Genomic DNA, 144,179 nt, shown 5'->3' with positions numbered 1-144,179 from the left:
CGGACATGCTAAGCGCTAAGAGGCCTACATTGGGAAAAAGAATATCTTCAAATAAAAACTACACAGATGCATTCTGTGAAACTTATTTCTGATCTGTAAATTCAGTTAACAGAGATAAAGCATATTTTTGATTGAGCAGTTATGAAACACTCTTTTTGTAGAAAATGCAAGTGGAGATTCGGAGCGCTAAGAGGGTAATAGTGGAAAAAGGAATGTCTTCAAATATAAACTACACAGAATCATTCGGTGAAACTTCTTTCTGATCTGTGCATTCAGCTAACAGAGTTAAACCATACTTTTGATTGAGCAGATCTGAACACTCTTTCTGTAGAAAATGCAACTGGACAGTTTGAGCGCTAAGAGTGTAGTAGTGGAAAAAGGAATATATTCAGATATAAACTACACAGAAGCATTCTGTGAAACTTCTTTCTGATCTGAGCATTCAGCTAACAGATTTAAACCATACTTTTGATTGAGCAGTTTTGAAACACTGTGTCTGTAGAAAATGCAACTGGACATTCGTAGCGCTAAGTGGGTAATAGTGGAAAAAAGAATATGTTCAAATATAAACTACACAGAAGCATTGTATGAAACTACTTTCTGTTCTGTGCATTTAACTAACAGAGTTGAACCTTACTTTTGATTGAGCCGTTCTGAAACACTCTTTCTGTAGAAACTGCAATTGGACATTCTGAGCGCTAAGAGGCCTATATTGGGAAAAAGAATGTCTACAAATAAAAACTACAAAGAAGAATTGTGTGAAACTTCTTTCTGTTCTGTTTGTTCAACTAAAAGAGTTGAACCTTAGTTTTGATTGAGCCGTTCTGAAACACTCTTTATGCAGAAAATGCAAGTGGAGATTCGGAGCGCTAAGAGGGTAATAGTGGAAAAAGGAATGTCTCCAAATATAAACTACACAGAATCATTCTGTGAAACTTCTTTCTGATCTGTGCATTCAGCTAACAGAGTTAAACCATACTTTTGATTGAGCAGATCTGAACACTCTTTCTGTAGAAAATGCAACTGGACATTTGGAGCGCTAAGAGAGTAGCAGTGGAAAAAGGAATATATTCAAATATAAACTACACAGAAGCATTCTGTGAAACTTCTTTCTGATCTGAGCATTCAGCTAACAGAGTTAAACCATACTTTTGATTGAGCAGTTTTGAAACACTCTGTCTGTAGAAAATGCAACTGGACATTCGTAGCGCTAAGTGGGTAATAGTGGAAAAAAGTATAAGTTCAAATATAAACTACACAGAAGCATTGTATGAAACTTCTTTCTGTTCTGTGCATTCAACTAACAGAGTTGAACCTTACTTTTGATTGAGCCTTTCTGAAACACTCTTTCTGTAGAAACTGCAATTGGACATTCTGAGCGCTAAGAGGCCTCTATTGGGAAAAATAATATTTTCAAATAAAAACTACACAGAAGCATTGTGTGAAACTTATTTCTGATATGTTCATTAAGCTAACAGAGTTAAACCATTCTTTTGATTGCGCAGTTCTGAACACTCTTTCTGTAGAAAATGCAAGTGGACATTCGGAGCGCTAAGAGGGTAATAGTGGAAAAAGGAATATATTCAAATATAAACTACACAGTAGCACTCTGTGAAAATTCTTTCTGTTCTGTGCATTCAACTAACAGAGTTGAACCTTACTTTTGATTGAGCCGTTCTGAAACACTCTTTCTGTAGAAACTGCAATTGGACATGCTAAGCGCTAAGAGGCCTACATTGGGAAAAAGAATATCTTCAAATAAAAACTACACAGATGCATTCTGTGAAACTTATTTCTGATCTGTAAATTCAGTTAACAGAGATAAAACATATTTTTGATTGAGCAGTTATGAAACACTCTTTTTGTAGAAAATGCAAGTGGAGATTCGGAGCGCTAAGAGGGTAATAGTGGAAAAAGGAATGTCTTCAAATATAAACTACACAGAATCATTCGGTGAAACTTATTTCTGATCTGTGCATTCAGCTAACAGAGTTAAACCATACTTTTGATTGAGCAGATCTGAACACTATTTCTGTAGAAAATGCAACTGGACATTTGGAGCGCTAAGAGCGTAGTAGTGGAAAAAGGAATATATTCAGATATAAACTACACAGAAGCATTCTGTGAAACTTCTTTCTGATCTGAGCATTCAGCTAACAGAGTTAAACCATACTTTTGATTGAGCAGTTTTGAAACACTCTGTCTGTAGAAAATGCAACTGGACATTCGTAGCGCTAAGTGGGTAATAGTGGAAAAAAGAATATGTTCAAATATAAACTACACAGAAGCATTGTATGAAACTTCTTTCTGTTCTGTGCATTCAACTAACAGAGTTGAACCTTACTGTTGATTGAGCCGTTCTGAAACACTCTTTCTGTAGAAACTGCAATTGGACATTCTGAGCGCTAAGAGGCATATATTGGGAAAAAGAATGTCTACAAATAAAAACTACACAGAAGAATTTTGTGAAACTTCTTTCCGTTCTGTTTGTTCAACTAAAAGAGTTGAACCTTAGTTTTGATTGAGCCGTTCTGAAACACTCTTTATGCAGAAAATGCAAGTGGAGATTCGGAGCGCTAAGAGGGTAATAGTGGAAAAATGAATGTCTCCAAATATAAACTACACAGAATCATTCTGTGAAACTTCTTTCTGATCTGTGCATTCAGCTAACAGAGTTAAACCATACTTTTGATTGAGCAGATCTGAACACTCTTTCTGTAGAAAATGCAACTGGACATTTGGAGCGCTAAGAGAGTAGTAGTGGAAAAAGGAATATATTCAAATATAAACTACACAGAAGCATTCTGTGAAACTCCTTTCTGATCTGAGCATTCAGCTAACAGAGTTAAACCATACTTTTGATTGAGCAGTTTTGAAACACTCTGTCTGTAGAAAATGCAACTGGACATTCGTAGCGCTAAGTGGGTAATAGTGGAAAAAAGTATATGTTCAAATATAAACTACACAGAAGCATTGTATGAAACTTCTTTCTGTTCTGTGCATTCAACTAACAGAGTTGAACCTGACTTTTGATTGAGCCTTTCTGAAACACTCTTTCTGTAGAAACTGCAACTGGACATTCTGAGCGCTAAGAGGCCTCTATTGGGAAAAATAATATCTTCAAATAAAAACTACACAGAAGCATTGTGTGAAACTTATTTCTGATATGTTCATTAAGCTAACAGAGTTAAACCATACTTTTGATTGCGCAGTTCTGAACACTCTTTCTGTAGAAAATGCAAGTGGACATTCGGAGCGCTAAGAGGGTAATAGTGGAAAAAGGAATATATTCAAATATAAACTACACAGTAGCACTCTGTGAAAATTCTTTCTGTTCTGTGCATTCAACTAACAGAGTTGAACCTTACTTTTGATTGAGCCGTTCTGAAACACTCTTTCTGTAGAAACTGCAATTGGACATTCTGAGCGCTAAGAGGCCTATATTGGGAAAAGAATGTCTACAAATAAAAACTACACAGAAGAATTGTGTGAAACTTATTTCTGTTCTGTTTGTTCAACTAAAAGAATTGAACCTTAGTTTTGATTGAGCCGTTCTGAAACACTCTTTATGCAGAAAGTGCAAGTGGAGATTCGGAGCGCTAAGAGGGTAATAGTGGAAAAAGGAATGTCTCCAAATATAAACTACACAGAATCATTCGGTGAAACTTCTTTCTGATCTGTGCATTCAGCTAACAGAGTTAAACCATACTTTTGATTGAGCAGATCTGAACACTCTTTCTGTAGAAAATGCAACTGGACATTTGGAGCGCTCAGAGCGTAGTAGTGGAAAAAGGAATATATTCAGATATAAATTACACAGAAGCATTCTGTGAAACTTCTTTCTGATCTGAGCATTCAGCTAACAGAGTTAAACCATACTTTTGATTGAGCAGTTTTGAAACACTCTGTCTGTAGAAAATGCAACTGGACATTCGTAGCGCTAAGTGGGTAATAGTGGAAAAAAGTATATGTTCAAATATAAACTACACAGAAGCATTGTATGAAACTTCTCTCTGTTCTGTGCATTCAACTAACAGAGGTGAACCTGACTTTTGATTGAGCCTTTCTGAAACACTCTTTCTGTAGAAACTGCAATTGGACATTCTGAGCGCTAAGAGGCCTATATTGGGAAAAATAATATCTTCAAATAAAAACTACACAGAAGCATTGTATGAAACTTCTTTCTGTTCTGTGCATTCAACTAACAGAGTTGAACCTTACTTTTGATTGAGCCTTTCTGAAACACTCTTTCTGTAGAAACTGCAATTGGACATTCTGAGCGCTAAGAGGCCTACATTGGGAAAAAGAATATCTTCAAATAAAAAGTACACAGATGCATTCTGTGAAACTTATTTCTGATCTGTAAATTCAGTTAACAGAGTTAAACCATACTTTTGATTGCGCAGTTCTGAACACTCTTTCTGTAGAAAATGCACGTGGACATTCGGAACGCTAAGAGGGTAATAGTGGAAAAAGGAATATATTCAAATATAAACTACACAGTAGCATTCTGTGAAAATTCTTTCTGTTCTGTGCATTCAACTAACAGAGTTGAACCTTACTTTTGATTGAGCCGTTCTGAAACACTCTTTCTGTAGAAACTGCAATTGGACATGCTAAGCGCTAAGAGGCCTACATTGGGAAAAAGAATATCTTCAAATAAAAACTACACAGATGCATTCTGTGAAACTTATTTCTGATCTGTAAATTCAGTTAACAGAGATAAAACATATTTTTGATTGAGCAGTTATGAAACTCTCTTTTTGTAGAAAATGCAAGTGGAGATTCAGAGCGCTAAGAGGGTAATAGTGGAAAAAGGAATGTCTTCAAATATAAACTACACAGAATCATTCGGTGAAACTACTTTCTGATCTGTGCATTCAGCTAACAGAGTTAAACCATACTTTTGATTGAGCAGATCTGAACACTCTTTCTGTAGAAAATGCAACTGGACAATTGGAGCGCTAATAGCGTAGTAGTGGAAAAAGGAATATATTCAAATATAAACTACACAGAAGCATTCTGTGAAACTTCTTTCTGATCTGAGCATTCAGCTAACAGAGTTAAACCATACTTTTGATTGAGCAGTTTTGAAACACTCTGTCTGTAGAAAATGCAACTGGACATTCGTAGCGCTAAGTGGGTAATAGTGGAAAAAATAATATGTTCAAATATAAACTACACAGAAGCATTGTATGAAACTTCTTTCTGTTCTGTGCATTCAACTAACAGAGTTGAACCTTACTTTTGATTGAGCCGTTCTGAAACACTCTTTCTGTAGAAACTGCAATTGGACATTCTGAGCGCTAAGAGGCCTATTTTGGGAAAATGAAAGTCTACAAATAAAAACTACACAGAGGAATTGTGTGAAACTTCTTTCTGTTCTGTTTGTTCAACTAAAAGAGTTGAACCTTAGTTTTGATTGAGCCGTTCTGAAACACTCTTTCTGTAGAAAATGCAAGTGGAGATTCGGAGCGCTAAGAGGGTAATAGTGGAAAAAGGAATGTCTCCAAATATAAACTACACAGAATCATTCGGTGAAACTTCTTTCTGATCTGTGCATTCAGCTAACAGAGTTAAACCATACTTTTGATTGAGCAGATCTGAACTCTCTTTCTGTAGAAAATGCAACTGGACATTTGGAGCGCTAAGAGCGTAGTAGTGGAAAAAGCAATATATTCAAATATAAACTACACAGAAGCATTCTGTGAAACTTCTTTCTGATCTGAGCATTCAGCTAACAGATTTAAACTATACTTTTGATTGAGCAGTTTTGAAACACTCTGTCTGTAGAAAATGCAACTGGACATTCGTAGCGCTAAGTGGGTAATAGTGGAAAAAAGAATATGTTCAAATATAAACTACACAGAAGCATTGTATGAAACTTCTTTCTGTTCTGTGCATTCAACTAACAGAGTTGAACCTTACTTTTGATTGAGCCGTTCTGAAACACTCTTTCTGTAGAAACTGCAATTGGACATTCTGAGCGCTAAGAGGCCTATATTGGGAAAAAGAATGTCTACAAATAAAAACTACACAGAAGAATTGTGTGAAACTTCTTTCTGTTCTGTTTGTTCAACTAAAAGAGTTGAACCTTAGTTTTGATTGAGCCGTTCTGAAACACTCTTTCTGTAGAAAATGCAAGTGGAGATTCGGAGCGCTAAGAGGGTAATAGTGGAAAAAGGAATGTCTCCAAATATAAACTACACAGAATCATTCTGTGAAACTTCTTTCTGATCTGTGCATTCAGCTAACAGAGTTAAACCATACTTTTGATTGAGCAGATCTGAACACTCTTTCTGTAGAAAATGCAACTGGACATTTGGAGCGCTAAGAGAGTAGTAGTGGAAATAGGAATATATTCAAATATAAACTACACAGAAGCATTCTGTGAAACTTCTTTCTGATCTGAGCATTCAGCTAAGAGAGTTAAACCATATTTTGATTGAGCAGTTTTGAAACACTCTGTCTGTAGAAAATGCAACTGGACATTCGTAGCGCTAAGTGGGTAATAGTGGAAAAAAGAATATGTTCAAATATAAACTACACAGAAGCATTGTATGAAACTTCTTTCTGTTCTGTGCATTCAACTAACAGAGTTGAACCTTAATTTTGATTGAGCCTTTCTGAAACACTCTTTCTGTAGAAACTGCAATTGGACATTCTGAGCGCCTAGAGGCCTATATTGGGAAAAATAATATCTTCAAAAAAAAACTACACAGAAGCATTGTGTGAAAATTATTTCTGATATGTTCATTAAGCTAACAGAGTTAAACCATACTTTTGATTGCGCAGTTCTGAACACTCTTTCTGTAGAAAATGCAAGTGGACATTCGGAGCGCTAAGAGAGTAATAGTGGAAAAAGGAATATATTCAAATATAAACTACACAGTAGCATTCTGTGAAAATTCTTTCTGTTCTGTGCATTCAACTAACAGAGTTGAACCTTACTTTTGATTGAGCCGTTCTGAAACACTCTTTCTGTAGAAACTGCAATTGGACATGCTAAGCGCTAAGAGGCCTACATTGGGAAAAAGAATATCTTCAAATAAAAACTACACAGATGCATTCTGTGAAACTTATTTCTGATCTGTAAATTCAGTTAACAGAGATAAAGCATATTTTTGATTGAGCCGTTCTGAAACACTCTTTCTGTAGAAAATGCAAGTGGAGATTCGGAGCGCTAAGAGGGTAATAGTGGAAAAAGGAATGTCTCCAAAGATAAACTACACAGAATCATTCTGTGAAACTTTTTCTGATCTGTGCATTCAGCTAACAGAGTTAAACCATACTTTTAATTGAGCAGATCTGAACTCTCTTTCTGTAGAAAATGCAACTGGACATTTGGAGCGCTAAGAGAGTAGTAGTGGAAAAAGGAATATATTCAAATATAAACTACACAGAAGCATTCTGTGAAACTTCTTTCTGATATGAGCATTCAGCTAACAGAGTTAAACCATACTTTTGATTGAGCAGTTTTGAAACATTCTGTCTGTAGAAAATGCAACTGGACATTCGTAGCGCTAAGTGGGTAATATTGGAAAAAAGAATATGTTCAAATATAAACTACACAGAAGCATTGTATGAAACTTCTTTCTGTTCTGTGCATTCAACTAACAGAGTTGAACCTTACTTTTGATTGAGCCGTTCTGAAACACTCTTTCTGTAGAAACTGCAATTGGACATGCTAAGCGCTAAGAGGCCTACATTGGGAAAAAGAATATCTTCAAATAAAAACTACACAGATGCATTCTGTGAAACTTATTTCTGATCTGTAAATTCAGTTAACAGAGATAAAGCATATTTTTGATTGAGCCGTTCTGAAACACTCTTTCTGTAGAAAATGGAAGTGGAGATTCGGAGCGCTAAGTGGGTAATAGTGGAAAAAGGAATGTCTCCAAATATAAACTACACAGAATCATTCGGTGAAACTTCTTTCTGATCTGTGCATTCAGCTAACAGAGTTAAACCATACTTTTAATTGAGCAGATCTGAACTCTCTTTCTGTAGAAAATGCAACTGGACATTTGGAGCGCTAAGAGAGTAGTAGTGGAAAAAGGAATATATTCAAATATAAACTACACAGAAGCATTCTGTGAAACTTCTTTCTGATCTGAGCATTCAGCTAACAGAGTTAAACCATACTTTTGATTGAGCACTTTTGAAACATTCTGTCTGTAGAAAATGCAACTGGACATTCGTAGCGCTAAGTGGGTAATATTGGAAAAAAGAATATGTTCAAATATAAACTACACAGAAGCATTGTATGTAACTTCTTTCTGTTCTGTGCATTCAACTAACAGAGTTGAACCTTACTTTTGATTGAGCTGTTCTGAAACACTCTTTCTGTAGAAACTGCAATTGGACATTCTGAGCGCTAAGAGGCCTATATTGGGAAAAAGAATGTCTACAAATAAAAACTACACAGAAGAATTGTGTGAAACTTCTTTCTGTTCTGTTTGTTCAACTAAAAGAGTTGAACCTTAGTTTTGATTGAGCCGTTCTGAAACACTCTTTCTGTAGAAAATGCAAGTGGAGATTCGGAGCGCTAAGAGGGTAATAGTGGAAAAAGGAATGTCTCCAAATATAAACTACACAGAATCATTCTGTGAAACTTCTTTCTGATCTGTGCATTCAGCTAACAGTGTTAAACCATACTTTTGATTGAGCAGATCTGAACACTCTTTCTGTAGAAAATGCAACTGGACATTTGGAGCGCTAAGAGAGTAGTAGTGGAAAAAGGAATATATTCAAATATAAACTACACAGAAGCATTCTGTGAAACTTCTTTCTGATCTGAGCATTCAGCTAACAGAGTTAAACCATATTTTGATTGAGCAGTTTTGAAACACTCTGTCTGTAGAAAATGCAACTGGACATTCGTAGCGCTAAGTGGGTAATAGTGGAAAAAAGAATATGTTCAAATATAAACTACACAGAAGCATTGTATGAAACTTCTTTCTGTTCTGCGCATTCAACTAACAGAGTTGAACCTTAATTTTGATTGAGCCTTTCTGAAACACTCTTTCTGTAGAAACTGCAATTGGACATTCTGAGCGCCTAGAGGCCTATATTGGGAAAAATAATATCTTCAAAAAAAAACTACACAGAAGCATTGTGTGAAAGTTATTTCTGATATGTTCATTAAGCTAACAGAGTTAAACCATACTTTTGATTGCGCAGTTCTGAACACTCTTTCTGTAGAAAATGCAAGTGGACATTCGGAGCGCTAAGAGAGTAATAGTGGAAAAAGGAATATATTCAAATATAAACTACACAGTAGCATTCTGTGAAAATTCTTTCTGTTCTGTGCATTCAACTAACAGAGTTGAACCTTACTTTTGATTGAGCCGTTCTGAAACACTCTTTCTGTAGAAACTGCAATTGGACATGCTAAGCGCTAAGAGGCCTACATTGGGAAAAAGAATATCTTCAAATAAAAACTACACAGATGCATTCTGTGAAACTTATTTCTGATCTGTAAATTCAGTTAACAGAGATAAAGCATATTTTTGATTGAGCCGTTCTGAAACACTCTTTCTGTAGAAAATGCAAGTGGAGATTCGGAGCGCTAAGAGGGTAATAGTGGAAAAAGGAATGTCTCCAAATATAAACTACACAGAATCATTCTGTGAAACTTCTTTCTGATCTGTGCATTCAGCTAACAGAGTTAAACCATACTTTTAATTGAGCAGATATGAACTCTCTTTCTGTAGAAAATGCAACTGGACATTTGGAGCGCTAAGAGAGTAGTAGTGGAAAAAGGAATATATTCAAATATAAACTACACAGAAGCATTCTGTGAAACTTCTTTCTGATCTGAGCATTCAGCTAACAGAGTTAAACCATACTTTTGATTGAGCAGTTTTGAAACATTCTGTCTGTAGAAAATGCAACTGGACATTCGTAGCGCTAAGTGGGTAATATTGGAAAAAAGAATATGTTCAAATATAAACTACACAGAAGCATTGTATGAAACTTCTTTCTGTTCTGTGCATTCAACTAACAGAGTTGAACCTTACTTTTGATTGAGCCGTTCTGAAACACTCTTTCTGTAGAAACTGCAATTGGACATGCTAAGCGCTAAGAGGCCTACATTGGGAAAAAGAATATCTTCAAATAAAAACTACACAGATGCATTCTGTGAAACTTATTTCTGATCTGTAAATTCAGTTAACAGAGATAAAGCATATTTTTGATTGAGCCGTTCTGAAACACTCTTTCTGTAGAAAATGCAAGTGGAGATTCGGAGCGCTAAGAGGGTAATAGTGGAAAAAGGAATGTCTCCAAATATAAACTACACAGAATCATTCTGTGAAACTTCTTTCTGATCTGTGCATTCAGCTAACAGAGTTAAACCATACTTTTAATTGAGCAGATCTGAACTCTCTTTCTGTAGAAAATGCAACTGGACATTTGGAGCGCTAAGAGAGTAGTAGTGGAAAAAGGAATATATTCAAATATAAACTACACAGAAGCATTCTGTGAAACTTCTTTCTGATCTGAGCATTCAGCTAACAGAGTTAAACCATACTTTTGATTGAGCAGTTTTGAAACATTCTGTCTGTAGAAAATGCAACTGGACATTCGTAGCGCTAAGTGGGTAATATTGGAAAAAAGAATATGTTCAAATATAAACTACACAGAAGCATTGTATGAAACTTCTTTCTGTTCTGTGCATTCAACTAACAGAGTTGAACCTTACTTTTGATTGAGCCTTTCTGAAACACTCTTTCTGTAGAAACTGCAATTGGACATTCTGAGCGCTAAGAGGCCTCTATTGGGAAAAATAATATCTTCAAATAAAAACTACACAGAAGAATTGTGTGAAACTTCTTTCTGTTCTGTTTGTTCAACTAAAAGAGTTGAACCTTAGTTTTGATTGAGCCGTTCTGAAACACTCTTTCTGTAGAAAATGCAAGTGGAGATTCGGAGCGCTAAGAGGGTAATAGTGGAAAAAGGAATGTCTCCAAATATAAACTACACAGAATCATTCGGTGAAACTTCTTTCTGATCTGTGCATTCAGCTAACAGAGTTAAACCATACTTTTGATTGAGCAGATCTGAACACTCTTTCTGTAGAAAATGCAACTGGACATTTGGAGCGCTAAGAGCGTAGTAGTGGAAAAAGTAATATATTCAAATATAAACTACACAGAAGCATTCTGTGAAACTTATTTCTGATCTGAGCATTCAGCTAACAGAGTTAAACTATATTTTGATTGAGCAGTTTTGAAACACTCTGTCTGTAGAAAATGCAACTGGACATTCGTAGCGCTAAGTGGGTAATAGTGGAAAAAAGAATATGTTCAAATATAAACTACACAGAAGCATTGTATGAAACTTCTTTCTGTTCTGTGCATTCAACTAACAGAGTTGAACCTTACTTTTGATTGAGCCGTTCTGAAACACTCTTTCTGTAGAAACTGCAATTGGACATTCTGAGCGCTAAGAGGCCTATATTGGGAAAAAGAATGTCTACAAATAAAAACTACACAGAAGAATTGTGTGAAATTTCTTTCTGTTCTGTTTGTTCAACTAAAAGAGTTGAACCTTAGTTTTGATTGAGCCGTTCTGAAACACTCTTTCTGTAGAAAATGCAAGTGGAGATTCGGAGCGCTAAGAGGGTAATAGTGGAAAAAGGAATGTCTCCAAATATAAACTACACAGAATCATTCTGTGAAACTTCTTTCTGATCTGTGCATTCAGCTAACAGAGTTAAACCATACTTTTGATTGAGCAGATCTGAACACTCTTTCTGTAGAAAATGCAACTGGACATTTGGAGCGCTAAGAGAGTAGTAGTGGAAAAAGGAATATATTCAAATATAAACTACACAGAAGCATTCTGTGAAACTTCTTTCTGGTCTGAGCATTCAGCTAACAGAGTTAAACCATATTTTGATTGAGCAGTTTTGAAACACTTTGTCTGTAGAAAATGCAACTGGACATTCGTAGCGCTAAGTGGGTAATAGTGGAAAAAAGAATATGTTCAAATATAAACTACACAGAAGCATTGTATGAAACTTCTTTCTGTTCTGTGCATTCAACTAACAGAGTTGAACCTTACTGTTGATTGAGCCGTTCTGAAACACTCTTTCTGTAGAAACTGCAGTTGGACATTCTGAGTGCTAAGAGGCCTATATTGGGAAAAAGAATGTCTACAAATAAAAACTACACAGAAGAATTGTGTGAAACTTCTTTCTGTTCTGTTTGTTCAACTAAAAGAGTTGAACCATAGTTTTGATTGAGCCGTTCTGAAACACTCTTTATGCAGAAAATGCAAGTGGAGATTCGGAGCGCTAAGAGGGTAATAGTGGAAAAAGGAATGTCTCCAAATATAAACTACACAGAATCATTCTGTGAAACTTCTTTCTGATCTGTGCATTCAGCTAACAGAGTTAAACCATACTTTTGATTGAGCAGATCTGAACACTATTTCTGTAGAAAATGCAACTGGACATTTGGAGCGCTAAGAGAGTAGTAGTGGAAAAAGGAATATATTCAAATATAAACTACACAGAAGCATTCTGTGAAACTTCTTTCTGATCTGAGCATTCAGCTAACAGAGTTAAACCATACTTTTGATTGAGCAGTTTTGAAACACTCTGTCTGTAGAAAATGCAACTGGACATTCGTAGCGCTAAGTGGGTAATAGTGGAAAAAAGAATATGTTCAAATATAAACTACACAGAAGCATTGTATGAAACTACTTTCTGTTCTGTGCATTCAACTAACAGAGTTGAACCTTACTTTTGATTGAGCCTTTGTGAAACACTCTTTCTGTAGAAACTGCAATTGGTCATTCTGAGCGCTAACAGGCCTATATTGGGAAAAATAATATCTTCAAATAAAAACTACACAGAAGCATTGTGTGAAACTTATTTCTGATATGTTCATTAAGCTAACAGAGTTAAACCATACGTTTGATTGCGCAGTTCTGAACACTCTTTCTGTAGAAAATGCAAGTGGACATTCGGAGCACTAAGAGGGTAATAGTGGAAAAAGGAATATATTCAAATATAAACTACACAGTAGCACTCTGTGAAAATTCTTTCTGTTCTGTGCATTCAACTAACAGAGTTGAACCTTACTTTTGATTGAGCCGTTCTGAAACACTCTTTCTGTAGAAACTGCAAATGGACATGCTAAGCGCTAAGAGGCCTACATTGGGAAAAAGAATATCTTCAAATAAAAACTACACAGATGCATTCTGTGAAACTTATTTCTGATCTGTAAATTCAGTTAACAGAGATAAAACATATTTTTGATTGAGCAGTTATGAAACACTCTTTTTGTAGAAAATGCAAGTGGAGATTCGGAGCGCTAAGAGGGTAATAGTGGAAAAAGGAATGTCTTCAAATATAAACTACACAGAATCATTCGGTGAAACTTATTTCTGATCTGTGCATTCAGCTAACAGAGTTAAACCATACTTTTGATTGAGCAGATCTGAACACTATTTCTGTAGAAAATGCAACTGGACATTTGGAGCGCTAAGAGCGTAGTAGTGGAAAAAGGAATATATTCAGATATAAACTACACAGAAGCATTCTGTGAAACTTCTTTCTGATCTGAGCATTCAGCTAACAGAGTTAAACCATACTTTTGATTGAGCAGTTTTGAAACACTCTGTCTGTAGAAAATGCAACTGGACATTCGTAGCGCTAAGTGGGTAATAGTGGAAAAAAGAATATGTTCAAATATAAACTACACAGAAGCATTGTATGAAACTTCTTTCTGTTCTGTGCATTCAACTAACAGAGTTGAACCTTACTGTTGATTGAGCCGTTCTGAAACACTCTTTCTGTAGAAACTGCAATTGGACATTCTGAGCGCTAAGAGGCATATATTGGGAAAAAGAATGTCTACAAATAAAAACTACACAGAAGAATTTTGTGAAACTTCTTTCCGTTCTGTTTGTTCAACTAAAAGAGTTGAACCTTAGTTTTGATTGAGCCGTTCTGAAACACTCTTTATGCAGAAAATGCAAGTGGAGATTCGGAGCGCTAAGAGGGTAATAGTGGAAAAATGAATGTCTCCAAATATAAACTACACAGAATCATTCTGTGAAACTTCTTTCTGATCTGTGCATTCAGCTAACAGAGTTAAACCATACTTTTGATTGAGCAGATCTGAACACTCTTTCTGTAGAAAATGCAACTGGACATTTGGAGCGCTAAGAGAGTAGTAGTGGAAAAAGGAATATATTCAAATATAAACTACACAGAAGCATTCTGTGAAACTTCTTTCTGATCTGAGCATTCAGCTAACAGAGTTAAACCATACTTTTGATTGAGCAGTTTTGAAACACTCTGTCTGTAGAAAATGCAACTGGACATTCGTAGCGCTAAGTGGGTAATAGTGGAAAAAAGTATATGTTCAAATATAAACTACACAGAAGCATTGTATGAAACTCCTTTCTGTTCTGTGCATTCAACTAACAGAGTTGAACCTGACTTTTGATTGAGCCTTTCTGAAACACTCTTTCTGTAGAAACTGCAATTGGACATTCTGAGCGCTAAGAGGCCTCTATTGGGAAAAATAATATCTTCAAATAAAAACTACACAGAAGCATTGTGTGAAACTTATTTCTGATATGTTCATTAAGCTAACAGAGTTAAACCATACTTTTGATTGCGCAGTTCTGAACACTCTTTCTGTAGAAAATGCAAGTGGACATTCGGAGCGCTAAGAGGGTAATAGTGGAAAAAGGAATATATTCAAATATAAACTACACAGTAGCACTCTGTGAAAATTCTTTCTGTTCTGTGCATTCAACTAACAGAGTTGAACCTTACTTTTGATTGAGCCGTTCTGAAACACTCTTTCTGTAGAAACTGCAATTGGACATTCTGAGCGCTAAGAGGCCTATATTGGGAAAAGAATGTCTACAAATAAAAACTACACAGAAGAATTGTGTGAAACTTATTTCTGTTCTGTTTGTTCAACTAAAAGAATTGAACCTTAGTTTTGATTGAGCCGTTCTGAAACACTCTTTATGCAGAAAGTGCAAGTGGAGATTCGGAGCGCTAAGAGGGTAATAGTGGAAAAAGGAATGTCTCCAAATATAAACTACACAGAATCATTCGGTGAAACTTCTTTCTGATCTGTGCATTCAGCTAACAGAGTTAAACCATACTTTTGATTGAGCAGATCTGAACACTCTTTCTGTAGAAAATGCAACTGGACATTTGGAGCGCTCAGAGCGTAGTAGTGGAAAAAGGAATATATTCAGATATAAATTACACAGAAGCATTCTGTGAAACTTCTTTCTGATCTGAGCATTCAGCTAACAGAGTTAAACCATACTTTTGATTGAGCAGTTTTGAAACACTCTGTCTGTAGAAAATGCAACTGGACATTCGTAGCGCTAAGTGGGTAATAGTGGAAAAAAGTATATGTTCAAATATAAACTACACAGAAGCATTGTATGAAACTTCTCTCTGTTCTGTGCATTCAACTAACAGAGGTGAACCTGACTTTTGATTGAGCCTTTCTGAAACACTCTTTCTGTAGAAACTGCAATTGGACATTCTGAGCGCTAAGAGGCCTATATTGGGAAAAATAATATCTTCAAAAAAAAACTACACAGAAGCATTGTGTGAAAATTATTTCTGATATGTTCATTAAGCTAACAGAGTTAAACCATACTTTTGATTGCGCAGTTCTGAACACTCTTTCTGTAGAAAATGCAAGTGGACATTCGGAGCGCTAAGAGAGTAATAGTGGAAAAAGGAATATATTCAAATATAAACTACACAGTAGCATTCTGTGAAAATTCTTTCTGTTCTGTGCATTCAACTAACAGAGTTGAACCTTACTTTTGATTGAGCCGTTCTGAAACACTCTTTCTGTAGAAACTGCAATTGGACATGCTAAGCGCTAAGAGGCCTACATTGGGAAAAAGAATATCTTCAAATAAAAACTACACAGATGCATTCTGTGAAACTTATTTCTGATCTGTAAATTCAGTTAACAGAGATAAAGCATATTTTTGATTGAGCCGTTCTGAAACACTCTTTCTGTAGAAAATGCAAGTGGAGATTCGGAGCGCTAAGAGGGTAATAGTGGAAAAAGGAATGTCTCCAAAGATAAACTACACAGAATCATTCTGTGAAACTTTTTCTGATCTGTGCATTCAGCTAACAGAGTTAAACCATACTTTTAATTGAGCAGATCTGAACTCTCTTTCTGTAGAAAATGCAACTGGACATTTGGAGCGCTAAGAGAGTAGTAGTGGAAAAAGGAATATATTCAAATATAAACTACACAGAAGCATTCTGTGAAACTTCTTTCTGATCTGAGCATTCAGCTAACAGAGTTAAACCATACTTTTGATTGAGCAGTTTTGAAACATTCTGTCTGTAGAAAATGCAACTGGACATTCGTAGCGCTAAGTGGGTAATATTGGAAAAAAGAATATGTTCAAATATAAACTACACAGAAGCATTGTATGAAACTTCTTTCTGTTCTGTGCATTCAACTAACAGAGTTGAACCTTACTTTTGATTGAGCCGTTCTGAAACACTCTTTCTGTAGAAACTGCAATTGGACATGCTAAGCTCTAAGAGGCCTACATTGGGAAAAAGAATATCTTCAAATAAAAACTACACAGATGCATTCTGTGAAACTTATTTCTGATCTGTAAATTCAGTTAACAGAGATAAAGCATATTTTTGATTGAGCCGTTCTGAAACACTCTTTCTGTAGAAAATGGAAGTGGAGATTCGGAGCGCTAAGTGGGTAATAGTGGAAAAAGGAATGTCTCCAAATATAAACTACACAGAATCATTCGGTGAAACTTCTTTCTGATCTGTGCATTCAGCTAACAGAGTTAAACCATACTTTTAATTGAGCAGATCTGAACTCTCTATCTGTAGAAAATGCAACTGGACATTTGGAGCGCTAAGAGAGTAGTAGTGGAAAAAGGAATATATTCAAATATAAACTACACAGAAGCATTCTGTGAAACTTCTTTCTGATCTGAGCATTCAGCTAACAGAGTTAAACCATACTTTTGATTGAGCACTTTTGAAACATTCTGTCTGTAGAAAATGCAACTGGACATTCGTAGCGCTAAGTGGGTAATATTGGAAAAAAGAATATGTTCAAATATAAACTACACAGAAGCATTGTATGTAACTTCTTTCTGTTCTGTGCATTCAACTAACAGAGTTGAACCTTACTTTTGATTGAGCCGTTCTGAAACACTCTTTCTGTAGAAACTGCAATTGGACATTCTGAGCGCTAAGAGGCCTATACTGGGAAAAAGAATGTCTACAAATAAAAACTACACAGAAGAATTGTGTGAAACTTCTTTCTGTTCTGTTTGTTCAACTAAAAGAGTTGAACCTTAGTTTTGATTGAGCCGTTCTGAAACACTCTTTCTGTAGAAAATGCAAGTGGAGATTCGGAGCGCTAAGAGGGTAATAGTGGAAAAAGGAATGTCTCCAAATATAAACTACACAGAATCATTCTGTGAAACTTCTTTCTGATCTGTGCATTCAGCTAACAGTGTTAAACCATACTTTTGATTGAGCAGATCTGAACACTCTTTCTGTAGAAAATGCAACTGGACATTTGGAGCGCTAAGAGAGTAGTAGTGGAAAAAGGAATATATTCAAATATAAACTACACAGAAGCATTCTGTGAAACTTCTTTCTGATCTGAGCATTCAGCTAACAGAGTTAAACCATATTTTGATTGAGCAGTTTTGAAACACTCTGTCTGTAGAAAATGCAACTGGACATTCGTAGCGCTAAGTGGGTAATAGTGGAAAAAAGAATATGTTCAAATATAAACTACACAGAAGCATTGTATGAAACTTCTTTCTGTTCTGTGCATTCAACTAACAGAGTTGAACCTTAATTTTGATTGAGCCTTTCTGAAACACTCTTTCTGTAGAAACTGCAATTGGACATTCTGAGCGCCTAGAGGCCTATATTGGGAAAAATAATATCTTCAAAAAAAAACTACACAGAAGCATTGTGTGAAAGTTATTTCTGATATGTTCATTAAGCTAACAGAGTTAAACCATACTTTTGATTGCGCAGTTCTGAACACTCTTTCTGTAGAAAATGCAAGTGGACATTCGGAGCGCTAAGAGAGTAATAGTGGAAAAAGGAATATATTCAAATATAAACTACACAGTAGCACTCTGTGAAAATTCTTTCTGTTCTGTGCATTCAACTAACAGAGTTGAACCTTACTTTTGATTGAGCCGTTCTGAAACACTCTTTCTGTAGAAACTGCAATTGGACATGCTAAGCGCTAAGAGGCCTACATTGGGAAAAAGAATATCTTCAAATAAAAACTACACAGATGCATTCTGTGAAACTTATTTCTGATCTGTAAATTCAGTTAACAGAGATAAAGCATATTTTTGATTGAGCCGTTCTGAAACACTCTTTCTGTAGAAAATGCAAGTGGAGATTCGGAGCGCTAAGAGGGTAATAGTGGAAAAAGGAATGTCTCCAAATATAAACTACACAGAATCATTCTGTGAAACTTCTTTCTGATCTGTGCATTCAGCTAACAGAGTTAAACCATACTTTTAATTGAGCAGATCTGAACTCTCTTTCTGTAGAAAATGCAACTGGACATTTGGAGCGCTAAGAGAGTAGTAGTGGAAAAAGGAATATATTCAAATATAAACTACACAGAAGCATTCTGTGAAACTTCTTTCTGATCTGAGCATTCAGCTAACAGAGTTAAACCATACTTTTGATTGAGCAGTTTTGAAACATTCTGTCTGTAGAAAATGCAACTGGACATTCGTAGCGCTAAGTGGGTAATATTGGAAAAATGAATATGTTCAAATATAAACTACACAGAAGCATTGTATGAAACTTCTTTCTGTTCTGTGCATTCAACTAACAGAGTTGAACCTTACTTTTGATTGAGCCGTTCTGAAACACTCTTTCTGTAGAAACTGCAATTGGAAATGCTAAGCGCTAAGAGGCCTACATTGGGAAAAAGAATATCTTCAAATAAAAACTACACAGATGCATTCTGTGAAACTTATTTCTGATCTGTAAATTCAGTTAACAGAGATAAAGCATATTTTTGATTGAGCCGTTCTGAAACACTCTTTCTGTAGAAAATGCAAGTGGAGATTCGGAGCGCTAAGAGGGTAATAGTGGAAAAAGGAATGTCTCCAAATATAAACTACACAGAATCATTCGGTGAAACTTCTTTCTGATCTGTGCATTCAGCTAACAGAGTTAAACCATACTTTTGATTGAGCAGATCTGAACACTCTTTCTGTAGAAAATGCAACTGGACATTTGGAGCGCTAAGAGCGTAGTAGTGGAAAAAGTAATATATTCAAATATAAACTACACAGAAGCATTCTGTGAAACTTATTTCTGATCTGAGCATTCAGCTAACAGAGTTAAACTATATTTTGATTGAGCAGTTTTGAAACACTCTGTCTGTAGAAAATGCAACTGGACATTCGTAGCGCTAAGTGGGTAATAGTGGAAAAAAGAATATGTTCAAATATAAACTACACAGAAGCATTGTATGAAACTTCTTTCTGTTCTGTGCATTCAACTAACAGAGTTGAACCTTACTTTTGATTGAGCCGTTCTGAAACACTCTTTCTGTAGAAACTGCAATTGGACATTCTGAGCGCTAAGAGGCCTATATTGGGAAAAAGAATGTCTACAAATAAAAACTACACAGAAGAATTGTGTGAAATTTCTTTCTGTTCTGTTTGTTCAACTAAAAGAGTTGAACCTTAGTTTTGATTGAGCCGTTCTGAAACACTCTTTCTGTAGAAAATGCAAGTGGAGATTCGGAGCGCTAAGAGGGTAATAGTGGAAAAAGGAATGTCTCCAAATATAAACTACACAGAATCATTCTGTGAAACTTCTTTCTGATCTGTGCATTCAGCTAACAGAGTTAAACCATACTTTTGATTGAGCAGATCTGAACACTCTTTCTGTAGAAAATGCAACTGGACATTTGGAGCGCTAAGAGAGTAGTAGTGGAAAAAGGAATATATTCAAATATAAACTACACAGAAGCATTCTGTGAAACTTCTTTCTGGTCTGAGCATTCAGCTAACAGAGTTAAACCATATTTTGATTGAGCAGTTTTGAAACACTCTGTCTGTAGAAAATGCAACTGGACATTCGTAGCGCTAAGTGGGTAATAGTGGAAAAAAGAATATGTTCAAATATAAACTACACAGAAGCATTGTATGAAACTTCTTTCTGTTCTGTGCATTCAACTAACAGAGTTGAACCTTACTTTTGATTGAGCCTTTCTGAAGCACTCTTTCTGTAGAAACTGCAATTGGACATTCTGAGCTCTAAGAGGCCTATATTGGGAAAAAAAATATCTTCAAATAAAAACTACACAGAAGCGTTGTGTGAAACTTATATCTGATATGTTCATTAAGCTAACAGAGTTAAACCATACTTTTGATTGCGCAGTTCTGAACACTCTTTCTGTAGAAAATGCAAGTGGACATTCGGAGCGCTAAGAGGGTAATAGTGGAAAAAGGAATATATTCAAATATAAACTACACAGTAGCATTCTGTGAAAATTCTTTCTGTTCTGTGCATTCAAATAACAGAGTTGAACCTTACTTTTGATTGAGCCGTTCTGAAACACTCTTTATGTAGAAACTGCAATTGGACATGCTAAGCGCTAAGAGGCCTACATTGGGAAAAAGAATATCTTCAAATAAAAACTACACAGATGCATTCTGTGAAACTTATTTCTGATCTGTAAATTCAGTTAACAGAGATAAAGCATATTTTTGATTGAGCAGTTATGAAACTCTCTTTTTGTAGAAAATGCAAGTGGAGATTCGGAGCGCTAAGAGGGTAATAGTGGAAAAAGGAATGTCTTCAAATATAAACTACACAGAATCATTCGGTGAAACTTCTTTCTGATCTGTGCATTCAGCTAACAGAGTTAAACCATACTTTTGATTGAGCAGATCTGAACACTCTTTCTGTAGAAAATGCAACTGGACATTTGGAGCGCTAAGAGCGTAGTAGTGGAAAAAGGAATATATTCAAATATAAACTACACAGAAGCATTCTGTGAAACTTCTTTCTGATCTGAGCATTCAGCTAACAGAGTTAAACCATACTTTTGATTGAGCAGTTTTGAAACACTCTGTCTGTAGAAAATGCAACTGGACATTCGTAGCGCTAAGTGGGTAATAGTGGAAAAAAGAATATGTTCAAATATAAACTACACAGAAGCATTGTATGAAACTTCTTTCTGTTCTGTGCATTCAACTAACAGAGTTGAACCTTACTTTTGATTGAGCCGTTCTGAAACACTCTTTCTGTAGAAACTGCAATTGGACATTCTGAGCGCTAGGAGGCCTATTTTGGGAAAATGAATGTCTACAAATAAAAACTACACAGAGGAATTGTGTGAAACTTCTTTCTGTTCTGTTTGTTCAACTAAAAGAGTTGAACCTTAGTTTTGATTGAGCCGTTCTGAAACACTCTTTCTGTAGAAAATGCAAGTGGAGATTCGGAGCGCTAAGAGGGTAATAGTGGAAAAAGGAATGTCTCCAAATATAAACTACACAGAATCATTCTGTGAAACTTCTTTCTGATCTGTGCATTCAGCTAACAGAGTTAAACCATACTTTTGATTGAGCAGATCTGAACACTCTTTCTGTAGAAAATGCAACCGGACATTTGGAGCGCTAAGAGATTAGTAGTGGAAAAAGGAATATATTCAAATATAAACTACACAGAAGCATTCTGTGAAACTTCTTTCTGATCTGAGCATTCAGCTAACAGAGTTAAACCATACTTTTGATTGAGCAGTTTTGAAACCCTCTGTCTGTAGAAAATGCAACTGGACATTCGTAGCGCTAAGTGGGTAATAGTGGAAAAAAGAATATGTTCAAATATAAACTACACAGAAGCATTGTATGAAACTTCATTCTGTTCTGTGCATTCAACTAACAGAGTTGAACCTTACTTTTGATTGAGCCTTTCTGAAACACTCTTTCTGTAGAAACTGCAATTGGACATTCTGAGCGCTAAGAGGCCTATATTGGGAAAAATAATATCTTCAAATAAAAACTACACAGAAGCATTGTGTGAAACTTATTTCTGATATGTTCATTAAGCTAACAGAGTTAAACCATACTTTTGATTGCGCAGTTCTGAACACTCTTTCTGTAGAAAATGCAAGTGGACATTCGGAGCGCTAAGAGGGTAATAGTGGAAAAAGGAATATATTCAAATATAAACTACAGAGTAGCATTCTGTGAAAATTCTTTCTGTTCTGTGCATTCAACTAACAGAGTTGAACCTTACTTTTGATTGAGCCGTTCTGAAACACTCTTTCTGTAGAAACTGCAATTGGACATGCTAAGCACTAAGAGGCCTACATTGGGAAAATGAATATCTTCAAATAAAAACTAGACAGATGCATTCTGTGAAACATATTTCTGATCTGTAAATTCAGTTAACAGAGATAAAGCATATTTTTGATTGAGCAGTTATGAAACACTCTTTTTGTAGAAAATGCAAGCGGAGATTCGGAGCGCTAAGAGGGTAATAGTGGAAAAAGGAATGTCTTCAAATATAAACTACACAGAATCATTCGGTGAAACTTCTTTCTGATCTGTGCATTCAGCTAACAGAGTTAAACCATACTTTTGATTGAGCAGATCTGAACACTCTTTCTGTAGAAAATGCAACTGGACATTTGGAGCGCTAAGAGCGTAGTAGTGGAAAAAGGAATATATTCAAATATAAACTACACAGAAGCATTCTGTGAAACTTCTTTCTGATCTGAGCATTCAGCTAACAGAGTTAAACCATACTTTTGATTGAGCAGTTTTGAAACACTCTGTCTGTAGAAAATGCAACTGGACATTCGTAGCGCTAAGTGTGTAATAGTGTAAAAAAGAATATGTTCAAATATAAACTACACAGAAGCATTGTATGAAACTTCTTTCTGTTCTGTGCATTCAACTAACAGAGGTGAACCTTACTTTTGATTGAGCCGTTCTGAAACACTCTTTCTGTAGAAACTGCAATTGGACATTCTGAGCGCTAGGAGGCCTATATTGGGAAAAAGAATGTCTACAAATAAAAACTACACAGAAGAATTGTGTGAAACTTCTTTCTGTTCTGTTTGTTCAACTAAAAGAGTTGAACCTTAGTTTTGATTGAGCCGTTCTGAAACACTCTTTCTGTAGAAAATGCAAGTGGAGATTCGGAGCGCTAAGAGGGTAATAGTGGAAAAAGGAATGTCTCCAAATACAAACTACACAGAATCATTCTGTGAAACTTCTTTCTGATCTGTGCATTCAGCTAACAGTGTTAAAACATACTTTTGATTGAGCAGATCTGAACACTCTTTCTGTAGAAAATGCAACTGGACATTTGGAGCGCTAAGAGAGTAGTAGTGGAAAAAGGAATATATTCAAATATAAACTACACAGAAGCATTCTGTGAAACTTCTTTCTGATCTGAGCATTCAGCTCACAGAGTTAAACCATACTTTTGATTGAGCAGTTTTGAAACACTCTGTCTGTAGAAAATGCAACTGGACATTCGTAGCGCTAAGTGGGTAATAGTGGAAAAAAGAATATGTTCAAATATAAACTACACAGAAGCATTGTATGAAACTTCTTTCTGTTCTGTGCATTCAACTAACAGAGTTGAACCTTACTTTTGATTGAGCCTTTCTGAAACACTCTTTCTGTAGAAACTGCAATTGGACATTCTGAGCGCTAAGAGGCCTATATTGGGAAAAATAATATCTTCAAATAAAAACTACACAGAAGCGTTGTGTGAAACTTATTTCTGATATGTTCATTAAGCTAACAGAGTTAAACCATACTTTTGATTGCGCAGTTCTGAACACTCTTTCTGTAGAAAATGCAAGTGGACATTCGGAGCGCTAAGAGGGTAATAGTGGAAAAAGGAATATATTCAAATATAAACTACACGGTAGCATTCTGTGAAAATTCTTTCTGTTCTGTGCATTCAAATAACAGAGTTGAACCTTACTTTTGATTGAGCCGTTCTGAAACACTCTTTCTGTAGAAACTGCAATTGGACATGCTAAGCGCTAAGAGGCCTACATTGGGAAAAAGAATATCTTCAAATAAAAACTACACAGATGCATTCTGTGAAACTTATTTCTGATCTGTAAATTCAGTTAACAGAGATAAAGCATATTTTTGATTGAGCAGTTATGAAACTCTCTTTTTGTAGAAAATGCAAGTGGAGATTCGGAGCGCTAAGAGGGTAATAGTGGAAAAAGGAATGTCTTCAAATATAAACTACACAGAATCATTCGGTGAAACTTCTTTCTGATCTGTGCATTCAGCTAACAGAGTTAAACCATACTTTTGATTGAGCAGATCTGAACACTCTTTCTGTAGAAAATGCAACTGGACATTTGGAGCGCTAAGAGCGTAGTAGTGGAAAAAGGAATATATTCAATATAAACTACACAGAAGCATTCTGTGAAACTTCTTTCTGATCTGAGCATTCAGCTAACAGAGTTAAACCATACTTTTGATTGAGCAGTTTTGAAACACTCTGTCTGTAGAAAATGCAACTGGACATTCGTAGCGCTAAGTGTGTAATAGTGTAAAAAAGAATATGTTCAAATATAAACTACACAGAAGCATTGTATGAAACTCCTTTCTGTTCTGTGCATTCAACTAACAGAGTTGAACCTTACTTTTGATTGAGCCGTTCTGAAACACTCTTTCTGTAGAAACTGCAATTGGACATTCTGAGCGCTAGGAGGCCTATATTGGGAAAAAGAATGTCTACAAATAAAAACTACACAGAAGAATTGTGTGAAACTTCTTTCTGTTCTGTTTGTTCAACTAAAAGAGTTGAACCTTAGTTTTGATTGAGCCGTTCTGAAACACTCTTTCTGTAGAAAATGCAAGTGGAGATTCGGAGCGCTAGGAGGGTAATAGTGGAAAAAGGAATGTCTCCAAATATAAACTACACAGAATCATTCTGTGAAACTTCTTTCTGATCTGTGCATTCAGCTAACAGAGTTAAAACATACTTTTGATTGAGCAGATCTGAACACTCTTTCTGTAGAAAATGCAACTGGACATTTGGAGCGCTAAGAGAGTAGTAGTGGAAAAAGGAATATATTCAAATATAAACTACACAGAAGCATTCTGTGAAACTTCTTTCTGATCTGAGCATTCAGCTAACAGAGTTAAACCATACTTTTGGTTGAGCAGTTTTGAAACACTCTGTCTGTAGAAAATGCAACTGGACATTCGTAGCGTTAAGTGGGTAATAGTGGAAAAAAGAATATGTTCAAATATAAACTACACAGAAGCATTGTATGAAACTTCTTTCTGTTCTGTGCATTCAACTAACAGAGTTGAACCTTACTTTTGATTGAGCCTTTCTGAAACACTCTTTCTGTAGAAACTGCAATTGGACATTCTGAGCGCTAAGAGGCCTATATTGGGAAAAATAATATCTTCAAATAAAAACTACACAGAAGCATTGTGTGAAACTTATTTCTGATATGTTCATTAAGCTAACAGAGTTAAACCATACTTTTGATTGCGCAGTTCTGAACACTCTTTCTGTAGAAAATGCAAGTGGACATTCGGAGCACTAAGAGGGTAATAGTGGAAAAAGGAATATATTCAAATATAAACTACACAGTAGCATTCTGTGAAAATTCTTTCTGTTCTGTGCATTCAACTAACAGAGTTGAACCTTACTTTTGATTGAGCCGTTCTGAAACACTCTTTCTGTAGAAACTGCAATTGGACATGCTAAGCGCTAAGAGGCCTACATTGGGAAAAAGTATATCTTCAAATAAAAACTACACAGATGCATTCTGTGAAACTTATTTCTGATCTGTAAATTCAGTTAACAGAGATAAAACATATTTTTGATTGAGCAGTTATGAAACACTCTTTTTGTAGAAAATGCAAGTGGAGATTCGGAGCGCTAAGAGGGTAATAGTGGAAAAAGAAATGTCTTCAAATATAAACTACACAGAATCATTCGGTGAAACTTCTTTCTGATCTGTGCATTCAGCTAACAGAGTTAAACCATACTTTTGATTGAGCAGATCTGAACACTCTTTCTGTAGAAAATGCAACTGGACATTTGGAGCGCTAAGAGCGTAGTAGTGGAAAAAGGAATATATTCAAATATAAACTACACAGAAGCATTCTGTGAAACTTCTTTCTGATCTGAGCATTCAGCTAACAGAGTTAAACCATACTTTTGATTGAGCAGTTTTGAAACACTCTGTCTGTAGAAAATGCAACTGGACATTCGTAGCGCTAAGTGTGTAATAGTGTAAAAAAGAATATGTTCAAATATAAACTACACAGAAGCATTGTATGAAACTTCTTTCTGTTCTGTGCATTCAACTAACAGAGGTGAACCTTACTTTTGATTGAGCCGTTCTGAAACACTCTTTCTGTAGAAACTGCAATTGGACATTCTGAGCGCTAGGAGGCCTATATTGGGAAAAAGAATGTCTACAAATAAAAACTACACAGAAGAATTGTGTGAAACTTCTTTCTGTTCTGTTTGTTCAACTAAAAGAGTTGAACCTTAGTTTTGATTGAGCCGTTCTGAAACACTCTTTCTGTAGAAAATGCAAGTGGAGATTCGGAGCGCTAAGAGGGTAATAGTGGAAAAAGGAATGTCTCCAAATACAAACTACACAGAATCATTCTGTGAAACTTCTTTCTGATCTGTGCATTCAGCTAACAGTGTTAAAACATACTTTTGATTGAGCAGATCTGAACACTCTTTCTGTAGAAAATGCAACTGGACATTTGGAGCGCTAAGAGAGTAGTAGTGGAAAAAGGAATATATTCAAATATAAACTACACAGAAGCATTCTGTGAAACTTCTTTCTGATCTGAGCATTCAGCTCACAGAGTTAAACCATACTTTTGATTGAGCAGTTTTGAAACACTCTGTCTGTAGAAAATGCAACTGGACATTCGTAGCGCTAAGTGGGTAATAGTGGAAAAAAGAATATGTTCAAATATAAACTACACAGAAGCATTGTATGAAACTTCTTTCTGTTCTGTGCATTCAACTAACAGAGTTGAACCTTACTTTTGATTGAGCCTTTCTGAAACACTCTTTCTGTAGAAACTGCAATTGGACATTCTGAGCGCTAAGAGGCCTATATTGGGAAAAATAATATCTTCAAATAAAAACTACACAGAAGCGTTGTGTGAAACTTATTTCTGATATGTTCATTAAGCTAACAGAGTTAAACCATACTTTTGATTGCGCAGTTCTGAACACTCTTTCTGTAGAAAATGCAAGTGGACATTCGGAGCGCTAAGAGGGTAATAGTGGAAAAAGGAATATATTCAAATATAAACTACACGGTAGCATTCTGTGAAAATTCTTTCTGTTCTGTGCATTCAAATAACAGAGTTGAACCTTACTTTTGATTGAGCCGTTCTGAAACACTCTTTCTGTAGAAACTGCAATTGGACATGCTAAGCGCTAAGAGGCCTACATTGGGAAAAAGAATATCTTCAAATAAAAACTACACAGATGCATTCTGTGAAACTTATTTCTGATCTGTAAATTCAGTTAACAGAGATAAAGCATATTTTTGATTGAGCAGTTATGAAACTCTCTTTTTGTAGAAAATGCAAGTGGAGATTCGGAGCGCTAAGAGGGTAATAGTGGAAAAAGGAATGTCTTCAAATATAAACTACACAGAATCATTCGGTGAAACTTCTTTCTGATCTGTGCATTCAGCTAACAGAGTTAAACCATACTTTTGATTGAGCAGATCTGAACACTCTTTCTGTAGAAAATGCAACTGGACACTTGGAGCGCTAAGAGCGTAGTAGTGGAAAAAGGAATATATTCAAATATAAACTACACAGAAGCATTCTGTGAAACTTCTTTCTGATCTGAGCATTCAGCTAACAGAGTTAAACCATAGTTTTGATTGAGCAGTTTTGAAACACTCTGTCTGTAGGAAATGCAACTGGACATTCGTAGCGCTAAGTGGGTAATAGTGGAAAAAAGAATATGTTCAAATATAAACTACACAGAAGCATTGTATGAAACTTCTTTCTGTTCTGTGCATTCAACTAACAGAGTTGAACCTTACTTTTGATTGAGCCTTTCTGAAACACTCTTTCTGTAGAAACTGCAATTGGACATTCTGAGTGCTAAGAGGCCTATATTGGGAAAAATAATATCTTCAAATAAAAACTACACAGAAGCATTGTGTGAAACTTATTTCTGATATGTTCATTAAGCTAACAGAGTTAAACCATACTTTTGATTGCGCAGTTCTGAACACTCTTTCTGTAGAAAATGCAAGTGGACATTCGGAGCGCTAAGAGGGTAATAGTGGAAAAAGGAATATATTCAAATATAAACTACACAGTAGCATTCTGTGAAAATTCTTTCTGTTCTGTGCATTCAACTAACAGAGTTGAACCTTACTTTTCATTGAGCCGTTCTGAAACACTCTTTCTGTAGAAACTGCAATTGGACATGCTAAGCGCTAAGAGGCCTACATTGGGAAAAAGAATATCTTCAAATAAAAACTACACAGATGCATTCTGTGAAACTTATTTCTGATCTGTAAATTCAGTTAACAGAGATAAAACATATTTTTGATTGAGCAGTTATGAAACACTCTTTTTGTAGAAAATGCAAGTGGAGATTCGGAGCGCTAAGAGGGTAATAGTGGAAAAAGGAATGTCTTCAAATATAAACTACACAGAATCATTCGGTGAAACTTCTTTCTGATCTGTGCATTCAGCTAACAGAGTTAAACCATACTTTTGATTGAGCAGATCTAACACTCTTTCTGTAGAAAATGCAACTGGACATTTGGAGCGCTAAGAGCGTAGTAGTGGAAAAAGGAATATATTCAAATATAAACTACACAGAAGCATTCTGTGAAACTTCTTTCTGATCTGAGCATTCAGCTAACAGAGTTAAACCATACTTTTGATTGAGCAGTTTTGAAACACTCTGTCTGTAGAAAATGCAACTGGACATTCGTAGCGCTAAGTGGGTAATAGTGGAAAAAAGAATATGTTCAAATATAAACTACACAGAAGCATTGTATGAAACTTCTTTCTGTTCTGTGCATTCAACTAACAGAGTTGAACCTTACTTTTGATTGAGCCGTTCTGAAACACTCTTTCTGTAGAAACTGCAATTGGACATTCTGAGCGCTAGGAGGCCTATATTGGGAAAAAGAATGTCTACAAATAAAAACTACACAGAAGAATTGTGTGAAACTTCTTTCTGTTCTCTTTGTTCAACTAAAAGAGTTGAACCTTAGTTTTGATTGAGCCGTTCTGAAACACTCTTTCTGTAGAAAATGCAAGTGGAGATTCGGAGCGCTAAGAGGGTAATAGTGGAAAAAGGAATGTCTCCAAATATAAACTACACAGAATCATTCTGTGAAATTTCTTTCTGATCTGTGCATTCAGCTAACAGACTTAAACCATACTTTTGATTGAGCAGATCTGAACACTCTTTCTGTAGAAAATGCAACTGGACATTTGGAGCGCTAAGAGAGTAGTAGTGGAAAAAGGAATATATTCAATTATAAACTACACAGAAGCATTCTGTGAAACTTCTTTCTGATCTGAGCATTCAGCTAACAGAGTTAAACCATACTTTTGATTGAGCAGTTTTGAAACACTCTGTCTGTAGAAAATGCAACTGGACATTCGTAGCGCTAAGTGGGTAATAGTGGAAAAAAGAATATGTTCAAATATAAACTACACAGAAGCATTGTATGAAACTTCTTTCTGTTCTGTGCATTCAACTAACAGAGTTGAACCTTACTTTTGATTGAGCCTTTCTGAAACACTCTTTCTGTAGAAACTGCAATTGGACATTCTGAGCGCTAAGAGGCCTCTATTGGGAAAAATAATATCTTCAAATAAAAACTACACAGAAGCATTGTGTGAAACTTATTTCTGATATGTTCATTAAGCTAACAGAGTTAAACCATACTTTTGATTGCGCAGTTCTGAACACTCTTTCTGTAGAAAATGCAAGTGGACATTCGGAGCGCTAAGAGGGTAATAGTGGAAAAAGGAATATATTCAAATATAAACTACACAGTAGCATTCTGTGAAACCGCTTTCTGTTCTGTGCATTCAACTAACAGAGTTGAACCTTACTTTTGATTGAGCCGTTCTGAAACACTCTTTCTGTAGAAACTGCAATTGGACATTCTGAGCGCTAAGAGGCCTATATTGGGAAAAAATGTCTACAAATAAAAACTACACAGAAGAATTGTGTGAAACTTCTTTCTGTTCTGTTTGTTCAACTAAAAGATTTGAACCTTAGTTTTGATTGGGCCGTTCTGAAACACTCTTTCTGCGGAAAATGCAAGTGGAGATTCGGAGCGCTAAGAGGGTAATAGTGGAAAAAGGAATGTCTCCAAATATAAACTACACAGAATCATTCTGTGAAACTTCTTTCTGATCTGTGCATTCAGCAAACAGAGTTAAACCATACTTTTCATTGAGCAGATCTGAACACTCTTTCTGTAGAAAATGCAACTGGAAATTTGGAACGCTAAGAGACTAGTAGTGGAAAAAGGAATATATTCAAATATAAACTACACAGAAGCATTCTGTGAAACTTCTTTCTGATCTGAGCATTCAGCTAACAGAGTTAAACCATACTTTTGATTGAGCAGTTTTGAAACACTCTGTCTGTAGAAAATGCAAGTGGACATTCGTAGCGCTAAGTGGGTAATAGCGGAAAAAAGAATATGTTCAAATATAAACTACACAGAAGCATTGTATGAAACTTCTTTCTGTTCTGTGCATTCAACTAACAGAGTTGAACCTGACTTTTGATTGAGCCTTTCTGAAACACTCTTTCTGTAGAAACTGCAATTGGACATTCTGAGCGCTAAGAGGCCTATATTGGGAAAAATAATATCTTCAAATAAAAACTACACAGAAGCATTGTGTGAAACTTATTTCTGATATGTTCATTAAGCTAAAAGAGTTAAACCATACTTTTGATTGCGCAGTTCTGAACACTCTTTCTGTAGAAAATGCAACTGGACATTTGGAGCGCTAAGAGCGTAGTAGTGGAAAAAGGAATATATTCAAATATAAACTACACCGAAGCATTCTGTGAAACTTCTTTCTGATCTGAGCATTCAGCTAACAGAGTTAAACCATACTTTTGATTGAGCAGTTTTGAAACACTCTGTCTGTAGAAAATGCAACTGGACATTCGTAGCGCTAAGTGGGTTATAGTGGAAAAAAGAATATGTTCAAATATAAACTACACAGAAGAATTGTATGAAACTTCTTTCTGTTCTGTGCATTCAACTAACAGAGTTGAACCTTACTTTTGATTGAGCCGTTCTGAAACACTCTTTCTGTAGAAACTGCAATTGGACATTCTGAGCGCTAAGATTCCTATATTGGGAAAAAGAATGTCTACAAATAAAAACTACACAGAAGAATTGTGTGAAACATCTTTCTGTTCTGTTTGTTCAACTAAAAGAGTTGAACCTTAGTTTTGATTGAGCCGTTCTGAAACACTTTCTGTAGAAAATGCAAGTGGAGATTCGGAGCGCTAAGAGGGTAATAGTGGAAAAAGGAATGTCTCCAAATATAAACTACACAGAATCATTCTGTGAAACTTCTTTCTGATCTGTGCATTCAGCTAACAGAGTTAAACCATACTTTTGATTGAGCAGATTTGAAACACTCTGTCTGTTGAAAATGCAACTGGACATTCGTAGCGCTAAGTGGGTAATAGTGGAAAAAAGAATATGTTCAAATATAAACTACACAGAAGCATTGTATGAAACTTCTTTCTGTTCTGTGCATTCAACTAACAGAGTTGAACCTTACTTTTGATTGAGCCTTTCTGAAACACTCTTTCTGTAGAAACTGCAATTGGACATTCTGAGCGCTAAGAGGCCTATATTGGGAAAAATAATATCTTCAAATAAAAACTACACAGAAGCATTGTGTGAAACTTATTTCTGATATGTTCATTAAGCTAACAGAGTTAAACCATACTTTTGATTGCGCAGTTCTGAACACTCTTTCTGTAGAAAATGCAAGTGGACATTCGGAGCGCTAAGAGGGTAATAGTGGAAAAAGGAATATATTCAAATATAAACTACACAGTAGCATTCTGTGAAAATTCTTTCTGTTCTGTGCATTCAACTAACAGAGTTGAACCTTACTTTTGATTGAGCCGTTCTGAAACACTCTTTCTGTAGAAACTGCAATTGGACATGCTAAGCGCTAAGAGGCCTACATTGGGAAAAAGAATATCTTCAAATAAAAACTACACAGATGCATTCTGTGAAACTTATTTCTGATCTGTAAATTCAGTTAACAGAGATAAAGCATACTTTTGATTGAGCAGTTATGAAACACTCTTTTTGTACAAAATGCAAGTGGAGATTCGGAGCGCTAAGCGGGTAATAGTGGAAAAAGGAATGTCTTCAAATATAAACTACACAGAATCATTCGGTGAAACTTCTTTCTGATCTGTGCATTCAGCTAACAGAGTTAAACCATACTTTTGATTGAGCAGATCTGAACACTCTTTCTGTAGAAAATGCAACTGGACATTTGGAGCGCTAAGAGCGTAGTAGTGGAAAAAGGAATATATTCAAAAATAAACTACACAGAAGCATTCTGTGAAACTTCTTTCTGATCTGAGCATTCAGCTAACAGAGTTAAACCATACTTTTGATTGAGCAGTTTTGAAACACTCTGTCTGTAGAAAATGCAAGTGGACATTCGTAGCGCTAAGTGGGTAATAGTGGAAAAAAGAATATGTTCAAATATAAACTACACAGAAGCGTTGTATGAAACTTCTTTCTGTTCTGTGCATTCAACTAACAGAGTTGAACCTTACTTTTGATTGAGCCGTTCTGAAACACTCTTTCTGTAGAAACTGCAATTGGACATTCTGAGCGCTAAGAGGCCTATATTGGGAAAAAGAATGTCGACAAATAAAATCTACACAGAAGAATTGTGTGAAACTTCTTTCTGTTCTGTTTGTTCAACTAAAAGAGTTGAACTTTAGTTTTGATTGAGCCGTTCTGAAACACTCTTTCTGTAGAAAATGCAAGTGGAGATTCGGAGCGCTAAGAGGGTAATAGTGGAAAAAGGAATGTCTCCAAATATAAACTACACAGAATCATTCGGTGAAACTTCTTTCTGATCTGTGCATTCAGCTAACAGAGTTAAACCATACTTTTGATTGAGCAGATCTGAACACTCTTTCTGTAGAAAATGCAACTGGACATTTGGAGCGCTAAGAGAATAATAGTGGAAAAAGGAATATATTCAAATATAAACTACACAGAAGCATTCTGTGAAACTTCTTTCTGATCTGAGCATTCAGCTAACAGAGTTAAACCATACTTTTGATTGAGCAGTTTTGAAACACTCTGTCTGTAGAAAATGCAAGTGGACATTCGTAGCGCTAAGTGGGTAATAGCGGAAAAAAGAATATGTTCAAATATAAACTACACAGAAGCATTGTATGAAACTTCTTTCTGTTCTGTGCATTCAACTAACAGAGTTGAACCTGACTTTTGATTGAGCCTTTCTGAAACACTCTTTCTGTAGAAACTGCAATTGGACATTCTGAGCGCTAAGAGGCCTATATTGGGAAAAATAATATCTTCAAATAAAAACTACACAGAAGCATTGTGTGAAACTTATTTCTGATATGTTCATTAAGCTAACAGAGTTAAACCATACTTTTGATTGCGCAGTTCTGAACACTCTTTCTGTAGAGAATGCAAGTGGACATTCGGAGCGCTAAGAGGGTAATAGTGGAAAAAGGAATATATTCAAATATAAACTACACAGTAGCATTCTGTGAAAATTCTTTCTGTTCTGTGCATTCAACTAACAGAGTTGAACCTTACTTTTGATTGAGCCGTTCTGAAACACTCTTTCTGTAGAAACTGCTATTGGACATGCTAAGCGCTAAGAGGCCTACATTGGGAAAAAGAATATCTTCAAATAAAAACTACACAGATGCATTCTGTGAAACTTATTTCTGATCTGTAAATTCAGTTAACAGATATAAAACATATTTTTGATTGAGCAGTTATGAAACACTCTTTTTGTAGAAAATGCAAGTGGAGATTCGGAGCGCTAAGTGGGTAATAGTGGAAAAAGGAATGTCTTCAAATATAAACTACACAGAAACATTCGGTGAAATTTCTTTCTGATCTGTGCATTCAGCTAACAGTGTTAAACCATACTTTTGATTGAGCAGATCTGAACACTCTTTCTGTAGAAAATGCAACTGGACATTTGGAGCGCTAAGAGCGTAGTAGTGGAAAAAGGAATATATTCAAATATAAACTACACAGAAGCATTCTGTGAAACTTCTTTCTGATCTGAGCATTCAGCTAACAAAGTTAAACCATACTTTTGATTGAGCAGTTTTGAAACACTCTGTCTGTAGAAAATGCAACTTTACATTCGTAGCGCTAAGTGGGTAATAGTGGAAAAAAGAATATGTTCAAATATAAACTACACAGAAGCATTGTATGAAACTTCTTTCTGTTCTGTGCATTCAACTAACAGAGTTGAACCTTACTTTTGATTGAGCCGTTCTGAAACACTCTTTCTGTAGAAACTGCAATTGGACATTCTGAGCGCTAAGAGGCCTATATTGGGAAAAAGAATGTCTACAAATAAAAACCACACAGAAGAATTGTGTGAAACTTCTTTCTGTTCTGTTTGTTCAACTAAAAGAGTTGAACCTTAGTTTTGATTGAGCCGTTCTGAAACACTCTTTCTGTAGAAAATGCAAGTGGAGATTCAGAGCGCTAAGAGGGTAATAGTGGAAAAAGGAATGTCTCCAAATATAAACTACACAGAATCATTCTGTGAAACTTCTTTCTGATCTGTGCATTCAGCTAACAGAGTTAAACCATACTTTTGATTCAGTAGATCTGAACTCTCTTTCTGTAGAAAATGCAACTGGACATTTGTAGCGCTAAGAGAGTAGTAGTGGAAAAAGGAATATATTCAAATATAAACTACACAGAAGCATTCTGTGAAACTTCTTTCTGATCTGAGCATTCTGCTAACAGAGTTAAACCATACTTTTGATTGAGCAGTTTTGAAACACTCTGTCTGTAGAAAATGCAACTGGATATTCGTAGAGCTAAGTGGGTAATAGTGGAAAAAAGAATATGTTCAAATATAAACTACCCAGAAGCATTGTATGAAACTTCTCTCTGTTCTGTGCATTCAACTAACAGAGGTGAACCTGACTTTTGATTGAGCCTTTCTGAAACACTCTTCCTGTAGAAACTGCAATTGGACATTCTGAGCGCTAAGAGGCCTATATTGGGAAAAATAATATCTTCAAATAAAAACTACACAGAAGCATTGTGTGAAACTTATTTCTGATATGTTCATTAAGCTAACAGAGTTAAACCATACTTTTGATTGCGCAGTTCTGAACACTCTTTCTGTAGAAAATGCAAGTGGACATTCGGAGCGCTAAGAGGGTAATAGTGGAAAAAGGAATATATTCAAATATAAACTACACAGTAGCACTCTGTGAAAATTCTTTCTGTTCTGTGCATTCAACTAACAGAGTTGAACCTTACTTTTGATTGAGCCTTTCTGAAACACTCTTTCTGTAGAAACTGCAATTGGACATGCTAAGCGCTAAGAGGCCTACATTGGGAAAAAGAATATCTTCAAATAAAAACTACACAGATGCATTCTGTGAAACTTATTTCTGATCTGTAAATTCAGTTAACAGAGGTAAAACATATTTTTGATTGAGCAGTTATGAAACACTCTTTTTGTAGAAAATGCAAGTGGAGATTCGGAGCGCTAAGAGGGTAATAGTGGAAAAAGGAATGTCTTCAAATATAAACTACACAGAATAATTCGGTGAAACTTCTTTCTGATCTGTGCATTCAGCTAACAGAGTTAAACCATACTTTTGATTGAGCAGATCTGAACACTCTTTCTGTAGAAAATGCAACTGGACATTTGGAGCGCTAAGAGCGTAGTAGTGGAAAAAGGAATATATTCAGATATAAACTACACAGAAGCATTCTGTGAAAATTCTTTCTGATCTGAGCATTCAGCTAACAGAGTTAAACCATACTTTTCATTGAGCAGTTTTGAAACACTCTGTCTGTAGAAAATGCAACTGGACATTCGTAGCGCTAAGTGGGTAATAGTGGAAAAAAGAATATGTTCAAATATAAACTACACAGAAGCATTGTATGAAACTTCTTTCTGTTCTGTGCATTCAACTAACAGAGTTGAACCTTACTGTTGATTGAGCCGTTCTGAAACACTCTTTCTGTAGAAACTGCAGTTGGACATTCTGAGTGCTAAGAGGCCTATATTGGGAAAAAGAATGTCTACAAATAAAAACTACACAGAAGAATTGTGTGAAACTTCTTTCTGTTCTGTTTGTTCAACTAAAAGAGTTGAACCATAGTTTTGATTGAGCCGTTCTGAAACACTCTTTATGCAGAAAATGCAAGTGGAGATTCGGAGCGCTAAGAGGGTAATAGTGGAAAAAGGAATGTCTCCAAATATAAACTACACAGAATCATTCTGTGAAACTTCTTTCTGATCTGTGCATTCAGCTAACAGAGTTAAACCATACTTTTGATTGAGCAGATCTGAACACTATTTCTGTAGAAAATGCAACTGGACATTTGGAGCGCTAAGAGAGTAGTAGTGGAAAAAGGAATATATTCAAATATAAACTACACAGAAGCATTCTGTGAAACTTCTTTCTGATCTGAGCATTCAGCTAACAGAGTTAAACCATACTTTTGATTGAGCAGTTTTGAAACACTCTGTCTGTAGAAAATGCAACTGGACATTCGTAGCGCTAAGTGGGTAATAGTGGAAAAAAGAATATGTTCAAATATAAACTACACAGAAGCATTGTATGAAACTACTTTCTGTTCTGTGCATTCAACTAACAGAGTTGAACCTTACTTTTGATTGAGCCTTTGTGAAACACTCTTTCTGTAGAAACTGCAATTGGTCATTCTGAGCGCTAACAGGCCTATATTGGGAAAAATAATATCTTCAAATAAAAACTACACAGAAGCATTGTGTGAAACTTATTTCTGATATGTTCATTAAGCTAACAGAGTTAAACCATACGTTTGATTGCGCAGTTCTGAACACTCTTTCTGTAGAAAATGCAAGTGGACATTCGGAGCACTAAGAGGGTAATAGTGGAAAAAGGAATATATTCAAATATAAACTACACAGTAGCACTCTGTGAAAATTCTTTCTGTTCTGTGCATTCAACTAACAGAGTTGAACCTTACTTTTGATTGAGCCGTTCTGAAACACTCTTTCTGTAGAAACTGCAATTGGACATGCTAAGCGCTAAGAGGCCTACATTGGGAAAAAGAATATCTTCAAATAAAAACTACACAGATGCATTCTGTGAAACTTATTTCTGATCTGTAAATTCAGTTAACAGAGATAAAACATATTTTTGATTGAGCAGTTATGAAACACTCTTTTTGTAGAAAATGCAAGTGGAGATTCGGAGCGCTAAGAGGGTAATAGTGGAAAAAGGAATGTCTTCAAATATAAACTACACAGAATCATTCGGTGAAACTTATTTCTGATCTGTGCATTCAGCTAACAGAGTTAAACCATACTTTTGATTGAGCAGATCTGAACACTATTTCTGTAGAAAATGCAACTGGACATTTGGAGCGCTAAGAGCGTAGTAGTGGAAAAAGGAATATATTCAGATATAAACTACACAGAAGCATTCTGTGAAACTTCTTTCTGATCTGAGCATTCAGCTAACAGAGTTAAACCATACTTTTGATTGAGCAGTTTTGAAACACTCTGTCTGTAGAAAATGCAACTGGACATTCGTAGCGCTAAGTGGGTAATAGTGGAAAAAAGAATATGTTCAAATATAAACTACACAGAAGCATTGTATGAAACTTCTTTCTGTTCTGTGCATTCAACTAACAGAGTTGAACCTTACTGTTGATTGAGCCGTTCTGAAACACTCTTTCTGTAGAAACTGCAATTGGACATTCTGAGCGCTAAGAGGCATATATTGGGAAAAAGAATGTCTACAAATAAAAACTACACAGAAGAATTTTGTGAAACTTCTTTCCGTTCTGTTTGTTCAACTAAAAGAGTTGAACCTTAGTTTTGATTGAGCCGTTCTGAAACACTCTTTATGCAGAAAATGCAAGTGGAGATTCGGAGCGCTAAGAGGGTAATAGTGGAAAAATGAATGTCTCCAAATATAAACTACACAGAATCATTCTGTGAAACTTCTTTCTGATCTGTGCATTCAGCTAACAGAGTTAAACCATACTTTTGATTGAGCAGATCTGAACACTCTTTCTGTAGAAAATGCAACTGGACATTTGGAGCGCTAAGAGAGTAGTAGTGGAAAAAGGAATATATTCAAATATAAACTACACAGAAGCATTCTGTGAAACTTCTTTCTGATCTGAGCATTCAGCTAACAGAGTTAAACCATACTTTTGATTGAGCAGTTTTGAAACACTCTGTCTGTAGAAAATGCAACTGGACATTCGTAGCGCTAAGTGGGTAATAGTGGAAAAAAGTATATGTTCAAATATAAACTACACAGAAGCATTGTATGAAACTTCTTTCTGTTCTGTGCATTCAACTAACAGAGTTGAACCTGACTTTTGATTGAGCCTTTCTGAAACACTCTTTCTGTAGAAACTGCAATTGGACATTCTGAGCGCTAAGAGGCCTCTATTGGGAAAAATAATATCTTCAAATAAAAACTACACAGAAGCATTGTGTGAAACTTATTTCTGATATGTTCATTAAGCTAACAGAGTTAAACCATACTTTTGATTGCGCAGTTCTGAACACTCTTTCTGTAGAAAATGCAAGTGGACATTCGGAGCGCTAAGAGGGTAATAGTGGAAAAAGGAATATATTCAAATATAAACTACACAGTAGCACTCTGTGAAAATTCTTTCTGTTCTGTGCATTCAACTAACAGAGTTGAACCTTACTTTTGATTGAGCCGTTCTGAAACACTCTTTCTGTAGAAACTGCAATTGGACATTCTGAGCGCTAAGAGGCCTATATTGGGAAAAGAATGTCTACAAATAAAAACTACACAGAAGAATTGTGTGAAACTTATTTCTGTTCTGTTTGTTCAACTAAATGAATTGAACCTTAGTTTTGATTGAGCCGTTCTGAAACACTCTTTATGCAGAAAGTGCAAGTGGAGATTCGGAGCGCTAAGAGGGTAATAGTGGAAAAAGGAATGTCTCCAAATATAAACTACACAGAATCATTCGGTGAAACTTCTTTCTGATCTGTGCATTCAGCTAACAGAGTTAAACCATACTTTTGATTGAGCAGATCTGAACACTCTTTCTGTAGAAAATGCAACTGGACATTTGGAGCGCTCAGAGCGTAGTAGTGGAAAAAGGAATATATTCAGATATAAATTACACAGAAGCATTCTGTGAAACTTCTTTCTGATCTGAGCATTCAGCTAACAGAGTTAAACCATACTTTTGATTGAGCAGTTTTGAAACACTCTGTCTGTAGAAAATGCAACTGGACATTCGTAGCGCTAAGTGGGTAATAGTGGAAAAAAGTATATGTTCAAATATAAACAACACAGAAGCATTATATGAAACTTCTCTCTGTTCTGTGCATTCAACTAACAGAGGTGAACCTGACTTTTGATTGAGCCTTTCTGAAACACTCTTTCTGTAGAAACTGCAATTGGACATTCTGAGCGCTAAGAGGCCTATATTGGGAAAAATAATATCTTCAAATAAAAACTACACAGAAGCATTGTATGAAACTTCTTTCTGTTCTGTGCATTCAACTAACAGAGTTGAACCTTACTTTTGATTGAGCCTTTCTGAAACACTCTTTCTGTAGAAACTGCAATTGGACATTCTGAGCGCTAAGAGGCCTACATTGGGAAAAAGAATATCTTCAAATAAAAAGTACACAGATGCATTCTGTGAAACTTATTTCTGATCTGTAAATACAGTTAACAGAGTTAAACCATACTTTTGATTGCGTAGTTCTGAACACTCTTTCTGTAGAAAATGCACGTGGACATTCGGAACGCTAAGAGGGTAATAGTGGAAAAAGGAATATATTCAAATATAAACTACACAGTAGCATTCTGTGAAAATTCTTTCTGTTCTGTGCATTCAACTAACAGAGTTGAACCTTACTTTTGATTGAGCCGTTCTGAAACACTCTTTCTGTAGAAACTGCAATTGGACATGCTAAGCGCTAAGAGGCCTACATTGGGAAAAAGAATATCTTCAAATAAAAACTACACAGATGCATTCTGTGAAACTTATTTCTGATCTGTAAATTCAGTTAACAGAGATAAAACATATTTTTGATTGAGCAGTTATGAAACTCTCTTTTTGTAGAAAATGCAAGTGGAGATTCAGAGCGCTAAGAGGGTAATAGTGGAAAAAGGAATGTCTTCAAATATAAACTACACAGAATCATTCGGTGAAACTTCTTTCTGATCTGTGCATTCAGCTAACAGAGTTAAACCATACTTTTGATTGAGCAGATCTGAACACTCTTTCTGTAGAAAATGCAACTGGACAATTGGAGCGCTAATAGCGTAGTAGTGGAAAAAGGAATATATTCAAATATAAACTACACAGAAGCATTCTGTGAAACTTCTTTCTGATCTGAGCATTCAGCTAACAGAGTTAAACCATACTTTTGATTGAGCAGTTTTGAAACACTCTGTCTGTAGAAAATGCAACTGGACATTCGTAGCGCTAAGTGGGTAATAGTGGAAAAAATAATATGTTCAAATATAAACTACACAGAAGCATTGTATGAAACTTCTTTCTGTTCTGTGCATTCAACTAACAGAGTTGAACCTTACTTTTGATTGAGCCGTTCTGAAACACTCTTTCTGTAGAAACTGCAATTGGACATTCTGAGCGCTAAGAGGCCTATTTTGGGAAAATGAAAGTCTACAAATAAAAACTACACAGAGGAATTGTGTGAAACTTCTTTCTGTTCTGTTTGTTCAACTAAAAGAGTTGAACCTTAGTTTTGATTGAGCCGTTCTGAAACACTCTTTCTGTAGAAAATGCAAGTGGAGATTCGGAGCGCTAAGAGGGTAATAGTGGAAAAAGGAATGTCTCCAAATATAAACTACACAGAATCATTCGGTGAAACTTCTTTCTGATCTGTGCATTCAGCTAACAGAGTTAAACCATACTTTTGATTGAGCAGATCTGAACTCTCTTTCTGTAGAAAATGCAACTGGACATTTGGAGCGCTAAGAGCGTAGTAGTGGAAAAAGCAATATATTCAAATATAAACTACACAGAAGCATTCTGTGAAACTTCTTTCTGATCTGAGCATTCAGCTAACAGAGTTAAACTATACTTTTGATTGAGCAGTTTTGAAACACTCTGTCTGTAGAAAATGCAACTGGACATTCGTAGCGCTAAGTGGGTAATAGTGGAAAAAAGAATATGTTCAAATATAAACTACACAGAAGCATTGTATGAAACTTCTTTCTGTTCTGTGCATTCAACTAACAGAGTTGAACCTTACTTTTGATTGAGCCGTTCTGAAACACTCTTTCTGTAGAAACTGCAATTGGACATTCTGAGCGCTAAGAGGCCTATATTGGGAAAAAGAATGTCTACAAATAAAAACTACACAGAAGAATTGTGTGAAACTTCTTTCTGTTCTGTTTGTTCAACTAAAAGAGTTGAACCTTAGTTTTGATTGAGCCGTTCTGAAACACTCTTTCTGTAGAAAATGCAAGTGGAGATTCGGAGCGCTAAGAGGGTAATAGTGGAAAAAGGAATGTCTCCAAATATAAACTACACAGAATCATTCTGTGAAACTTCTTTCTGATCTGTGCATTCAGCTAACAGAGTTAAACCATACTTTTGATTGAGCAGATCTGAACACTCTTTCTGTAGAAAATGCAACTGGACATTTGGAGCGCTAAGAGAGTAGTAGTGGAAAAAGGAATATATTCAAATATAAACTACACAGAAGCATTCTGTGAAACTTCTTTCTGATCTGAGCATTCAGCTAAGAGAGTTAAACCATATTTTGATTGAGCAGTTTTGAAACACTCTGTCTGTAGAAAATGCAACTGGACATTCGTAGCGCTAAGTGGGTAATAGTGGAAAAAAGAATATGTTCAAATATAAACTACACAGAAGCATTGTATGAAACTTCTTTCTGTTCTGTGCATTCAACTAACAGAGTTGAACCTTAATTTTGATTGAGCCTTTCTGAAACACTCTTTCTGTAGAAACTGCAATTGGACATTCTGAGCGCCTAGAGGCCTATATTGGGAAAAATAATATCTTCAAAAAAAAACTACACAGAAGCATTGTGTGAAAATTATTTCTGATATGTTCATTAAGCTAACAGAGTTAAACCATACTTTTGATTGCGCAGTTCTGAACACTCTTTCTGTAGAAAATGCAAGTGGACATTCGGAGCGCTAAGAGAGTAATAGTGGAAAAAGGAATATATTCAAATATAAACTACACAGTAGCATTCTGTGAAAATTCTTTCTGTTCTGTGCATTCAACTAACAGAGTTGAACCTTACTTTTGATTGAGCCGTTCTGAAACACTCTTTCTGTAGAAACTGCAATTGGACATGCTAAGCGCTAAGAGGCCTACATTGGGAAAAAGAATATCTTCAAATAAAAACTACACAGATGCATTCTGTGAAACTTATTTCTGATCTGTAAATTCAGTTAACAGAGATAAAGCATATTTTTGATTGAGCCGTTCTGAAACACTCTTTCTGTAGAAAATGCAAGTGGAGATTCGGAGCGCTAAGAGGGTAATAGTGGAAAAAGGAATGTCTCCAAAGATAAACTACACAGAATCATTCTGTGAAACTTTTTCTGATCTGTGCATTCAGCTAACAGAGTTAAACCATACTTTTAATTGAGCAGATCTGAACTCTCTTTCTGTAGAAAATGCAACTGGACATTTGGAGCGCTAAGAGAGTAGTAGTGGAAAAAGGAATATATTCAAATATAAACTACACAGAAGCATTCTGTGAAACTTCTTTCTGATCTGAGCATTCAGCTAACAGAGTTAAACCATACTTTTGATTGAGCAGTTTTGAAACATTCTGTCTGTAGAAAATGCAACTGGACATTCGTAGCGCTAAGTGGGTAATATTGGAAAAAAGAATATGTTCAAATATAAACTACACAGAAGCATTGTATGAAACTTCTTTCTGTTCTGTGCATTCAACTAACAGAGTTGAACCTTACTTTTGATTGAGCCGTTCTGAAACACTCTTTCTGTAGAAACTGCAATTGGACATGCTAAGCGCTAAGAGGCCTACATTGGGAAAAAGAATATCTTCAAATAAAAACTACACAGATGCATTCTGTGAAACTTATTTCTGATCTGTAAATTCAGTTAACAGAGATAAAGCATATTTTTGATTGAGCCGTTCTGAAACACTCTTTCTGTAGAAAATGGAAGTGGAGATTCGGAGCGCTAAGTGGGTAATAGTGGAAAAAGGAATGTCTCCAAATATAAACTACACAGAATCATTCGGTGAAACTTCTTTCTGATCTGTGCATTCAGCTAACAGAGTTAAACCATACTTTTAATTGAGCAGATCTGAACTCTCTTTCTGTAGAAAATGCAACTGGACATTTGGAGCGCTAAGAGAGTAGTAGTGGAAAAAGTAATATATTCAAATATAAACTACACAGAAGCATTCTGTGAAACTTCTTTCTGATCTGAGCATTCAGCTAACAGAGTTAAACCATACTTTTGATTGAGCACTTTTGAAACATTCTGTCTGTAGAAAATGCAACTGGACATTCGTAGCGCTAAGTGGGTAATATTGGAAAAAAGAATATGTTCAAATATAAACTACACAGAAGCATTGTATGTAACTTCTTTCTGTTCTGTGCATTCAACTAACAGAGTTGAACCTTACTTTTGATTGAGCCGTTCTGAAACACTCTTTCTGTAGAAACTGCAATTGGACATTCTGAGCGCTAAGAGGCCTATGTTGGGAAAAAGAATGTCTACAAATAAAAACTACACAGAAGAATTGTGTGAAACTTCTTTCTGTTCTGTTTGTTCAACTAAAAGAGTTGAACCTTAGTTTTGATTGAGCCGTTCTGAAACACTCTTTCTGTAGAAAATGCAAGTGGAGATTCGGAGCGCTAAGAGGGTAATAGTGGAAAAAGGAATGTCTCCAAATATAAACTACACAGAATCATTCTGTGAAACTTCTTTCTGATCTGTGCATTCAGCTAACAGTGTTAAACCATACTTTTGATTGAGCAGATCTGAACACTCTTTCTGTAGAAAATGCAACTGGACATTTGGAGCGCTAAGAGAGTAGTAGTGGAAAAAGGAATATATTCAAATATAAACTACACAGAAGCATTCTGTGAAACTTCTTTCTGATCTGAGCATTCAGCTAACAGAGTTAAACCATATTTTGATTGAGCAGTTTTGAAACACTCTGTCTGTAGAAAATGCAACTGGACATTCGTAGCGCTAAGTGGGTAATAGTGGAAAAAAGAATATGTTCAAATATAAACTACACAGAAGCATTGTATGAAACTTCTTTCTGTTCTGCGCATTCAACTAACAGAGTTGAACCTTAATTTTGATTGAGCCTTTCTGAAACACTCTTTCTGTAGAAACTGCAATTGGACATTCTGAGCGCCTAGAGGCCTATATTGGGAAAAATAATATCTTCAAAAAAAAACTACACAGAAGCATTGTGTGAAAGTTATTTCTGATATGTTCATTAAGCTAACAGAGTTAAACCATACTTTTGATTGCGCAGTTCTGAACACTCTTTCTGTAGAAAATGCAAGTGGACATTCGGAGCGCTAAGAGAGTAATAGTGGAAAAAGGAATATATTCAAATATAAACTACACAGTAGCATTCTGTGAAAATTCTTTCTGTTCTGTGCATTCAACTAACAGAGTTGAACCTTACTTTTGATTGAGCCGTTCTGAAACACTCTTTCTGTAGAAACTGCAATTGGACATGCTAAGCGCTAAGAGGCCTACATTGGGAAAAAGAATATCTTCAAATAAAAACTACACAGATGCATTCTGTGAAACTTATTTCTGATCTGTAAATTCAGTTAACAGAGATAAAGCATATTTTTGATTGAGCCGTTCTGAAACACTCTTTCTGTAGAAAATGCAAGTGGAGATTCGGAGCGCTAAGAGGGTAATAGTGGAAAAAGGAATGTCTCCAAATATAAACTACACAGAATCATTCTGTGAAACTTCTTTCTGATCTGTGCATTCAGCTAACAGAGTTAAACCATACTTTTAATTGAGCAGATCTGAACTCTCTTTCTGTAGAAAATGCAACTGGACATTTGGAGCGCTAAGAGAGTAGTAGTGGAAAAAGGAATATATTCAAATATAAACTACACAGAAGCATTCTGTGAAACTTCTTTCTGATCTGAGCATTCAGCTAACAGAGTTAAACCATACTTTTGATTGAGCAGTTTTGAAACATTCTGTCTGTAGAAAATGCAACTGGACATTCGTAGCGCTAAGTGGGTAATATTGGAAAAAAGAATATGTTCAAATATAAACTACACAGAAGCATTGTATGAAACTTCTTTCTGTTCTGTGCATTCAACTAACAGAGTTGAACCTTACTTTTGATTGAGCCGTTCTGAAACACTCTTTCTGTAGAAACTGCAATTGGACATGCTAAGCGCTAAGAGGCCTACATTGGGAAAAAGAATATCTTCAAATAAAAACTACACAGATGCATTCTGTGAAACTTATTTCTGATCTGTAAATTCAGTTAACAGAGATAAAGCATATTTTTGATTGAGCCGTTCTGAAACACTCTTTCTGTAGAAAATGCAAGTGGAGATTCGGAGCGCTAAGTGGGTAATAGTGGAAAAAGGAATGTCTCCAAATATAAACTACACAGAATCATTCTGTGAAACTTCTTTCTGATCTGTGCATTCAGCTAACAGAGTTAAACCATACTTTTGATTGAGCAGATCTGAACACTCTTTCTGTAGAAAAAGCAACTGGACATTTGGAGCGCTAAGAGAGTAGTAGTGGAAAAAGGAATATATTCAAATATAAACTACACAGAAGCATTCTGTGAAACTTCTTTCTGATCTGAGCATTCAGCTAACAGAGTTAAACCATACTTTTGATTGAGCAGTTTTGAAACACTCTGTCTGTAGAAAATGCAACTGGACATTCGTAGCGCTAAGTGGGTAATAGTGGAAAAAAGAATATGTTCAAATATAAACTACACAGAAGCATTGTATGAAACTTCTTTCTGTTCTGTGCATTCAACTAACAGAGTTGAACCTTACTTTTGATTGAGCCGTTCTGAAACACTCTTTCTGTAGAAACTGCAATTGGACATGCTAAGCGCTAAGAGGCCTACATTGGGAAAAAGAATATCTTCAAATAAAAACTACACAGATGCATTCTGTGAAACTTATTTCTGATCTGTAAATTCAGTTAACAGAGATAAAGCATATTTTTGATTGAGCCGTTCTGAAACACTCTTTCTGTAGAAAATGGAAGTGGAGATTCGGAGCGCTAAGTGGGTAATAGTGGAAAAAGGAATGTCTCCAAATATAAACTACACAGAATCATTCGGTGAAACTTCTTTCTGATCTGTGCATTCAGCTAACAGAGTTAAACCATACTTTTAATTGAGCAGATCTGAACTCTCTTTCTGTAGAAAATGCAACTGGACATTTGGAGCGCTAAGAGAGTAGTAGTGGAAAAAGGAATATATTCAAATATAAACTACACAGAAGCATTCTGTGAAACTTCTTTCTGATCTGAGCATTCAGCTAACAGAGTTAAACCATACTTTTGATTGAGCACTTTTGAAACATTCTGTCTGTAGAAAATGCAACTGGACATTCGTAGCGCTAAGTGGGTAATATTGGAAAAAAGAATATGTTCAAATATAAACTACACAGAAGCATTGTATGTAACTTCTTTCTGTTCTGTGCATTCAACTAACAGAGTTGAACCTTACTTTTGATTGAGCTGTTCTGAAACACTCTTTCTGTAGAAACTGCAATTGGACATTCTGAGCGCTAAGAGGCCTATATTGGGAAAAAGAATGTCTACAAATAAAAACTACACAGAAGAATTGTGTGAAACTTCTTTCTGTTCTGTTTGTTCAACTAAAAGAGTTGAACCTTAGTTTTGATTGAGCCGTTCTGAAACACTCTTTCTGTAGAAAATGCAAGTGGAGATTCGGAGCGCTAAGAGGGTAATAGTGGAAAAAGGAATGTCTCCAAATATAAACTACACAGAATCATTCTGTGAAACTTCTTTCTGATCTGTGCATTCAGCTAACAGTGTTAAACCATACTTTTGATTGAGCAGATCTGAACACTCTTTCTGTAGAAAATGCAACTGGACATTTGGAGCGCTAAGAGAGTAGTAGTGGAAAAAGGAATATATTCAAATATAAACTACACAGAAGCATTCTGTGAAACTTCTTTCTGATCTGAGCATTCAGCTAACAGAGTTAAACCATATTTTGATTGAGCAGTTTTGAAACACTCTGTCTGTAGAAAATGCAACTGGACATTCGTAGCGCTAAGTGGGTAATAGTGGAAAAAAGAATATGTTCAAATATAAACTACACAGAAGCATTGTATGAAACTTCTTTCTGTTCTGCGCATTCAACTAACAGAGTTGAACCTTAATTTTGATTGAGCCTTTCTGAAACACTCTTTCTGTAGAAACTGCAATTGGACATTCTGAGCGCCTAGAGGCCTATATTGGGAAAAATAATATCTTCAAAAAAAAACTACACAGAAGCATTGTGTGAAAGTTATTTCTGATATGTTCATTAAGCTAACAGAGTTAAACCATACTTTTGATTGCGCAGTTCTGAACACTCTTTCTGTAGAAAATGCAAGTGGACATTCGGAGCGCTAAGAGAGTAATAGTGGAAAAAGGAATATATTCAAATATAAACTACACAGTAGCATTCTGTGAAAATTCTTTCTGTTCTGTGCATTCAACTAACAGAGTTGAACCTTACTTTTGATTGAGCCGTTCTGAAACACTCTTTCTGTAGAAACTGCAATTGGACATGCTAAGCGCTAAGAGGCCTACATTGGGAAAAAGAATATCTTCAAATAAAAACTACACAGATGCATTCTGTGAAACTTATTTCTGATCTGTAAATTCAGTTAACAGAGATAAAGCATATTTTTGATTGAGCCGTTCTGAAACACTCTTTCTGTAGAAAATGCAAGTGGAGATTCGGAGCGCTAAGAGGGTAATAGTGGAAAAAGGAATGTCTCCAAATATAAACTACACAGAATCATTCTGTGAAACTTCTTTCTGATCTGTGCATTCAGCTAACAGAGTTAAACCATACTTTTAATTGAGCAGATCTGAACTCTCTTTCTGTAGAAAATGCAACTGGACATTTGGAGCGCTAAGAGAGTAGTAGTGGAAAAAGGAATATATTCAAATATAAACTACACAGAAGCATTCTGTGAAACTTCTTTCTGATCTGAGCATTCAGCTAACAGAGTTAAACCATACTTTTGATTGAGCAGTTTTGAAACATTCTGTCTGTAGAAAATGCAACTGGACATTCGTAGCGCTAAGTGGGTAATATTGGAAAAAAGAATATGTTCAAATATAAACTACACAGAAGCATTGTATGAAACTTCTTTCTGTTCTGTGCATTCAACTAACAGAGTTGAACCTTACTTTTGATTGAGCCGTTCTGAAACACTCTTTCTGTAGAAACTGCAATTGGACATGCTAAGCGCTAAGAGGCCTACATTGGGAAAAAGAATATCTTCAAATAAAAACTACACAGATGCATTCTGTGAAACTTATTTCTGATCTGTAAATTCAGTTAACAGAGATAAAGCATATTTTTGATTGAGCCGTTCTGAAACACTCTTTCTGTAGAAAATGCAAGTGGAGATTCGGAGCGCTAAGAAGGTAATAGTGGAAAAAGGAATGTCTCCAAATATAAACTACACAGAATCATTCTGTGAAACTTCTTTCTGATCTGTGCATTCAGCTAACAGAGTTAAACCATACTTTTAATTGAGCAGATCTGAACTCTCTTTCTGTAGAAAATGCAACTGGACATTTGGAGCGCTAAGAGAGTAGTAGTGGAAAAAGGAATATATTCAAATATAAACTACACAGAAGCATTCTGTGAAACTTCTTTCTGATCTGAGCATTCAGCTAACAGAGTTAAACCATACTTTTGATTGAGCAGTTTTGAAACATTCTGTCTGTAGAAAATGCAACTGGACATTCGTAGCGCTAAGTGGGTAATATTGGAAAAAAGAATATGTTCAAATATAAACTACACAGAAGCATTGTATGAAACTTCTTTCTGTTCTGTGCATTCAACTAACAGAGTTGAACCTTACTTTTGATTGAGCCTTTCTGAAACACTCTTTCTGTAGAAACTGCAATTGGACATTCTGAGCGCTAAGAGGCCTCTATTGGGAAAAATAATATCTTCAAATAAAAACTACACAGAAGAATTGTGTGAAACTTCTTTCTGTTCTGTTTGTTCAACTAAAAGAGTTGAACCTTAGTTTTGATTGAGCCGTTCTGAAACACTCTTTCTGTAGAAAATGCAAGTGGAGATTCGGAGCGCTAAGAGGGTAATAGTGGAAAAAGGAATGTCTCCAAATATAAACTACACAGAATCATTCGGTGAAACTTCTTTCTGATCTGTGCATTCAGCTAACAGAGTTAAACCATACTTTTGATTGAGCAGATCTGAACACTCTTTCTGTAGAAAATGCAACTGGACATTTGGAGCGCTAAGAGCGTAGTAGTGGAAAAAGTAATATATTCAAATATAAACTACACAGAAGCATTCTGTGAAACTTATTTCTGATCTGAGCATTCAGCTAACAGAGTTAAACTATATTTTGATTGAGCAGTTTTGAAACACTCTGTCTGTAGAAAATGCAACTGGACATTCGTAGCGCTAAGTGGGTAATAGTGGAAAAAAGAATATGTTCAAATATAAACTACACAGAAGCATTGTATGAAACTTCTTTCTGTTCTGTGCATTCAACTAACAGAGTTGAACCTTACTTTTGATTGAGCCGTTCTGAAACACTCTTTCTGTAGAAACTGCAATTGGACATTCTGAGCGCTAAGAGGCCTATATTGGGAAAAAGAATGTCTACAAATAAAAACTACACAGAAGAATTGTGTGAAATTTCTTTCTGTTCTGTTTGTTCAACTAAAAGAGTTGAACCTTAGTTTTGATTGAGCCGTTCTGAAACACTCTTTCTGTAGAAAATGCAAGTGGAGATTCGGAGCGCTAAGAGGGTAATAGTGGAAAAAGGAATGTCTCCAAATATAAACTACACAGAATCATTCTGTGAAACTTCTTTCTGATCTGTGCATTCAGCTAACAGAGTTAAACCATACTTTTGATTGAGCAGATCTGAACACTCTTTCTGTAGAAAATGCAACTGGACATTTGGAGCGCTAAGAGAGTAGTAGTGGAAAAAGGAATATATTCAAATATAAACTACACAGAAGCATTCTGTGAAACTTCTTTCTGGTCTGAGCATTCAGCTAACAGAGTTAAACCATATTTTGATTGAGCAGTTTTGAAACACTCTGTCTGTAGAAAATGCAACTGGACATTCGTAGCGCTAAGTGGGTAATAGTGGAAAAAAGAATATGTTCAAATATAAACTACACAGAAGCATTGTATGAAACTTCTTTCTGTTCTGTGCATTCAACTAACAGAGTTGAACCTTACTGTTGATTGAGCCGTTCTGAAACACTCTTTCTGTAGAAACTGCAGTTGGACATTCTGAGTGCTAAGAGGCCTATATTGGGAAAAAGAATGTCTACAAATAAAAACTACACAGAAGAATTGTGTGAAACTTCTTTCTGTTCTGTTTGTTCAACTAAAAGAGTTGAACCATAGTTTTGATTGAGCCGTTCTGAAACACTCTTTATGCAGAAAATGCAAGTGGAGATTCGGAGCGCTAAGAGGGTAATAGTGGAAAAAGGAATGTCTCCAAATATAAACTACACAGAATCATTCTGTGAAACTTCTTTCTGATCTGTGCATTCAGCTAACAGAGTTAAACCATACTTTTGATTGAGCAGATCTGAACACTATTTCTGTAGAAAATGCAACTGGACATTTGGAGCGCTAAGAGAGTAGTAGTGGAAAAAGGAATATATTCAAATATAAACTACACAGAAGCATTCTGTGAAACTTCTTTCTGATCTGAGCATTCAGCTAACAGAGTTAAACCATACTTTTGATTGAGCAGTTTTGAAACACTCTGTCTGTAGAAAATGCAACTGGACATTCGTAGCGCTAAGTGGGTAATAGTGGAAAAAAGAATATGTTCAAATATAAACTACACAGAAGCATTGTATGAAACTACTTTCTGTTCTGTGCATTCAACTAACAGAGTTGAACCTTACTTTTGATTGAGCCTTTGTGAAACACTCTTTCTGTAGAAACTGCAATTGGTCATTCTGAGCGCTAACAGGCCTATATTGGGAAAAATAATATCTTCAAATAAAAACTACACAGAAGCATTGTGTGAAACTTATTTCTGATATGTTCATTAAGCTAACAGAGTTAAACCATACGTTTGATTGCGCAGTTCTGAACACTCTTTCTGTAGAAAATGCAAGTGGACATTCGGAGCAATAAGAGGGTAATAGTGGAAAAAGGAATATATTCAAATATAAACTACACAGTAGCACTCTGTGAAAATTCTTTCTGTTCTGTGCATTCAACTAACAGAGTTGAACCTTACTTTTGATTGAGCCGTTCTGAAACACTCTTTCTGTAGAAACTGCAATTGGACATGCTAAGCGCTAAGAGGCCTACATTGGGAAAAAGAATATCTTCAAATAAAAACTACACAGATGCATTCTGTGAAACTTATTTCTGATCTGTAAATTCAGTTAACAGAGATAAAACATATTTTTGATTGAGCAGTTATGAAACACTCTTTTTGTAGAAAATGCAAGTGGAGATTCGGAGCGCTAAGAGGGTAATAGTGGAAAAAGGAATGTCTTCAAATATAAACTACACAGAATCATTCGGTGAAACTTATTTCTGATCTGTGCATTCAGCTAACAGAGTTAAACCATACTTTTGATTGAGCAGATCTGAACACTATTTCTGTAGAAAATGCAACTGGACATTTGGAGCGCTAAGAGCGTAGTAGTGGAAAAAGGAATATATTCAGATATAAACTACACAGAAGCATTCTGTGAAACTTCTTTCTGATCTGAGCATTCAGCTAACAGAGTTAAACCATACTTTTGATTGAGCAGTTTTGAAACACTCTGTCTGTAGAAAATGCAACTGGACATTCGTAGCGCTAAGTGGGTAATAGTGGAAAAAAGAATATGTTCAAATATAAACTACACAGAAGCATTGTATGAAACTTCTTTCTGTTCTGTGCATTCAACTAACAGAGTTGAACCTTACTGTTGATTGAGCCGTTCTGAAACACTCTTTCTGTAGAAACTGCAATTGGACATTCTGAGCGCTAAGAGGCATATATTGGGAAAAAGAATGTCTACAAATAAAAACTACACAGAAGAATTTTGTGAAACTTCTTTCCGTTCTGTTTGTTCAACTAAAAGAGTTGAACCTTAGTTTTGATTGAGCCGTTCTGAAACACTCTTTATGCAGAAAATGCAAGTGGAGATTCGGAGCGCTAAGAGGGTAATAGTGGAAAAATGAATGTCTCCAAATATAAACTACACAGAATCATTCTGTGAAACTTCTTTCTGATCTGTGCATTCAGCTAACAGAGTTAAACCATACTTTTGATTGAGCAGATCTGAACACTCTTTCTGTAGAAAATGCAACTGGACATTTGGAGCGCTAAGAGAGTAGTAGTGGAAAAAGGAATATATTCAAATATAAACTACACAGAAGCATTCTGTGAAACTTCTTTCTGATCTGAGCATTCAGCTAACAGAGTTAAACCATACTTTTGATTGAGCAGTTTTGAAACACTCTGTCTGTAGAAAATGCAACTGGACATTCGTAGCGCTAAGTGGGTAATAGTGGAAAAAAGTATATGTTCAAATATAAACTACACAGAAGCATTGTATGAAACTTCTTTCTGTTCTGTGCATTCAACTAACAGAGTTGAACCTGACTTTTGATTGAGCCTTTCTGAAACACTCTTTCTGTAGAAACTGCAATTGGACATTCTGAGCGCTAAGAGGCCTCTATTGGGAAAAATAATATCTTCAAATAAAAACTACACAGAAGCATTGTGTGAAACTTATTTCTGATATGTTCATTAAGCTAACAGAGTTAAACCATACTTTTGATTGCGCAGTTCTGAACACTCTTTCTGTAGAAAATGCAAGTGGACATTCGGAGCGCTAAGAGGGTAATAGTGGAAAAAGGAATATATTCAAATATAAACTACACAGTAGCACTCTGTGAAAATTCTTTCTGTTCTGTGCATTCAACTAACAGAGTTGAACCTTACTTTTGATTGAGCCGTTCTGAAACACTCTTTCTGTAGAAACTGCAATTGGACATTCTGAGCGCTAAGAGGCCTATATTGGGAAAAGAATGTCTACAAATAAAAACTACACAGAAGAATTGTGTGAAACTTATTTCTGTTCTGTTTGTTCAACTAAAAGAATTGAACCTTAGTTTTGATTGAGCCGTTCTGAAACACTCTTTATGCAGAAAGTGCAAGTGGAGATTCGGAGCGCTAAGAGGGTAATAGTGGAAAAAGGAATGTCTCCAAATATAAACTACACAGAATCATTCGGTGAAACTTCTTTCTGATCTGTGCATTCAGCTAACAGAGTTAAACCATACTTTTGATTGAGCAGATCTGAACACTCTTTCTGTAGAAAATGCAACTGGACATTTGGAGCGCTCAGAGCGTAGTAGTGGAAAAAGGAATATATTCAGATATAAATTACACAGAAGCATTCTGTGAAACTTCTTTCTGATCTGAGCATTCAGCTAACAGAGTTAAACCATACTTTTGATTGAGCAGTTTTGAAACACTCTGTCTGTAGAAAATGCAACTGGACATTCGTAGCGCTAAGTGGGTAATAGTGGAAAAAAGTATATGTTCAAATATAAACTACACAGAAGCATTGTATGAAACTTCTCTCTGTTCTGTGCATTCAACTAACAGAGGTGAACCTGACTTTTGATTGAGCCTTTCTGAAACACTCTTTCTGTAGAAACTGCAATTGGACATTCTGAGCGCTAAGAGGCCTATATTGGGAAAAATAATATCTTCAAATAAAAACTACACAGAAGCATTGTATGAAACTTCTTTCTGTTCTGTGCATTCAACTAACAGAGTTGAACCTTACTTTTGATTGAGCCTTTCTGAAACACTCTTTCTGTAGAAACTGCAATTGGACATTCTGAGCGCTAAGAGGCCTACATTGGGAAAAAGAATATCTTCAAATAAAAAGTACACAGATGCATTCTGTGAAACTTATTTCTGATCTGTAAATTCAGTTAACAGAGTTAAACCATACTTTTGATGCGCAGTTCTGAACACTCTTTCTGTAGAAAATGCACGTGGACATTCGGAACGCTAAGAGGGTAATAGTGGAAAAAGGAATATATTCAAATATAAACTACACAGTAGCATTCTGTGAAAATTCTTTCTGTTCTGTGCATTCAACTAACAGAGTTGAACCTTACTTTTGATTGAGCCGTTCTGAAACACTCTTTCTGTAGAAACTGCAATTGGACATGCTAAGCGCTAAGAGGCCTACATTGGGAAAAAGAATATCTTCAAATAAAAACTACACAGATGCATTCTGTGAAACTTATTTCTGATCTGTAAATTCAGTTAACAGAGATAAAACATATTTTTGATTGAGCAGTTATGAAACTCTCTTTTTGTAGAAAATGCAAGTGGAGATTCAGAGCGCTAAGAGGGTAATAGTGGAAAAAGGAATGTCTTCAAATATAAACTACACAGAATCATTCGGTGAAACTTCTTTCTGATCTGTGCATTCAGCTAACAGAGTTAAACCATACTTTTGATTGAGCAGATCTGAACACTCTTTCTGTAGAAAATGCAACTGGACAATTGGAGCGCTAATAGCGTAGTAGTGGAAAAAGGAATATATTCAAATATAAACTACACAGAAGCATTCTGTGAAACTTCTTTCTGATCTGAGCATTCAGCTAACAGAGTTAAACCATACTTTTGATTGAGCAGTTTTGAAACACTCTGTCTGTAGAAAATGCAACTGGACATTCGTAGCGCTAAGTGGGTAATAGTGGAAAAAAGAATATGTTCAAATATAAACTACACAGAAGCATTGTATGAAACTTCTTTCTGTTCTGTGCATTCAACTAACAGAGTTGAACCTTACTTTTGATTGAGCCGTTCTGAAACACTCTTTCTGTAGAAACTGCAATTGGACATTCTGAGCGCTAAGAGGCCTATTTTGGGAAAATGAAAGTCTACAAATAAAAACTACACAGAGGAATTGTGTGAAACTTCTTTCTGTTCTGTTTGTTCAACTAAAAGAGTTGAACCTTAGTTTTGATTGAGCCGTTCTGAAACACTCTTTCTGTAGAAAATGCAAGTGGAGATTCGGAGCGCTAAGTGGGTAATAGTGGAAAAAGGAATGTCTCCAAATATAAACTACACAGAATCATTCGGTGAAACTTCTTTCTGATCTGTGCATTCAGCTAACAGAGTTAAACCATACTTTTGATTGAGCAGATCTGAACACTCTTTCTGTAGAAAATGCAACTGGACATTTGGAGCGCTAAGAGCGTAGTAGTGGAAAAAGCAATATATTCAAATATAAACTACACAGAAGCATTCTGTGAAACTTCTTTCTGATCTGAGCATTCAGCTAACAGAGTTAAACTATACTTTTGATTGAGCAGTTTTGAAACACTCTGTCTGTAGAAAATGCAACTGGACATTCGTAGCGCTAAGTGGGTAATAGTGGAAAAAAGAATATGTTCAAATATAAACTACACAGAAGCATTGTATGAAACTTCTTTCTGTTCTGTGCATTCAACTAACAGAGTTGAACCTTACTTTTGATTGAGCCGTTCTGAAACACTCTTTCTGTAGAAACTGCAATTGGACATTCTGAGCGCTAAGAGGCCTATATTGGGAAAAAGAATGTCTACAAATAAAAACTACACAGAAGAATTGTGTGAAACTTCTTTCTGTTCTGTTTGTTCAACTAAAAGAGTTGAACCTTAGTTTTGATTGAGCCGTTCTGAAACACTCTTTCTGTAGAAAATGCAAGTGGAGATTCGGAGCGCTAAGAGGGTAATAGTGGAAAAAGGAATGTCTCCAAATATAAACTACACAGAATCATTCTGTGAAACTTCTTTCTGATCTGTGCATTCAGCTAACAGAGTTAAACCATACTTTTGATTGAGCAGATCTGAACACTCTTTCTGTAGAAAATGCAACTGGACATTTGGAGCGCTAAGAGAGTAGTAGTGGAAAAAGGAATATATTCAAATATAAACTACACAGAAGCATTCTGTGAAACTTCTTTCTGATCTGAGCATTCAGCTAAGAGAGTTAAACCATATTTTGATTGAGCAGTTTTGAAACACTCTGTCTGTAGAAAATGCAACTGGACATTCGTAGCGCTAAGTGGGTAATAGTGGAAAAAAGAATATGTTCAAATATAAACTACACAGAAGCATTGTATGAAACTTCTTTCTGTTCTGTGCATTCAACTAACAGAGTTGAACCTTAATTTTGATTGAGCCTTTCTGAAACACTCTTTCTGTAGAAACTGCAATTGGACATTCTGAGCGCCTAGAGGCCTATATTGGGAAAAATAATATCTTCAAAAAAAAACTACACAGAAGCATTGTGTGAAAATTATTTCTGATATGTTCATTAAGCTAACAGAGTTAAACCATACTTTTGATTGCGCAGTTCTGAACACTCTTTCTGTAGAAAATGCAAGTGGACATTCGGAGCGCTAAGAGAGTAATAGTGGAAAAAGGAATATATTCAAATATAAACTACACAGTAGCATTCTGTGAAAATTCTTTCTGTTCTGTGCATTCAACTAACAGAGTTGAACCTTACTTTTGATTGAGCCGTTCTGAAACACTCTTTCTGTAGAAACTGCAATTGGACATGCTAAGCGCTAAGAGGCCTACATTGGGAAAAAGAATATCTTCAAATAAAAACTACACAGATGCATTCTGTGAAACTTATTTCTGATCTGTAAATTCAGTTAACAGAGATAAAGCATATTTTTGATTGAGCCGTTCTGAAACACTCTTTCTGTAGAAAATGCAAGTGGAGATTCGGAGCGCTAAGAGGGTAATAGTGGAAAAAGGAATGTCTCCAAAGATAAACTACACAGAATCATTCTGTGAAACTTTTTCTGATCTGTGCATTCAGCTAACAGAGTTAAACCATACTTTTAATTGAGCAGATCTGAACTCTCTTTCTGTAGAAAATGCAACTGGACATTTGGAGCGCTAAGAGAGTAGTAGTGGAAAAAGGAATATATTCAAATATAAACTACACAGAAGCATTCTGTGAAACTTCTTTCTGATCTGAGCATTCAGCTAACAGAGTTAAACCATACTTTTGACTGAGCAGTTTTGAAACATTCTGTCTGTAGAAAATGCAACTGGACATTCGTAGCGCTAAGTGGGTAATATTGGAAAAAAGAATATGTTCAAATATAAACTACACAGAAGCATTGTATGAAACTTCTTTCTGTTCTGTGCATTCAACTAACAGAGTTGAACCTTACTTTTGATTGAGCCGTTCTGAAACACTCTTTCTGTAGAAACTGCAATTGGACATGCTAAGCTCTAAGAGGCCTACATTGGGAAAAAGAATATCTTCAAATAAAAACTACACAGATGCATTCTGTGAAACTTATTTCTGATCTGTAAATTCAGTTAACAGAGATAAAGCATATTTTTGATTGAGCCGTTCTGAAACACTCTTTCTGTAGAAAATGGAAGTGGAGATTCGGAGCGCTAAGTGGGTAATAGTGGAAAAAGGAATGTCTCCAAATATAAACTACACAGAATCATTCGGTGAAACTTCTTTCTGATCTGTGCATTCAGCTAACAGAGTTAAACCATACTTTTAATTGAGCAGATCTGAACTCTCTTTCTGTAGAAAATGCAACTGGACATTTGGAGCGCTAAGAGAGTAGTAGTGGAAAAAGGAATATATTCAAATATAAACTACACAGAAGCATTCTGTGAAACTTCTTTCTGATCTGAGCATTCAGCTAACAGAGTTAAACCATACTTTTGATTGAGCACTTTTGAAACATTCTGTCTGTAGAAAATGCAACTGGACATTCGTAGCGCTAAGTGGGTAATATTGGAAAAAAGAATATGTTCAAATATAAACTACACAGAAGCATTGTATGTAACTTCTTTCTGTTCTGTGCATTCAACTAACAGAGTTGAACCTTACTTTTGATTGAGCCGTTCTGAAACACTCTTTCTGTAGAAACTGCAATTGGACATTCTGAGCGCTAAGAGGCCTATACTGGGAAAAAGAATGTCTACAAATAAAAACTACACAGAAGAATTGTGTGAAACTTCTTTCTGTTCTGTTTGTTCAACTAAAAGAGTTGAACCTTACTTTTGATTGAGCCTTTCTGAAACACTCTTTCTGTAGAAACTGCAATTGGACATTCTGAGCGCTAAGAGGCCTCTATTGGGAAAAATAATATCTTCAAATAAAAACTACACAGAAGAATTGTGTGAAACTTCTTTCTGTTCTGTTTGTTCAACTAAAAGAGTTGAACCTTAGTTTTGATTGAGCCGTTCTGAAACACTCTTTCTGTAGAAAATGCAAGTGGAGATTCGGAGCGCTAAGAGGGTAATAGTGGAAAAAGGAATGTCTCCAAATATAAACTACACAGAATCATTCGGTGAAACTTCTTTCTGATCTGTGCATTCAGCTAACAGAGTTAAACCATACTTTTGATTGAGCAGATCTGAACACTCTTTCTGTAGAAAATGCAACTGGACATTTGGAGCGCTAAGAGCGTAGTAGTGGAAAAAGTAATATATTCAAATATAAACTACACAGAAGCATTCTGTGAAACTTATTTCTGATCTGAGCATTCAGCTAACAGAGTTAAACTATATTTTGATTGAGCAGTTTTGAAACACTCTGTCTGTAGAAAATGCAACTGGACATTCTTAGCGCTAAGTGGGTAATAGTGGAAAAAAGAATATGTTCAAATATAAACTACACAGAAGCATTGTATGAAACTTCTTTCTGTTCTGTGCATTCAACTAACAGAGTTGAACCTTACTTTTGATTGAGCCGTTCTGAAACACTCTTTCTGTAGAAACTGCAATTGGACATTCTGAGCGCTAAGAGGCCTATATTGGGAAAAAGAATGTCTACAAATAAAAACTACACAGAAGAATTGTGTGAAATTTCTTTCTGTTCTGTTTGTTCAACTAAAAGAGTTGAACCTTAGTTTTGATTGAGCCGTTCTGAAACACTCTTTCTGTAGAAAATGCAAGTGGAGATTCGGAGCGCTAAGAGGGTAATAGTGGAAAAAGGAATGTCTCCAAATATAAACTACACAGAATCATTCTGTGAAACTTCTTTCTGATCTGTGCATTCAGCTAACAGAGTTAAACCATACTTTTGATTGAGCAGATCTGAACACTCTTTCTGTAGAAAATGCAACTGGACATTTGGAGCGCTAAGAGAGTAGTAGTGGAAAAAGGAATATATTCAAATATAAACTACACAGAAGCATTCTGTGAAACTTCTTTCTGGTCTGAGCATTCAGCTAACAGAGTTAAACCATATTTTGATTGAGCAGTTTTGAAACACTCTGTCTGTAGAAAATGCAACTGGACATTCGTAGCGCTAAGTGGGTAATAGTGGAAAAAAGAATATGTTCAAATATAAACTACACAGAAGCATTGTATGAAACTTCTTTCTGTTCTGTGCATTCAACTAACAGAGTTGAACCTTACTTTTGATTGAGCCTTTCTGAAGCACTCTTTCTGTAGAAACTGCAATTGGACATTCTGAGCTCTAAGAGGCCTATATTGGGAAAAATAATATCTTCAAATAAAAACTACACAGAAGCGTTGTGTGAAACTTATATCTGATATGTTCATTAAGCTAACAGAGTTAAACCATACTTTTGATTGCGCAGTTCTGAACACTCTTTCTGTAGAAAATGCAAGTGGACATTCGGAGCGCTAAGAGGGTAATAGTGGAAAAAGGAATATATTCAAATATAAACTACACAGTAGCATTCTGTGAAAATTCTTTCTGTTCTGTGCATTCAAATAACAGAGTTGAACCTTACTTTTGATTGAGCCGTTCTGAAACACTCTTTATGTAGAAACTGCAATTGGACATGCTAAGCGCTAAGAGGCCTACATTGGGAAAAAGAATATCTTCAAATAAAAACTACACAGATGCATTCTGTGAAACTTATTTCTGATCTGTAAATTCAGTTAACAGAGATAAAGCATATTTTTGATTGAGCAGTTATGAAACTCTCTTTTTGTAGAAAATGCAAGTGGAGATTCGGAGCGCTAAGAGGGTAATAGTGGAAAAAGGAATGTCTTCAAATATAAACTACACAGAATCATTCGGTGAAACTTCTTTCTGATCTGTGCATTCAGCTAACAGAGTTAAACCATACTTTTGATTGAGCAGATCTGAACACTCTTTCTGTAGAAAATGCAACTGGACATTTGGAGCGCTAAGAGCGTAGTAGTGGAAAAAGGAATATATTCAAATATAAACTACACAGAAGCATTCTGTGAAACTTCTTTCTGATCTGAGCATTCAGCTAACAGAGTTAAACCATACTTTTGATTGAGCAGTTTTGAAACACTCTGTCTGTAGAAAATGCAACTGGACATTCGTAGCGCTAAGTGGGTAATAGTGGAAAAAAGAATATGTTCAAATATAAACTACACAGAAGCATTGTATGAAACTTCTTTCTGTTCTGTGCATTCAACTAACAGAGTTGAACCTTACTTTTGATTGAGCCGTTCTGAAACACTCTTTCTGTAGAAACTGCAATTGGACATTCTGAGCGCTAGGAGGCCTATTTTGGGAAAATGAATGTCTACAAATAAAAACTACACAGAGGAATTGTGTGAAACTTCTTTCTGTTCTGTTTGTTCAACTAAAAGAGTTGAACCTTAGTTTTGATTGAGCCGTTCTGAAACACTCTTTCTGTAGAAAATGCAAGTGGAGATTCGGAGCGCTAAGAGGGTAATAGTGGAAAAAGGAATGTCTCCAAATATAAACTACACAGAATCATTCTGTGAAACTTCTTTCTGATCTGTGCATTCAGCTAACAGAGTTAAACCATACTTTTGATTGAGCAGATCTGAACACTCTTTCTGTAGAAAATGCAACCGGACATTTGGAGCGCTAAGAGATTAGTAGTGGAAAAAGGAATATATTCAAATATAAACTACACAGAAGCATTCTGTGAAACTTCTTTCTGATCTGAGCATTCAGCTAACAGAGTTAAACCATACTTTTGATTGAGCAGTTTTGAAACCCTCTGTCTGTAGAAAATGCAACTGGACATTCGTAGCGCTAAGTGGGTAATAGTGGAAAAAAGAATATGTTCAAATATAAACTACACAGAAGCATTGTATGAAACTTCATTCTGTTCTGTGCATTCAACTAACAGAGTTGAACCTTACTTTTGATTGAGCCTTTCTGAAACACTCTTTCTGTAGAAACTGCAATTGGACATTCTGAGCGCTAAGAGGCCTATATTGGGAAAAATAATATCTTCAAATAAAAACTACACAGAAGCATTGTGTGAAACTTATTTCTGATATGTTCATTAAGCTAACAGAGTTAAACCATACTTTTGATTGCGCAGTTCTGAACACTCTTTCTGTAGAAAATGCAAGTGGACATTCGGAGCGCTAAGAGGGTAATAGTGGAAAAAGGAATATATTCAAATATAAACTACACGGTAGCATTCTGTGAAAATTCTTTCTGTTCTGTGCATTCAAATAACAGAGTTGAACCTTACTTTTGATTGAGCCGTTCTGAAACACTCTTTCTGTAGAAACTGCAATTGGACATGCTAAGCGCTAAGAGGCCTACATTGGGAAAAAGAATATCTTCAAATAAAAACTACACAGATGCATTCTGTGAAACTTATTTCTGATCTGTAAATTCAGTTAACAGAGATAAAGCATATTTTTGATTGAGCAGTTATGAAACTCTCTTTTTGTAGAAAATGCAAGTGGAGATTCGGAGCGCTAAGAGGGTAATAGTGGAAAAAGGAATGTCTTCAAATATAAACTACACAGAATCATTCGGTGAAACTTCTTTCTGATCTGTGCATTCAGCTAACAGAGTTAAACCATACTTTTGATTGAGCAGATCTGAACACTCTTTCTGTAGAAAATGCAACTGGACATTTGGAGCGCTAAGAGCGTAGTAGTGGAAAAAGGAATATATTCAAATATAAACTACACAGAAGCATTCTGTGAAACTTCTTTCTGATCTGAGCATTCAGCTAACAGAGTTAAACCATACTTTTGATTGAGCAGTTTTGAAACACTCTGTCTGTAGAAAATGCAACTGGACATTCGTAGCGCTAAGTGTGTAATAGTGTAAAAAAGAATATGTTCAAATATAAACTACACAGAAGCATTGTATGAAACTCCTTTCTGTTCTGTGCATTCAACTAACAGAGTTGAACCTTACTTTTGATTGAGCCGTTCTGAAACACTCTTTCTGTAGAAACTGCAATTGGACATTCTGAGCGCTAGGAGGCCTATATTGGGAAAAAGAATGTCTACAAATAAAAACTACACAGAAGAATTGTGTGAAACTTCTTTCTGTTCTGTTTGTTCAACTAAAAGAGTTGAACCTTAGTTTTGATTGAGCCGTTCTGAAACACTCTTTCTGTAGAAAATGCAAGTGGAGATTCGGAGCGCTAGGAGGGTAATAGTGGAAAAAGGAATGTCTCCAAATATAAACTACACAGAATCATTCTGTGAAACTTCTTTCTGATCTGTGCATTCAGCTAACAGAGTTAAAACATACTTTTGATTGAGCAGATCTGAACACTCTTTCTGTAGAAAATGCAACTGGACATTTGGAGCGCTAAGAGAGTAGTAGTGGAAAAAGGAATATATTCAAATATAAACTACACAGAAGCATTCTGTGAAACTTCTTTCTGATCTGAGCATTCAGCTAACAGAGTTAAACCATACATTTGGTTGAGCAGTTTTGAAACACTCTGTCTGTAGAAAATGCAACTGGACATTCGTAGCGTTAAGTGGGTAATAGTGGAAAAAAGTATATGTTCAAATATAAACTACACAGAAGCATTGTATGAAACTTCTTTCTGTTCTGTGCATTCAACTAACAGAGTTGAACCTTACTTTTGATTGAGCCTTTCTGAAACACTCTTTCTGTAGAAACTGCAATTGGACATTCTGAGCGCTAAGAGGCCTATATTGGGAAAAATAATATCTTCAAATAAAAACTACACAGAAGCATTGTGTGAAACTTATTTCTGATATGTTCATTAAGCTAACAGAGTTAAACCATACTTTTGATTGCGTAGTTCTGAACACTCTTTCTGTAGAAAATGCAAGTGGACATTCGGAGCACTAAGAGGGTAATACTGGAAAAAGGAATATATTCAAATATAAACTACACAGTAGCACTCTGTGAAAATTCTTTCTGTTCTGTGCATTCAACTAACAGAGTTGAACCTTACTTTTGATTGAGCCGTTCTGAAACACTCTTTCTGTAGAAACTGCAATTGGACATGCTAAGCGCTAAGAGGCCTACATTGGGAAAAAGAATATCTTCAAATAAAAACTACACAGATGCATTCTGTGAAACTTATTTCTGATCTGTAAATTCAGTTAACAGAGATAAAACATATTTTTGATTGAGCAGTTATGAAACACTCTTTTTGTAGAAAATGCAAGTGGAGATTCGGAGCGCTAAGAGGGTAATAGTGGAAAAAGGAATGTCTTCAAATATAAACTACACAGAATCATTCGGTGAAACTTCTTTCTGATCTGTGCATTCAGCTAACAGAGTTAAACCATACTTTTGATTGAGCAGATCTGAACACTCTTTCTGTAGAAAATGCAACTGGACATTTGGAGCGCTAAGAGCGTAGTAGTGGAAAAAGGAATATATTCAGATATAAACTACACAGAAGCATTCTGTGAAACTTCTTTCTGATCTGAGCATTCAGCTAACAGAGTTAAACCATAATTTTGATTGAGCAGTTTTGAAACACTCTGTCTGTAGAAAATGCAACTTTACATTCGTAGCGCTAAGTGGGTAATAGTGGAAAAAAGAATATGTTCAAATATAAACTACACAGAAGCATTGTATGAAACTACTTTCTGTTCTGTGCATTTAACTAACAGAGTTGAACCTTACTTTTGATTGAGCCGTTCTGAAACACTCTTTCTGTAGAAACTGCAATTGGACATTCTGAGCGCTAAGAGGCCTATATTGGGAAAAAGAATGTCTACAAATAAAAACTACACAGAAGAATTGTGTGAAACTTATTTCTGTTCTGTTTGTTCAACTAAAAGAGTTGAACCTTAGTTTTGATTGAGCCGTTCTGAAACACTCTTTCTGTAGAAAATGCAAGTGGAGATTCGGAGCGCTAAGAGGGTAATAGTGGAAAAAGGAATGTCTCCAAATATAAACTACACAGAATCATTCTGTGAAACTTCTTTCTGATCTGTGCATTCAGCTAACAGAGTTAAACCATACTTTTGATTGAGCAGATCTGAACACTCTTTCTGTAGAAAATGCAACTGGACATTTTGAGCGCTAAGAGAGTAGTAGTGGAAAAAGGAATATATTCAAATATAAACTACACAGAAGCATTCTGTGAAACTTCTTTCTGATCTGAGCATTCAGCTAACAGAGTTAAACCATACTTTTGATTGAGCAGTTTTGAAACACTCTGTCTGTAGAAAATGCAACTGGACATTCGTAGCGCTAAGTGGGTAATAGTGGAAAAAAGAATATGTTCAAATATAAACTACACAGAAGCATTGTATGAAACTTCTTTCTGTTCTGTGCATTCAACTAACAGAGTTGAACCTTACTTTTGATTGAGCCGTTCTGAAACACTCTTTCTGTAGAAACTGCAATTGGACATGCTAAGCGCTAAGAGGCCTACATTGGGAAACAGAATATCTTCAAATAAAAACTACACAGATGCATTCTGTGAAACTTATTTGTGATCTGTAAATTCAGTTAACAGAGATAAAACATATTTTTGATTGAGCAGTTATGAAACACTCTTTTTGTAGAAAATGCAAGTGGAGATTCGGAGCGCTAAGAGGGTAATAGTGGAAAAAGGAATGTGTTCAAATATAAACTACACAGAATCATTCGGTGAAACTTCTTTCTGATCTGTGCATTCACCTAACAGAGTTAAACCATACTTTTGATTGAGCAGTTTTGAAACACTCTGTCTGTAGAAAATGCAACTGGACATTCGGAGCGCTAAGAGCGTACTAGTGGAAAAAGGAATATATTCAGATATAAACTACACAGAAGCATTCTGTGAAACTTCTTTCTCATCTGAGCATTCAGCTAACAGAGTTAAACCATACTTTTGATTGAGCAGTTTTGAAACACTCTGTCTGTAGAAAATGCAACTGGACATTCGTAGCGCTAAGTGGGTAATAGTGGAAAAAAGAATATGTTCAAATATAAACTACACAGAAGCATTGTATGAAACTTCTTTCTGTTCTGTGCATTCAACTAACAGAGTTGAACCTTACTGTTGATTGAGCCGTTCTGAAACACTCTTTCTGTAGAAACTGCAATTGGACATTCTGAGCGCTAAGAGGCCTATATTGGGAAAAAGAATATCTACAAATAAAAAATACACAGAAGAATTGTGTGAAACTTCTTTCTGTTCTGTTTGTTCAACTAAAAGAGTTGAACCTTAGTTTTGATTGAGCCGTTCTGAAACACTCTTTATGCAGAAAATGCAAGTGGAGATTCGGAGCGCTAAGAGGGTAATAGTGGAAAAAGGAATGTCTCCAAATATAAACTACACAGAATCATTCTGTGAAACTTCTTTCTGATCTGTGCATTCAGCTAACAGAGTTAAACCATACTTTTGATTGAGCAGATCTGAACACTCTTTCTGTAGAAAATGCAACTGGACATTTGGAGCGCTAAGAGAGTAGTAGTGGAAAAAGGAATATATTCAAATATAAACTACACAGAAGCATTCTGTGAAACTTCTTTCTGATCTGAGCATTCAGCTAACAGAGTTAAACCATACTTTTGATTGAGCAGTTTTGAAACACTCTGTCTGTAGAAAATGCAACTGGACATTCGTAGCGCTAAGTGGGTAATAGTGGAAAAAAGAATATGTTCAAATATAAACTACACAGAAGCATTGTATGAAACTACTTTCTGTTCTGTGCATTCAAGTAACAGAGTTGAAACTTATTTTGATTGAGCCTTTGTGAAACACTCTTTCTGTAGAAACTGCAATTGGACATTCTGAGCGCTAACAGGCCTCAATTGGGAAAAATAATATCTTCAAATAAAAACTACACAGAAGCATTGTGTGAAACTTATTTCTGATATGTTCATTAAGCTAACAGAGTTAAACCATACTTTTGATTGCGCAGTTCTGAACACTCTTTCTGTAGAAAATGCAAGTGGACATTCGGAGCGCTAAGAGGGTAATAGTGGAAAAAGGAATATATTCAAATATAAACTACACAGTAGCACTCTGTGAAAATTCTTTCTGTTCTGTGCATTCAACTAACAGAGTTGAACCTTACTTTTGATTGAGCCGTTCTGAAACACTCTTTCTGTAGAAACTGCAATTGGACATGCTAAGCGCTAAGAGGCATACATTGGGAAAAAGAATATCTTCAAATAAAAACTACACAGATGCATTCTGTGAAACTTATTTCTGATCTGTAAATTCAGTCAACAGAGATAAAACATATTTTTGATTGAGCAGTTATGAAACACTCTTTTTGTAGAAAATGCAAGTGGAGATTCTGAGCGCTAAGAGGGAAATAGTGGAAAAAGGAATGTCTTCAAATATAAACTACACAGAATCATTCGGTGAAATTTCTTTCTGATCTGTGCATTCAGCTAACAGAGTTAAACCATAATTTTGATTGAGCAGATCTGAACACTCTTTCTGTAGAAAATGCAACTGGACATTTGGAGCGCTCAGAGCGTAGTAGTGGAAAAAGGAATATATTCAGATATAAATTACACAGAAGCATTCTGTGAAACTCCTTTCTGATCTGAGCATTCAGCTAACAGAGTTAAAACATACTTTTGATTGAGCAGTTTTGAAACACTCTGTCTGTAGTAAATGCAACTGGACATTCGTAGCGCTAAGTGGGTAATAGTGGAAAAAAGAATATGTTCAAATATAAACTACACAGAAGCATTGTATGAAACTTCTTTCTGTTCTGTGCATTCAACTAACAGAGTTGAACCTTACTTTTGATTGAGCCGTTCTGAAACTCTCTTTCTGTAGAAACTGCAATTGGACATTCTGAGCGCTAAGAGGCCTATATTGGGAAAAAGAATGTCTACAAATAAAAACTACACAGAAGAATTGTGTGAAACTCCTTTCTGTTCTGTTTGTTCAACTAAAAGGGTTGAACCTTTGTTTTGATTGAGCCGTTCTGAAACACTCTTTATGCAGAAAATGCAAGTGGAGATTCGGAGCGCTAAGAGGGTAATAGTGGAAAAAGGAATGTCTCCAAATATAAACTACACAGAATCATTCTGTGAAACTTCTTTCTGATCTGTGCATTCAGCTAACAGAGTTAAACCATACTTTTGATTGAGCAGATCTGAACACTCTTTCTGTAGAAAATGCAACTGGACATTTGGAGCGCTAAGTGGGTAATAGTGGAAAAAAGTATATGTTCAAATATAAACTACACAGAAGCATTGTATGAAACTTCTTTCTGTTCTGTGCCTTCAAATAACAGAGTTTAACCTTACTTTTGATTGAGCCTTTCTGAAACACTCTTTCTGTAGAAACTGCAATTGGACATTCTGAGCGCTAAGAGGCCTATATTGGGAAAAATAATATCTTCAAATAAAAACTACACAGAAGCATTGTGTGAAACTTATTTCTGATATGTTCATTAAGCTAACAGAGTTAAACCATACTTTTGATTGCGCAGTTCTGAACACTCTTTCTGTAGAAAACGCAAGTGGACATTCGGAGGGCTAAGAGGGTAATAGTGGAAAAAGAAATATATTCAAATATAAACTACACAGTAGCACTCTGTGAAAATACTTTCTGTTCTGTGCATTCAACTAACAGAGTTGAACTTTAATTTTGATTGAGCCGTTCTGAAACACTCTTTCTGTAGAAACTGCAATTGGACATGCTAAGCGCTAAGAGGCCTACATTGGGAAAAAGAATATCTTCATATAAAAACTAAACAGATGCATTCTGTGAAACTTATTTCTGATCTGTAAATTCAGTTAACAGAGATAAAGCATATTTTTGATTGAGCCGTTATGAAACACTCTTTTTGTAGAAAATGCAAGTGGAGATTCGGAGCGCTAAGAGGGTAATAGTGGAAAAAGGAATGTCTTCAAATATAAACTACACAGAATCATTCGGTGAAACTTCTTTCTGATCTGTGCATTCAGCTAACAGAGTTAAACCATACTTTTGATTGAGCAGATCTGAACACTCTTACTGTAGAAAATGCAACTGGACATTTGGAGCGCTAAGAGCGTAGTAGTGGAAAAAGGAATATATTCAGATATAAACTACACAGAAGCATTCTGTGAAACTTCTTTCTGATCTGAGCATTCAGCTAACAGAGTTAAACCATACTTTTGATTGAGCAGTTTTGAAACACTGTGTCTGTAGAAAATGCAACTGGACATTCGTAGCGCTAAGTGGGTTATAGTGGAAAAAAGTATATGTTCAAATATAAACTACACAGAAGCATTGTATGAAACTACTTTCTGTTCTGTGCATTTAACTAACAGAGTTGAACCTTACTTTTGATTGAGCCGTTCTGAAACACTCTTTCTGTAGAAACTGCAATTGGACATTCTGAGCGCTAAGAGGCCTATATTGGGAAAAAGAATGTCTACAAATAAAAACTACACAGAAGAATTGTGTGAAACTTATTTCTGTTCTGTTTGTTCAACTAAAAGAGTTGAACCTTAGTTTTGATTGAGCCGTTCTGAAACACTCTTTCTGTAGAAAATGCAAGTGGAGATTCGGAGCGCTAAGAGGGTAATAGTGGAAAAAGGAATGTCTCCAAATATAAACTACACAGAATCATTCTGTGAAACTTCTTTCTGATCTGTGCATTCAGCTAACAGAGTTAAACCATACTTTTGATTGAGCAGATCTGAACACTCTTTCTGTAGAAAATGCAACTGGACATTTTGAGCGCTAAGAGAGTAGTAGTGGAAAAAGGAATATATTCAAATATAAACTACACAGAAGCATTCTGTGAAACTTCTTTCTGATCTGAGCATTCAGCTAACAGAGTTAAACCATACTTTTGATTGAGCAGTTTTGAAACACTCTGTCTGTAGAAAATGCAACTGGACATTCGTAGCGCTAAGTGGGTAATAGTGGAAAAAAGAATATGTTCAAATATAAACTACACAGAAGCATTGTATGAAACTTCTTTCTGTTCTGTGCATTCAACTAACAGAGTTGAACCTTACTTTTGATTGAGCCGTTCTGAAACACTCTTTCTGTAGAAACTGCAATTGGACATTCTGAGCGCTAAGAGGCCTATATTGGGAAAAATAATATCTTCAAATAAAAACTACACAGAAGCATTGTGTGAAACTTATTTCTGATATGTTCATTAAGCTAACAGAGTTAAACCATACTTTTGATTGCGCAGTTCTGAACACTCTTTCTGTAGAAAACGCAAGTGGACATTCGGAGGGCTAAGAGGGTAATAGTGGAAAAAGGAATATATTCAAATATAGACTACACAGTAGCACTCTGTGAAAATTCTTTCTGTTCTGTGCATTCAACTAACAGAGTTGAACCTTAATTTTGATTGAGCCGTTCTGAAACACTCTTTCTGTAGAAACTGCAATCGGACATGCTAAGCGCTAAGAGGCCTACATTGGGAAAAAGAATATCTTCAAATAAAAACTACACAGATGCATTCTGTGAAACTTATTTCTGATCTGTAAATTCAGTTAACAGAGATAAAGCATATTTTTGATTGAGCAGTTATGAAACACTCTTTTTGTAGAAAATGCAAGTGGAGATTCGGAGCGCTAAGAGGGTAATAGTGGAAAAAGGAATGTCTTCAAATATAAACTACACAGAATCATTCGGGGAAACTTCTTTCTGATCTGTGCATTCAGCTAACAGAGTTAAACCATACTTTTGATTGAGCAGATCTGAACACTCTTTCTGTAGAAAATGCAACTGGACATTTGGAGCGCTAAGAGTGTAGTAGTGGAAAAAGGAATATATTCAGATATAAACTACACAGAAGCATTCTGTGAAACTTCTTTCTGATCTGAGCATTCAGCTAACAGATTTAAACCATACTTTTGATTGAGCAGTTTTGAAACACTGTGTCTGTAGAAAATGCAACTGGACATTCGTAGCGCTAAGTGGGTAATAGTGGAAAAAAAATATGTTCAAATATAAACTACACAGAAGCATTGTATGAAACTACTTTCTGTTCTGTGCATTTAACTAACAGAGTTGAACCTTACTTTTGATTGAGCCGTTCTGAAACACTCTTTCTGTAGAAACTGCAATTGGACATTCTGAGCGCTAAGAGGCCTATATTGGGAAAAAGAATGTCTACAAATAAAAACTACACAGAAGAATTGTGTGAAACTTCTTTCTGTTCTGTTTGTTCAACTAAAAGAGTTGAACCTTAGTTTTGATTGAGCCGTTCTGAAACACTCTTTATGCAGAAAATGCAAGTGGAGATTCGGAGCGCTAAGAGGGTAATAGTGGAAAAAGGAATGTCTCCAAATATAAACTACACAGAATCATTCTGTGAAACTTCTTTCTGATCTGTGCATTCAGCTAACAGAGTTAAACCATACTTTTGATTGAGCAGATCTGAACACTCTTTCTGTAGAAAATGCAACTGGACATTTGGAGCGCTAAGAGAGTAGTAGTGGAAAAAGGAATATATTCAAATATAAACTACACAGAAGCATTCTGTGAAACTTCTTTCTGATCTGAGCATTCAGCTAACAGAGTTAAACCATACTTTTGATTGAGCAGTTTTGAAACACTCTGTCTGTAGAAAATGCAACTGGACATTCGTAGCGCTAAGTGGGTAATAGTGGAAAAAAGTATAAGTTCAAATATAAACTACACAGAAGCATTGTATGAAACTTCTTTCTGTTCTGTGCATTCAACTAACAGAGTTGAACCTTACTTTTGATTGAGCCTTTCTGAAACACTCTTTCTGTAGAAACTGCAATTGGACATTCTGAGCGCTAAGAGGCCTCTATTGGGAAAAATAATATCTTCAAATAAAAACTACACAGAAGCATTGTGTGAAACTTATTTCTGATATGTTCATTAAGCTAACAGAGTTAAACCATACTTTTGATTGCGCAGTTCTGAACACTCTTTCTGTAGAAAATGCAAGTGGACATTCGGAGCGCTAAGAGGGTAATAGTGGAAAAAGGAATATATTCAAATATAAACTACACAGTAGCACTCTCTGAAAATTCTTTCTGTTCTGTGCATTCAACTAACAGAGTTGAACCTTACTTTTGATTGAGCCTTTCTGAAACACTCTTTCTGTAGAAACTGCAATTGGACATGCTAAGCGCTAAGAGGCCTACATTGGGAAAAAGAATATCTTCAAATAAAAACTACACAGATGCATTCTGTGAAACTTATTTCTGATCTGTAAATTCAGTTAACAGAGGTAAAACATATTTTTGATTGAGCAGTTATGAAACACTCTTTTTGTAGAAAATGCAAGTGGAGATTCGGAGCGCTAAGAGGGTAATAGTGGAAAAAGGAATGTCTTCCAATATAAACTACACAGAATAATTCGGTGAAACTTCTTTCTGATCTGTGCATTCAGCTAACAGAGTTAAACCATACTTTTGATTGAGCAGATCTGAACACTCTTTCTGTAGAAAATGCAACTGGACATTTGGAGCGCTAAGAGCGTAGTAGTGGAAAAAGGAATATATTCAGATATAAACTACACAGAAGCATTCTGTGAAAATTCTTTCTGATCTGAGCATTCAGCTAACAGAGTTAAACCATACTTTTGATTGAGCAGTTTTGAAACACTCTGTCTATAGAAAATGCAACTGGACATTCGTAGCGCTAAGTGGGTAATAGTGGAAAAAAGAATATGTTCAAATATAAACTACACAGAAGCATTGTATGAAACTTCTTTCTGTTCTGTGCATTCAACTAACAGAGTTGAACCTTATTGTTGATTGAGCCGTTCTGAAACACTCTTTCTGTAGAAACTGCAGTTGGACATTCTGAGCGCTAAGAGGCGTATATTGGGAAAAAGAATGTCTACAAATAAAAACTACACAGAAGAATTGTGTGAAACTTCTTTCTGTTCTGTTTGTTCAACTAAAAGAGTTGAACCATAGTTTTGATTGAGCCGTTCTGAAACACTCTATATGCAGAAAATGCAAGTGGAGATTCGGAGCGCTAAGAGGGTAATAGTGGAAAAAGGAATGTCTCCAAATATAAACTACACAGAATCATTCTGTGAAACTTCTTTCTGATCTGTGCATTCAGCTAACAGAGTTAAACCATACTTTTGATTGAGCAGATCTGAACACTCTTTCTGTAGAAAATGCAACTGGACATTTGGAGCGCTAAGAGAGTAGTAGTGGAAAAAGGAATATATTCAAATATAAACTACACAGAAGCATTCTGTGAAACTTCTTTCTGATCTGAGCATTCAGCTAACAGAGTTAAACCATACTTTTGATTGAGCAGTTTTGAAACACTCTGTCTGTAGAAAATGCAACTGGACATTCGTAGCGCTAAGTGGGTAATAGTGGAAAAAAGAATATGTTCAAATATAAACTACACAGAAGCATTGTATGAAACTACTTTCTGTTCTGTGCATTCAACTAACAGAGTTGAACCTTACTTTTGATTGAGCCTTTGAGAAACACTCTTTCTGTAGAAACTGCAATTGGTCATTCTGAGCGCTAACAGGGCTATATTGGGAAATATAATATCTTCAAATAAAAACTACACAGAAGCATTGTGTGAAACTTATTTCTGATATGTTCATTAAGCTAACAGAGTTAAACCATACGTTTGATTGCGTAGTTCTGAACACTCTTTCTGTAGAAAATGCAAGTGGACATTCGGAGCACTAAGAGGGTAATACTGGAAAAAGGAATATATTCAAATATAAACTACACAGTAGCACTCTGTGAAAATTCTTTCTGTTCTGTGCATTCAACTAACAGAGTTGAACCTTACTTTTGATTGAGCCGTTCTGAAACACTCTTTCTGTAGAAACTGCAATTGGACATGCTAAGCGCTAAGAGGCCTACATTGGGAAAAAGAATATCTTCAAATAAAAACTACACAGATGCATTCTGTGAAACTTATTTCTGATCTGTAAATTCAGTTAACAGAGATAAAACATATTTTTGATTGAGCAGTTATGAAACACTCTTTTTGTAGAAAATGCAAGTGGAGATTCGGAGCGCTAAGAGGGTAATAGTGGAAAAAGGAATGTCTTCAAATATAAACTACACAGAATCATTCGGTGAAACTTCTTTCTGATCTGTGCATTCAGCTAACAGAGTTAAACCATACTTTTGATTGAGCAGATCTGAACACTCTTTCTGTAGAAAATGCAACTGGACATTTGGAGCGCTAAGAGCGTAGTAGTGGAAAAAGGAATATATTCAGATATAAACTACACAGAAGCATTCTGTGAAACTTCTTTCTGATCTGAGCATTCAGCTAACAGAGTTAAACCATACTTTTGATTGAGCAGTTTTGAAACACTCTGTCTGTAGAAAATGCAACTGGACATTCCTAGCGCTAAGTGGGTAATAGTGGAAAAAAGAATATGTTCAAATATAAACTACACAGAAGCATTGTATGAAACTTCTTTCTGTTCTGTGCATTCAACTAACAGAGTTGAACCTTACTGTTGATTGAGCCGTTCTGAAACACTCTTTCTGTAGAAACTGCAATTGGACATTCTGAGCGCTAAGAGGCCTATATTGGGAAAAAGAATGTCTACAAATAAAAACTACACAGAAGAATTCTGTGAAACTTCTTTCCGTTCTGTTTGTTCAACTAAAAGAGTTGAACCTTAGTTTTGATTGAGCCGTTCTGAAACACTCTTTATGCAGAAAATGCAAGTGGAGATTCGGAGCGCTAAGAGGGTAATAGTGGAAAAAGGAATGTCTCCAAATATAAACTACACAGTATCATTCTGTGAAACTTCTTTCTGATCTGTGCATTCAGCTAACAGAGTTAAACCATACTTTTGATTGAGCAGATCTGAACACTCTTTCTGTAGAAAATGCAACTGGACATTTGGAGCGCTAAGAGAGTAGTAGTGGAAAAAGGAATATATTCAAATATAAACTACACAGAAGCATTCTGTGAAACTTCTTTCTGATCTGAGCATTCAGCTAACAGAGTTAAACCATACTTTTGATTGAGCAGTTTTGAAACACTCTGTCTGTAGAAAATGCAACTGGACATTCGTAGCGCTAAGTGGGTAATAGTGGAAAAAAGTATATGTTCAAATATAAACTACACAGAAGCATTGTATGAAACTTCTTTCTGTTCTGTGCATTCAACTAACAGAGTTGAACCTGACTTTTGATTGAGCCTTTCTGAAACACTCTTTCTGTAGAAACTGCAATTGGACATTCTGAGCGCTAAGAGGCCTCTATTGGGAAAAATAATATCTTCAAATAAAAACTACACAGAAGCATTGTATGAAACTTCTTTCTGTTCTGTGCATTCAACTAACAGAGTTGAACCTTACTTTTGATTGAGCCTTTCTGAAACACTCTTTCTGTAGAAACTGCAATTGGACATTCTGAGCGCTAAGAGGCCTACATTGGGAAAAAGAATATCTTCAAATAAAAACTACACAGATGCATTCTGTGAAACTTATTTCTGATCTGTAAATTCAGTTAACAGAGTTAAACCATACTTTTGATTGCGCAGTTCTGAACACTCTTTCTGTAGAAAATGCACGTGGACATTCGGAGCGCTAAGAGGGTAATAGTGGAAAAAGGAATATATTCAAATATAAACTACACAGAAGCATTCTGTGAAACTTCTTTCTGATCTGAGCATTCAGCTAACAGAGTTAAACCATACTTTTGATTGAGCAGTTTTGAAACACTCTGTCTGTAGAAAATGCAACTGGACATTCGTAGCGCTAAGTGGGTACTAGTGGAAAAAAGAATATGTTCAAATATAAACTACACAGAAGCATTGTATGAAACTACTTTCTGTTCTGTGCATTCAACTAACAGAGTTGAAACTTACTTTTGATTGAGCCTTTGTGAAACACTCTTTCTGTAGAAACTGCAATTGGACATTCTGAGCGCTAACAGGCCTCAATTGGGAAAAATAATATCTTCAAATAAAAACTACACAGAAGCATTGTGTGAAACTTATTTCTGATATGTTCATTAAGCTAACAGAGTTAAACCATACTTTTGATTGCGCAGTTCTGAACACTCTTTCTGTAGAAAATGCAAGTGGACATTCGGAGCGCTAAGAGGGTAATAGTGGAAAAAGGAATATATTCAAATATAAACTACACAGTAGCACTCTGTGAAAATACTTTCTGTTCTGTGCATTCAACTAACAGAGTTGAACCTTACTTTTGATTGAGCCGTTCTGAAACACTCTTTCTGTAGAAACTGCAATTGGACATGCTAAGCGCTAAGAATCATACATTGGGAAAAAGAATATCTTCAAATAAAAACTACACAGATGCATAGTGTGAAACTTATTTCTGATCTGTAAATTCAGTTAACAGAGATAAAACATATTTTTGATTGAGCAGTTATGAAACACTCTTTTTGTAGAAAATGCAAGTGGAGATTCTGAGCGCTAAGAGGGCAATAGTGGAAAAAGGAATGTCTTCAAATATAAACTACACAGAATCATTCGGTGAAACTTCTTTCTGATCTGTGCATTCAGCTAACAGAGTTAAACCATACTTTTGATTGAGCAGATCTGAACACTCTTTCTGTAGAAAATGCAACTGGACATTTGGAGCGCTCAGAGCGTAGTAGTGGAAAAAGGAATATATTCAGATATAAATTACACAGAAGCATTCTGTGAAACTTCTTTCTGATCTGAGCATTCAGCTAACAGAGTTAAACCATACTATTGATTGAGCAGTTTTGAAACACTCTGTCTGTAGAAAATGCAACTGGACATTCGTAGCGCTAAGTGGGTAATAGTGGAAAAAAGAATATGTTCAAATATAAACTACACAGAAGCATTGTATGAAACTTCTTTCTGTTCTGTGCATTCAACTAACAGAGTTGAACCTTACTTTTGATTGAGCCGTTCTGAAACTCTCTTTCTGTAGAAACTGCAATTGGACATTCTGAGCGCTAAGAGGCCTATATTGGGAAAAAGAATGTCTACAAATAAAAACTACACAGAAGAATTGTGTGAAACTTCTTTCTGTTCTGTTTGTTCAACTAAAAGGTTTGAACCTTTGTTTTGATTGAGCCGTTCTGAAACACTCTTTATGCAGAAAATGCAAGTGGAGATTCGGAGCGCTAAGAGGGTAATAGTGGAAAAAGGAATGTCTCCAAATATAAACTACACAGAATCATTCTGTGAAACTTCCTTCTGATCTGTGCATTCAGCTAACAGAGTTAAACCATACTTTTGATTGAGCAGATCTGAACACTCTTTCTGTAGAAAATGCAACTGGACATTAGGAGCGCTAAGTGGGTAATAGTGGAAAAAAGTATATGTTCAAATATAAACTACACAGAAGCATTGTATGAAACATCTTTCTGTTCTGTGCCTTCAAATAACAGAGTTTAACCTTACTTTTGATTGAGCCTTTCTGAAAGACTCTTTCTGTAGAAACTGCAATTGGACATTCTGAGCGCTAAGAGGCCTATATTGGGAAAAATAATATCTTCAAATAAAAACTACACAGAAGCATCGTGTGAAACTTATTTCTGATATGTTCATTAAGCTAACAGAGTTAAACCATACTTTTGATTGCGCAGTTCTGAACACTCTTTCTGTAGAAAACGCAAGTGGACATTCGGAGGGCTAAGAGGGTAATAGTGGAAAAAGGAATATATTCAAATATAAACTACACAGTAGCACTCTGTGAAAATACTTTCTGTTCTGTGCATTCAACTAACAGAGTTGAACCTTAATTTTGATTGAGCCGTTCTGAAACACTCTTTCTGTAGAAACTGCAATTGGACATGCTAAGCGCTAAGAGGCCTACATTGGGAAAAAGAATATCTTCATATAAAAAATACACAGATGCATTCTGTGAAACTTATTTCTGATCTGTAAATTCAGTTAACAGAGATAAAGCATATTTTTGATTGAGCAGTTATGAAACACTCTTTTTGTAGAAAATGCAAGTGGAGATTCGGAGCGCTAAGAGGGTAATAGTGGAAAAAGGAATGTCTTCAAATATAAACTACACAGAATAATTCGGTGAAACTTCTTTCTGATCTGTGCATTCAGCTAACAGAGTTAAACCATACTTTTGATTGAGCAGATCTGAACACTCTTACTGTAGATAATGCAACTGGACATTTGGAGCGCTAAGAGCGTAGTAGTGGAAAAAGGAATATATTCAGATATAAACTACACAGAAGCATTCTGTGAAACTTCTTTCTGATCTGAGCATTCAGCTAACAGAGTTAAACCATACTTTTGATTGAGCAGTTTTGAAACACTGTGTCTGTAGAAGATGCAACTGGACATTCGTAGCGCTAAGTGGGTAATAGTGGAAAAAAGAATATGTTCAAATATAAACTACACAGAAGCATTGTATGAAACTACTTTCTGTTCTGTGCATTTAACTAACAGAGTTGAACCTTACTTTTGATTGAGCCGTTCTGAAACACTCTTTCTGTAGAAACTGCAATTGGACATTCTGAGCGCTAAGAGGCCTATATTGGGAAAAAGAATGTCTACAAATAAAAACTACACAGAAGAATTGTGTGAAACTTATTTCTGTTCTGTTTGTTCAACTAAAAGAGTTGAACCTTAGTTTTGATTGAGCCGTTCTGAAACACTCTTTCTGTAGAAAATGCAAGTGGAGATTCGGAGCGCTAAGAGGGTAATAGTGGAAAAAGGAATGCCTCCAAATATAAACTACACAGAATCATTCTGTGAAACTTCTTTCTGATCTGTGCATTCAGCTAACAGAGTTAAACCATATTTTTGATTGAGCAGATCTGAACACTCTTTCTGTAGAAAATGCAACTGGACATTTTGAGCGCTAAGAGAGTAGTAGTGGAAAAAGGAATATATTCAAATATAAACTACACAGAAGCATTCTGTGAAACTTCTTTCTGATCTGAGCATTCAGCTAACAGAGTTAAACCATACTTTTGATTGAGCAGTTTTGAAACACTCTGTCTGTAGAAAATGCAACTGGACATTCGTAGCGCTAAGTGGGTAATAGTGGAAAAAAGAATATGTTCAAATATAAACTACACAGAAGCATTGTATGAAACTTCTTTCTGTTCTGTGCATTCAACTAACAGAGTTGAACCTTACTTTTGATTGAGCCGTTCTGAAACACTCTTTCTGTAGAAACTGCAATTGGACATGCTAAGCGCTAAGAGGCCTACATTGGGAAACAGAATATCTTCAAATAAAAACTACACAGATGCATTCTGTGAAACTTATTTGTGATCTGTAAATTCAGTTAACAGAGATAAAACATATTTTTGATTGAGCAGTTATGAAACACTCTTTTTGTAGAAAATGCAAGTGGAGATTCGGAGCGCTAAGAGGGTAATAGTGGAAAAAGGAATGTCTTCAAATATAAACTACACAGAATCATTCGGTGAAACTTCTTTCTGATCTGTGCATTCACCTAACAGAGTTAAACCATACTTTTGATTGAGCAGTTTTGAAACACTCTGTCTGTAGAAAATGCAACTGGACATTCGTAGCGCTAAGTGGGTAATAGTGGAAAAAAGAATATGTTCAAATATAAACTACACAGAAGCATTGTATGAAACTTCTTTCTGTTCTGTGCATTCAACTAACAGAGTTGAACCTTACTTTTGATTGAGCCTTTCTGAAACACTCTTTCTGTAGAAACTGCAATTGGACATTCTGAGCGCTAAGAGGCCTATATTGGGAAAAATAATATCTTCAAATAAAAACTACACAGAAGCATTGTGTGAAACTTATTTCTGATATGTTCATTAAGCTAACAGAGTTAAACCATACTTTTGATTGCGCAGTTCTGAACACTCTTTCTGTAGAAAATGCAAGTGGACATTCGGAGCACTAAGAGGGTAATACTGGAAAAAGGAATATATTCAAATATAAACTACACAGAATCATTCTGTGAAACTTCTTTCTGATCTGTGCATTCAGCTAACAGAGTTAAACCATACTTTTGATTGAGCAGATCTGAACACTCTTTCTGTAGAAAATGCAACTGGACATTTGGAGCGCTAAGAGAGTAGTAGTGGAAAAAGGAATATATTCAAATATAAACTACACAGAAGCATTCTGTGAAACTTCTTTCTGATCTGAGCATTCAGCTAACAGAGTTAAACCATACTTTTGATTGAGCAGTTTTGAAACACTCTGTCTGTAGAAAATGCAACTGGACATTCGTAGCGCTAAGTGGGTAATAGTGGAAAAAAGAATATGTTCAAATATAAACTACACAGAAGCATTGTATGAAACTACTTTCTGTTCTGTGCATTCAACTAACAGAGTTGAACCTTACTTTTGATTGAGCCTTTGAGAAACACTCTTTCTGTAGAAACTGCAATTGGTCATTCTGAGCGCTAACAGGGCTATATTGGGAAAAATAATATCTTCAAATAAAAACTACACAGAAGCATTGTGTGAAACTTATTTCTGATATGTTCATTAAGCTAACAGAGTTAAACCATACGTTTGATTGCGTAGTTCTGAACACTCTTTCTGTAGAAAATGCAAGTGGACATTCGGAGCAGTAAGAGGGTAATACTGGAAAAAGGAATATATTCAAATATAAACTACACAGTAGCACTCTGTGAAAATTCTTTCTGTTCTGTGCATTCAACTAACAGAGTTGAACCTTACTTTTGATTGAGCCGTTCTGAAACACTCTTTCTGTAGAAACTGCAATTGGACATGCTAAGCGCTAAGAGGCCTACATTGGGAAAAAGAATATCTTCAAATAAAAACTACACAGATGCATTCTGTGAAACTTATTTCTGATCTGTAAATTCAGTTAACAAAGATAAAACATATTTTTGATTGAGCAGTTATGAAACACTCTTTTTGTAGAAAATGCAAGTGGAGATTCGGAGCGCTAAGAAGGTAATAGTGGAAAAAGGAATGTCTTCAAATATAAACTACACAGAATCATTCGGTGAAACTTCTTTCTGATCTGTGCATTCAGCTAACAGAGTTAAACCATACTTTTGATTGAGCAGATCTGAACACTCTTTCTGTAGAAAATGCAACTGGACATTTGGAGCGCTAAGAGCGTAGTAGTGGAAAAAGGAATATATTCAGATATAAACTACACAGAAGCATTCTGTGAAACTTCTTTCTGATCTGAGCATTCAGCTAACAGAGTTAAACCATACTTTTGATTGAGCAGTTTTGAAACACTCTGTCTGTAGAAAATGCAACTGGACATTCCTAGCGCTAAGTGGGTAATAGTGGAAAAAAGAATATGTTCAAATATAAACTACACAGAAGCATTGTATGAAACTTCTTTCTGTTCTGTGCATTCAACTAACAGAGTTGAACCTTACTGTTGATTGAGCCGTTCTGAAACACTCTTTCTGTAGAAACTGCAATTGGACATTCTGAGCGCTAAGAGGCCTATATTGGGAAAAAGAATGTCTACAAATAAAAACTACACAGAAGAATTGTGTGAAACTTCTTTCCGTTCTGTTTGTTCAACTAAAAGAGTTGAACCTTAGTTTTGATTGAGCCGTTCTGAAACACTCTTTATGCAGAAAATGCAAGTGGAGATTCGGAGCGCTAAGAGGGTAATAGTGGAAAAAGGAATGTCTCCAAATATAAACTACACAGAATCATTCTGTGAAACTTCTTTCTGATCTGTGCATTCAGCTAACAGAGTTAAACCATACTTTTGATTGAGCAGATCTGAACACTCTTTCTGTAGAAAATGCAACTGGACATTTGGAGCGCTAAGAGAGTAGTAGTGGAAAAAGGAATATATTCAAATATAAACTACACAGAAGCATTCTGTGAAACTTCTTTCTGATCTGAGCATTCAGCTAACAGAGTTAAACCATACTTTTGATTGAGCAGTTTTGAAACACTCTGTCTGTAGAAAATGCAACTGGACATTCGTAGCGCTAAGTGGGTAATAGTGGAAAAAAGTATATGTTCAAATATAAACTACACAGAAGCATTGTATGAAACTTCTTTCTGTTCTGTGCATTCAACTAACAGAGTTGAACCTGACTTTTGATTGAGCCTTTCTGAAACACTCTTTCTGTAGAAACTGCAATTGGACATTCTGAGCGCTAAGAGGCCTCTATTGGGAAAAATAATATCTTCAAATAAAAACTACACAGAAGCATTGTATGAAACTTCTTTCTGTTCTGTGCATTCAACTAACAGAGTTGAACCTTACTTTTGATTGAGCCTTTCTGAAACACTCTTTCTGTAGAAACTGCAATTGGACATTCTGAGCGCTAAGAGGCCTACATTGGGAAAAAGAATATCTTCAAATAAAAACTACACAGATGCATTCTGTGAAACTTATTTCTGATCTGTAAATTCAGTTAACAGAGTTAAACCATACTTTTGATTGCGCAGTTCTGAACACTCTTTCTGTAGAAAATGCACGTGGACATTCGGAGCGCTAAGAGGGTAATAGTTGAAAAAGGAATATATTCAAATATAAACTACACAGAAGCATTCTGTGAAACTTCTTTCTGATCTGAGCATTCAGCTAACAGAGTTAAACCATACTTTTGATTGAGCAGTTTTGAAACACTCTGTCTGTAGAAAATGCAACTGGACATTCGTAGCGCTAAGTGGGTACTAGTGGAAAAAAGAATATGTTCAAATATAAACTACACAGAAGCATTGTATGAAACTACTTTCTGTTCTGTGCATTCAACTAACAGAGTTGAAACTTACTTTTGATTGAGCCTTTGTGAAACACTCTTTCTGTAGAAACTGCAATTGGACATTCTGAGCGCTAACAGGCCTCAATTGGGAAAAATAATATCTTCAAATAAAAACTACACAGAAGCATTGTGTGAAACTTATTTCTGATATGTTCATTAAGCTAACAGAGTTAAACCATACTTTTGATTGCGCAGTTCTGAACACTCTTTCTGTAGAAAATGCAAGTGGACATTCGGAGCGCTAAGAGGGTAATAGTGGAAAAAGGAATATATTCAAATATAAACTACACAGTAGCACTCTGTGAAAATTCTTTCTGTTCTGTGCATTCAACTAACAGAGTTGAACCTTACTTTTGATTGAGCCGTTCTGAAACACTCTTTCTGTAGAAACTGCAATTGGACATGCTAAGCGCTAAGAATCATACATTGGGAAAAAGAATATCTTCAAATAAAAACTACACAGATGCATAGTGTGAAACTTATTTCTGATCTGTAAATTCAGTTAACAGAGATAAAACATATTTTTGATTGAGCAGTTATGAAACACTCTTTTTGTAGAAAATGCAAGTGGAGATTCTGAGCGCTAAGAGGGCAATAGTGGAAAAAGGAATGTCTTCAAATATAAACTACACAGAATCATTCGGTGAAACTTCTTTCTGATCTGTGCATTCAGCTAACAGAGTTAAACCATACTTTTGATTGAGCAGATCTGAACACTCTTTCTGTAGAAAATGCAACTGGACATTTGGAGCGCTCAGAGCGTAGTAGTGGAAAAAGGAATATATTCAGATATAAATTACACAGAAGCATTCTGTGAAACTTCTTTCTGATCTGAGCATTCAGCTAACAGAGTTAAACCATACTTTTGATTGAGCAGTTTTGAAACACTCTGTCTGTAGAAAATGCAACTGGACATTCGTAGCGCTAAGTGGGTAATAGTGGAAAAAAGAATATGTTCAAATATAAACTACACAGAAGCATTGTATGAAACTTCTTTCTGTTCTGTGCATTCAACTAACAGAGTTGAACCTTACTTTTGATTGAGCCGTTCTGAAACTCTCTTTCTGTAGAAACTGCAATTGGACATTCTGAGCGCTAAGAGGCCTATATTGGGAAAAAGAATGTCTACAAATAAAAACTACACAGAAGAATTGTGTGAAACTTCTTTCTGTTCTGTTTGTTCAACTAAAAGGTTTGAACCTTTGTTTTGATTGAGCCGTTCTGAAACACTCTTTATGCAGAAAATGCAAGTGGAGTTTCGGAGCGCTAAGAGGGTAATAGTGGAAAAAGGAATGTCTCCAAATATAAACTACACAGAATCATTCTGTGAAACTTCTTTCTGATCTGTGCATTCAGCTAACAGAGTTAAACCATACTTTTGATTGAGCAGATCTGAACACTCTTTCTGTAGAAAATGCAACTGGACATTTGGAGCGCTAAGTGGGTAATAGTGGAAAAAAGTATATGTTCAAATATAAACTACACAGAAGCATTGTATGAAACATCTTTCTGTTCTGTGCCTTCAAATAACAGAGTTTAACCTTACTTTTGATTGAGCCTTTCTGAAACACTCTTTCTGTAGAAACTGCAATTGGACATTCTGAGCGCTAAGAGGCCTATATTGGGAAAAATAATATCTTCAAATAAAAACTACACAGAAGCATTGTGTGAAACTTATTTCTGATATGTTCATTAAGCTAACAGAGTTAAACCATACTTTTGATTGCGCAGTTCTGAACACTCTTTCTGTAGAAAACGCAAGTGGACATTCGGAGGGCTAAGAGGGTAATAGTGGAAAAAGGAATATATTCAAATATAAACTACACAGTAGCACTCTGTGAAAATACTTTCTGTTCTGTGCATTCAACTAACAGAGTTGAACCTTACTTTTGATTGAGCCGTTCTGAAACACTCTTTCTGTAGAAACTGCAATTGGACATGCTAAGCGCTAAGAGGCCTACATTGGGAAAAAGAATATCTTCATATAAAAAATACACAGATGCATTCTGTGAAACTTATTTCTGATCTGTAAATTCAGTTAACAGAGATAAAGCATATTTTTGATTGAGCAGTTATGAAACACTCTTTTTGTAGAAAATGCAAGTGGAGATTCGGAGCGCTAAGAGGGTAATAGTGGAAAAAGGAATGTCTTCAAATATAAACTACACAGAATAATTCGGTGAAACTTCTTTCTGATCTGTGCATTCAGCTAACAGAGTTAAACCATACTTTTGATTGAGCAGATCTGAACACTCTTACTGTAGAAAATGCAACTGGACATTTGGAGCGCTAAGAGCGTAGTAGTGGAAAAAGGAATATATTCAGATATAAACTACACAGAAGCATTCTGTGAAACTTCTTTCTGATCTGAGCATTCAGCTAACAGAGTTAAACCATACTTTTGATTGAGCAGTTTTGAAACACTGTGTCTGTAGAAATTGCAACTGGACATTCGTAGCGCTAAGTGGGTAATAGTGGAAAAAAGAATATGTTCAATTATAAACTACACAGAAGCATTGTATGAAACTACTTTCTGTTCTGTGCATTTAACTAACAGAGTTGAACCTTACTTTTGATTGAGCCGTTCTGAAACACTCTTTCTGTAGAAACTGCAATTGGACATTCTGAGCGCTAAGAGGCCTATATTGGGAAAAAGAATGTCTACAAATAAAAACTACACAGAAGAATTGTGTGAAACTTATTTCTGTTCTGTTTGTTCAACTAAAAGAGTTGAACCTTAGTTTTGATTGAGCCGTTCTGAAACACTCTTTCTGTAGAAAATGCAAGTGGAGATTCGGAGCGCTAAGAGGGTAATAGTGGAAAAAGGAATGCCTCCAAATATAAACTACACAGAATCATTCTGTGAAACTTCTTTCTGATCTGTGCATTCAGCTAACAGAGTTAAACCATATTTTTGATTGAGCAGATCTGAACACTCTTTCTGTAGAAAATGCAACTGGACATTTTGAGCGCTAAGAGAGTAGTAGTGGAAAAAGGAATATATTCAAATATAAACTACACAGAAGCATTCTGTGAAACTTCTTTCTGATCTGAGCATTCAGCTAACAGAGTTAAACCATACTTTTGATTGAGCAGTTTTGAAACACTCTGTCTGTAGAAAATGCAACTGGACATTCGTAGCGCTAAGTGGGTAATAGTGGAAAAAAGAATATGTTCAAATATAAACTACACAGAAGCATTGTATGAAACTTCTTTCTGTTCTGTGCATTCAGCTAACAGAGTTGAACCTTACTTTTGATTGAGCCGTTCTGAAACACTCTTTCTGTAGAAACTGCAATTGGACATGCTAAGCGCTAAGAGGCCTACATTGGGAAACAGAATATCTTCAAATAAAAACTACACAGATGCATTCTGTGAAACTTATTTGTGATCTGTAAATTCAGTTAACAGAGATAAAACATATTTTTGATTGAGCAGTTATGAAACACTCTTTTTGTAGAAAATGCAAGTGGAGATTCGGAGCGCTAAGAGGGTAACAGTGGAAAAAGTAATGTCTTCAAATATAAACTACACAGAATCATTCGGTGAAACTTCTTTCTGATCTGTGCATTCACCTAACAGAGTTAAACCATACTTTTGATTGAGCAGTTTTGAAACACTCTGTCTGTAGAAAATGCAACTGGACATTCGTAGCGCTAAGTGGGTAATAGTGGAAAAAAGAATATGTTCAAATATAAACTACACAGAAGCATTGTATGAAAATTCTTTCTGTTCTGTGCATTCAACTAACAGAGTTGAACCTTACTTTTGATTGAGCCTTTCTGAAACACTCTTTCTGTAGAAACTGCAATTGGACATTCTGAGCGCTAAGAGGCCTATATTGGGAAAAATAATATCTTCAAATAAAAACTACACAGAAGCATTGTGTGAAACTTATTTCTGATATGTTCATTAAGCTAACAGAGTTAAACCATACTTTTGATTGCGCAGTTCTGAACACTCTTTCTGTAGAAAATGCAAGTGGACATTCGGAGCGCTAAGAGGGTAATAGTGGAAAAAGGAATATATTCAAATATAAACTACACAGTAGCACTCTGTGAAAATTCTTTCTGTTCTGTGCATTCAACTAACAGAGTTGAACCTTACTTTTGATTGAGCCGTTCTGAAACACTCTTTCTGTAGAAACTGCAATTGGACATGCTAAGCGCTAAGAATCATACATTGGGAAAAAGAATATCTTCAAATAAAAACTACACAGATGCATACTGTGAAACTTATTTCTGATCTGTAAATTCAGTTAACAGAGATAAAACATATTTTTGATTGAGCAGTTATGAAACACTCTTTTTGTAGAAAATGCAAGTGGAGATTCTGAGCGCTAAGAGGGCAATAGTGGAAAAAGGAATGTCTTCAAATATAAACTACACAGAATCATTCGGTGAAACTTCTTTCTGATCTGTGCATTCAGCTAACAGAGTTAAACCATACTTTTGATTGAGCAGATCTGAACACTCTTTCTGTAGAAAATGCAACTGGACATTTGGAGCGCTCAGAGCGTAGTAGTGGAAAAAGGAATATATTCAGATATAAATTACACAGAAGCATTCTGTGAAACTTCTTTCTGATCTGAGCATTCAGCTAACAGAGTTAAACCATACTTTTGATTGAGCAGTTTTGAAACACTCTGTCTGTAGAAAATGCAACTGGACATTCGTAGCGCTAAGTGGGTAATAGTGGAAAAAAGAATATGTTCAAATATAAACTACACAGAAGCATTGTATGAAACTTCTTTCTGTTCTGTGCATTCAACTAACAGAGTTGAACCTTACTTTTGATTGAGCCGTTCTGAAACTCTCTTTCTGTAGAAACTGCAATTGGACATTCTGAGCGCTAAGAGGCCTATATTGGGAAAAAGAATGTCTACAAATAAAAACTACACAGAAGAATTGTGTGAAACTTCTTTCTGTTCTGTTTGTTCAACTAAAAGGGTTGAACCTTTGTTTTGATTGAGCCGTTCTGAAACACTCTTTATGCAGAAAATGCAAGTGGAGTTTCGGAGCGCTAAGAGGGTAATAGTGGAAAAAGGAATGTCTCCAAATATAAACTACACAGAATCATTCTGTGAAACTTCTTTCTGATCTGTGCATTCAGCTAACAGAGTTAAACCATACTTTTGATTGAGCAGATCTGAACACTCTTTCTGTAGAAAATGCAACTGGACATTTGGAGCGCTAAGTGGGTAATAGTGGAAAAAAGTATATGTTCAAATATAAACTACACAGAAGCATTGTATGAAACATCTTTCTGTTCTGTGCCTTCAAATAACAGAGTTTAACCTTACTTTTGATTGAGCCTTTCTGAAACACTCTTTCTGTAGAAACTGCAATTGGACATTCTGAGCGCTAAGAGGCCTATATTGGGAAAAATAATATCTTCAAATAAAAACTACACAGAAGCATTGTGTGAAACTTATTTCTGATATGTTCATTAAGCTAACAGAGTTAAACCATACTTTTGATTGCGCAGTTCTGAACACTCTTTCTGTAGAAAACGCAAGTGGACATTCGGAGGGCTAAGAGGGTAATAGTGGAAAAAGGAATATATTCAAATATAAACTACACAGTAGCACTCTGTGAAAATACTTTCTGTTCTGTGCATTCAACTAACAGAGTTGAACCTTACTTTTGATTGAGCCGTTCTGAAACACTCTTTCTGTAGAAACTGCAATTGGACATGCTAAGCGCTAAGAGGCCTACATTGGGAAAAAGAATATCTTCATATAAAAAATACACAGATGCATTCTGTGAAACTTATTTCTGATCTGTAAATTCAGTTAACAGAGATAAAGCATATTTTTGATTGAGCAGTTATGAAACACTCTTTTTGTAGAAAATGCAAGTGGAGATTCGGAGCGCTAAGAGGGTAATAGTGGAAAAAGGAATGTCTTCAAATATAAACTACACAGAATAATTCGGTGAAACTTCTTTCTGATCTGTGCATTCAGCTAACAGAGTTAAACCATACTTTTGATTGAGCAGATCTGAACACTCTTACTGTAGAAAATGCAACTGGACATTTGGAGCGCTAAGAGCGTAGTAGTGGAAAAAGGAATATATTCAGATATAAACTACACAGAAGCATTCTGTGAAACTTCTTTCTGATCTGAGCATTCAGCTAACAGAGTTAAACCATACTTTTGATTGAGCAGTTTTGAAACACTGTGTCTGTAGAAATTGCAACTGGACATTCGTAGCGCTAAGTGGGTAATAGTGGAAAAAAGAATATGTTCAATTATAAACTACACAGAAGCATTGTATGAAACTACTTTCTGTTCTGTGCATTTAACTAACAGAGTTGAACCTTACTTTTGATTGAGCCGTTCTGAAACACTCTTTCTGTAGAAACTGCAATTGGACATTCTGAGCGCTAAGAGGCCTATATTGGGAAAAAGAATGTCTACAAATAAAAACTACACAGAAGAATTGTGTGAAACTTATTTCTGTTCTGTTTGTTCAACTAAAAGAGTTGAACCTTAGTTTTGATTGAGCCGTTCTGAAACACTCTTTCTGTAGAAAATGCAAGTGGAGATTCGGAGCGCTAAGAGGGTAATAGTGGAAAAAGGAATGCCTCCAAATATAAACTACACAGAATCATTCTGTGAAACTTCTTTCTGATCTGTGCATTCAGCTAACAGAGTTAAACCATATTTTTGATTGAGCAGATCTGAACACTCTTTCTGTAGAAAATGCAACTGGACATTTTGAGCGCTAAGAGAGTAGTAGTGGAAAAAGGAATATATTCAAATATAAACTACACAGAAGCATTCTGTGAAACTTCTTTCTGATCTGAGCATTCAGCTAACAGAGTTAAACCATACTTTTGATTGAGCAGTTTTGAAACACTCTGTCTGTAGAAAATGCAACTGGACATTCGTAGCGCTAAGTGGGTAATAGTGGAAAAAAGAATATGTTCAAATATAAACTACACAGAATCATTGTATGAAACTTCTTTCTGTTCTGTGCATTCAGCTAACAGAGTTGAACCTTACTTTTGATTGAGCCGTTCTGAAACACTCTTTCTGTAGAAACTGCAATTGGACATGCTAAGCGCTAAGAGGCCTACATTGGGAAACAGAATATCTTCAAATAAAAACTACACAGATGCATTCTGTGAAACTTATTTGTGATCTGTAAATTCAGTTAACAGAGATAAAACATATTTTTGATTGAGCAGTTATGAAACACTCTTTTTGTAGAAAATGCAAGTGGAGATTCGGAGCGCTAAGAGGGTAATAGTGGAAAAAGTAATGTCTTCAAATATAAACTACACAGAATCATTCGGTGAAACTTCTTTCTGATCTGTGCATTCACCTAACAGAGTTAAACCATACTTTTGATTGAGCAGTTTTGAAACACTCTGTCTGTAGAAAATGCAACTGGACATTCGTAGCGCTAAGTGGGTAATAGTGGAAAAAAGAATATGTTCAAATATAAACTACACAGAAGCATTGTATGAAACTTCTTTCTGTTCTGTGCATTCAACTAACAGAGTTGAACCTTACTTTTGATTGAGCCTTTCTGAAACACTCTTTCTGTAGAAACTGCAATTGGACATTCTGAGCGCTAAGAGGCCTATATTGGGAAAAATAATATCTTCAAATAAAAACTACACAGAAGCATTGTGTGAAACTTATTTCTGATATGTTCATTAAGCTAACAGAGTTAAACCATACTTTTGATTGCGCAGTTCTGAACACTCTTTCTGTAGAAAATGCAAGTGGACATTCGGAGCGCTAAGAGGGTAATAGTGGAAAAAGGAATATATTCAAATATAAACTACACAGTAGCACTCTGTGAAAATTCTTTCTGTTCTGTGCATTCAACTAACAGAGTTGAACCTTACTTTTGATTGAGCCGTTCTGAAACACTCTTTCTGTAGAAACTGCAATTGGACATGCTAAGCGCTAAGAGGCCTACATTGGGAAAAAGAATATCTTCAAATAAAAACTACACAGATGTATTCTGTGAAACTTATTTCTGATCTGTAAATTCAGTTAACAGAGATAAAACATATTTTTGATTGAGCAGTTATGAAAAACTCTTTTTGTAGAAAATGCAAGTGGAGATTCGGAGCGCTAAGAGGGTAATAGTGGAAAAAGGAATGTCTTCAAATATAAACTACACAGAATCATTCGGTGAAACTTCTTTCTGATCTGTGCATTCAGCTAACAGAGTTAAACCATACTTTTGATTGAGCAGATCTGAACATTCTTTCTGTAGAAAATGCAACTGGACATTTGGAGCGCTCAGAGCGTAGTAGTGGAAAAAGGAATATATTCAGATATAAACTACACAGAAGCATTCTGTGAAACTTCTTTCTGATCTGAGCATTCAGCTAACAGAGTTAAACCATACTTTTGATTGAGCAGTTTTGAAACACTCTGTCTGTAGAAAATGCAACTGGACATTCGTAGCGCTAAGTGGGTAATAGTGGAAAAAAGAATATGTTCAAATATAAACTACACAGAAGCATTGTATGAAACTTCTTTCTGTTCTGTGCATTCAACTAACAGAGTTGAACCTTACTGTTGATTGAGCCGTTCTGAAACACTCTTTCTGTAGAAACTGCAATTGGACATTCTGAGCGCTAAGAGGCCTATATTGGGAAAAAGAATATCTACAAATAAAAACTACACAGAAGAATTGTGTGAAACTTCTTTCTGTTCTGTTTGTTCAACTAAAAGAGTTGAACCTTAGTTTTGATTGAGCCGTTCTGAAACACTCTTTATGCAGAAAATGCAAGTGGAGATTCGGAGCGCTAAGAGGGTAATAGTGGAAAAAGGAATGTCTCCAAATATAAACTACACAGAATCATTCTGTGAAACTTCTTTCTGATCTGTGCATTCAGCTAACAGAGTTAAACCATACTTTTGATTGAGCAGATCTGAACACTCTTTCTGTAGAAAATGCAACTGGACATTTGGAGCGCTAAGAGAGTAGTAGTGGAAAAAGGAATATATTCAAATATAAACTACACAGAAGCATTCTGTGAAACTTCTTTCTGATCTGAGCATTCAGCTAACAGAGTTAAACCATACTTTTGATTGCGCAGTTTTGAAACACTCTGTCTGTAGAAAATGCAACTGGACATTCGTAGCGCTAAGTGGGTAATAGTGGAAAAAAGAATATGTTCAAATATAAACTACACAGAAGCACTGTATGAAACTAGTTTCTGTTCTGTGCATTCAACTAACAGAGTTGAACCTGACTTTTGATTGAGCCTTTCTGAAACACTCTTTCTGTAGAAACTGCAATTGGACATTCTGAGCGCTAAGAGGCCTATATTGGGAAAAATAATATCTTCAAATAAAAACTACACAGAAGCATTGTGTGAAACTTATTTCTGATATGTTCATTAAGCTAACAGAGTTAAACCATACTTTTGATTGCGCAGTTCTGAACACTCTTTCTGTAGAAAACGCAAGTGGACATTCGGAGGGCTAAGAGGGTAATAGTGGAAAAAGGAATATATTCAAATATAAATTACACAGTAGCACTCTGTGAAAATTCTTTCTGTTCTGTGCATTCAACTAACAGAGTTGAACCTTAATTTTGATTGAGCCGTTCTGAAACACTCTTTCTGTAGAAACTGCAATTGGACATGCTAAGCGCTAAGAGGCCTACATTGGGAAAAACAATATCTTCAAATAAAAACTACACAGATGCATTCTGTGAAACTTATTTCTGATCTGTAAATTCAGTTAACAGAGATAAAGCATATTTTTGATTGAGCAGTTATGAAACACTCTTTTTGTAGAAAATGCAAGTGGAGATTCGGAGCGCTAAGAGGGTAATAGTGGAAAAAGGAATGTCTTCAAATATAAACTACACAGAATCATTCGGTGAAACTTCTTTCTGATCTGTGCATTCAGCTAACAGAGTTAAACCATACTTTTGATTGGGCAGATCTGAACACTCTTTCTGTAGAAAATGCAACTGGACATTTGGAGCGCTAAGAGTGTAGTAGTGGAAAAAGGAATATATTCAGATATAAACTACACAGAAGCATTCTGTGAAACTTCTTTCTGATCTGAGCATTCAGCTAACAGATTTAAACCATACTTTTGATTGAGCAGTTTTGAAACACTGTGTCTGTAGAAAATGCAACTGGACATTCGTAGCGCTAAGTGGGTAATAGTGGAAAAAAGAATATGTTCAAATATAAACTACACAGAAGCATTGTATGAAACTACTTTCTGTTCTGTGCATTTAACTAACAGAGTTGAACCTTACTTTTGATTGAGCCGTTCTGAAACACTCTTTCTGTAGAAACTGCAATTGGACATTCTGAGCGCTAAGAGGCCTATATTGGGAAAAAGAATGTCTACAAATAAAAACTACAAAGAAGAATTGTGTGAAACTTCTTTCTGTTCTGTTTGTTCAACTAAAAGAGTTGAACCTTAGTTTTGATTGAGCCGTTCTGAAACACTCTTTATGCAGAAAATGCAAGTGGAGATTCGGAGCGCTAAGAGGGTAATAGTGGAAAAAGGAATGTCTCCAAATATAAACTACACAGAATCATTCTGTGAAACTTCTTTCTGATCTGTGCATTCAGCTAACAGAGTTAAACCATACTTTTGATTGAGCAGATCTGAACACTCTTTCTGTAGAAAATGCAACTGGACATTTGGAGCGCTAAGAGAGTAGTAGTGGAAAAAGGAATATATTCAAATATAAACTACACAGAAGCATTCTGTGAAACTTCTTTCTGATCTGAGCATTCAGCTAACAGATTTAAACCATACTTTTGATTGAGCAGTTTTGAAACACTCTGTCTGTAGAAAATGCAACTGGACATTCGTAGCGCTAAGTGGGTAATAGTGGAAAAAAGTATAAGTTCAAATATAAACTACACAGAAGCATTGTATGAAACTTCTTTCTGTTCTGTGCATTCAACTAACAGAGTTGAACCTTACTTTTGATTGAGCCTTTCTGAAACACTCTTTCTGTAGAAACTGCAATTGGACATGCTAAGCGCTAAGAGGCCTACATTGGGAAAAAGAATATCTTCAAATAAAAACTACACAGATGCATACTGTGAAACTTATTTCTGATCTGTAAATTCAGTTAACAGAGATAAAACATATTTTTGATTGAGCAGTTATGAAACACTCTTTTTGTAGAAAATGCAAGTGGAGATTCTGAGCGCTAAGAGGGCAATAGTGGAAAAAGGAATGTCTTCAAATATAAACTACACAGAATCATTCGGTGAAACTTCTTTCTGATCTGTGCATTCAGCTAACAGAGTTAAACCATACTTTTGATTGAGCAGATCTGAACACTCTTTCTGTAGAAAATGCAACTGGACATTTGGAGCGCTCAGAGCGTAGTAGTGGAAAAAGGAATATATTCAGATATAAATTACACAGAAGCATTCTGTGAAACTTCTTTCTGATCTGAGCATTCAGCTAACAGAGTTAAACCATACTTTTGATTGAGCAGTTTTGAAACACTCTGTCTGTAGAAAATGCAACTGGACATTCGTAGCGCTAAGTGGGTAATAGTGGAAAAAAGAATATGTTCAAATATAAACTACACAGAAGCATTGTATGAAACTTCTTTCTGTTCTGTGCATTCAACTAACAGAGTTGAACCTTACTTTTGATTGAGCCGTTCTGAAACTCTCTTTCTGTAGAAACTGCAATTGGACATTCTGAGCGCTAAGAGGCCTATATTGGGAAAAAGAATGTCTACAAATAAAAACTACACAGAAGAATTGTGTGAAACTTCTTTCTGTTCTGTTTGTTCAACTAAAAGGGTTGAACCTTTGTTTTGATTGAGCCGTTCTGAAACACTCTTTATGCAGAAAATGCAAGTGGAGTTTCGGAGCGCTAAGAGGGTAATAGTGGAAAAAGGAATGTCTCCAAATATAAACTACACAGAATCATTCTGTGAAACTTCTTTCTGATCTGTGCATTCAGCTAACAGAGTTAAACCATACTTTTGATTGAGCAGATCTGAACACTCTTTCTGTAGAAAATGCAACTGGACATTTGGAGCGCTAAGTGGGTAATAGTGGAAAAAAGTATATGTTCAAATATAAACTACACAGAAGCATTGTATGAAACATCTTTCTGTTCTGTGCCTTCAAATAACAGAGTTTAACCTTACTTTTGATTGAGCCTTTCTGAAACACTCTTTCTGTAGAAACTGCAATTGGACATTCTGAGCGCTAAGAGGCCTATATTGGGAAAAATAATATCTTCAAATAAAAACTACACAGAAGCATTGTGTGAAACTTATTTCTGATATGTTCATTAAGCTAACAGAGTTAAACCATACTTTTGATTGCGCAGTTCTGAACACTCTTTCTGTAGAAAACGCAAGTGGACATTCGGAGGGCTAAGAGGGTAATAGTGGAAAAAGGAATATATTCAAATATAAACTACACAGTAGCACTCTGTGAAAATACTTTCTGTTCTGTGCATTCAACTAACAGAGTTGAACCTTACTTTTGATTGAGCCGTTCTGAAACACTCTTTCTGTAGAAACTGCAATTGGACATGCTAAGCGCTAAGAGGCCTACATTGGGAAAAAGAATATCTTCATATAAAAAATACACAGATGCATTCTGTGAAACTTATTTCTGATCTGTAAATTCAGTTAACAGAGATAAAGCATATTTTTGATTGAGCAGTTATGAAACACTCTTTTTGTAGAAAATGCAAGTGGAGATTCGGAGCGCTAAGAGGGTAATAGTGGAAAAAGGAATGTCTTCAAATATAAACTACACAGAATAATTCGGTGAAACTTCTTTCTGATCTGTGCATTCAGCTAACAGAGTTAAACCATACTTTTGATTGAGCAGATCTGAACACTCTTACTGTAGAAAATGCAACTGGACATTTGGAGCGCTAAGAGCGTAGTAGTGGAAAAAGGAATATATTCAGATATAAACTACACAGAAGCATTCTGTGAAACTTCTTTCTGATCTGAGCATTCAGCTAACAGAGTTAAACCATACTTTTGATTGAGCAGTTTTGAAACACTGTGTCTGTAGAAATTGCAACTGGACATTCGTAGCGCTAAGTGGGTAATAGTGGAAAAAAGAATATGTTCAATTATAAACTACACAGAAGCATTGTATGAAACTACTTTCTGTTCTGTGCATTTAACTAACAGAGTTGAACCTTACTTTTGATTGAGCCGTTCTGAAACACTCTTTCTGTAGAAACTGCAATTGGACATTCTGAGCGCTAAGAGGCCTATATTGGGAAAAAGAATGTCTACAAATAAAAACTACACAGAAGAATTGTGTGAAACGTATTTCTGTTCTGTTTGTTCAACTAAAAGAGTTGAACCTTAGTTTTGATTGAGCCGTTCTGAAACACTCTTTCTGTAGAAAATGCAAGTGGAGATTCGGAGCGCTAAGAGGGTAATAGTGGAAAAAGGAATGCCTCCAAATATAAACTACACAGAATCATTCTGTGAAACTTCTTTCTGATCTGTGCATTCAGCTAACAGAGTTAAACCATATTTTTGATTGAGCAGATCTGAACACTCTTTCTGTAGAAAATGCAACTGGACATTTTGAGCGCTAAGAGAGTAGTAGTGGAAAAAGGAATATATTCAAATATAAACTACACAGAAGCATTCTGTGAAACTTCTTTCTGATCTGAGCATTCAGCTAACAGAGTTAAACCATACTTTTGATTGAGCAGTTTTGAAACACTCTGTCTGTAGAAAATGCAACTGGACATTCGTAGCGCTAAGTGGGTAATAGTGGAAAAAAGAATATGTTCAAATATAAACTACACAGAATCATTGTATGAAACTTCTTTCTGTTCTGTGCATTCAGCTAACAGAGTTGAACCTTACTTTTGATTGAGCCGTTCTGAAACACTCTTTCTGTAGAAACTGCAATTGGACATGCTAAGCGCTAAGAGGCCTACATTGGGAAACAGAATATCTTCAAATAAAAACTACACAGATGCATTCTGTGAAACTTATTTGTGATCTGTAAATTCAGTTAACAGAGATAAAACATATTTTTGATTGAGCAGTTATGAAACACTCTTTTTGTAGAAAATGCAAGTGGAGATTCGGAGCGCTAAGAGGGTAATAGTGGAAAAAGTAATGTCTTCAAATATAAACTACACAGAATCATTCGGTGAAACTTCTTTCTGATCTGTGCATTCACCTAACAGAGTTAAACCATACTTTTGATTGAGCAGTTTTGAAACACTCTGTCTGTAGAAAATGCAACTGGACATTCGTAGCGCTAAGTGGGTAATAGTGGAAAAAAGAATATGTTCAAATATAAACTACACAGAAGCATTGTATGAAACTTCTTTCTGTTCTGTGCATTCAACTAACAGAGTTGAACCTTACTTTTGATTGAGCCTTTCTGAAACACTCTTTCTGTAGAAACTGCAATTGGACATTCTGAGCGCTAAGAGGCCTATATTGGGAAAAATAATATCTTCAAATAAAAACTACACAGAAGCATTGTGTGAAACTTATTTCTGATATGTTCATTAAGCTAACAGAGTTAAACCATACTTTTGATTGCGCAGTTCTGAACACTCTTTCTGTAGAAAATGCAAGTGGACATTCGGAGCGCTAAGAGGGTAATAGTGGAAAAAGGAATATATTCAAATATAAACTACACAGTAGCACTCTGTGAAAATTCTTTCTGTTCTGTGCATTCAACTAACAGAGTTGAACCTTACTTTTGATTGAGCCGTTCTGAAACACTCTTTCTGTAGAAACTGCAATTGGACATGCTAAGCGCTAAGAGGCCTACATTGGGAAAAAGAATATCTTCAAATAAAAACTACACAGATGTATTCTGTGAAACTTATTTCTGATCTGTAAATTCAGTTAACAGAGATAAAACATATTTTTGATTGAGCAGTTATGAAAAACTCTTTTTGTAGAAAATGCAAGTGGAGATTCGGAGCGCTAAGAGGGTAATAGTGGAAAAAGGAATGTCTTCAAATATAAACTACACAGAATCATTCGGTGAAACTTCTTTCTGATCTGTGCATTCAGCTAACAGAGTTAAACCATACTTTTGATTGAGCAGATCTGAACATTCTTTCTGTAGAAAATGCAACTGGACATTTGGAGCGCTCAGAGCGTAGTAGTGGAAAAAGGAATATATTCAGATATAAACTACACAGAAGCATTCTGTGAAACTTCTTTCTGATCTGAGCATTCAGCTAACAGAGTTAAACCATACTTTTGATTGAGCAGTTTTGAAACACTCTGTCTGTAGAAAATGCAACTGGACATTCGTAGCGCTAAGTGGGTAATAGTGGAAAAAAGAATATGTTCAAATATAAACTACACAGAAGCATTGTATGAAACTTCTTTCTGTTCTGTGCATTCAACTAACAGAGTTGAACCTTACTGTTGATTGAGCCGTTCTGAAACACTCTTTCTGTAGAAACTGCAATTGGACATTCTGAGCGCTAAGAGGCCTATATTGGGAAAAAGAATATCTACAAATAAAAACTACACAGAAGAATTGTGTGAAACTTCTTTCTGTTCTGTTTGTTCAACTAAAAGAGTTGAACCTTAGTTTTGATTGAGCCGTTCTGAAACACTCTTTATGCAGAAAATGCAAGTGGAGATTCGGAGCGCTAAGAGGGTAATAGTGGAAAAAGGAATGTCTCCAAATATAAACTACACAGAATCATTCTGTGAAACTTCTTTCTGATCTGTGCATTCAGCTAACAGAGTTAAACCATACTTTTGATTGAGCAGATCTGAACACTCTTTCTGTAGAAAATGCAACTGGACATTTGGAGCGCTAAGAGAGTAGTAGTGGAAAAAGGAATATATTCAAATATAAACTACACAGAAGCATTCTGTGAAACTTCTTTCTGATCTGAGCATTCAGCTAACAGAGTTAAACCATACTTTTGATTGCGCAGTTTTGAAACACTCTGTCTGTAGAAAATGCAACTGGACATTCGTAGCGCTAAGTGGGTAATAGTGGAAAAAAGAATATGTTCAAATATAAACTACACAGAAGCACTGTATGAAACTAGTTTCTGTTCTGTGCATTCAACTAACAGAGTTGAACCTGACTTTTGATTGAGCCTTTCTGAAACACTCTTTCTGTAGAAACTGCAATTGGACATTCTGAGCGCTAAGAGGCCTATATTGGGAAAAATAATATCTTCAAATAAAAACTACACAGAAGCATTGTGTGAAACTTATTTCTGATATGTTCATTAAGCTAACAGAGTTAAACCATACTTTTGATTGCGCAGTTCTGAACACTCTTTCTGTAGAAAACGCAAGTGGACATTCGGAGGGCTAAGAGGGTAATAGTGGAAAAAGGAATATATTCAAATATAAATTACACAGTAGCACTCTGTGAAAATTCTTTCTGTTCTGTGCATTCAACTAACAGAGTTGAACCTTAATTTTGATTGAGCCGTTCTGAAACACTCTTTCTGTAGAAACTGCAATTGGACATGCTAAGCGCTAAGAGGCCTACATTGGGAAAAACAATATCTTCAAATAAAAACTACACAGATGCATTCTGTGAAACTTATTTCTGATCTGTAAATTCAGTTAACAGAGATAAAGCATATTTTTGATTGAGCAGTTATGAAACACTCTTTTTGTAGAAAATGCAAGTGGAGATTCGGAGCGCTAAGAGGGTAATAGTGGAAAAAGGAATGTCTTCAAATATAAACTACACAGAATCATTCGGTGAAACTTCTTTCTGATCTGTGCATTCAGCTAACAGAGTTAAACCATACTTTTGATTGGGCAGATCTGAACACTCTTTCTGTAGAAAATGCAACTGGACATTTGGAGCGCTAAGAGTGTAGTAGTGGAAAAAGGAATATATTCAGATATAAACTACACAGAAGCATTCTGTGAAACTTCTTTCTGATCTGAGCATTCAGCTAACAGATTTAAACCATACTTTTGATTGAGCAGTTTTGAAACACTGTGTCTGTAGAAAATGCAACTGGACATTCGTAGCGCTAAGTGGGTAATAGTGGAAAAAAGAATATGTTCAAATATAAACTACACAGAAGCATTGTATGAAACTACTTTCTGTTCTGTGCATTTAACTAACAGAGTTGAACCTTACTTTTGATTGAGCCGTTCTGAAACACTCTTTCTGTAGAAACTGCAATTGGACATTCTGAGCGCTAAGAGGCCTATATTGGGAAAAAGAATGTCTACAAATAAAAACTACAAAGAAGAATTGTGTGAAACTTCTTTCTGTTCTGTTTGTTCAACTAAAAGAGTTGAACCTTAGTTTTGATTGAGCCGTTCTGAAACACTCTTTATGCAGAAAATGCAAGTGGAGATTCGGAGCGCTAAGAGGGTAATAGTGGAAAAAGGAATGTCTCCAAATATAAACTACACAGAATCATTCTGTGAAACTTCTTTCTGATCTGTGCATTCAGATAACAGAGTTAAACCATACTTTTGATTGAGCAGATCTGAACACTCTTTCTGTAGAAAATGCAACTGGACATTTGGAGCGCTAAGAGAGTAGTAGTGGAAAAAGGAATATATTCAAATATAAACTACACAGAAGCATTCTGTGAAACTTCTTTCTGATCTGAGCATTCAGCTAACAGATTTAAACCATACTTTTGATTGAGCAGTTTTGAAACACTCTGTCTGTAGAAAATGCAACTGGACATTCGTAGCGCTAAGTGGGTAATAGTGGAAAAAAGTATAAGTTCAAATATAAACTACACAGAAGCATTGTATGAAACTTCTTTCTGTTCTGTGCATTCAACTAACAGAGTTGAACCTTACTTTTGATTGAGCCTTTCTGAAACACTCTTTCTGTAGAAACTGCAATTGGACATTCTGAGCGCTAAGAGGCCTCTATTGGGAAAAATAATATCTTCAAATAAAAACTACACAGAAGCATTGTGTGAAACTTATTTCTGATATGTTCATTAAGCTAACAGAGTTAAACCATACTTTTGATTGCACAGTTCTGAACACTCTTTCTGTAGAAAATGCAAGTGGACATTCGGAGAGCTAAGAGGGTAATTGTGGAAAAAGGAATATATTCAAATATAAACTACACAGTAGCACTCTGTGAAAATTCTTTCTGTTCTGTGCATTCAACTAACAGAGTTGAACCTTACTTTTGATTGAGCCTTTCTGAAACACTCTTTCTGTAGAAACTGCAGTTGGACATTCTGAGTGCTAAGAGGCCTATATTGGGAAAAAGAATGTCTACAAATAAAAACTACACAGAAGAATTGTGTGAAACTTCTTTCTGTTCTGTTTGTTCAACTAAAAGAGTTGAACCATAGTTTTGATTGAGCCGTTCTGAAACACTCTTTATGCAGAAAATGCAAGTGGAGATTCGGAGCGCTAAGAGGGTAATAGTGGAAAAAGGAATGTCTCCAAATATAAACTACACAGAATCATTCTGTGAAACTTCTTTCTGATCTGTGCATTCAGCTAACAGAGTTAAACCATACTTTTGATTGAGCAGATCTGAACACTATTTCTGTAGAAAATGCAACTGGACACTTGGAGCGCTAAGAGGGTAGTAGTGGAAAAAGGAATATATTCAAATATAAACTACACAGAAGCATTCTGTGAAACTTCTTTCTGATCTGAGCATTCAGCTAACAGAGTTAAACCATACTTTTGATTGAGCAGTTTTGAAACACTCTGTCTGTAGAAAATGCAACTGGACATTCGTAGCGCTAAGTGGGTAATAGTGGAAAAAAGAATATGTTCAAATATAAACTACACAGAAGCATTGTATGAAACTACTTTCTGTTCTGTGCATTCAACTAACAGAGTTGAACCTTACTTTTGATTGAGCCTTTGTGAAACACTCTTTCTGTAGAAACTGCAATTGGTCATTCTGAGCGCTAACAGGCCTATATTGGGAAAAATAATATCTTCAAATAAAAACTACACAGAAGCATTGTGTGAAACTTATTTCTGATATGTTCATTAAGCTAACAGAGTTAAACCATACGTTTGATTGCGCAGTTCTGAACACTCTTTCTGTAGAAAATGCAAGTGGACATTCGGAGCACTAAGAGGGTAATAGTGGAAAAAGGAATATATTCAAATATAAACTACACAGTAGCACTCTGTGAAAATTCTTTCTGTTCTGTGCATTCAACTAACAGAGTTGAACCTTACTTTTGATTGAGCCGTTCTGAAACACTCTTTCTGTAGAAACTGCAATTGGACATGCTAAGCGCGAAGAGGCCTACATTGGGAAAAAGAATATCTTCAAATAAAAACTACACAGATGCATTCTGTGAAACTTATTTCTGATCTGTAAATTCAGTTAACAGAGATAAAACATATTTTTGATTGAGCAGTTATGAAACACTCTTTTTGTAGAAAATGCAAGTGGAGATTCGGAGCGCTAAGAGGGTAATAGTGGAAAAAGGAATGTCTTCAAATATAAACTACACAGAATCATTCGGTGAAACTTCTTTCTGATCTGTGCATTCAGCTAACAGAGTTAAACCATACTTTTGATTGAGCAGATCTGAACACTCTTTCTGTAGAAAATGCAACTGGACATTTGGAGCGCTAAGAGCGTAGTAGTGGAAAAAGGAATATATTCAGATATAAACTACACAGAAGCATTCTGTGAAACTTCTTTCTGATCTGAGCATTCAGCTAACAGAGTTAAACCATACTTTTGATTGAGCAGTTTTGAAACACTCTGTCTGTAGAAAATGCAACTGGACATTCGTAGCGCTAAGTGGGTAATAGTGGAAAAAAGAATATGTTCAAATATAAACTACACAGAAGCATTGTATGAAACTTCTTTCTGTTCTGTGCATTCAACTAACAGAGTTGAACCTTACTGTTGATTGAGCCGTTCTTAAACACTCTTTCTGTAGAAACTGCAATTGGACATTCTGAGCGCTAAGAGGCCTATATTGGGAAAAAGAATGTCTACAAATAAAAACTACACAGAAGAGTTTTGTGAAACTTCTTTCCGTTCTGTTTGTTCAACTAAAAGAGTTGAACCTTAGTTTTGATTGAGCCGTTCTGAAACACTCTTTATGCAGAAAATGCAAGTGGAGATTCGGAGCGCTAAGAGGGTAATAGTGGAAAAATGAATGTCTCCAAATATAAACTACACAGAATCATTCTGTGAAACTTCTTTCTGATCTGTGCATTCAGCTAACAGAGTTAAACCATACTTTTGATTGAGCAGATCTGAACACTCTTTCTGTAGAAAATGCAACTGGACATTTGGAGCGCTAAGAGAGTAGTAGTGGAAAAAGGAATATATTCAAATATAAACTACACAGAAGCATTCTGTGAAACTTCTTTCTGATCTGAGCATTCAGCTAACAAAGTTAAACCATACTTTTGATTGAGCAGTTTTGAAACACTCTGTCTGTAGAAAATGCAACTGGACATTCGTAGCGCTAAGTGGGTAATAGTGGAAAAAAGTATATGTTCAAATATAAACTACACAGAAGCATTGTATGAAACTTCTTTCTGTTCTGTGCATTCAACTAACAGAGTTGAACCTGACTTTTGATTGAGCCTTTCTGAAACACTCTTTCTGTAGAAACTGCAATTGGACATTCTGAGCGCTAAGAGGCCTATATTGGGAAAAATAATATCTTCAAATAAAAACTACACAGAAGCATTGTGTGAAACTTATTTCTGATATGTTCATTAAGCTAACAGAGTTAAACCATACTTTTGATTGTGCAGTTCTGAATACTCTTTCTGTAGAAAATGCAAGTGGACATTCGGAGCGCTAAGAGGGTAATAGTGGAAAAAGGAATATATTCAAATATAAACTACACAGTAGCACTCTGTGAAAATTCTTTCTGTTCTGTGCATTCAACTAACAGAGTTGAACCTTACTTTTGATTGAGCCGTTCTGAAACACTCTTTCTGTAGAAACTGCAATTGGACATGCTAAGCGCTAAGAGGCTTACATTGGGAAAAAGAATATCTTCAAATAAAAACTACACAGATGCATTCTGTGAAACTTATTTCTGATCTGTAAATTCAGTTAACAGAGATAAAACATATTTTTGATTGAGCAGTTATGAAACACTCTTTTTGTAGAAAATGCAAGTGGAGATTCGGAGCGCTAAGAGGGTAATAGTGGAAAAAGGAATGTCTTCAAATATAAACTACACAGAATCATTCGGTGAAACTTCTTTCTGATCTGTGCATTCAGCTAACAGAGTTAAACCATACTTTTGATTGAGCAGATCTGAATACTCTTTCTGTAGAAAATGCAACTGGACATTTGGAGCGCTAAGAGCGTAGTAGTGGAAAAAGGAATATATTCAGATATAAACTACACAGAAGCATTCTGTGAAACTTCTTTCTGATCTGAGCATTCAGCTAACAGAGTTAAACCATACTTTTGATTGAGCAGTTTTGAAACACTCTGTCTGTAGAAAATGCCACTGGACATTCGTAGCGCTAAGTGGGTAATAGTGGAAAAAAGAATATGTTCAAATATAAACTACACAGAAGCATTGTATGAAACTTCTTTCTGTTCTGTGCATTCAACTAACAGAGTTGAACCTTACTGTTGATTGAGCCGTTCTGAAACACTCTTTCTGTATAAACTGCAATTGGACATTCTGAGCGCTAAGAGGCCTATATTGGGAAAAAGAATGTCTACAAATAAAAACTACACAGAAGAATTGTGTGAAACTTCTTTCCGTTCTGTTTGTTCAACTAAAAGAGTTGAACCTTAGTTTTGATTGAGCCGTTCTGAAACACTCTTTATGCAGAAAATGCAAGTGGAGATTCGGAGCGCTAAGAGGGTAATAGTGGAAAAAGGAATGTCTCCAAATATAAACTACACAGAATCATTCTGTGAAACTTCTTTCTGATCTGTGCATTCAGCTAACAGAGTTAAACCATACTTTTGATTGAGCAGATCTGAACACTCTTTCTGTAGAAAATGCAACTGGACATTTGGAGCGCTAAGAGAGTAGTAGTGGAAAAAGGAATATATTCAAATATAAACTACACAGAAGCATTCTGTGAAACTTCTTTCTGATCTGAGCATTCAGCTAACAGAGTTAAACCATACTTTTGATTGAGCAGTTTTGAAACACTCTGTCTGTAGAAAATGCAACTGGACATTCGTAGCGCTAAGTGGGTAATAGTGGAAAAAAGTATATGTTCAAATATAAACTACACAGAAGCATTGTATGAAACTTCTTTCTGTTCTGTGCATTCAACTAACAGAGTTGAACCTGACTTTTGATTGAGCCTTTCTGAAACACTCTTTCTGTAGAAACTGCAATTGGACATTCTGAGCGCTAAGAGGCCTATATTGGGAAAAATAATATCTTCAAATAAAAACTACACAGAAGCATTGTGTGAAACTTATTTCAGATATGTTCATTAAGCTAACAGAGTTAAACCATACTTTTGATTGCGCAGTTCTGAACACTCTTTCTGTAGAAAACGCAAGTGGACATTCGGAGGGCTAAGAGGGTAATAGTGGAAAAAGGAATATATTCAAATATAAACTACACAGTAGCACTCTGTGAAAATTCTTTCTGTTCTGTGCATTCAACTAACAGAGTTGAACCTTAATTTTGATTGAGCCGTTCTGAAACACTCTTTCTGTAGAAACTGCAATCGGACATGCTAAGCGCTAAGAGGCCTACATTGGGAAAAAGAATATCTTCAAATAAAAACTACACAGATGCATTCTGTGAAACTTATTTCTGATCTGTAAATTCAGTTAACAGAGATAAAGCATATTTTTGATTGAGCAGTTATGAAACACTCTTTTTGTAGAAAATGCAAGTGGAGATTCGGAGCGCTAAGAGGGTAATAGTGGAAAAAGGAATGTCTTCAAATATAAACTACACAGAATCATTCGGTGAAACTTCTTTCTGATCTGTGCATTCAGCTAACAGAGTTAAACCATACTTTTGATTGAGCAGATCTGAACACTCTTTCTGTAGAAAATGCAACTGGACAGTTTGAGCGCTAAGAGTGTAGTAGTGGAAAAAGGAATATATTCAGATATAAACTACACAGAAGCATTCTGTGAAACTTCTTTCTGATCTGAGCATTCAGCTAACAGATTTAAACCATACTTTTGATTGAGCAGTTTTGAAACACTGTGTCTGTAGAAAATGCAACTGGACATTCGTAGCGCTAAGTGGGTAATAGTGGAAAAAAGAATATGTTCAAATATAAACTACACAGAAGCATTGTATGAAACTACTTTCTGTTCTGTGCATTTAACTAACAGAGTTGAACCTTACTTTTGATTGAGCCGTTCTGAAACACTCTTTCTGTAGAAACTGCAATTGGACATTCTGAGCGCTAAGAGGCCTATATTGGGAAAAAGAATGTCTACAAATAAAAACTACAAAGAAGAATTGTGTGAAACTTCTTTCTGTTCTGTTTGTTCAACTAAAAGAGTTGAACCTTAGTTTTGATTGAGCCGTTCTGAAACACTCTTTATGCAGAAAATGCAAGTGGAGATTCGGAGCGCTAAGAGGGTAATAGTGGAAAAAGGAATGTCTCCAAATATAAACTACACAGAATCATTCTGTGAAACTTCTTTCTGATCTGTGCATTCAGCTAACAGAGTTAAACCATACTTTTGATTGAGCAGATCTGAACACTCTTTCTGTAGAAAATGCAACTGGACATTTGGAGCGCTAAGAGAGTAGCAGTGGAAAAAGGAATATATTCAAATATAAACTACACAGAAGCATTCTGTGAAACTTCTTTCTGATCTGAGCATTCAGCTAACAGAGTTAAACCATACTTTTGATTGAGCAGTTTTGAAACACTCTGTCTGTAGAAAATGCAACTGGACATTCGTAGCGCTAAGTGGGTAATAGTGGAAAAAAGTATAAGTTCAAATATAAACTACACAGAAGCATTGTATGAAACTTCTTTCTGTTCTGTGCATTCAACTAACAGAGTTGAACCTTACTTTTGATTGAGCCTTTCTGAAACACTCTTTCTGTAGAAACTGCAATTGGACATTCTGAGCGCTAAGAGGCCTCTATTGGGAAAAATAATATTTTCAAATAAAAACTACACAGAAGCATTGTGTGAAACTTATTTCTGATATGTTCATTAAGCTAACAGAGTTAAACCATTCTTTTGATTGCGCAGTTCTGAACACTCTTTCTGTAGAAAATGCAAGTGGACATTCGGAGCGCTAAGAGGGTAATAGTGGAAAAAGGAATATATTCAAATATAAACTACACAGTAGCACTCTGTGAAAATTCTTTCTGTTCTGTGCATTCAACTAACAGAGTTGAACCTTACTTTTGATTGAGCCGTTCTGAAACACTCTTTCTGTAGAAACTGCAATTGGACATGCTAAGCGCTAAGAGGCCTACATTGGGAAAAAGAATATCTTCAAATAAAAACTACACAGATGCATTCTGTGAAACTTATTTCTGATCTGTAAATTCAGTTAACAGAGATAAAACATATTTTTGATTGAGCAGTTATGAAACACTCTTTTTGTAGAAAATGCAAGTGGAGATTCGGAGCGCTAAGAGGGTAATAGTGGAAAAAGGAATGTCTTCAAATATAAACTACACAGAATCATTCGGTGAAACTTATTTCTGATCTGTGCATTCAGCTAACAGAGTTAAACCATACTTTTGATTGAGCAGATCTGAACACTATTTCTGTAGAAAATGCAACTGGACATTTGGAGCGCTAAGAGCGTAGTAGTGGAAAAAGGAATATATTCAGATATAAACTACACAGAAGCATTCTGTGAAACTTCTTTCTGATCTGAGCATTCAGCTAACAGAGTTAAACCATACTTTTGATTGAGCAGTTTTGAAACACTCTGTCTGTAGAAAATGCAACTGGACATTCGTAGCGCTAAGTGGGTAATAGTGGAAAAAAGAATATGTTCAAATATAAACTACACAGAAGCATTGTATGAAACTTCTTTCTGTTCTGTGCATTCAACTAACAGAGTTGAACCTTACTGTTGATTGAGCCGTTCTGAAACACTCTTTCTGTAGAAACTGCAATTGGACATTCTGAGCGCTAAGAGGCATATATTGGGAAAAAGAATGTCTACAAATAAAAACTACACAGAAGAATTTTGTGAAACTTCTTTCCGTTCTGTTTGTTCAACTAAAAGAGTTGAACCTTAGTTTTGATTGAGCCGTTCTGAAACACTCTTTATGCAGAAAATGCAAGTGGAGATTCGGAGCGCTAAGAGGGTAATAGTGGAAAAATGAATGTCTCCAAATATAAACTACACAGAATCATTCTGTGAAACTTCTTTCTGATCTGTGCATTCAGCTAACAGAGTTAAACCATACTTTTGATTGAGCAGATCTGAACACTCTTTCTGTAGAAAATGCAACTGGACATTTGGAGCGCTAAGAGAGTAGTAGTGGAAAAAGGAATATATTCAAATATAAACTACACAGAAGCATTCTGTGAAACTCCTTTCTGATCTGAGCATTCAGCTAACAGAGTTAAACCATACTTTTGATTGAGCAGTTTTGAAACACTCTGTCTGTAGAAAATGCAACTGGACATTCGTAGCGCTAAGTGGGTAATAGTGGAAAAAAGTATATGTTCAAATATAAACTACACAGAAGCATTGTATGAAACTTCTTTCTGTTCTGTGCATTCAACTAACAGAGTTGAACCTGACTTTTGATTGAGCCTTTCTGAAACACTCTTTCTGTAGAAACTGCAACTGGACATTCTGAGCGCTAAGAGGCCTCTATTGGGAAAAATAATATCTTCAAATAAAAACTACACAGAAGCATTGTGTGAAACTTATTTCTGATATGTTCATTAAGCTAACAGAGTTAAACCATACTTTTGATTGCGCAGTTCTGAACACTCTTTCTGTAGAAAATGCAAGTGGACATTCGGAGCGCTAAGAGGGTAATAGTGGAAAAAGGAATATATTCAAATATAAACTACACAGTAGCACTCTGTGAAAATTCTTTCTGTTCTGTGCATTCAACTAACAGAGTTGAACCTTACTTTTGATTGAGCCGTTCTGAAACACTCTTTCTGTAGAAACTGCAATTGGACATTCTGAGCGCTAAGAGGCCTATATTGGGAAAAGAATGTCTACAAATAAAAACTACACAGAAGAATTGTGTGAAACTTATTTCTGTTCTGTTTGTTCAACTAAAAGAATTGAACCTTAGTTTTGATTGAGCCGTTCTGAAACACTCTTTATGCAGAAAGTGCAAGTGGAGATTCGGAGCGCTAAGAGGGTAATAGTGGAAAAAGGAATGTCTCCAAATATAAACTACACAGAATCATTCGGTGAAACTTCTTTCTGATCTGTGCATTCAGCTAACAGAGTTAAACCATACTTTTGATTGAGCAGATCTGAACACTCTTTCTGTAGAAAATGCAACTGGACATTTGGAGCGCTCAGAGCGTAGTAGTGGAAAAAGGAATATATTCAGATATAAATTACACAGAAGCATTCTGTGAAACTTCTTTCTGATCTGAGCATTCAGCTAACAGAGTTAAACCATACTTTTGATTGAGCAGTTTTGAAACACTCTGTCTGTAGAAAATGCAACTGGACATTCGTAGCGCTAAGTGGGTAATAGTGGAAAAAAGTATATGTTCAAATATAAACTACACAGAAGCATTGTATGAAACTTCTCTCTGTTCTGTGCATTCAACTAACAGAGGTGAACCTGACTTTTGATTGAGCCTTTCTGAAACACTCTTTCTGTAGAAACTGCAATTGGACATTCTGAGCGCTAAGAGGCCTATATTGGGAAAAATAATATCTTCAAATAAAAACTACACAGAAGCATTGTATGAAACTTCTTTCTGTTCTGTGCATTCAACTAACAGAGTTGAACCTTACTTTTGATTGAGCCTTTCTGAAACACTCTTTCTGTAGAAACTGCAATTGGACATTCTGAGCGCTAAGAGGCCTACATTGGGAAAAAGAATATCTTCAAATAAAAAGTACACAGATGCATTCTGTGAAACTTATTTCTGATCTGTAAATTCAGTTAACAGAGTTAAACCATACTTTTGATTGCGCAGTTCTGAACACTCTTTCTGTAGAAAATGCACGTGGACATTCGGAACGCTAAGAGGGTAATAGTGGAAAAAGGAATATATTCAAATATAAACTACACAGTAGCATTCTGTGAAAATTCTTTCTGTTCTGTGCATTCAACTAACAGAGTTGAACCTTACTTTTGATTGAGCCGTTCTGAAACACTCTTTCTGTAGAAACTGCAATTGGACATGCTAAGCGCTAAGAGGCCTACATTGGGAAAAAGAATATCTTCAAATAAAAACTACACAGATGCATTCTGTGAAACTTATTTCTGATCTGTAAATTCAGTTAACAGAGATAAAACATATTTTTGATTGAGCAGTTATGAAACTCTCTTTTTGTAGAAAATGCAAGTGGAGATTCAGAGCGCTAAGAGGGTAATAGTGGAAAAAGGAATGTCTTCAAATATAAACTACACAGAATCATTCGGTGAAACTTCTTTCTGATCTGTGCATTCAGCTAACAGAGTTAAACCATACTTTTGATTGAGCAGATCTGAACACTCTTTCTGTAGAAAATGCAACTGGACAATTGGAGCGCTAATAGCGTAGTAGTGGAAAAAGGAATATATTCAAATATAAACTACACAGAAGCATTCTGTGAAACTTCTTTCTGATCTGAGCATTCAGCTAACAGAGTTAAACCATACTTTTGATTGAGCAGTTTTGAAACACTCTGTCTGTAGAAAATGCAACTGGACATTCGTAGCGCTAAGTGGGTAATAGTGGAAAAAATAATATGTTCAAATATAAACTACACAGAAGCATTGTATGAAACTTCTTTCTGTTCTGTGCATTCAACTAACAGAGTTGAACCTTACTTTTGATTGAGCCGTTCTGAAACACTCTTTCTGTAGAAACTGCAATTGGACATTCTGAGCGCTAAGAGGCCTATTTTGGGAAAATGAAAGTCTACAAATAAAAACTACACAGAGGAATTGTGTGAAACTTCTTTCTGTTCTGTTTGTTCAACTAAAAGAGTTGAACCTTAGTTTTGATTGAGCCGTTCTGAAACACTCTTTCTGTAGAAAATGCAAGTGGAGATTCGGAGCGCTAAGAGGGTAATAGTGGAAAAAGGAATGTCTCCAAATATAAACTACACAGAATCATTCGGTGAAACTTCTTTCTGATCTGTGCATTCAGCTAACAGAGTTAAACCATACTTTTGATTGAGCAGATCTGAACTCTCTTTCTGTAGAAAATGCAACTGGACATTTGGAGCGCTAAGAGCGTAGTAGTGGAAAAAGCAATATATTCAAATATAAACTACACAGAAGCATTCTGTGAAACTTCTTTCTGATCTGAGCATTCAGCTAACAGAGTTAAACTATACTTTTGATTGAGCAGTTTTGAAACACTCTGTCTGTAGAAAATGCAACTGGACATTCGTAGCGCTAAGTGGGTAATAGTGGAAAAAAGAATATGTTCAAATATAAACTACACAGAAGCATTGTATGAAACTTCTTTCTGTTCTGTGCATTCAACTAACAGAGTTGAACCTTACTTTTGATTGAGCCGTTCTGAAACACTCTTTCTGTAGAAACTGCAATTGGACATTCTGAGCGCTAAGAGGCCTATATTGGGAAAAAGAATGTCTACAAATAAAAACTACACAGAAGAATTGTGTGAAACTTCTTTCTGTTCTGTTTGTTCAACTAAAAGAGTTGAACCTTAGTTTTGATTGAGCCGTTCTGAAACACTCTTTCTGTAGAAAATGCAAGTGGAGATTCGGAGCGCTAAGAGGGTAATAGTGGAAAAAGGAATGTCTCCAAATATAAACTACACAGAATCATTCTGTGAAACTTCTTTCTGATCTGTGCATTCAGCTAACAGAGTTAAACCATACTTTTGATTGAGCAGATCTGAACACTCTTTCTGTAGAAAATGCAACTGGACATTTGGAGCGCTAAGAGAGTAGTAGTGGAAAAAGGAATATATTCAAATATAAACTACACAGAAGCATTCTGTGAAACTTCTTTCTGATCTGAGCATTCAGCTAAGAGAGTTAAACCATATTTTGATTGAGCAGTTTTGAAACACTCTGTCTGTAGAAAATGCAACTGGACATTCGTAGCGCTAAGTGGGTAATAGTGGAAAAAAGAATATGTTCAAATATAAACTACACAGAAGCATTGTATGAAACTTCTTTCTGTTCTGTGCATTCAACTAACAGAGTTGAACCTTAATTTTGATTGAGCCTTTCTGAAACACTCTTTCTGTAGAAACTGCAATTGGACATTCTGAGCGCCTAGAGGCCTATATTGGGAAAAATAATATCTTCAAAAAAAAACTACACAGAAGCATTGTGTGAAAATTATTTCTGATATGTTCATTAAGCTAACAGAGTTAAACCATACTTTTGATTGCGCAGTTCTGAACACTCTTTCTGTAGAAAATGCAAGTGGACATTCGGAGCGCTAAGAGAGTAATAGTGGAAAAAGGAATATATTCAAATATAAACTACACAGTAGCATTCTGTGAAAATTCTTTCTGTTCTGTGCATTCAACTAACAGAGTTGAACCTTACTTTTGATTGAGCCGTTCTGAAACACTCTTTCTGTAGAAACTGCAATTGGACATGCTAAGCGCTAAGAGGCCTACATTGGGAAAAAGAATATCTTCAAATAAAAACTACACAGATGCATTCTGTGAAACTTATTTCTGATCTGTAAATTCAGTTAACAGAGATAAAGCATATTTTTGATTGAGCCGTTCTGAAACACTCTTTCTGTAGAAAATGCAAGTGGAGATTCGGAGCGCTAAGAGGGTAATAGTGGAAAAAGGAATGTCTCCAAAGATAAACTACACAGAATCATTCTGTGAAACTTTTTCTGATCTGTGCATTCAGCTAACAGAGTTAAACCATACTTTTAATTGAGCAGATCTGAACTCTCTTTCTGTAGAAAATGCAACTGGACATTTGGAGCGCTAAGAGAGTAGTAGTGGAAAAAGGAATATATTCAAATATAAACTACACAGAAGCATTCTGTGAAACTTCTTTCTGATATGAGCATTCAGCTAACAGAGTTAAACCATACTTTTGATTGAGCAGTTTTGAAACATTCTGTCTGTAGAAAATGCAACTGGACATTCGTAGCGCTAAGTGGGTAATATTGGAAAAAAGAATATGTTCAAATATAAACTACACAGAAGCATTGTATGAAACTTCTTTCTGTTCTGTGCATTCAACTAACAGAGTTGAACCTTACTTTTGATTGAGCCGTTCTGAAACACTCTTTCTGTAGAAACTGCAATTGGACATGCTAAGCGCTAAGAGGCCTACATTGGGAAAAAGAATATCTTCAAATAAAAACTACACAGATGCATTCTGTGAAACTTATTTCTGATCTGTAAATTCAGTTAACAGAGATAAAGCATATTTTTGATTGAGCCGTTCTGAAACACTCTTTCTGTAGAAAATGGAAGTGGAGATTCGGAGCGCTAAGTGGGTAATAGTGGAAAAAGGAATGTCTCCAAATATAAACTACACAGAATCATTCGGTGAAACTTCTTTCTGATCTGTGCATTCAGCTAACAGAGTTAAACCATACTTTTAATTGAGCAGATCTGAACTCTCTTTCTGTAGAAAATGCAACTGGACATTTGGAGCGCTAAGAGAGTAGTAGTGGAAAAAGGAATATATTCAAATATAAACTACACAGAAGCATTCTGTGAAACTTCTTTCTGATCTGAGCATTCAGCTAACAGAGTTAAACCATACTTTTGATTGAGCACTTTTGAAACATTCTGTCTGTAGAAAATGCAACTGGACATTCGTAGCGCTAAGTGGGTAATATTGGAAAAAAGAATATGTTCAAATATAAACTACACAGAAGCATTGTATGTAACTTCTTTCTGTTCTGTGCATTCAACTAACAGAGTTGAACCTTACTTTTGATTGAGCTGTTCTGAAACACTCTTTCTGTAGAAACTGCAATTGGACATTCTGAGCGCTAAGAGGCCTATATTGGGAAAAAGAATGTCTACAAATAAAAACTACACAGAAGAATTGTGTGAAACTTCTTTCTGTTCTGTTTGTTCAACTAAAAGAGTTGAACCTTAGTTTTGATTGAGCCGTTCTGAAACACTCTTTCTGTAGAAAATGCAAGTGGAGATTCGGAGCGCTAAGAGGGTAATAGTGGAAAAAGGAATGTCTCCAAATATAAACTACACAGAATCATTCTGTGAAACTTCTTTCTGATCTGTGCATTCAGCTAACAGTGTTAAACCATACTTTTGATTGAGCAGATCTGAACACTCTTTCTGTAGAAAATGCAACTGGACATTTGGAGCGCTAAGAGAGTAGTAGTGGAAAAAGGAATATATTCAAATATAAACTACACAGAAGCATTCTGTGAAACTTCTTTCTGATCTGAGCATTCAGCTAACAGAGTTAAACCATATTTTGATTGAGCAGTTTTGAAACACTCTGTCTGTAGAAAATGCAACTGGACATTCGTAGCGCTAAGTGGGTAATAGTGGAAAAAAGAATATGTTCAAATATAAACTACACAGAAGCATTGTATGAAACTTCTTTCTGTTCTGCGCATTCAACTAACAGAGTTGAACCTTAATTTTGATTGAGCCTTTCTGAAACACTCTTTCTGTAGAAACTGCAATTGGACATTCTGAGCGCCTAGAGGCCTATATTGGGAAAAATAATATCTTCAAAAAAAAACTACACAGAAGCATTGTGTGAAAGTTATTTCTGATATGTTCATTAAGCTAACAGAGTTAAACCATACTTTTGATTGCGCAGTTCTGAACACTCTTTCTGTAGAAAATGCAAGTGGACATTCGGAGCGCTAAGAGAGTAATAGTGGAAAAAGGAATATATTCAAATATAAACTACACAGTAGCATTCTGTGAAAATTCTTTCTGTTCTGTGCATTCAACTAACAGAGTTGAACCTTACTTTTGATTGAGCCGTTCTGAAACACTCTTTCTGTAGAAACTGCAATTGGACATGCTAAGCGCTAAGAGGCCTACATTGGGAAAAAGAATATCTTCAAATAAAAACTACACAGATGCATTCTGTGAAACTTATTTCTGATCTGTAAATTCAGTTAACAGAGATAAAGCATATTTTTGATTGAGCCGTTCTGAAACACTCTTTCTGTAGAAAATGCAAGTGGAGATTCGGAGCGCTAAGAGGGTAATAGTGGAAAAAGGAATGTCTCCAAATATAAACTACACAGAATCATTCTGTGAAACTTCTTTCTGATCTGTGCATTCAGCTAACAGAGTTAAACCATACTTTTAATTGAGCAGATATGAACTCTCTTTCTGTAGAAAATGCAACTGGACATTTGGAGCGCTAAGAGAGTAGTAGTGGAAAAAGGAATATATTCAAATATAAACTACACAGAAGCATTCTGTGAAACTTCTTTCTGATCTGAGCATTCAGCTAACAGAGTTAAACCATACTTTTGATTGAGCAGTTTTGAAACATTCTGTCTGTAGAAAATGCAACTGGACATTCGTAGCGCTAAGTGGGTAATATTGGAAAAAAGAATATGTTCAAATATAAACTACACAGAAGCATTGTATGAAACTTCTTTCTGTTCTGTGCATTCAACTAACAGAGTTGAACCTTACTTTTGATTGAGCCGTTCTGAAACACTCTTTCTGTAGAAACTGCAATTGGACATGCTAAGCGCTAAGAGGCCTACATTGGGAAAAAGAATATCTTCAAATAAAAACTACACAGATGCATTCTGTGAAACTTATTTCTGATCTGTAAATTCAGTTAACAGAGATAAAGCATATTTTTGATTGAGCCGTTCTGAAACACTCTTTCTGTAGAAAATGCAAGTGGAGATTCGGAGCGCTAAGAGGGTAATAGTGGAAAAAGGAATGTCTCCAAATATAAACTACACAGAATCATTCTGTGAAACTTCTTTCTGATCTGTGCATTCAGCTAACAGAGTTAAACCATACTTTTAATTGAGCAGATCTGAACTCTCTTTCTGTAGAAAATGCAACTGGACATTTGGAGCGCTAAGAGAGTAGTAGTGGAAAAAGGAATATATTCAAATATAAACTACACAGAAGCATTCTGTGAAACTTCTTTCTGATCTGAGCATTCAGCTAACAGAGTTAAACCATACTTTTGATTGAGCAGTTTTGAAACATTCTGTCTGTAGAAAATGCAACTGGACATTCGTAGCGCTAAGTGGGTAATATTGGAAAAAAGAATATGTTCAAATATAAACTACACAGAAGCATTGTATGAAACTTCTTTCTGTTCTGTGCATTCAACTAACAGAGTTGAACCTTACTTTTGATTGAGCCTTTCTGAAACACTCTTTCTGTAGAAACTGCAATTGGACATTCTGAGCGCTAAGAGGCCTCTATTGGGAAAAATAATATCTTCAAATAAAAACTACACAGAAGAATTGTGTGAAACTTCTTTCTGTTCTGTTTGTTCAACTAAAAGAGTTGAACCTTAGTTTTGATTGAGCCGTTCTGAAACACTCTTTCTGTAGAAAATGCAAGTGGAGATTCGGAGCGCTAAGAGGGTAATAGTGGAAAAAGGAATGTCTCCAAATATAAACTACACAGAATCATTCGGTGAAACTTCTTTCTGATCTGTGCATTCAGCTAACAGAGTTAAACCATACTTTTGATTGAGCAGATCTGAACACTCTTTCTGTAGAAAATGCAACTGGACATTTGGAGCGCTAAGAGCGTAGTAGTGGAAAAAGTAATATATTCAAATATAAACTACACAGAAGCATTCTGTGAAACTTATTTCTGATCTGAGCATTCAGCTAACAGAGTTAAACTATATTTTGATTGAGCAGTTTTGAAACACTCTGTCTGTAGAAAATGCAACTGGACATTCGTAGCGCTAAGTGGGTAATAGTGGAAAAAAGAATATGTTCAAATATAAACTACACAGAAGCATTGTATGAAACTTCTTTCTGTTCTGTGCATTCAACTAACAGAGTTGAACCTTACTTTTGATTGAGCCGTTCTGAAACACTCTTTCTGTAGAAACTGCAATTGGACATTCTGAGCGCTAAGAGGCCTATATTGGGAAAAAGAATGTCTACAAATAAAAACTACACAGAAGAATTGTGTGAAATTTCTTTCTGTTCTGTTTGTTCAACTAAAAGAGTTGAACCTTAGTTTTGATTGAGCCGTTCTGAAACACTCTTTCTGTAGAAAATGCAAGTGGAGATTCGGAGCGCTAAGAGGGTAATAGTGGAAAAAGGAATGTCTCCAAATATAAACTACACAGAATCATTCTGTGAAACTTCTTTCTGATCTGTGCATTCAGCTAACAGAGTTAAACCATACTTTTGATTGAGCAGATCTGAACACTCTTTCTGTAGAAAATGCAACTGGACATTTGGAGCGCTAAGAGAGTAGTAGTGGAAAAAGGAATATATTCAAATATAAACTACACAGAAGCATTCTGTGAAACTTCTTTCTGGTCTGAGCATTCAGCTAACAGAGTTAAACCATATTTTGATTGAGCAGTTTTGAAACACTTTGTCTGTAGAAAATGCAACTGGACATTCGTAGCGCTAAGTGGGTAATAGTGGAAAAAAGAATATGTTCAAATATAAACTACACAGAAGCATTGTATGAAACTTCTTTCTGTTCTGTGCATTCAACTAACAGAGTTGAACCTTACTGTTGATTGAGCCGTTCTGAAACACTCTTTCTGTAGAAACTGCAGTTGGACATTCTGAGTGCTAAGAGGCCTATATTGGGAAAAAGAATGTCTACAAATAAAAACTACACAGAAGAATTGTGTGAAACTTCTTTCTGTTCTGTTTGTTCAACTAAAAGAGTTGAACCATAGTTTTGATTGAGCCGTTCTGAAACACTCTTTATGCAGAAAATGCAAGTGGAGATTCGGAGCGCTAAGAGGGTAATAGTGGAAAAAGGAATGTCTCCAAATATAAACTACACAGAATCATTCTGTGAAACTTCTTTCTGATCTGTGCATTCAGCTAACAGAGTTAAACCATACTTTTGATTGAGCAGATCTGAACACTATTTCTGTAGAAAATGCAACTGGACATTTGGAGCGCTAAGAGAGTAGTAGTGGAAAAAGGAATATATTCAAATATAAACTACACAGAAGCATTCTGTGAAACTTCTTTCTGATCTGAGCATTCAGCTAACAGAGTTAAACCATACTTTTGATTGAGCAGTTTTGAAACACTCTGTCTGTAGAAAATGCAACTGGACATTCGTAGCGCTAAGTGGGTAATAGTGGAAAAAAGAATATGTTCAAATATAAACTACACAGAAGCATTGTATGAAACTACTTTCTGTTCTGTGCATTCAACTAACAGAGTTGAACCTTACTTTTGATTGAGCCTTTGTGAAACACTCTTTCTGTAGAAACTGCAATTGGTCATTCTGAGCGCTAACAGGCCTATATTGGGAAAAATAATATCTTCAAATAAAAACTACACAGAAGCATTGTGTGAAACTTATTTCTGATATGTTCATTAAGCTAACAGAGTTAAACCATACGTTTGATTGCGCAGTTCTGAACACTCTTTCTGTAGAAAATGCAAGTGGACATTCGGAGCACTAAGAGGGTAATAGTGGAAAAAGGAATATATTCAAATATAAACTACACAGTAGCACTCTGTGAAAATTCTTTCTGTTCTGTGCATTCAACTAACAGAGTTGAACCTTACTTTTGATTGAGCCGTTCTGAAACACTCTTTCTGTAGAAACTGCAAATGGACATGCTAAGCGCTAAGAGGCCTACATTGGGAAAAAGAATATCTTCAAATAAAAACTACACAGATGCATTCTGTGAAACTTATTTCTGATCTGTAAATTCAGTTAACAGAGATAAAACATATTTTTGATTGAGCAGTTATGAAACACTCTTTTTGTAGAAAATGCAAGTGGAGATTCGGAGCGCTAAGAGGGTAATAGTGGAAAAAGGAATGTCTTCAAATATAAACTACACAGAATCATTCGGTGAAACTTATTTCTGATCTGTGCATTCAGCTAACAGAGTTAAACCATACTTTTGATTGAGCAGATCTGAACACTATTTCTGTAGAAAATGCAACTGGACATTTGGAGCGCTAAGAGCGTAGTAGTGGAAAAAGGAATATATTCAGATATAAACTACACAGAAGCATTCTGTGAAACTTCTTTCTGATCTGAGCATTCAGCTAACAGAGTTAAACCATACTTTTGATTGAGCAGTTTTGAAACACTCTGTCTGTAGAAAATGCAACTGGACATTCGTAGCGCTAAGTGGGTAATAGTGGAAAAAAGAATATGTTCAAATATAAACTACACAGAAGCATTGTATGAAACTTCTTTCTGTTCTGTGCATTCAACTAACAGAGTTGAACCTTACTGTTGATTGAGCCGTTCTGAAACACTCTTTCTGTAGAAACTGCAATTGGACATTCTGAGCGCTAAGAGGCATATATTGGGAAAAAGAATGTCTACAAATAAAAACTACACAGAAGAATTTTGTGAAACTTCTTTCCGTTCTGTTTGTTCAACTAAAAGAGTTGAACCTTAGTTTTGATTGAGCCGTTCTGAAACACTCTTTATGCAGAAAATGCAAGTGGAGATTCGGAGCGCTAAGAGGGTAATAGTGGAAAAATGAATGTCTCCAAATATAAACTACACAGAATCATTCTGTGAAACTTCTTTCTGATCTGTGCATTCAGCTAACAGAGTTAAACCATACTTTTGATTGAGCAGATCTGAACACTCTTTCTGTAGAAAATGCAACTGGACATTTGGAGCGCTAAGAGAGTAGTAGTGGAAAAAGGAATATATTCAAATATAAACTACACAGAAGCATTCTGTGAAACTTCTTTCTGATCTGAGCATTCAGCTAACAGAGTTAAACCATACTTTTGATTGAGCAGTTTTGAAACACTCTGTCTGTAGAAAATGCAACTGGACATTCGTAGCGCTAAGTGGGTAATAGTGGAAAAAAGTATATGTTCAAATATAAACTACACAGAAGCATTGTATGAAACTCCTTTCTGTTCTGTGCATTCAACTAACAGAGTTGAACCTGACTTTTGATTGAGCCTTTCTGAAACACTCTTTCTGTAGAAACTGCAATTGGACATTCTGAGCGCTAAGAGGCCTCTATTGGGAAAAATAATATCTTCAAATAAAAACTACACAGAAGCATTGTGTGAAACTTATTTCTGATATGTTCATTAAGCTAACAGAGTTAAACCATACTTTTGATTGCGCAGTTCTGAACACTCTTTCTGTAGAAAATGCAAGTGGACATTCGGAGCGCTAAGAGGGTAATAGTGGAAAAAGGAATATATTCAAATATAAACTACACAGTAGCACTCTGTGAAAATTCTTTCTGTTCTGTGCATTCAACTAACAGAGTTGAACCTTACTTTTGATTGAGCCGTTCTGAAACACTCTTTCTGTAGAAACTGCAATTGGACATTCTGAGCGCTAAGAGGCCTATATTGGGAAAAGAATGTCTACAAATAAAAACTACACAGAAGAATTGTGTGAAACTTATTTCTGTTCTGTTTGTTCAACTAAAAGAATTGAACCTTAGTTTTGATTGAGCCGTTCTGAAACACTCTTTATGCAGAAAGTGCAAGTGGAGATTCGGAGCGCTAAGAGGGTAATAGTGGAAAAAGGAATGTCTCCAAATATAAACTACACAGAATCATTCGGTGAAACTTCTTTCTGATCTGTGCATTCAGCTAACAGAGTTAAACCATACTTTTGATTGAGCAGATCTGAACACTCTTTCTGTAGAAAATGCAACTGGACATTTGGAGCGCTCAGAGCGTAGTAGTGGAAAAAGGAATATATTCAGATATAAATTACACAGAAGCATTCTGTGAAACTTCTTTCTGATCTGAGCATTCAGCTAACAGAGTTAAACCATACTTTTGATTGAGCAGTTTTGAAACACTCTGTCTGTAGAAAATGCAACTGGACATTCGTAGCGCTAAGTGGGTAATAGTGGAAAAAAGTATATGTTCAAATATAAACTACACAGAAGCATTGTATGAAACTTCTCTCTGTTCTGTGCATTCAACTAACAGAGGTGAACCTGACTTTTGATTGAGCCTTTCTGAAACACTCTTTCTGTAGAAACTGCAATTGGACATTCTGAGCGCTAAGAGGCCTATATTGGGAAAAATAATATCTTCAAAAAAAAACTACACAGAAGCATTGTGTGAAAATTATTTCTGATATGTTCATTAAGCTAACAGAGTTAAACCATACTTTTGATTGCGCAGTTCTGAACACTCTTTCTGTAGAAAATGCAAGTGGACATTCGGAGCGCTAAGAGAGTAATAGTGGAAAAAGGAATATATTCAAATATAAACTACACAGTAGCATTCTGTGAAAATTCTTTCTGTTCTGTGCATTCAACTAACAGAGTTGAACCTTACTTTTGATTGAGCCGTTCTGAAACACTCTTTCTGTAGAAACTGCAATTGGACATGCTAAGCGCTAAGAGGCCTACATTGGGAAAAAGAATATCTTCAAATAAAAACTACACAGATGCATTCTGTGAAACTTATTTCTGATCTGTAAATTCAGTTAACAGAGATAAAGCATATTTTTGATTGAGCCGTTCTGAAACACTCTTTCTGTAGAAAATGCAAGTGGAGATTCGGAGCGCTAAGAGGGTAATAGTGGAAAAAGGAATGTCTCCAAAGATAAACTACACAGAATCATTCTGTGAAACTTTTTCTGATCTGTGCATTCAGCTAACAGAGTTAAACCATACTTTTAATTGAGCAGATCTGAACTCTCTTTCTGTAGAAAATGCAACTGGACATTTGGAGCGCTAAGAGAGTAGTAGTGGAAAAAGGAATATATTCAAATATAAACTACACAGAAGCATTCTGTGAAACTTCTTTCTGATCTGAGCATTCAGCTAACAGAGTTAAACCATACTTTTGATTGAGCAGTTTTGAAACATTCTGTCTGTAGAAAATGCAACTGGACATTCGTAGCGCTAAGTGGGTAATATTGGAAAAAAGAATATGTTCAAATATAAACTACACAGAAGCATTGTATGAAACTTCTTTCTGTTCTGTGCATTCAACTAACAGAGTTGAACCTTACTTTTGATTGAGCCGTTCTGAAACACTCTTTCTGTAGAAACTGCAATTGGACATGCTAAGCTCTAAGAGGCCTACATTGGGAAAAAGAATATCTTCAAATAAAAACTACACAGATGCATTCTGTGAAACTTATTTCTGATCTGTAAATTCAGTTAACAGAGATAAAGCATATTTTTGATTGAGCCGTTCTGAAACACTCTTTCTGTAGAAAATGGAAGTGGAGATTCGGAGCGCTAAGTGGGTAATAGTGGAAAAAGGAATGTCTCCAAATATAAACTACACAGAATCATTCGGTGAAACTTCTTTCTGATCTGTGCATTCAGCTAACAGAGTTAAACCATACTTTTAATTGAGCAGATCTGAACTCTCTATCTGTAGAAAATGCAACTGGACATTTGGAGCGCTAAGAGAGTAGTAGTGGAAAAAGGAATATATTCAAATATAAACTACACAGAAGCATTCTGTGAAACTTCTTTCTGATCTGAGCATTCAGCTAACAGAGTTAAACCATACTTTTGATTGAGCACTTTTGAAACATTCTGTCTGTAGAAAATGCAACTGGACATTCGTAGCGCTAAGTGGGTAATATTGGAAAAAAGAATATGTTCAAATATAAACTACACAGAAGCATTGTATGTAACTTCTTTCTGTTCTGTGCATTCAACTAACAGAGTTGAACCTTACTTTTGATTGAGCCGTTCTGAAACACTCTTTCTGTAGAAACTGCAATTGGACATTCTGAGCGCTAAGAGGCCTATACTGGGAAAAAGAATGTCTACAAATAAAAACTACACAGAAGAATTGTGTGAAACTTCTTTCTGTTCTGTTTGTTCAACTAAAAGAGTTGAACCTTAGTTTTGATTGAGCCGTTCTGAAACACTCTTTCTGTAGAAAATGCAAGTGGAGATTCGGAGCGCTAAGAGGGTAATAGTGGAAAAAGGAATGTCTCCAAATATAAACTACACAGAATCATTCTGTGAAACTTCTTTCTGATCTGTGCATTCAGCTAACAGTGTTAAACCATACTTTTGATTGAGCAGATCTGAACACTCTTTCTGTAGAAAATGCAACTGGACATTTGGAGCGCTAAGAGAGTAGTAGTGGAAAAAGGAATATATTCAAATATAAACTACACAGAAGCATTCTGTGAAACTTCTTTCTGATCTGAGCATTCAGCTAACAGAGTTAAACCATATTTTGATTGAGCAGTTTTGAAACACTCTGTCTGTAGAAAATGCAACTGGACATTCGTAGCGCTAAGTGGGTAATAGTGGAAAAAAGAATATGTTCAAATATAAACTACACAGAAGCATTGTATGAAACTTCTTTCTGTTCTGTGCATTCAACTAACAGAGTTGAACCTTAATTTTGATTGAGCCTTTCTGAAACACTCTTTCTGTAGAAACTGCAATTGGACATTCTGAGCGCCTAGAGGCCTATATTGGGAAAAATAATATCTTCAAAAAAAAACTACACAGAAGCATTGTGTGAAAGTTATTTCTGATATGTTCATTAAGCTAACAGAGTTAAACCATACTTTTGATTGCGCAGTTCTGAACACTCTTTCTGTAGAAAATGCAAGTGGACATTCGGAGCGCTAAGAGAGTAATAGTGGAAAAAGGAATATATTCAAATATAAACTACACAGTAGCACTCTGTGAAAATTCTTTCTGTTCTGTGCATTCAACTAACAGAGTTGAACCTTACTTTTGATTGAGCCGTTCTGAAACACTCTTTCTGTAGAAACTGCAATTGGACATGCTAAGCGCTAAGAGGCCTACATTGGGAAAAAGAATATCTTCAAATAAAAACTACACAGATGCATTCTGTGAAACTTATTTCTGATCTGTAAATTCAGTTAACAGAGATAAAGCATATTTTTGATTGAGCCGTTCTGAAACACTCTTTCTGTAGAAAATGCAAGTGGAGATTCGGAGCGCTAAGAGGGTAATAGTGGAAAAAGGAATGTCTCCAAATATAAACTACACAGAATCATTCTGTGAAACTTCTTTCTGATCTGTGCATTCAGCTAACAGAGTTAAACCATACTTTTAATTGAGCAGATCTGAACTCTCTTTCTGTAGAAAATGCAACTGGACATTTGGAGCGCTAAGAGAGTAGTAGTGGAAAAAGGAATATATTCAAATATAAACTACACAGAAGCATTCTGTGAAACTTCTTTCTGATCTGAGCATTCAGCTAACAGAGTTAAACCATACTTTTGATTGAGCAGTTTTGAAACATTCTGTCTGTAGAAAATGCAACTGGACATTCGTAGCGCTAAGTGGGTAATATTGGAAAAATGAATATGTTCAAATATAAACTACACAGAAGCATTGTATGAAACTTCTTTCTGTTCTGTGCATTCAACTAACAGAGTTGAACCTTACTTTTGATTGAGCCGTTCTGAAACACTCTTTCTGTAGAAACTGCAATTGGAAATGCTAAGCGCTAAGAGGCCTACATTGGGAAAAAGAATATCTTCAAATAAAAACTACACAGATGCATTCTGTGAAACTTATTTCTGATCTGTAAATTCAGTTAACAGAGATAAAGCATATTTTTGATTGAGCCGTTCTGAAACACTCTTTCTGTAGAAAATGCAAGTGGAGATTCGGAGCGCTAAGAGGGTAATAGTGGAAAAAGGAATGTCTCCAAATATAAACTACACAGAATCATTCGGTGAAACTTCTTTCTGATCTGTGCATTCAGCTAACAGAGTTAAACCATACTTTTGATTGAGCAGATCTGAACACTCTTTCTGTAGAAAATGCAACTGGACATTTGGAGCGCTAAGAGCGTAGTAGTGGAAAAAGTAATATATTCAAATATAAACTACACAGAAGCATTCTGTGAAACTTATTTCTGATCTGAGCATTCAGCTAACAGAGTTAAACTATATTTTGATTGAGCAGTTTTGAAACACTCTGTCTGTAGAAAATGCAACTGGACATTCGTAGCGCTAAGTGGGTAATAGTGGAAAAAAGAATATGTTCAAATATAAACTACACAGAAGCATTGTATGAAACTTCTTTCTGTTCTGTGCATTCAACTAACAGAGTTGAACCTTACTTTTGATTGAGCCGTTCTGAAACACTCTTTCTGTAGAAACTGCAATTGGACATTCTGAGCGCTAAGAGGCCTATATTGGGAAAAAGAATGTCTACAAATAAAAACTACACAGAAGAATTGTGTGAAATTTCTTTCTGTTCTGTTTGTTCAACTAAAAGAGTTGAACCTTAGTTTTGATTGAGCCGTTCTGAAACACTCTTTCTGTAGAAAATGCAAGTGGAGATTCGGAGCGCTAAGAGGGTAATAGTGGAAAAAGGAATGTCTCCAAATATAAACTACACAGAATCATTCTGTGAAACTTCTTTCTGATCTGTGCATTCAGCTAACAGAGTTAAACCATACTTTTGATTGAGCAGATCTGAACACTCTTTCTGTAGAAAATGCAACTGGACATTTGGAGCGCTAAGAGAGTAGTAGTGGAAAAAGGAATATATTCAAATATAAACTACACAGAAGCATTCTGTGAAACTTCTTTCTGGTCTGAGCATTCAGCTAACAGAGTTAAACCATATTTTGATTGAGCAGTTTTGAAACACTCTGTCTGTAGAAAATGCAACTGGACATTCGTAGCGCTAAGTGGGTAATAGTGGAAAAAAGAATATGTTCAAATATAAACTACACAGAAGCATTGTATGAAACTTCTTTCTGTTCTGTGCATTCAACTAACAGAGTTGAACCTTACTTTTGATTGAGCCTTTCTGAAGCACTCTTTCTGTAGAAACTGCAATTGGACATTCTGAGCTCTAAGAGGCCTATATTGGGAAAAAAAATATCTTCAAATAAAAACTACACAGAAGCGTTGTGTGAAACTTATATCTGATATGTTCATTAAGCTAACAGAGTTAAACCATACTTTTGATTGCGCAGTTCTGAACACTCTTTCTGTAGAAAATGCAAGTGGACATTCGGAGCGCTAAGAGGGTAATAGTGGAAAAAGGAATATATTCAAATATAAACTACACAGTAGCATTCTGTGAAAATTCTTTCTGTTCTGTGCATTCAAATAACAGAGTTGAACCTTACTTTTGATTGAGCCGTTCTGAAACACTCTTTATGTAGAAACTGCAATTGGACATGCTAAGCGCTAAGAGGCCTACATTGGGAAAAAGAATATCTTCAAATAAAAACTACACAGATGCATTCTGTGAAACTTATTTCTGATCTGTAAATTCAGTTAACAGAGATAAAGCATATTTTTGATTGAGCAGTTATGAAACTCTCTTTTTGTAGAAAATGCAAGTGGAGATTCGGAGCGCTAAGAGGGTAATAGTGGAAAAAGGAATGTCTTCAAATATAAACTACACAGAATCATTCGGTGAAACTTCTTTCTGATCTGTGCATTCAGCTAACAGAGTTAAACCATACTTTTGATTGAGCAGATCTGAACACTCTTTCTGTAGAAAATGCAACTGGACATTTGGAGCGCTAAGAGCGTAGTAGTGGAAAAAGGAATATATTCAAATATAAACTACACAGAAGCATTCTGTGAAACTTCTTTCTGATCTGAGCATTCAGCTAACAGAGTTAAACCATACTTTTGATTGAGCAGTTTTGAAACACTCTGTCTGTAGAAAATGCAACTGGACATTCGTAGCGCTAAGTGGGTAATAGTGGAAAAAAGAATATGTTCAAATATAAACTACACAGAAGCATTGTATGAAACTTCTTTCTGTTCTGTGCATTCAACTAACAGAGTTGAACCTTACTTTTGATTGAGCCGTTCTGAAACACTCTTTCTGTAGAAACTGCAATTGGACATTCTGAGCGCTAGGAGGCCTATTTTGGGAAAATGAATGTCTACAAATAAAAACTACACAGAGGAATTGTGTGAAACTTCTTTCTGTTCTGTTTGTTCAACTAAAAGAGTTGAACCTTAGTTTTGATTGAGCCGTTCTGAAACACTCTTTCTGTAGAAAATGCAAGTGGAGATTCGGAGCGCTAAGAGGGTAATAGTGGAAAAAGGAATGTCTCCAAATATAAACTACACAGAATCATTCTGTGAAACTTCTTTCTGATCTGTGCATTCAGCTAACAGAGTTAAACCATACTTTTGATTGAGCAGATCTGAACACTCTTTCTGTAGAAAATGCAACCGGACATTTGGAGCGCTAAGAGATTAGTAGTGGAAAAAGGAATATATTCAAATATAAACTACACAGAAGCATTCTGTGAAACTTCTTTCTGATCTGAGCATTCAGCTAACAGAGTTAAACCATACTTTTGATTGAGCAGTTTTGAAACCCTCTGTCTGTAGAAAATGCAACTGGACATTCGTAGCGCTAAGTGGGTAATAGTGGAAAAAAGAATATGTTCAAATATAAACTACACAGAAGCATTGTATGAAACTTCATTCTGTTCTGTGCATTCAACTAACAGAGTTGAACCTTACTTTTGATTGAGCCTTTCTGAAACACTCTTTCTGTAGAAACTGCAATTGGACATTCTGAGCGCTAAGAGGCCTATATTGGGAAAAATAATATCTTCAAATAAAAACTACACAGAAGCATTGTGTGAAACTTATTTCTGATATGTTCATTAAGCTAACAGAGTTAAACCATACTTTTGATTGCGCAGTTCTGAACACTCTTTCTGTAGAAAATGCAAGTGGACATTCGGAGCGCTAAGAGGGTAATAGTGGAAAAAGGAATATATTCAAATATAAACTACAGAGTAGCATTCTGTGAAAATTCTTTCTGTTCTGTGCATTCAACTAACAGAGTTGAACCTTACTTTTGATTGAGCCGTTCTGAAACACTCTTTCTGTAGAAACTGCAATTGGACATGCTAAGCACTAAGAGGCCTACATTGGGAAAATGAATATCTTCAAATAAAAACTAGACAGATGCATTCTGTGAAACATATTTCTGATCTGTAAATTCAGTTAACAGAGATAAAGCATATTTTTGATTGAGCAGTTATGAAACACTCTTTTTGTAGAAAATGCAAGCGGAGATTCGGAGCGCTAAGAGGGTAATAGTGGAAAAAGGAATGTCTTCAAATATAAACTACACAGAATCATTCGGTGAAACTTCTTTCTGATCTGTGCATTCAGCTAACAGAGTTAAACCATACTTTTGATTGAGCAGATCTGAACACTCTTTCTGTAGAAAATGCAACTGGACATTTGGAGCGCTAAGAGCGTAGTAGTGGAAAAAGGAATATATTCAAATATAAACTACACAGAAGCATTCTGTGAAACTTCTTTCTGATCTGAGCATTCAGCTAACAGAGTTAAACCATACTTTTGATTGAGCAGTTTTGAAACACTCTGTCTGTAGAAAATGCAACTGGACATTCGTAGCGCTAAGTGTGTAATAGTGTAAAAAAGAATATGTTCAAATATAAACTACACAGAAGCATTGTATGAAACTTCTTTCTGTTCTGTGCATTCAACTAACAGAGGTGAACCTTACTTTTGATTGAGCCGTTCTGAAACACTCTTTCTGTAGAAACTGCAATTGGACATTCTGAGCGCTAGGAGGCCTATATTGGGAAAAAGAATGTCTACAAATAAAAACTACACAGAAGAATTGTGTGAAACTTCTTTCTGTTCTGTTTGTTCAACTAAAAGAGTTGAACCTTAGTTTTGATTGAGCCGTTCTGAAACACTCTTTCTGTAGAAAATGCAAGTGGAGATTCGGAGCGCTAAGAGGGTAATAGTGGAAAAAGGAATGTCTCCAAATACAAACTACACAGAATCATTCTGTGAAACTTCTTTCTGATCTGTGCATTCAGCTAACAGTGTTAAAACATACTTTTGATTGAGCAGATCTGAACACTCTTTCTGTAGAAAATGCAACTGGACATTTGGAGCGCTAAGAGAGTAGTAGTGGAAAAAGGAATATATTCAAATATAAACTACACAGAAGCATTCTGTGAAACTTCTTTCTGATCTGAGCATTCAGCTCACAGAGTTAAACCATACTTTTGATTGAGCAGTTTTGAAACACTCTGTCTGTAGAAAATGCAACTGGACATTCGTAGCGCTAAGTGGGTAATAGTGGAAAAAAGAATATGTTCAAATATAAACTACACAGAAGCATTGTATGAAACTTCTTTCTGTTCTGTGCATTCAACTAACAGAGTTGAACCTTACTTTTGATTGAGCCTTTCTGAAACACTCTTTCTGTAGAAACTGCAATTGGACATTCTGAGCGCTAAGAGGCCTATATTGGGAAAAATAATATCTTCAAATAAAAACTACACAGAAGCGTTGTGTGAAACTTATTTCTGATATGTTCATTAAGCTAACAGAGTTAAACCATACTTTTGATTGCGCAGTTCTGAACACTCTTTCTGTAGAAAATGCAAGTGGACATTCGGAGCGCTAAGAGGGTAATAGTGGAAAAAGGAATATATTCAAATATAAACTACACGGTAGCATTCTGTGAAAATTCTTTCTGTTCTGTGCATTCAAATAACAGAGTTGAACCTTACTTTTGATTGAGCCGTTCTGAAACACTCTTTCTGTAGAAACTGCAATTGGACATGCTAAGCGCTAAGAGGCCTACATTGGGAAAAAGAATATCTTCAAATAAAAACTACACAGATGCATTCTGTGAAACTTATTTCTGATCTGTAAATTCAGTTAACAGAGATAAAGCATATTTTTGATTGAGCAGTTATGAAACTCTCTTTTTGTAGAAAATGCAAGTGGAGATTCGGAGCGCTAAGAGGGTAATAGTGGAAAAAGGAATGTCTTCAAATATAAACTACACAGAATCATTCGGTGAAACTTCTTTCTGATCTGTGCATTCAGCTAACAGAGTTAAACCATACTTTTGATTGAGCAGATCTGAACACTCTTTCTGTAGAAAATGCAACTGGACATTTGGAGCGCTAAGAGCGTAGTAGTGGAAAAAGGAATATATTCAATATAAACTACACAGAAGCATTCTGTGAAACTTCTTTCTGATCTGAGCATTCAGCTAACAGAGTTAAACCATACTTTTGATTGAGCAGTTTTGAAACACTCTGTCTGTAGAAAATGCAACTGGACATTCGTAGCGCTAAGTGTGTAATAGTGTAAAAAAGAATATGTTCAAATATAAACTACACAGAAGCATTGTATGAAACTCCTTTCTGTTCTGTGCATTCAACTAACAGAGTTGAACCTTACTTTTGATTGAGCCGTTCTGAAACACTCTTTCTGTAGAAACTGCAATTGGACATTCTGAGCGCTAGGAGGCCTATATTGGGAAAAAGAATGTCTACAAATAAAAACTACACAGAAGAATTGTGTGAAACTTCTTTCTGTTCTGTTTGTTCAACTAAAAGAGTTGAACCTTAGTTTTGATTGAGCCGTTCTGAAACACTCTTTCTGTAGAAAATGCAAGTGGAGATTCGGAGCGCTAGGAGGGTAATAGTGGAAAAAGGAATGTCTCCAAATATAAACTACACAGAATCATTCTGTGAAACTTCTTTCTGATCTGTGCATTCAGCTAACAGAGTTAAAACATACTTTTGATTGAGCAGATCTGAACACTCTTTCTGTAGAAAATGCAACTGGACATTTGGAGCGCTAAGAGAGTAGTAGTGGAAAAAGGAATATATTCAAATATAAACTACACAGAAGCATTCTGTGAAACTTCTTTCTGATCTGAGCATTCAGCTAACAGAGTTAAACCATACTTTTGGTTGAGCAGTTTTGAAACACTCTGTCTGTAGAAAATGCAACTGGACATTCGTAGCGTTAAGTGGGTAATAGTGGAAAAAAGAATATGTTCAAATATAAACTACACAGAAGCATTGTATGAAACTTCTTTCTGTTCTGTGCATTCAACTAACAGAGTTGAACCTTACGTTTGATTGAGCCTTTCTGAAACACTCTTTCTGTAGAAACTGCAATTGGACATTCTGAGCGCTAAGAGGCCTATATTGGGAAAAATAATATCTTCAAATAAAAACTACACAGAAGCATTGTGTGAAACTTATTTCTGATATGTTCATTAAGCTAACAGAGTTAAACCATACTTTTGATTGTGCAGTTCTGAACACTCTTTCTGTAGAAAATGCAAGTGGACATTCGGAGCACTAAGAGGGTAATAGTGGAAAAAGGAATATATTCAAATATAAACTACACAGTAGCATTCTGTGAAAATTCTTTCTGTTCTGTGCATTCAACTAACAGAGTTGAACCTTACTTTTGATTGAGCCGTTCTGAAACACTCTTTCTGTAGAAACTGCAATTGGACATGCTAAGCGCTAAGAGGCCTACATTGGGAAAAAGTATATCTTCAAATAAAAACTACACAGATGCATTCTGTGAAACTTATTTCTGATCTGTAAATTCAGTTAACAGAGATAAAACATATTTTTGATTGAGCAGTTATGAAACACTCTTTTTGTAGAAAATGCAAGTGGAGATTCGGAGCGCTAAGAGGGTAATAGTGGAAAAAGAAATGTCTTCAAATATAAACTACACAGAATCATTCGGTGAAACTTCTTTCTGATCTGTGCATTCAGCTAACAGAGTTAAACCATACTTTTGATTGAGCAGATCTGAACACTCTTTCTGTAGAAAATGCAACTGGACATTTGGAGCGCTAAGAGCGTAGTAGTGGAAAAAGGAATATATTCAAATATAAACTACACAGAAGCATTCTGTGAAACTTCTTTCTGATCTGAGCATTCAGCTAACAGAGTTAAACCATACTTTTGATTGAGCAGTTTTGAAACACTCTGTCTGTAGAAAATGCAACTGGACATTCGTAGCGCTAAGTGTGTAATAGTGTAAAAAAGAATATGTTCAAATATAAACTACACAGAAGCATTGTATGAAACTTCTTTCTGTTCTGTGCATTCAACTAACAGAGGTGAACCTTACTTTTGATTGAGCCGTTCTGAAACACTCTTTCTGTAGAAACTGCAATTGGACATTCTGAGCGCTAGGAGGCCTATATTGGGAAAAAGAATGTCTACAAATAAAAACTACACAGAAGAATTGTGTGAAACTTCTTTCTGTTCTGTTTGTTCAACTAAAAGAGTTGAACCTTAGTTTTGATTGAGCCGTTCTGAAACACTCTTTCTGTAGAAAATGCAAGTGGAGATTCGGAGCGCTAAGAGGGTAATAGTGGAAAAAGGAATGTCTCCAAATACAAACTACACAGAATCATTCTGTGAAACTTCTTTCTGATCTGTGCATTCAGCTAACAGTGTTAAAACATACTTTTGATTGAGCAGATCTGAACACTCTTTCTGTAGAAAATGCAACTGGACATTTGGAGCGCTAAGAGAGTAGTAGTGGAAAAAGGAATATATTCAAATATAAACTACACAGAAGCATTCTGTGAAACTTCTTTCTGATCTGAGCATTCAGCTCACAGAGTTAAACCATACTTTTGATTGAGCAGTTTTGAAACACTCTGTCTGTAGAAAATGCAACTGGACATTCGTAGCGCTAAGTGGGTAATAGTGGAAAAAAGAATATGTTCAAATATAAACTACACAGAAGCATTGTATGAAACTTCTTTCTGTTCTGTGCATTCAACTAACAGAGTTGAACCTTACTTTTGATTGAGCCTTTCTGAAACACTCTTTCTGTAGAAACTGCAATTGGACATTCTGAGCGCTAAGAGGCCTATATTGGGAAAAATAATATCTTCAAATAAAAACTACACAGAAGCGTTGTGTGAAACTTATTTCTGATATGTTCATTAAGCTAACAGAGTTAAACCATACTTTTGATTGCGCAGTTCTGAACACTCTTTCTGTAGAAAATGCAAGTGGACATTCGGAGCGCTAAGAGGGTAATAGTGGAAAAAGGAATATATTCAAATATAAACTACACGGTAGCATTCTGTGAAAATTCTTTCTGTTCTGTGCATTCAAATAACAGAGTTGAACCTTACTTTTGATTGAGCCGTTCTGAAACACTCTTTCTGTAGAAACTGCAATTGGACATGCTAAGCGCTAAGAGGCCTACATTGGGAAAAAGAATATCTTCAAATAAAAACTACACAGATGCATTCTGTGAAACTTATTTCTGATCTGTAAATTCAGTTAACAGAGATAAAGCATATTTTTGATTGAGCAGTTATGAAACTCTCTTTTTGTAGAAAATGCAAGTGGAGATTCGGAGCGCTAAGAGGGTAATAGTGGAAAAAGGAATGTCTTCAAATATAAACTACACAGAATCATTCGGTGAAACTTCTTTCTGATCTGTGCATTCAGCTAACAGAGTTAAACCATACTTTTGATTGAGCAGATCTGAACACTCTTTCTGTAGAAAATGCAACTGGACACTTGGAGCGCTAAGAGCGTAGTAGTGGAAAAAGGAATATATTCAAATATAAACTACACAGAAGCATTCTGTGAAACTTCTTTCTGATCTGAGCATTCAGCTAACAGAGTTAAACCATAGTTTTGATTGAGCAGTTTTGAAACACTCTGTCTGTAGGAAATGCAACTGGACATTCGTAGCGCTAAGTGGGTAATAGTGGAAAAAAGAATATGTTCAAATATAAACTACACAGAAGCATTGTATGAAACTTCTTTCTGTTCTGTGCATTCAACTAACAGAGTTGAACCTTACTTTTGATTGAGCCTTTCTGAAACACTCTTTCTGTAGAAACTGCAATTGGACATTCTGAGTGCTAAGAGGCCTATATTGGGAAAAATAATATCTTCAAATAAAAACTACACAGAAGCATTGTGTGAAACTTATTTCTGATATGTTCATTAAGCTAACAGAGTTAAACCATACTTTTGATTGCGCAGTTCTGAACACTCTTTCTGTAGAAAATGCAAGTGGACATTCGGAGCGCTAAGAGGGTAATAGTGGAAAAAGGAATATATTCAAATATAAACTACACAGTAGCATTCTGTGAAAATTCTTTCTGTTCTGTGCATTCAACTAACAGAGTTGAACCTTACTTTTCATTGAGCCGTTCTGAAACACTCTTTCTGTAGAAACTGCAATTGGACATGCTAAGCGCTAAGAGGCCTACATTGGGAAAAAGAATATCTTCAAATAAAAACTACACAGATGCATTCTGTGAAACTTATTTCTGATCTGTAAATTCAGTTAACAGAGATAAAACATATTTTTGATTGAGCAGTTATGAAACACTCTTTTTGTAGAAAATGCAAGTGGAGATTCGGAGCGCTAAGAGGGTAATAGTGGAAAAAGGAATGTCTTCAAATATAAACTACACAGAATCATTCGGTGAAACTTCTTTCTGATCTGTGCATTCAGCTAACAGAGTTAAACCATACTTTTGATTGAGCAGATCTAACACTCTTTCTGTAGAAAATGCAACTGGACATTTGGAGCGCTAAGAGCGTAGTAGTGGAAAAAGGAATATATTCAAATATAAACTACACAGAAGCATTCTGTGAAACTTCTTTCTGATCTGAGCATTCAGCTAACAGAGTTAAACCATACTTTTGATTGAGCAGTTTTGAAACACTCTGTCTGTAGAAAATGCAACTGGACATTCGTAGCGCTAAGTGGGTAATAGTGGAAAAAAGAATATGTTCAAATATAAACTACACAGAAGCATTGTATGAAACTTCTTTCTGTTCTGTGCATTCAACTAACAGAGTTGAACCTTACTTTTGATTGAGCCGTTCTGAAACACTCTTTCTGTAGAAACTGCAATTGGACATTCTGAGCGCTAGGAGGCCTATATTGGGAAAAAGAATGTCTACAAATAAAAACTACACAGAAGAATTGTGTGAAACTTCTTTCTGTTCTCTTTGTTCAACTAAAAGAGTTGAACCTTAGTTTTGATTGAGCCGTTCTGAAACACTCTTTCTGTAGAAAATGCAAGTGGAGATTCGGAGCGCTAAGAGGGTAATAGTGGAAAAAGGAATGTCTCCAAATATAAACTACACAGAATCATTCTGTGAAATTTCTTTCTGATCTGTGCATTCAGCTAACAGACTTAAACCATACTTTTGATTGAGCAGATCTGAACACTCTTTCTGTAGAAAATGCAACTGGACATTTGGAGCGCTAAGAGAGTAGTAGTGGAAAAAGGAATATATTCAATTATAAACTACACAGAAGCATTCTGTGAAACTTCTTTCTGATCTGAGCATTCAGCTAACAGAGTTAAACCATACTTTTGATTGAGCAGTTTTGAAACACTCTGTCTGTAGAAAATGCAACTGGACATTCGTAGCGCTAAGTGGGTAATAGTGGAAAAAAGAATATGTTCAAATATAAACTACACAGAAGCATTGTATGAAACTTCTTTCTGTTCTGTGCATTCAACTAACAGAGTTGAACCTTACTTTTGATTGAGCCTTTCTGAAACACTCTTTCTGTAGAAACTGCAATTGGACATTCTGAGCGCTAAGAGGCCTCTATTGGGAAAAATAATATCTTCAAATAAAAACTACACAGAAGCATTGTGTGAAACTTATTTCTGATATGTTCATTAAGCTAACAGAGTTAAACCATACTTTTGATTGCGCAGTTCTGAACACTCTTTCTGTAGAAAATGCAAGTGGACATTCGGAGCGCTAAGAGGGTAATAGTGGAAAAAGGAATATATTCAAATATAAACTACACAGTAGCATTCTGTGAAACCGCTTTCTGTTCTGTGCATTCAACTAACAGAGTTGAACCTTACTTTTGATTGAGCCGTTCTGAAACACTCTTTCTGTAGAAACTGCAATTGGACATTCTGAGCGCTAAGAGGCCTATATTGGGAAAAAATGTCTACAAATAAAAACTACACAGAAGAATTGTGTGAAACTTCTTTCTGTTCTGTTTGTTCAACTAAAAGATTTGAACCTTAGTTTTGATTGGGCCGTTCTGAAACACTCTTTCTGCGGAAAATGCAAGTGGAGATTCGGAGCGCTAAGAGGGTAATAGTGGAAAAAGGAATGTCTCCAAATATAAACTACACAGAATCATTCTGTGAAACTTCTTTCTGATCTGTGCATTCAGCAAACAGAGTTAAACCATACTTTTCATTGAGCAGATCTGAACACTCTTTCTGTAGAAAATGCAACTGGAAATTTGGAACGCTAAGAGACTAGTAGTGGAAAAAGGAATATATTCAAATATAAACTACACAGAAGCATTCTGTGAAACTTCTTTCTGATCTGAGCATTCAGCTAACAGAGTTAAACCATACTTTTGATTGAGCAGTTTTGAAACACTCTGTCTGTAGAAAATGCAAGTGGACATTCGTAGCGCTAAGTGGGTAATAGCGGAAAAAAGAATATGTTCAAATATAAACTACACAGAAGCATTGTATGAAACTTCTTTCTGTTCTGTGCATTCAACTAACAGAGTTGAACCTGACTTTTGATTGAGCCTTTCTGAAACACTCTTTCTGTAGAAACTGCAATTGGACATTCTGAGCGCTAAGAGGCCTATATTGGGAAAAATAATATCTTCAAATAAAAACTACACAGAAGCATTGTGTGAAACTTATTTCTGATATGTTCATTAAGCTAAAAGAGTTAAACCATACTTTTGATTGCGCAGTTCTGAACACTCTTTCTGTAGAAAATGCAACTGGACATTTGGAGCGCTAAGAGCGTAGTAGTGGAAAAAGGAATATATTCAAATATAAACTACACCGAAGCATTCTGTGAAACTTCTTTCTGATCTGAGCATTCAGCTAACAGAGTTAAACCATACTTTTGATTGAGCAGTTTTGAAACACTCTGTCTGTAGAAAATGCAACTGGACATTCGTAGCGCTAAGTGGGTTATAGTGGAAAAAAGAATATGTTCAAATATAAACTACACAGAAGAATTGTATGAAACTTCTTTCTGTTCTGTGCATTCAACTAACAGAGTTGAACCTTACTTTTGATTGAGCCGTTCTGAAACACTCTTTCTGTAGAAACTGCAATTGGACATTCTGAGCGCTAAGATTCCTATATTGGGAAAAAGAATGTCTACAAATAAAAACTACACAGAAGAATTGTGTGAAACATCTTTCTGTTCTGTTTGTTCAACTAAAAGAGTTGAACCTTAGTTTTGATTGAGCCGTTCTGAAACACTTTCTGTAGAAAATGCAAGTGGAGATTCGGAGCGCTAAGAGGGTAATAGTGGAAAAAGGAATGTCTCCAAATATAAACTACACAGAATCATTCTGTGAAACTTCTTTCTGATCTGTGCATTCAGCTAACAGAGTTAAACCATACTTTTGATTGAGCAGATTTGAAACACTCTGTCTGTTGAAAATGCAACTGGACATTCGTAGCGCTAAGTGGGTAATAGTGGAAAAAAGAATATGTTCAAATATAAACTACACAGAAGCATTGTATGAAACTTCTTTCTGTTCTGTGCATTCAACTAACAGAGTTGAACCTTACTTTTGATTGAGCCTTTCTGAAACACTCTTTCTGTAGAAACTGCAATTGGACATTCTGAGCGCTAAGAGGCCTATATTGGGAAAAATAATATCTTCAAATAAAAACTACACAGAAGCATTGTGTGAAACTTATTTCTGATATGTTCATTAAGCTAACAGAGTTAAACCATACTTTTGATTGCGCAGTTCTGAACACTCTTTCTGTAGAAAATGCAAGTGGACATTCGGAGCGCTAAGAGGGTAATAGTGGAAAAAGGAATATATTCAAATATAAACTACACAGTAGCATTCTGTGAAAATTCTTTCTGTTCTGTGCATTCAACTAACAGAGTTGAACCTTACTTTTGATTGAGCCGTTCTGAAACACTCTTTCTGTAGAAACTGCAATTGGACATGCTAAGCGCTAAGAGGCCTACATTGGGAAAAAGAATATCTTCAAATAAAAACTACACAGATGCATTCTGTGAAACTTATTTCTGATCTGTAAATTCAGTTAACAGAGATAAAGCATACTTTTGATTGAGCAGTTATGAAACACTCTTTTTGTACAAAATGCAAGTGGAGATTCGGAGCGCTAAGCGGGTAATAGTGGAAAAAGGAATGTCTTCAAATATAAACTACACAGAATCATTCGGTGAAACTTCTTTCTGATCTGTGCATTCAGCTAACAGAGTTAAACCATACTTTTGATTGAGCAGATCTGAACACTCTTTCTGTAGAAAATGCAACTGGACATTTGGAGCGCTAAGAGCGTAGTAGTGGAAAAAGGAATATATTCAAAAATAAACTACACAGAAGCATTCTGTGAAACTTCTTTCTGATCTGAGCATTCAGCTAACAGAGTTAAACCATACTTTTGATTGAGCAGTTTTGAAACACTCTGTCTGTAGAAAATGCAAGTGGACATTCGTAGCGCTAAGTGGGTAATAGTGGAAAAAAGAATATGTTCAAATATAAACTACACAGAAGCGTTGTATGAAACTTCTTTCTGTTCTGTGCATTCAACTAACAGAGTTGAACCTTACTTTTGATTGAGCCGTTCTGAAACACTCTTTCTGTAGAAACTGCAATTGGACATTCTGAGCGCTAAGAGGCCTATATTGGGAAAAAGAATGTCGACAAATAAAATCTACACAGAAGAATTGTGTGAAACTTCTTTCTGTTCTGTTTGTTCAACTAAAAGAGTTGAACTTTAGTTTTGATTGAGCCGTTCTGAAACACTCTTTCTGTAGAAAATGCAAGTGGAGATTCGGAGCGCTAAGAGGGTAATAGTGGAAAAAGGAATGTCTCCAAATATAAACTACACAGAATCATTCGGTGAAACTTCTTTCTGATCTGTGCATTCAGCTAACAGAGTTAAACCATACTTTTGATTGAGCAGATCTGAACACTCTTTCTGTAGAAAATGCAACTGGACATTTGGAGCGCTAAGAGAATAATAGTGGAAAAAGGAATATATTCAAATATAAACTACACAGAAGCATTCTGTGAAACTTCTTTCTGATCTGAGCATTCAGCTAACAGAGTTAAACCATACTTTTGATTGAGCAGTTTTGAAACACTCTGTCTGTAGAAAATGCAAGTGGACATTCGTAGCGCTAAGTGGGTAATAGCGGAAAAAAGAATATGTTCAAATATAAACTACACAGAAGCATTGTATGAAACTTCTTTCTGTTCTGTGCATTCAACTAACAGAGTTGAACCTGACTTTTGATTGAGCCTTTCTGAAACACTCTTTCTGTAGAAACTGCAATTGGACATTCTGAGCGCTAAGAGGCCTATATTGGGAAAAATAATATCTTCAAATAAAAACTACACAGAAGCATTGTGTGAAACTTATTTCTGATATGTTCATTAAGCTAACAGAGTTAAACCATACTTTTGATTGCGCAGTTCTGAACACTCTTTCTGTAGAGAATGCAAGTGGACATTCGGAGCGCTAAGAGGGTAATAGTGGAAAAAGGAATATATTCAAATATAAACTACACAGTAGCATTCTGTGAAAATTCTTTCTGTTCTGTGCATTCAACTAACAGAGTTGAACCTTACTTTTGATTGAGCCGTTCTGAAACACTCTTTCTGTAGAAACTGCTATTGGACATGCTAAGCGCTAAGAGGCCTACATTGGGAAAAAGAATATCTTCAAATAAAAACTACACAGATGCATTCTGTGAAACTTATTTCTGATCTGTAAATTCAGTTAACAGATATAAAACATATTTTTGATTGAGCAGTTATGAAACACTCTTTTTGTAGAAAATGCAAGTGGAGATTCGGAGCGCTAAGTGGGTAATAGTGGAAAAAGGAATGTCTTCAAATATAAACTACACAGAAACATTCGGTGAAATTTCTTTCTGATCTGTGCATTCAGCTAACAGTGTTAAACCATACTTTTGATTGAGCAGATCTGAACACTCTTTCTGTAGAAAATGCAACTGGACATTTGGAGCGCTAAGAGCGTAGTAGTGGAAAAAGGAATATATTCAAATATAAACTACACAGAAGCATTCTGTGAAACTTCTTTCTGATCTGAGCATTCAGCTAACAAAGTTAAACCATACTTTTGATTGAGCAGTTTTGAAACACTCTGTCTGTAGAAAATGCAACTTTACATTCGTAGCGCTAAGTGGGTAATAGTGGAAAAAAGAATATGTTCAAATATAAACTACACAGAAGCATTGTATGAAACTTCTTTCTGTTCTGTGCATTCAACTAACAGAGTTGAACCTTACTTTTGATTGAGCCGTTCTGAAACACTCTTTCTGTAGAAACTGCAATTGGACATTCTGAGCGCTAAGAGGCCTATATTGGGAAAAAGAATGTCTACAAATAAAAACCACACAGAAGAATTGTGTGAAACTTCTTTCTGTTCTGTTTGTTCAACTAAAAGAGTTGAACCTTAGTTTTGATTGAGCCGTTCTGAAACACTCTTTCTGTAGAAAATGCAAGTGGAGATTCAGAGCGCTAAGAGGGTAATAGTGGAAAAAGGAATGTCTCCAAATATAAACTACACAGAATCATTCTGTGAAACTTCTTTCTGATCTGTGCATTCAGCTAACAGAGTTAAACCATACTTTTGATTCAGTAGATCTGAACTCTCTTTCTGTAGAAAATGCAACTGGACATTTGTAGCGCTAAGAGAGTAGTAGTGGAAAAAGGAATATATTCAAATATAAACTACACAGAAGCATTCTGTGAAACTTCTTTCTGATCTGAGCATTCTGCTAACAGAGTTAAACCATACTTTTGATTGAGCAGTTTTGAAACACTCTGTCTGTAGAAAATGCAACTGGATATTCGTAGAGCTAAGTGGGTAATAGTGGAAAAAAGAATATGTTCAAATATAAACTACCCAGAAGCATTGTATGAAACTTCTCTCTGTTCTGTGCATTCAACTAACAGAGGTGAACCTGACTTTTGATTGAGCCTTTCTGAAACACTCTTCCTGTAGAAACTGCAATTGGACATTCTGAGCGCTAAGAGGCCTATATTGGGAAAAATAATATCTTCAAATAAAAACTACACAGAAGCATTGTGTGAAACTTATTTCTGATATGTTCATTAAGCTAACAGAGTTAAACCATACTTTTGATTGCGCAGTTCTGAACACTCTTTCTGTAGAAAATGCAAGTGGACATTCGGAGCGCTAAGAGGGTAATAGTGGAAAAAGGAATATATTCAAATATAAACTACACAGTAGCACTCTGTGAAAATTCTTTCTGTTCTGTGCATTCAACTAACAGAGTTGAACCTTACTTTTGATTGAGCCTTTCTGAAACACTCTTTCTGTAGAAACTGCAATTGGACATGCTAAGCGCTAAGAGGCCTACATTGGGAAAAAGAATATCTTCAAATAAAAACTACACAGATGCATTCTGTGAAACTTATTTCTGATCTGTAAATTCAGTTAACAGAGGTAAAACATATTTTTGATTGAGCAGTTATGAAACACTCTTTTTGTAGAAAATGCAAGTGGAGATTCGGAGCGCTAAGAGGGTAATAGTGGAAAAAGGAATGTCTTCAAATATAAACTACACAGAATAATTCGGTGAAACTTCTTTCTGATCTGTGCATTCAGCTAACAGAGTTAAACCATACTTTTGATTGAGCAGATCTGAACACTCTTTCTGTAGAAAATGCAACTGGACATTTGGAGCGCTAAGAGCGTAGTAGTGGAAAAAGGAATATATTCAGATATAAACTACACAGAAGCATTCTGTGAAAATTCTTTCTGATCTGAGCATTCAGCTAACAGAGTTAAACCATACTTTTCATTGAGCAGTTTTGAAACACTCTGTCTGTAGAAAATGCAACTGGACATTCGTAGCGCTAAGTGGGTAATAGTGGAAAAAAGAATATGTTCAAATATAAACTACACAGAAGCATTGTATGAAACTTCTTTCTGTTCTGTGCATTCAACTAACAGAGTTGAACCTTACTGTTGATTGAGCCGTTCTGAAACACTCTTTCTGTAGAAACTGCAGTTGGACATTCTGAGTGCTAAGAGGCCTATATTGGGAAAAAGAATGTCTACAAATAAAAACTACACAGAAGAATTGTGTGAAACTTCTTTCTGTTCTGTTTGTTCAACTAAAAGAGTTGAACCATAGTTTTGATTGAGCCGTTCTGAAACACTCTTTATGCAGAAAATGCAAGTGGAGATTCGGAGCGCTAAGAGGGTAATAGTGGAAAAAGGAATGTCTCCAAATATAAACTACACAGAATCATTCTGTGAAACTTCTTTCTGATCTGTGCATTCAGCTAACAGAGTTAAACCATACTTTTGATTGAGCAGATCTGAACACTATTTCTGTAGAAAATGCAACTGGACATTTGGAGCGCTAAGAGAGTAGTAGTGGAAAAAGGAATATATTCAAATATAAACTACACAGAAGCATTCTGTGAAACTTCTTTCTGATCTGAGCATTCAGCTAACAGAGTTAAACCATACTTTTGATTGAGCAGTTTTGAAACACTCTGTCTGTAGAAAATGCAACTGGACATTCGTAGCGCTAAGTGGGTAATAGTGGAAAAAAGAATATGTTCAAATATAAACTACACAGAAGCATTGTATGAAACTACTTTCTGTTCTGTGCATTCAACTAACAGAGTTGAACCTTACTTTTGATTGAGCCTTTGTGAAACACTCTTTCTGTAGAAACTGCAATTGGTCATTCTGAGCGCTAACAGGCCTATATTGGGAAAAATAATATCTTCAAATAAAAACTACACAGAAGCATTGTGTGAAACTTATTTCTGATATGTTCATTAAGCTAACAGAGTTAAACCATACGTTTGATTGCGCAGTTCTGAACACTCTTTCTGTAGAAAATGCAAGTGGACATTCGGAGCACTAAGAGGGTAATAGTGGAAAAAGGAATATATTCAAATATAAACTACACAGTAGCACTCTGTGAAAATTCTTTCTGTTCTGTGCATTCAACTAACAGAGTTGAACCTTACTTTTGATTGAGCCGTTCTGAAACACTCTTTCTGTAGAAACTGCAATTGGACATGCTAAGCGCTAAGAGGCCTACATTGGGAAAAAGAATATCTTCAAATAAAAACTACACAGATGCATTCTGTGAAACTTATTTCTGATCTGTAAATTCAGTTAACAGAGATAAAACATATTTTTGATTGAGCAGTTATGAAACACTCTTTTTGTAGAAAATGCAAGTGGAGATTCGGAGCGCTAAGAGGGTAATAGTGGAAAAAGGAATGTCTTCAAATATAAACTACACAGAATCATTCGGTGAAACTTATTTCTGATCTGTGCATTCAGCTAACAGAGTTAAACCATACTTTTGATTGAGCAGATCTGAACACTATTTCTGTAGAAAATGCAACTGGACATTTGGAGCGCTAAGAGCGTAGTAGTGGAAAAAGGAATATATTCAGATATAAACTACACAGAAGCATTCTGTGAAACTTCTTTCTGATCTGAGCATTCAGCTAACAGAGTTAAACCATACTTTTGATTGAGCAGTTTTGAAACACTCTGTCTGTAGAAAATGCAACTGGACATTCGTAGCGCTAAGTGGGTAATAGTGGAAAAAAGAATATGTTCAAATATAAACTACACAGAAGCATTGTATGAAACTTCTTTCTGTTCTGTGCATTCAACTAACAGAGTTGAACCTTACTGTTGATTGAGCCGTTCTGAAACACTCTTTCTGTAGAAACTGCAATTGGACATTCTGAGCGCTAAGAGGCATATATTGGGAAAAAGAATGTCTACAAATAAAAACTACACAGAAGAATTTTGTGAAACTTCTTTCCGTTCTGTTTGTTCAACTAAAAGAGTTGAACCTTAGTTTTGATTGAGCCGTTCTGAAACACTCTTTATGCAGAAAATGCAAGTGGAGATTCGGAGCGCTAAGAGGGTAATAGTGGAAAAATGAATGTCTCCAAATATAAACTACACAGAATCATTCTGTGAAACTTCTTTCTGATCTGTGCATTCAGCTAACAGAGTTAAACCATACTTTTGATTGAGCAGATCTGAACACTCTTTCTGTAGAAAATGCAACTGGACATTTGGAGCGCTAAGAGAGTAGTAGTGGAAAAAGGAATATATTCAAATATAAACTACACAGAAGCATTCTGTGAAACTTCTTTCTGATCTGAGCATTCAGCTAACAGAGTTAAACCATACTTTTGATTGAGCAGTTTTGAAACACTCTGTCTGTAGAAAATGCAACTGGACATTCGTAGCGCTAAGTGGGTAATAGTGGAAAAAAGTATATGTTCAAATATAAACTACACAGAAGCATTGTATGAAACTTCTTTCTGTTCTGTGCATTCAACTAACAGAGTTGAACCTGACTTTTGATTGAGCCTTTCTGAAACACTCTTTCTGTAGAAACTGCAATTGGACATTCTGAGCGCTAAGAGGCCTCTATTGGGAAAAATAATATCTTCAAATAAAAACTACACAGAAGCATTGTGTGAAACTTATTTCTGATATGTTCATTAAGCTAACAGAGTTAAACCATACTTTTGATTGCGCAGTTCTGAACACTCTTTCTGTAGAAAATGCAAGTGGACATTCGGAGCGCTAAGAGGGTAATAGTGGAAAAAGGAATATATTCAAATATAAACTACACAGTAGCACTCTGTGAAAATTCTTTCTGTTCTGTGCATTCAACTAACAGAGTTGAACCTTACTTTTGATTGAGCCGTTCTGAAACACTCTTTCTGTAGAAACTGCAATTGGACATTCTGAGCGCTAAGAGGCCTATATTGGGAAAAGAATGTCTACAAATAAAAACTACACAGAAGAATTGTGTGAAACTTATTTCTGTTCTGTTTGTTCAACTAAATGAATTGAACCTTAGTTTTGATTGAGCCGTTCTGAAACA

This window comes from Symphalangus syndactylus, chromosome X (assembly GCF_028878055.3).
Source record: "Symphalangus syndactylus isolate Jambi chromosome X, NHGRI_mSymSyn1-v2.1_pri, whole genome shotgun sequence".
Taxonomy (NCBI): domain Eukaryota; kingdom Metazoa; phylum Chordata; class Mammalia; order Primates; family Hylobatidae; genus Symphalangus; species Symphalangus syndactylus.
Note: the sequence above shows the minus strand (reverse complement) of the source record.